The 106,706-nt window shown below is 37.2% G+C and overlaps 1 non-coding gene and 3 pseudogenes across 1 annotated transcript; 1 reads left to right on the top strand and 3 right to left on the bottom strand.

Moving 5' to 3' along the window:
• Positions 1–22,984: 22,984 nt before the first annotated feature.
• LOC124975729 (5'-AMP-activated protein kinase subunit beta-2-like) lies at positions 22,985–39,418 on the bottom strand (annotated as a pseudogene).
• Positions 36,726–38,139, top strand: LOC124975727 (adenylyl cyclase-associated protein 1-like; annotated as a pseudogene).
• A 6,966-nt stretch (positions 39,419–46,384) lies between the features above and the next one.
• Positions 46,385–79,657, bottom strand: LOC124975728 (flavin-containing monooxygenase 5-like; annotated as a pseudogene).
• Trnav-cac (transfer RNA valine (anticodon CAC)) lies at positions 65,265–65,337 on the bottom strand. Its single transcript has one exon. It is a non-coding gene; the product is annotated as a tRNA-Val (tRNA).
• Positions 79,658–106,706: the final 27,049 nt, after the last annotated feature.

Genomic DNA, 106,706 nt, shown 5'->3' with positions numbered 1-106,706 from the left:
GGAGTTGCTCAGGCTCCTTTCACCTCTGCCTGAGATAAAATCCCTGGGACTCAACCCTGGGACATACAAATCCAGGCCCCAGGTCTCTACTTGGTGGAGTTCTAGGTTTCAGTGGATTTCTACATTGGGGTGCAAAATTCTGTGCAACTGCAGCCCCTACTGGCCTCAATAGAGACTAGAAAGCTCAGGATGTCAGACAAAACAGTGAGAGTAAGAATCCAATGAAACCAACTGAAATGCACCCAACTTTCTCAAAGCCAGGACAGGAAATGGAGTTTCATCACCCGCCACTAAGCTAAGGAAGGAGTGGTATTTATTATTTCAAGTAATTTCTACTTGTACAGAAACAGGAAAATAAGTCCAAATATGAGGAGGAGTTGGGGAAGGAGCAAACCTGGGGCTAGTATTTGGTGGTCAGAGCTGAAGGTCATTGAGGACCAGGATGGGGGTGGGGTGTTACCAGGTTGCTCACCCCTTGGCCGAGGTTTCAGGACCTCCAAAGTTAGTGAGCATGGAGCCAGGAGAATTGCTAAAAATCGGACATCCCAAGCTTGGACACACAGAATTGATGTGTCCTAATTTCACAGGTGCTGCCTAAGGATGGTCCTCAGGTATCCTAATTAATTAGCTAAGGAACAGGGGGGGGACAAAGGCTGTGTGGTGCAAGGACACTGGAAACTGGAATATCTGTTACCTCAGTTACTTCCTTCCCTAGAAAGAAACCCTCCTGTACAGTAAGCAGGATGTGAAAGTAGAAGAAACTGTGTCTCCTTGCAGAATAAAAGAAAATGACTTTTATTCCAACTAACTGGGAAGGTCCCACAGAGACATGAACTCAGATTACTGGATTCAGAGCCAGAGTGCTCACCATTCACCATAGGACCACAACAACCTCATCTGCTCACCTCACTATAGGTTTGCAAATCCTTTCTCAGCTTCCACTGTACTCTAGAATTCCTTCCACTTGTGCTTTCCTTGTCAGACAGGATCAGGTACCTTCACTTACAACTGGAGGAGGAGTCACACCCCCACTTCTCCACTTCTCTGTGCTCATTCCTTTAGGATGTACTTCAGAGAATAAAATTAAATCCACTTTGAGATGAGGACTTGCAAGGTGTTTTAGGCCAACGCCATACCACCTGTTCCTCCTAGGTTGGTAGAATTTCCATCCATGATATAAAATTCTGCCCAACCCCTGAAAAGTTTTCTTTACTTTTTCTTGCAATTTTCCTCTTCCCATTAAATCCAGAAAGCACTGATGACCTTCAGAAGTGGATTTAGGATTCACTGTGATATCTCCTTTATCCCGAACCCTTTTTTCACTTTTTGTCTTATTTCCCATTTTCCTCTTCCTCCACCTCCCTCACTACTCTACTCACTTTTACCTGCTCCTGATCTCTATTCAGCACAGATTATCAGAACATCAGGAAGGGTGCCACGGCAGAAAGGAAGGTGAGGAATTGCTGTTCACCAACGCAAGCGGCCCTATTGCTTCCAAGGTCAGAAACCTGTAGGGTCTTTGCCGGAAAGATAGAATGAGTCCCAGTTGAGTGACTGAGCATCCCAGGCAGTTCCCCTGGTCAACATGGGCCTTAGGCCAGCATAGAGCAAACCCGGAGTTAAGGTGATTCAAAGGTGAAGAACATTGGGTTCCACACAGTATAAGACTGACTTACCAAGTCCAGCAAAATCGATCACTTGCATAATGCTCCTTTATACCCTAATGAGAAAAAGCAATAGTTACTCTCACCGCCCCCTTGTGGCTACATTGGGCATGGAGTACAATGACCAGAGCTGCTAGAGCAGCTGCTCTAGAAAAGAAGTGGAAAGTCCAAAAAGACTGAGAAATACAGAAAGAAAAAGGTATGCTCCTCTCTCCTGGGTACAAGTAGTGTTGAGAAAGCAACAATCTGGCATTTTAGGATTCAGAATAGGAGTCTCCGTAGTCATTGGCGGCAGAAGAAATACTGACTTATGAGGATCTCTGTCCTGCTTCTAGTCCTTCTACCTTTAAACTTTCATTGTATGGCCAGTACCTGTGCACAACCCAAACATCAGAGCATTTAGACATTCCTAACTTGAGTGGAAACTGAGATCTTGGAGAGGTTCCTAGTCCATGCAGTGGTGAATTAGTGATCCAAGAGTGGCAGTTTTTATGATTAGCGTGGTTGCTCTAGGTGAAATGAGTAGGAAGGAGCAGAATTTAAGTTTTTTTTCTATGTGTTTTCTTGTATCATGTGAGTAACTTACAAAAGTACACACCCATGTGTTCCTTGTGTTTAAAAAGATAAAGGAAGAATATAAGAAAAGTAAAGATGATTCAGATGCCTATTAAATGTAACTTAATTGGGGAGGGTGAGGAATTTATTTAGAGAGACAATACTGAGAGGCAGTCAAAGTCCTGATAAGATCCTAGGGAATAAACTTGGAGCTCTACACAGACAGCAGGGGCAGAGGAAGGTGATTTGTGCCCTTGACAAAATAACCTCCTCCTGCAAGTGTCTTTTTCAGGAATCCATCCCCACCCTCTTTTCTCTAAATGGCTCTCAAAAACACCTTCCCTTCCTAAGACTGGTCTGTACTTGTGGAAATAGTATTTGATCACATGGGTTAATAATTTCATAATAACTTGACCCTATTTCCCACATTTAGAATGGCCCAGTCACATATAAACACAAGGGAGCACTTTGCAGCCTTAAATGTGAGGAGTTTCTCTTGGAACTGGCATAGATATGTTTTTTTTTTTTTAATGTGAGAAGGGGAAAAAGCAGGTACAAAGGAGTGTGTTAAGGGAAAAGGGGGTTAGATAATATTAATTAGATATATTGCTTCTTCAGGAACAATATTTTGTAGAAAATAGAGTGTTTTTTTTTTTTAATCTAAGTGTACAAGGGAATGGATCTAAGGCATAGAAGTAACAAGAACTTTCAGGACTGGAATGTGGCTCAGTGGTAGAGCACTCATCTAGTATGTGCAAGGCAGTGAGTGGATTCTGTTCTCAGCACCACATGAAAATATGTAAAAGAGATACTGTTTAACTATCACTAAGATATTTTTTTAAAATGACTTTTATAAGTATATCTTAATATAGTTATTTTAAAACCACATCAATATTTTATGTATCCGAAAAGAGTGGAAAGTCTAACCTTAAAAACAAAAGCAGAACAAATGAATGATATATCAAATAATAATATAACCACATAAAATTTGTTTGAGTAAATTTAGAAGGCAGTGGTTGTCTTCTATAGTTCAGTATACCCTGAGGACATCTTGAACTGTATTTAGTAGGTTTATTGGTGGCAGAGGAATTGGTATAATAATTCTGGATCTGTTTTGTAAGCCTTATAGGATACAGCAAATCAGTAAATGCTTTGAATTTTTTCTGGGAAAAAGGTTATCAACTTTGGCAGAGAGGATGAAACTATTAAAAGGGAAAAGTTAGAGAAGAAACCCTATGGTGTTGGGTTGGAGTTGTAGATAGCTATATCAATTCATGATACCCACTATTAGAGCCTTGAACCAATGGTATCTAAGCAGCAGTGAGCATATATAGTGTCTATGTCTTGGTTTCTGAATACCATTTTCTACTAAATGGAAAGTCAGATTCCTTGTCTAAAAAAAAAATCTGTGCTTTGGGTTTGGGGAAATAAAATTGCAAGATGAACTTGGAACACCTTCTTGTGCCCAAATATTAATAGGGACTTTTCCTAATGTCACAGATGCCAACTAGGAGAAGTCCCTCTAGGCAAATCAAAGACAACTGGAACATCAAAAATATAATAACTCTAAGGAAATGCAACATGTTGAATAAAATTATTCCATATAATATTCATGCTATATACACATAGTGGAATTCATGCAGCATCCTTACAGAAAAGAGGGTAAACTACTAAGTAGAAGAATTTCAGTTAGATTATGAAGGAAATAATAAGACTGTCTTTGTTCAAGAATCCAAACTTATAAGTAATGTTCAAGTTTTAATTTATTTAAGAAGCCCAGTGATAAACAATTGCACCTGAACTTTTTAAAATTAATTATGTTTATTTTTTTCTGTAGAGTATGGTTTACATGACCATTTATAGTAATGGTTGTCCAATAGGTTAATTTTGCTACACTAGTCCCTCTCTGTAGCCAAAATTTTACTCCTGAGGCATAGTTTCTTTTACCTAAGTTCCTTGGAATTTTCTGGTTCAACATAATTACTGTGAATTTTTATTTGAAAAATTTTATTTATATAGATTTATAGAAGTGCTAATTATGGGGCTGGGGACTGGGTTGTAGTTGAGTGGTAGAGTGCCAGCCTAGGTGTGAGTCACTGGGTTCAATCCTCAGCACCATATAAAATAAAATAAATGTATTTCACCCATCTACAATTAAAAGAAATTTTAAAACAAGTGCTAATTATGTACATAAATATCCTTGTTAATATATAAGCAATATAACTAGATACTAAAGACTTAGAATTAACTTCTTTTTGGAAACTTCATAAAGTCTATGTGTTGTAATTTACTGTTTGGGGTAAAAACAGTATTTTCTTTCAGTTTTACTAAGATTAAGGATTCAGAATCAGTATTTGCCTGGATTTATCTGTTTCATCTAAAATCATAAGGCTCCTTCCTCCCTCCCCATTCACATTCTTCAAAGCTCCAAGCCAATAGGAAAGAAACATATTTTACTACCTATACATAGCCTGGGATTCTGCAAGGAATACACCAAGTAAGAGACCATTTCTGTGACAGAACCTGGCAGGCATCATTTAAATAGATGAAGAACAGCTCTTTTTCCTTCAATTTTTAGGTAGTTTTTTTTTTTTTTTTTTTTTTTTTTTTTTGCAGTGCAGGGATTGAACACAGGGCCTTGTACTTGCAAGGCAAGTATTCTACTAACAGAGCTATCTCCCCAGCCCTATTTTTCCTTCATAGTAAGATTTTATGCCAAATGAAAGAAGATTTTTGCTTGGTCATGGATATAATATATTTAATTATGTTATTGTTTTAGTTTTCTGTTGCTGTGACTACCTGAGACAATCAATTAAAAGAGAAAAGACTTGTTTTGGCTATTTGTTTCAAAGGTTTCAATCTATGGCCTGCTGACTCCATTGTTTCTGGGCCTGAGATAAGGAAAAATATGGTGGCAGAAGTGTCTAACAAAGAAGGCAGCTAACCTCATGGTGGCTGGGAATCAGAGTAAGAGAGTGAGGAAAGGGCCTAGGACAAGATATACCCTTCCATGGCATACACCCAGTCACCTACTTATTCCTACTAGACCTCCCTCCTACAGTTTCTACCACTTCCTAATTCATCAATGGATTAATTGACTGATGAAGTTAGAGCCTCATGATCCAACCACTTCACAGAAGGTCCATCTCTGAATACTGCTATTTCAGGAACCCAACCATTAACATATGAGCCTTTGAGGGACATTCCAGGTCCAAACTGTAATAGTTATTACATAAGACTAAGAATTCTTACTGTGTATTTGTAAGTAACTATAGGATCATGAAAATTAAAAAATACTAATAAATGCACTTTGCATTATGTTTAACCATTGTTAAATTGTTCTGAACAAATTTTAGACCAGTCAGCTATTTAAGAATAATTCTTGGTGATTAATTAGTTTATAACCTGTATTAACATCTTTGTTTTTTTCACAAACTCAAAGGATCAGTTGACACAGATGCCTCTAAACAAAATTTCTTCCTAATTTGGACAAATTCTTCTAAATTGAATATTTGGAATATATTTTAATAAGGGAGTTTTTCATATACACTAAAAAGAACATTAGTCATAATTTGATTAATTATTTTGTTTCATTTAGCTTAGTAATTAATTCATATATTGTTGATCTCAGTATAAGTAGTCTACTACAAAAAAATATTCAGCTTTTGAATTTAAAAATGTTGGAGAAATTCTGATACCATCAGTTATATATAGTCTAACAAGTATCTGAAATAATGATGCTCTGTTATACAGGGAAGTTGTTTTTGTATGTGATTTACCAGGATTTTGTTAAGGAGTTTTGTGTCTATATTGATCAGAGATATCAGTCCAAATAAAATACTTGGGAATCAATTTAACCAAAGAGGTGAAAGATCTCTACAATGAGAACTACAGAACATTAAAGAAAGACATTGAGGAAGACCTTATAAGATGGAAAGACTTTCCATGTTCTTGGATAGGCAGAATTAATATTATCAAAATGGCTATACTTCTAAAGGTGCTATACAGATTTAACACAATTCCCATTAAAACCCCAATTACATTTCTCATAGAAACAGAAAAAGCAATCACAAAATTCATCTGGAAGAACAAAAGACCCAGAAGAGCCAAAGTAATCCTGGGCAGGAAGATTGATGCAGGTGGTATCACAATACCAGACCTTAAACTCTACTATAGAGCAATAGTAACAGAAACAGCATGGTATTGGGACTAAAGCAAACAGGCAAAGCAATGGTACAGAATAGAACACACAGAGACATACCCACATAAGTACAGTTATCTCATATTAGACAAAGGTGCCAAAAACAATGAGGAAAGATAGCCTTTTCAACAAATTGTGCTGGCAAAACTGGAAATCAATATGCAGTAAAATGAAATTAAATCCCCGTCTCTCACCCTGTGCAAAACTCAACTCAAAATGGATCAAGGATCTAGGAATTAGACTTAAGACCCTTCACCAAATAGAAAAGTAGGCCAGAATCTCCATCACATTGACTTAGGACCAGACATTCTTAACAAGACCATCATAGTGCAAGAAATAAATGTAAGAATAAATTAATGGAGTAGACTCAAACTAAAAAGCTTTTTCTCAGCAAAGGAAACAATCAATAATGTGATAAGAGAGCCTACAGAGTGGGAGAAAATCTTTTCCACACATACTTCAGACAGAGCACTAACCTCCAAAGTTTACAAAGAACTTAAAAAAATTTACACCCAAAATAAAAAGAACCAATCAATAAATGGGCTAAGAAACTTGGCATACATTTCACAGAAGAATATATAGAGGTGATCAACAAATACATGAAAAAGTTCACATCATCCAAAGTAATTAGGGAATGGAAATAAAAACCACCCTAGGATTTCATCTAACTCCAATTAGAATTGCTATTATCAAGAACACAACCAAGGCCCCTCCCCCCCACTGGAGCGGTAAACACAGACAACTGGGATCATCGTGGAGGAGGCTGCTCTGCACAGCGCTTGGACTTGGAGCAACCACTGGGGCTTTGGGCGGCTGCCTGAGGAGGAGCTGCGTGGTGAGCTGTTTGGACTCAAAGCAACTGCTTCTGAACACTGGGGGGTTGCCCGGAGGAAGAGGAGAAGAACAGTGGGTCACTTGGTCTAGGAGTGACTGCATCAGAGCCACAGGCCATTGCCAGAGGAGGAGGCGAGTGGTGAGTTGTTTGGACTCAAAGCCACTGCTCCTGAACAGTGATGGCCTGCCTGGAGGAGGAGCGCAGTGGGTCACTTGGTCTCTGAGTGACTGCTCCTGAACACCGGGGTGTACCCCCTGAGGAGGAGGAGGGACAGGGAGGGTCACTTGGACTCAGAGTGACTGCCTAGGGCTATGGGCGGTTGGCTGGATGAGGAGGAGATGTGAAGTGAGTTGCTTGGACTCCTAGTGACTGCATCAGAAACTGGGTGACTGTTCAGAGGAAGAGGTGTGTGGTGGGTCTCTGGGTCTCAGAGCTATTGTATGGGGCTCCAGGTGGTGGCTCAGAGGAGGGGCCACATAGCCAGGTGATTAGGTGCAGAGCCGGGTCCCAGGACTGGCTTCTTGGTGGAAGAGTTGCAAAGAGACATGCCTAGGGGCGGAGCGAAGTTTCCAGGACTGTGGGCAGATTCTCTGAGAAGAGGTAGACTAAGGATACTCATCTGCAAAGGGTGAGGCTCCCAGGCCCAGGAGGTAGGTGTGGGCCCCTGGGAAGGTTGCAGAGGAAGACAGCCCAGCCCAGGCAGTAGTTGTAGATTGAGGGGAACCTCTAGGAGGGGTACTGACCAGTGAGACCTCCCCACCGGGTGTGTCTTCCCTGCCAGTTGAGGTTTTCCCACAAGGACGGTAAAACCAGAGACACAGGCTCAAACAGGCCTTGCCTGAGCCCGTAGCCTAGTTCCCCTTTGGATGACCATTGGTCAACAAGTGGAGGCACCTCTGCCCACTAACAGGGAATATATCCCACCTGAGGGTCACCAACACTAGAGAGCCAGCTTCCTTGTGGAGCACCGCATGATCAACTTCCTCCAAGACTGCAGGCTACTGAAGGATAAGAGGGGATAAACTAGCAATCTTCAGGGACATTATAAGTAAATAGAGGAAATCTGCAATAACTTAATGACCCACTGATTCCTGAACAATATGAGAAAACAAGGGAAGAAAATGCCCCAAACAAATCTAGATGTTACATCAATAATATCCAATGACTGCATGGCAGAAGAAATGACAGAAAGGGAGTTCAGAATGTACATAATTAAAATGATCAGGGAAGCAAACAATGAGATGAAGAGCAAATGCAGGCATTGAATGATGTGATGAAAGAGCTAATGCAGGCATTGAATGATCGCACCAATCGACAGTTAAAAGAGCAAATACAGGATGAAAAAGATCATTTCAATAAAGAGTTAGAGATATTGAACAAAAACAAACAGAAATCCTTGAAATGAAGGAAACAATAAACCAAATTAAGAACTCCATAGAAAGCATAACAAATAGGACAGAACACCTGGATGACAGAGTCTCAGATATTGAAGACAAAACATTTAACCTTGAAAAAAAGGTGAACAAACAGAGAAGATGGTAAGAAATCATGAACAGAATCTCCAAGAACTGTGGGATATCTTGAAAAGGCCAAATTTGAGAATTATTGGGATTGAGGAAAGCTTAGAAAAACAAACCAAAGGATTGAACAATCTATTCAATGAAATAATGTCAGAAAACTTCCCAAATCTGAAGAATGAAATGGAAAATCAAGTTCAAGAGGTTTATAGGACTCCAAATACACAAAATTACAACAGACCTACACCAAGACATATTATAATGAAAATACCTAACAAACAAATTAAAGACAGAATTTTAAAGACTGTGAGAGAAAAGAACCAAATTACATTCAGGGGGAAACCAATATGGATATCAGCAGATTTTCAATCCACACCCTAAAAGCTAGAAGAACCTGGAGCAACATTTTTCAAGCTCTGAAAGAAAATGGATGCCAACCAAGAATCTTACACCCAGCAAAACTTACCTTCAAATCTGACGATGAAATAAAATCATTCCATGATAAACAAAAGCTAAAAGAATTTACAAAAAAAAAAGCCAGCATTACCGAACATTCTCAGAAAATATTCCACGAGGAAGAGATAAGAAATAAAGAAACAAATCAGCAAAGGGAGGAATTATACTAAAGGAACTGTCAAATAAAGGAGGAACCAAGGTGTGTCAATAAATAAATAAATAAATAAAATTTTAAAAATGAACCAAATGACCAAGAATACAAATCATATCTCAATAATACCCCTGAATGTTAATGGCCTGAATTCATCAATCAAAGACATAGACTGGCCGATTGGATTAAAATCAAAGATCCAACAATATGCTGCCTGCAAAAGACTCACTTCATAGAAAGAGATACCCATAGACTAAAGGTGAAAGGATGAGGAAAAACATACCATGCACATGGACACAGCAAAAAAGTTGGAGTATCCATTCTCATTTCAGATAATGTGGACTTCAAGCCAAAGTTAGTCAGAAGGGATAAAGAAGGACATTTCGTACTGCTTAAGGGAAGCATAAATCAGCAAGATATAACAATCATAAACATCTATGCCCCAAACAGTGGCTCATCCATGTATGTCAAACAATCCTTCTCAATTTTAGAAACCAAATGGACCATAACACAATAATACATGGTGATGTTAACACACCTCTCTCCTCACTGGACAGATCTTCCAAACAAAAATTGAGCAAAGAAAGCATAGATCTCAATAACACAATCAATAATTTAGACTTAACAGACATTTATAGAATATTCCATCCAACCAAGAGCGAATGCACTTTCTTCACAGCAGCACATAGATCCATTTCTAAAATTGACCATATATTATGCCACAAAGCTAATGTTAGCAAATACAAGAAGATAGAGACACTACCTTGTATTCTATCAGATCATAATGGATTGAAGTTAGAAATAAATGAAAGAGAAAAAAAAAAACAGAAACTACTCCTTAACTGTAGATTAAACAATATGCTATTATATGATAAATGGATAACAGAAGATATTCCAAAGGAAATTAAAAAATTCTTAGAGGTAAATGAGAACAAAGAAACATCATATAAAATCTCTGGGACAATATGAATCAGTACTTAGAGGAAAATTTATTTCATGGAGCGGATTTAATAAAAGAAGTAAAACTCAACAAATAAATGACCTAACACTACAGCTCAAAGCCCTAGAAAAAAGAAGAACAGACCAACACCAAAAGTAGTAGAAGACAGGAAATAGTTAAACTCAGAGCTGAAATCAACGAAATTGAAACAAAAAAAAACAGTTCAAAAAATTGACAAAATAAATAGTTGGTTCTTTGAAAAAATAAACAAAATTGATAAACCTTTAGCCACACTAACAAAGAAAAGACGAGAGAAAACCCAAATCACTAAAATTCAGAATGAACAAGGAAATATCACAACAGACATGACTGAAATACAAAACATAATTAGAAACTATTTTGAAAATTTATACTCCAACAAAATAGAAAATTTTGAAGACATCAACAGGTTTCTAGAAACATATGAATTGCCTAAACTGAATGAGAAGGACATACACAATTTAAATAGACCAATTTCAAGTGATGAAATAGAAGAAGTCATCAAAAGCCTACCAACAAAGAAAAGTCCAGGATCAGATGGGCTCTCAGCCGAGTTCTACAAAACCTTTAAGAAGAGCTCATTCCAATACTTCTCAAAGTATTCCATAAAATAGAAGAGGAGGGAACCCTCCCAAACTCATTCTATGAAGTCAATATTACCTTCATACCTAAACCAGACAGAACACATCGAGGAAAGAAAATTTCAGACCAATATCCCTAATGAACATCGATGCAAAAATTCTAAACAAAATTTTAGCAAATTGCATACAAAAACATATTATAAAGATAGTGCACCATGATCAAGTGGGTTTCATCCCAGGGATGCAAGGTTGGTTCAACATCAGGAAATCAATAAATGTAATTCACCATATCAATAGGCTTAAAGTCAAGAATCACATGATTATTTCAATAGATGCAGAAAAAGCATTTGATAAAATACAGCAATGCTGCATGCTCAAAACACTAGAAAAAATAGGGATAGTGGGAACATTCCTTAACATTGTAATGGCCATCTATGCTAAGCCCATGGCTAATATCATTCTAAATGGTGAAAAACTGAAAGCATTCTCCCTAAAAATTGGAAGAAGGCAGGGATGCCCTCTTTCACCACTTCTTTTCAATATCATCCTTGAAACTCTAGCCAGAGTAATTAGAGAGACCAAAGAAATTAAAGGGATACGAATAGGAAAAGAAGAACTCAAACTATACCTATTTGCTGATGATATGATGGTATACTTAGAGGAACCAGGAAATTCCACCAGAAAACTTTTAGATCTCATAAGTGAATTCAGTAAAGTAGCAAAATATAAGATCAATGCACATAAATCTAGGGCATTTTTGTACATAAGTGATGAATCTTCAGAAAGAGAAATTAGGAAAACTACCCCACTCACAATACCATCTAAAAAAATAAAATGCTTGGGAGTCAATTTCACAAAAGAGGTGAAAGACCTCTACAATGAGAACTACAGAACACTAAAGAAAGAAAGTAAAGAAAACTTTAGAAGAAGGAAAGATCTCCCATGTTCTTGGACAGGAATAATTAATATTGTCAAAATGGCCATACTACCAAAAGGCTTATGCAGATTCAATGCAATTCCAATTAAAATACCAATGATGTACCTTACAGAAATAGAACAAACAATTCTGAAATTCATCTGGAAGAATAAAAAACCCAGAATAGCTAAAGCAATCTGTGAAAGAAAGAGTGAAGTGGGGTATCACAATACCAGATCTTCAACTCTACTACAAAGCAATAGTAACAAAAACGGCATGGTATTGGTACCAAAATAGAAAGGTGGATCAATGGTACAGAATAGAGGACACGGACACAAACCCAAATAAATACAATTTTCTCATACTAGACAAAGGGTCCAAAAATATGCAATGGAGAAAAGATAGCTTCTTCAACAAATGGTGCTGGGAGAATTGGAAATCCATATGCAACAGAATGAAACTAAACCCATATCTCTCACCATGCATGAAACTAAACTCAAAATGGATTAAGGACTTTGGAATCAGACCAGAGACCCTGCATCTTATAGAAGAAAAAGCAGGTCCAGAGCTTCAACATGTCAGCGTAGGACCAGACTTCCTCAACAGGACTCCCATAGCACAAGAAATAAAAGCAAGAATCAATAACTGGAATAGATTCAAACTAAAAAGCTTTCTCCCAGCAAAGGAAACTATCAGCAATGTGAAGAAAGAGCCTACAGAGTGGGAGAAAATCTTTCCAATCATACTTCAGATAGAGCACTAATCTCCAGAACCTATAAAGAACTCAAAAAACTCTACACCAGGAATGCAAATAATCCAATAGACAAATGGGCTAAGGAAATGAATAGACACTTCACAGAAGAAGATCTACAAGCAATCAGCAAACATATGGAAAAATGTTCAACATCTCTAGTAATAAGAAAAATGCTAATCAAAACCACTCTAAGATTCCATTTCACCCCAATTAGAATGGTGATTATCAAGAATACAAGCAACAAGAGGTGTTGGCGAGGATATGGGGAGAAAGGTACACTCATACATTGCTGGTGGGGCTGGCATTCTGGAAAGCAGTGTGGAGACTCCTTAGAAAACTTGGAATGGAACCATCATTTGACCCAGCTATCCCACTCCTTGGCCTATACCCAAAGGACTTAAAATCAGCATATTATAGAGATACAGCCACATCAATGTTCATAACTGCTCAGTTCACAATAGCCAGATTGTGGAACCAACCTAGATGCCCTTCAATTGATGAATGGATAAATAAACTGTGGTGCATATATATACAATGGAATAATCCTCAGCCATAAATAATGATAAAATTATGGCATTTGAAGGCAAATGGATGAAATTGGAAAATATCATGCTACGTGAGATAAGCCAATCTCAAAAAACCAAAGGACAAATGATATTGCTAATAAGTGGATGATGACACATAATGGGGTGTGGGAGGGGTTAGTGTTAGGGTTAGATTTAGGGTTGGGAGGGGGGCAAGAATGGAGAAAGGAAGGACTGTATAGAGGGAAAAGAGGGGTGGGAGGGGTAGGAGGGAAGGGAAAAAATAACAGAATGAATCAAGCAACATTCCCCTATGTAAATTTATGATTACACAAATGGTATGCCTTTACACCATGTACAGAGAAACAACATGTATCCCATATGTTTACAGTAAAAAAAATACTTATTTATTAAAATCAAAAAAAAAGAACACAAGCAATAATAAGTGTTGGCATGGATGTGGGGGAAAAGGCACATTCAAACCTTCCTGGTGGAGTTGCCAATTGTTGCAACCACTCTGGAAAGCAGTGTGGATATTCCTCAGAAATCTTGAAATGGACTCACCATTTGACACAGCTAGCCCTGTCCTTGGTTTATACCCAAAGGACTTAAAATCAGCATACTACAGTGATGCAGCCACATTAATGTTTTAGCAGCTCAATTCACAAAAGCTAGATTGTGGATCCAACTGATATGCCCTTCAATGTTCAATGGAAAAAAAAAACTGTAATATATATACACAATGGAATATTACTCAGCCATAGAAAGTAATACAATTATGATATTTGTTGGTAAATGGATGAAGTTGGAAAAGATCATCCAAAGTGAAATAAGTCAATCCCAAAAAACCAAATGTCAAATGTTTTCTCTGATAAGTGGATGATGATTTATAACAAGGGGGCATTGGTGGGAGGAGGAGAACAATGAAGGAACTTTGAATGGTGTAGAGAAAAATGGTGTGGGAGGGGATTGGACACAGAAAGATAGTAGAATGAAACAGTATCACCCTATGTATATTTATGATTACATGAATGGTGTGAATCTACATTGTGTACAACCATAGAAATAAAAATTTGTACCCCATTTGGGTACAATGAATCAAAATTCAGTCTGTAAAAATAAAAAAACAATAATTAAAAAAAAGAACATACTTAAACATTACCTGTGGTTTATCTGAAATTCAAATTTAATGGGGTGCACTGTATTTGATTTGGCAAACCTAGTGCTCAGTCAACAGCTATTTACCAACTAGAAGAGAAGCATTTCAGTATTTTAACAACACATACAACCATCCTCTGTGTTGCCCTGTCTCCATTCTGGTCTGCTTTGCCTAGAAGGATTAGTTATTTATAAGGTGAAACCCTCTAGCAGAATGGGACCTTGTGTGTCTCTTTCATCTTAGTACATATAGTAGCAAGTATTTTAAAGCTAGAAATTCATAATTTATTATGCAAAGGAACACAGGGAAAGGCAAATGGACTGAGGTCATCAGTAAATTGATCACACAATCAGAATCAGCCCCCTGGTAATCAAGGCTGGTTGTTCCTCAACATTTGGACCTCTCTGTTAAGGCTAAAGCTTCAAGAAAATCCCATTTCTCTAGAGATGGAGGCTTCCCAAGGAGAGAACCTGGGAAAACTAGTTCCAACCCCCTGTTCTGTGAGACATTGTTTCAGGGACATGGACAGTGGTCTCTATTGTCCCTCACCACCAGAACACAGAGGCTAATTGTTCTTTCAGGGATGTTGAATGGGGCAATTGCAGAAGCAGAACACAGACATAGTACAACACCTCCATCTATTGGCCAAAAAGCTGCAGTCTCCTGGGCACCCGCCATCCATTGGCTTCCCCAGGTCCAGGAAAGGATTAGCTTGTGAGGGTGTTTGCTTTTTCACACTCACACACTCTGGCTTGCTCTACTCTCAGAAGCAGATGCTCTCTTGTTCAGTCCTTTCCTAAAGACAAACACTCAATCTTCACCCACACATTGTATCTTCCCTCAGTGGCTGCATCCCCCTTCCTTCACACACACTCTCCCCCACATGAGATGGCTGTATCTAAGCTGGGTACTGAGAGCAAAGACGTTGATCCCACCTACACCCTTCACCATCCCTCAAGGAGAAGAACTGGGAGCAAATGGCAGCCATGCAGAACCCCACCCACATGACTTCATTCAATCTAGTGAAACAATGCATGAGGATTTTTTTTTTTTTTTTTGCGTTTAGCTGGATTTGCAACTAACCGAGGATGGATGATGTACATTGATTGTGGGGGAGTTTGTAGTATGTAACAATAAAGAAATGGTATTTTTTTTCCTAAATTTTTTTTAGTTGTCAAAATACCTTTATTTGTTTACTTATATGTGGTATTGAGAATTGAACCCAGTACCCCACACATGCTAGGCATAAGCTTCACTGTGCTACAACCCCAACCCTGATCATGGTTTTTGAGACTTGCAGAAAGTGGAAAATACCTCATAACTAAGTAATCTGGTAGGATATGCATCATCCAGGCCTCCTGCTGCAGGATGATGCTCACCAGTCTGGGGAACACGCCTGTCGGGGAAGGCAAGGAGAAATGACAACACCCCCAGCTGTCAGTCTACCATCCTAGCCAGCCATTGGTCCACTTGTCAGCTTGTGTTTGCCACCCATTGGCTTAATCTGTAGGCTGCAAATTTTAACTGCTCAGCAATTGGCCCGATCATCCTTAGCCCAGGCAATTCAAGTACTTAAGTAAAGCTCCTCCACCATGCTACCTCTTGCAGGCTCTCTCTCTCTTAAGGGCAGACACCGTTAGTGTGCCTAATGAAATCTCTTCTGTGAGTCCCATGTCTGGAGTGGTTTGTCTATATGCCTTTTTATTTTTCATTCACTATGTCCAACTCTCTTTCTTTCCATTTGTTCTTGAGTAATGTACTGAGCATGAGCATAAGGGTAAAGGGTTGTTTAAACCTTCCTCTTTTTGTGTTGCTCACCAAGTTACCAGTTGGAGGTCAAAAATTCTCTGCTTCCCTTCTCAGCAGTATGAGGTATGATGGGATGGGAAGTTCTGTTAGCTCTAGTTCTGTCAGCACAAACCAGATTACTGCACTCGCAGGCATGGCTGATACAGAGTTCTAAGAGTGGAGTTTCTGCAGGTGGGGCTTAGGTCTAATCAGGTCTGAGGGGCGGTGACTGCTCTGGAGAAACTGGATCAACACATAGGGCCAGGCACTTACCCTATCTCTTCTGGGAGTCTGGATTCCAGGAGTTGCCACTCATGGGACAGGGAAACCAATCCTTCATCCCTCTGCTGCCCATGGACACAGCCTTTCCAGTCTTCTTGGGTTTGGCCCTTGAGCTTATACACCTACCTGTTCAAATTCCTGACCTGTTCTGCAAGCCAACAAACTCAAAGGGGAAAGTGAGTCACACTCTCCTTCACCTTTCTGGTTTGAATTCCCCTGGGTAAAATATGCTCTGGGCCCCAAAGCAAAGGGCGGGGGCAGTTGTCTAATAGAAAAACTAAAACAGACACATAGACAGAGAGGTAACCAAATGATAACAGTGAGGAGTGTGTAGACAGAGGAAGAGATAAGGAAAGGAGAAAATTCCAGAGACCATAAAAAGAACAGGCCAAAACCCACCCAATTGATTCCCAGTTTTGGGGCCCTTCTTTTCAGAAAAGTCTATATCTGTTACCTTTGCTTCTTGTTTGCTATCTCTGTGTCCTGTTCTTGAATTTTGTGTTGAACATAGACAACAAATCCAGCACCCCGAATAGTAACATAGCTGTGTTTTCTCAGATCTCCAGCTCCTGCAGCAGGTGCTGCAGCATAGCCACCTCAAGATGACTCCTGCCTCAGCTCTTTGGCACCAGCTGGTAAATATCATGTACAGAGCAGTCTCTGGATCAGCTGAGGTTAGGCTCCTTTTCTGATCTCAGAATTTTTCTTACAAATCTATTATGTTTCTCTGCATTCTCCCTGCCTCTGTTGAACCAGCACTGCAAAGTGCTTGGCTCTAATGTAGTCTTTTTTTTTTAAACTACTTATTTAATTTTAGAAACTGCATTTTGATTCATTGTACACAAATGGGGTACATCATTTTGTTTCTGTGGTTGTGCACAATGTAGATTCATACCATTCATGCAATCAATCATACATGTACAGGGTAATGATGTCTGTCTCATTCCACCATTTTTCATACCCCTCTTCCCTCTCATTTCCCTCTACACAATCTTGTATCCAAATTTCTGAATCTCTAAGATACTTTGATGGCCCAATTCTGTTTTAGTGAAATCGTCTTTCACCAACCTCTCAAACCAATATCCCTGCTGCTCGAATTCCAGTTCATGGAACAACAAGGAATACAGCATTCCCCTAACCTGCCATCTTGAATTCCCCTGAATTTTTTATTTTTAAAAGCCATTTTTATTTGTTTCCTTTTGAGTGATTTGTATTGTTTTGCAATTGTTAGCACAAAAGGACTGGTGTGGACCAGACTTCACAGATCAGCTCTTTATTCAGGAATGAAGTCTCATGCAGGACTGGATGAGGGGTGGGAATGGGGTGACACCACTGGACTCACACTCCTGGTGGAAAATGGGCCACTGAATAAAGGAGAAGGCTGGGTTTATAAAGATTATACTGAGAGGTGACTTAATAAGCATGTATGCTTGGGCACTCAGAAATTTGGGGTCTGTCTTACCGGGTGAAATGGGAGGTCTGGAGTCAGCAGTTTGAGCACTCAGAAAACAGTTTTGTGAGAATTTGAAAATTAATTTTACTGGGCAGTATTTTTACTTGAAGAAGAATAGAGGGTCTGGAGTTAGTGTTCAGTAATTTTCTCTTTCCCTTCAGGGTCTCATTGTACTGCCACTAGGAAAAGATTTATCTGGGGAAGGATCAATGCTTTGGATTCCTTTCTATGGGGTTGTTCTGTCATTGGGCAGGAATGCACTGGGAAAGGATCAGTGATATTAATATATGGATTTCTTTTTCACTCCCTTTTTTCAGGCCTTACTATTTTGGGATTTTTCATTTTCCATATCCAACAGCAATGTCTAACATTTATCTGAGTATTTTTCCTCTCATGATTTACAGTTCTAATCTCTTGAAGTTCAAGTGATATAAATATGTACATGTATGGTCATATAGTTAATCTTTCCAAATATGTAGAAAAAATTATATCTTTCAATATCCATTGTCTGCTGTGTCTATTCTCTGTAAGTTTTGAGTCAATTTCAATTATTTTTTCTCATTAGGTTTAATTTTCCTATTTTTTGAATGCTTCATTTTTTATTAGATATCAGATATGGTAAATTTTATCTTTTTCAGTGCTAGGTATTTTTGTTTTCTGTACATATGTTTGAGCTTTGTTCTGGGATGCAGACATGTTGAAGTAACTTGATCCCCATGACTTGGCATTTAAGATTTAGATTTTTCAGTAGTTTTTCTATGACCACTGTGACAAATTACAGCAAATTCAGTGGCTTAAAACAATACAAATTAGCTTACATTTCTTTGGCTCCTAAATCCAAAATGGGTCTCTCTGGATTAATATTAAATCTTCTCTTTCCTGGAGAAATTTCCATAATTTCTAGCTCCCAGGGGCTACCTACATGGTTTGTTCATTATCCTCTTTTTCCAAATTCAAAACCAGAAAATAGGTCAAGATCTTTTCATATCACATCACTCAGAGCTTCTTCCATTTATAGTTGGGTTCAACTGAATAATCCAATGCAAACTCCCCATTTCAAGCTAAACTTGATTCCATCTATAATCTTAGTTACACTTTGGCACGTAAGCTAACCTAATCATAGATTTTGGAAATAAACACAAAGATATCTTTGGAGGGTCATTTTTATTCCTACTATCAGCATTTCATCTTGAGAGAAACATTCCCTACTACTAATGGAAAACCCTTCTGTTCTGTACTCCATGTTCTCAACTTAGGCAATTCAGTAGGCTGGAAATTCATAACTCAGAAATTTCCAGTCATAACTCAGAAATATTCTCAGGTTAGTAAGCTAAGGCAATCAAATAAAGGGACCACCTCATTTGTTACCCATATTTCAGAGGTCATAATTCTTCACTGCTTGGTATTTAATATCTATGGCAATTTGAATGTGTCTCCCAAAAAATATGTTACAGTATTAAATTCCACTATAATAAAATTAAGAGGTGATTAGGCCATGAAGATTCTGCCTCATTAATAGATTAAAACTGTTACTGTGAGAATGGGTTTATTATCATAGGAGTGAATTCCTTATAAATGATTAAGTTCAACCCTCCACATGGAATGACACAGTACAAAGGCTCTAGTCAGACACTAGCCCCCTGTTCTTGACTTCCCAGTCTCCAGAAATGTGATAAATAAATATTTTTTATGTGTATGTGTACATATACATATATGATATGCATGTGTGTATACCTGGGATTGAATCTAGAAGTACTTAAACAGAGTCATGTACCCAGTCATTTTTTAAATTTTTGAAATAGTTCTCACTAATCTTCTCAGGACCTCACTAAGTTAGAGACTGCTGGCCTTGAACTTGTGTTCTTCCTGCTTCAGCCTCCAGCATTGCTGGGATTCCAGGTATGTATCACCATGCCTGACTTCGTGGCAAATTTCTGAAACTTCAGTATTCTGTTACTGCTGCACAAATAAACTAAGAAAATGCCTGAAACTGTTGGTTTATATAATGTGTCTGGATTGCTGTTTTTGGTGGCAGAGCAAATCTAGCTCATGTTATTTCATCTTTTCTAGAACTCTTCCTAGTAATTTTTATTGGCTGTCAATCATGGTAGCTGTTTACCATGTTGAGAGGTGGATATTTTTTTATTCTGACAGGTATCCTTGAGTTTTGTTCTGGTATTCAGTTTGCTTCTTTGAAAATTTTTTGGAGGGCTCTGTAGTTAGAATACTCTACTTTATTTTAATACTTGGAAAATGTTTTGGAACCATGTGCTTCAGTTGAGTCCCCTTGCTTTAGTTAGTCTTTAAGACCTTAGCGTCATACATCTTTAAGAGATTTTACTCTGCTTCTTAAAAGATTTTGTGGCGTCTCTCTACACTTCTCATATAATAAGTGTCCTTTGGGGGAAAACCAGCTGCAGATCTAAAGACCTTTAAGTTTCCAACTCACCCTCTATTAGCTCATACTGCTAGGAGCTTTATTACCTTAACAGATATCCTCTGACTAGGCAAAGGTCATACACAATCCAGACCCATAATAGCAAATGATTCCAGAGGATAAAATGACTATTGATCTCAGTTCACCTTGGACAGTTCTACCTTTTCTCCTGAACTTTTAGTTCATCTAGTTGTAGTTGCTACCACAACTCTGCTGCATCTGAAAATAAGATGCTACCCTCAGAATCCTCTGAGCTCAGACTAGTGCTTGATCTGGTGGATCTCTGGATTGTCAATTCATTTTATTTCATCTATAGATACTCTAACTGTAAATCACTCTCCCAGATAATCTACAGAATGCAACTCTACTAATTGGGGAAGAGAAACATCACCTTCAGGTTATCACAAACATTTCCAAACATTCATGTGTTTAAAATGTCCTTAGCCTGTCCAAATTCCCTTTCTCTTATTTTATAAGACCCTGTTAAGGACAACACTCATGCCACTATTCAGTTCTAACCCCCAACTTGTAGTTGTGACCCAAAACTTCAATTTTGTAATTGATAACAAAAATCCCTGAAAATAAGAAGAGTTGTAGGGTCACAGTTATGACTTATCAATGGGAATAGAAATCAGAATTTGCCCCCTTAAGATCCACGTAAACAGACCTGAAGTAATCTTTACTCCTTCAGATACCCAATATCTTTACTTGATCTTCTCAAAAACTGTCAGTATTAAGGACTTTGGAATCAGTAGTGAAGGGAAATTACATCCCAAGTAGTAGAGAAGTATGTGAAAAATTACTGGGAGTCTTAAAATACATAGCATATTACCTTAGGCTTTCTGATTTCTGACAAAAGAAAAACTCAAGACAGGACCTTCTTTCAGAATATGAATGAGTGCATGAAAAGTGCTAACTGGACAGAAAACATGAAGCAGTTCATCTTCAGTCAATTTAAGTGCCCTGGATTCAGGGGATTTTAGGCAAAGGCAGGTGGCACTCCAGAACTGCATATGTGCTGCTGAATGGTTATCACAGAGGAGAGAGGAAATATGGAAGAGAGATCCAGAATGTCCCTGAACCACCTCTGTCATTGGTCCTTGACCCTGCAGGAGAGGTGGGGTGGGTTTAGAAGGGATAAAGCAAAAGGCCACAAGTCAAGTAGACCAGAAAAAGGTGCTTTTGAAAGCACAAGCCAATTCAAGTTTGGCCTTGATGGAATCATGGTGTCATTTTTTTTTCAGTAGCCAAAGAACCCAAGTCAATGTAATTTAGAAACCAATATATTTTCCTACCTTACCCCCCATACTGTATTATCCATAATAAATGCATCTGTGGTTAACACTTTGACCAGAGTATGCTGAAACATAGCCAAAATATGACAGAAAGTGGGTAAAAATACAACTGCAGTTGGGCATGCTGGTGTATGCCTGTAATACTAGTTACTCAGGAGGCTAAGGCAAGTTCGAGGTCAGCCTGGGCAACTTAGTGAGATCCTATCTCAAAATTAAATAAAAATGCTGAGGTGGAGCTCAGCATATTCCTAGCATGCACATTCCCTGGATTTGAACCTTAGTAAAACACACCAGCACACACAATTCCAGCAAAAATTTTGTAGAAATGAGAAGCTGGTCAAAGAAAGACCTATTTGGTGAACCTGGCATTATGATGCAGAGGATATAACGTGGAATTAGGATAAGGAGACTGAACCTCAGTCCTTTCTGTTAATTACTAGCAATTTGACCTTCTCTGAGTCTTAGTTTATCTATAAAACTGGATTTAAAAATAATTGCTCAACAAGGTCATTATAAAAGTGAAATTCAAAAATCTATTTTTAAGTTTTCTCTATTACCATGTAATCTATTACAGTCATTCTACCAATGATTTCCCTAATCTAGCTAAACACATTTAAAAAATAAAAGCAGTGTGCCATGCATGGTGGTGTATGGCTCTAATCTCAGTGACATGGGAGACTGAGGTAGAAGGATCATAAGTTCAAAGACAACCTCAGAAAATTAGTGAGACCCTGGTTCAAAGTAAAAATAACACAAAAATGGTTGGGGATTTGATTGGATCTTGATGCTCTTATCTGAAATCTTTGGAGATGGAGTCACTGAATCTGTATGCTCACAAAATTTCCCAGGTTATTCTGATCCTGATCAGCTTAGTTTAACAGTCACAGAGCTTTATAAATTTATTCTAACAGCCTGAACAGACATGACAAGATAGAACAGAACAGAAATTTTCATCCCAGAATCCAAAATAGCGGAGAAAGCAAGGAGGACTCTAGAGCTAGAGGGGACAGGGCAAATCTGGTCACATTTCTCCTTTACCTACTGTACAGGACAGAAGCAAGCATTTGGGTATATATGATAGTGGCACCTAAAAGTAGCTCGATTCCACATTTAAGATGGGAGAAAGAAGTCTTACTATCACAGTGAAGTATTCTTTGAACTAGAAGCTAAACCTGACTTTCTGCAAATGATGTCTTACTGCTATGAACTCAAAAAGTAGATGGTATAAAGCTTCTAGCCACCCAAAAAGAAACTGGGAAATAAAATAGACTGTTCAATCACTGGACAAGTCAGTTTGCCAGAAAACAGAAACAGAATAAAATTAAAAACAAATGACCCACTGGCTAAAAAGTAAGTTCTTCTTAACCACTACTGTCACCTTCAGGTTAAAATGAAGTAGCTGAGCAAGTAACCACTGCATAACATGTTACCCCTAACCTTTCAAATATCTTAGATGTGAAGAACCAAGGACACCACTTGCCTTAATAGATAATGCATAGAGATGGTTCAGCATAACATGGGTGGGCTCAGGAAGTAAGGCTGGATCACACTAAGAGACAAAAAATTAAAAAGAATAACATTAGTTATATGGACAAACCATCAGCTTACTCTTTCTCAGAGCTTTCTGGGACTGTTAAGAACACCTTATCTTTATCTCCTTTCAATAGTGTATCCACTCCAGTATGAATCAATAATACATTCTTATTACAGAAAATTTGGAAAATTCTCAGTTCATGGCAGAAACTCTAAGCATCAAGATCTGCTAATCTTAATAGAGCTAAAACAAAAATCTTACCTACAACAATTATGGAAGATTTGCATTAAATGGCAAAAGTAATCTTAGTGAGAATCAATGAGAATAAATACAGAAGAAAATTATATGCAAACAAAAATCATAACTCTTTTGTATATCCCAAAATGATAAGTATTCCTTTTCTTATGTTGGAATAGAAATCTCAGAAATTTGTTCTATAATACACTGTGGTCCTGATTTTTTTCAGCAACAGAGACAACTATAAGCTTTGATTTTAGTTCCTGAGTAAGCTAACAAACCAGATGTGATAAAAGGAGTCTATAGTGTTATTCCTATGTATATGATTTAAAATCTCAATATACATTTATAATAATCCCAACTTCTAGGATTACTGAATTTTGGCCAAATTAATCCTACAGTTCCCCAGATCTTCCAGCAATATTCTCAGAATACTTACAGAAATATTAGTGTCCTTGTTAAGGATAACTTAGAGTAGGTGAGGAAGAAGGATGGGTGGGGATTTGAATCTCTCTTCAGATCAAAATACATACATTTCTTGATCATAAGGCCCAGGGGTTGAGCTGGAAAGTTCTAAAAGATATTTCCACAAATATGAGGAAAAGTACAAAAATTTGGGCAATGTATAAAAAATACATGGCCACTAATATTAAATATAGAAGTCATGGATCATAACTTTTAACCCATTGGGTCTACAAGTGTCAAGTACTGCAGGGGAAAATTTGCCTAACATGGCAACAAGATTCCATGAAGAGGAGAGGGGTCACAGACTTGAGCTAAGAAAAGAGCTACCCTATTTATCAATTTTAGAACCTCAGAAAATGCCTTTGCCATAGTCAGTTTCCTTATCCATAAAAATAAAAAGAATCCTTGCCCTATTTCCAATGTTATTGAGGAAACTAAAGAGATAATGGATGTGAAGAGGCCTTGCAAACTTTCATACAATGTGAACAAATTAGATTTTATTTTCCCCCCACCCAAGCAACACATAACAAGGTTACAAATTATAAGATTTTTGATACTACAATGACTGCAGCAATAAGAATAATGTAATACTCATTAAGGAAATGCAAATCAATATCATAATAAGATGCCATTTCATACTCACTAGGATGGCTATAATTTAAATGACAAACTAATGAATACTGGCAAAGATGGAGATGTTGGAACTTTCAAACTACAGTATTCCCATTGCCAGTGGGAATCTACAATAGCATAGCCACATGGGAAAACAGTTGATAGTTCTTCAAACAGTTAAACAGAAAGTTAACATGTGACCCAACAATTACATTCCCAGGTATATATCCAAGATATATGTGCCCACATGAAAACTTGTATGTTAAAGTTTATAGTACCAAAATAAAAAAACAGTACAAATGTCCATAAATAACAAACAAAATGCTATGTCCATACCATGAAATGATATTTTGTCATAAATAGATACATGTTTCAATATGGATGAACCCTGAAAACATTAAGCTAAGTGAAAGAGCCTAACCAAAAAAAAAAAAAAAAAAAAAACATGAATAGACAAATCCATAAAGACAGAAAGTAGACTTGTGCTTGATAGGAGTATGAGAGAGGAAGGAATGGAAATGACTACATGGGTACAGGGTTTCTTCTGGGGATGATAAAAATTCTCTGGAACTCGTGGTAATGTAACACAACTCTGAATATAGTCAAACTTATGAAACCATACATTTTAAAGGAAGAATTTTATGGTATGTAAATTACACTTCAAAAATGGAAAAAATAATGCATCCTAGAAGGAAAAATTTAAGAATAAAGAAAACCAAATTTGTTTAAATATTTAAAAAAATGTCTTATAGTCTCCAGTAGAAGATTATAACAGTTCATTTAAAGAGCTGATTTCAGTTAAACATATATGAAGCAAAAGCACAAGTAATAATTACTTGATATTATACAATATCTTAAAAACTTTCCAAAGCACATCCACTTATTATGTCATGTAATCCACAAAACACTGCTGGGAAGTGCACAGAATAGTTGTTTTTTAATTTCCTTATCATCATCATCATCATCCAAAAAATAAAAATTGATTAAGTAACTGGCTACACTAAACTTAGTGCAAATTAAAACATAAAAATATATTCCTGAATGGATTGGGAAATTAGGTGAAAGAGGGAAGTGAGAAATATCAAAAGTATGCTGGTCTTCTCTCTGTATAGTTATGATTGACTATTATTCATTGGTTGCTTTGCCAGAATCATATAATGCAAAAATGTAGTTACCAGTAGCCTCATAATTTAATTTGGTATCTTTAAACCCTTTTAAATCTCTGCCCACCAGTCAAAAAGAATGTCTAGCTTAACTTTGAGAGCTTATATAATGAAAACATTATTATCCAAAATTTTCTAAATAATTATTATACTATGCAGTTTTAGGAAACAATGTGTCACCCTTATGCTCTGTGATTATTAATATGTTCCACTTCAGGACTTGTGATTGCTGAGAAACACTGAGTACAACCCCTGATTTTACTGTTATTGAATACAGAACCAAAAGAGTTGAGGGCCTTGTCCACAAGGATAAAACTACTTAGTAGCAGAGGTGGGTTTTGAACTCAAAGTGAGAAGAATACTCAGCATAGATACAGTACACAGTTCCTTAGACAGGCATAGCTCTTACTGTAAAGTACCAAAACAGTAATTATGAATGTGGTTTGGAGAATATTTGCATTACTGACATAGTAAATTAAGTGGAGATGAAGGTCTTGGAAAAAATAATATTATAGGTAACAAAAGGGGTTGGGGATATAGCTTAGCTGGTAGAGTGACCTTGCAAGCACAAGGTCCTGCATTCAATCCTCAGAACTGCAAGAAACAAAAATGAAAAAGAAACAAAAGTACATAGAGATCTTCTCACATACCAGGGAATTTTTTAAATAAAAAATATACAAAATTTTGATTGTATGCAAAAGAATTGCCTGATACTGAGAGTGTGGTTGTTTTTTAAGCTACTTTTCCCCAATGACTACTGTACTTGTAGGGTCTCATAAAATTGCAGAACTGCCAACCGATTTATCAAACTGGCAGATTAAGTTGAGGCAGCTTAGTAAGACAAACAGGGCACATCTAGTCTCTGTTGGGTGATACCACCAGTATCTCCTTCCTTCCCCCTCAGAATTTTCTTCCCACTTTTGGCTATTCCAGCTAACCTCCTATTTATTTTCTTCTAGCAAATGGAAAACTTGAAATATTACTAGAAAGAGTTTTCAAACAATAGGCTATAGCCCACTAATGGACTGTAAAAAATACAATAGCAGCCATGTGCTGTGGCACAGGCCTTTAATCCCAGGGACCCAAAAGGCTGAGGCAGAAGAATCTCAAGTTCAAGGCCAGTCACAGCAATTTAGTGAGACTGTTTCAAAATAAAAAGGGTTGTGGTTATGGCTTAATTAGTTGGGGGTCTCTGAGTTCAATTTCAGTACCAAAATAAATAAATAAGTAAATAAATAATTTAAAAACACAGAAAAGAATACATCACAGGGAAAAAAGGCAAACATTATACCACATATTACACTTCTGTATATCTGTGCATGTGAATATTGGACTGCAATGCAAAATAAATGTCTTACTGTAGATACGTGATTAAAAATTTGAAGTACACTAGACTGATATTTTTTGGTATAAAGAATAGGATCTAAATGTTTACATAAGAAATATGTGAACATACATAAAGGATTCAGAAGATTCCTGAGGAGAAATGGAAATACAAACAAAATTAAAAGATTATTTTCAAGAAGGAAATTTAAAAACCACTTCTGTGTTACAAGAAAGACAAGGCAAAGGAGAGCAAATATTATAAAATTACCTTGACACGATGTCTCAGAGCCTTCCATAGAATCTAGTTTTAAAACATCAAACACCTCAAAATTGGATTTCGTGACATGGGTCAAATTGTTAATCATGCCAACCTGACTGGTAACCATAGGCTGAAACAATAAGCAGAAAAAATCTTGAATTCGCTTTTCAAATCCCTCTCTTCCACCCATCTTCTTCTCTGTGTCTACTAAAAGTTACAAATGATCACACTCAGCATCTCCATCTTTTATTGAGAGGAATCCTTTAGGGTAAGGGAACTGCTACCATCAATTCAGAGAGCAATGATAGTTAAAATGAGGCTGCTAAGTCATGGTGATTGTTAGAGATCAAAGTCTTAACTCTGATGCATCATGAACCCACTGTCCAACTACAAAAAACTTGTATTGGTTCTCTCCCCACAGGGAGATCAAAGATGGCAACGAAGTCATTATGGCTGTAGAAGAAAACAGAAGGCCAGTCAAATTCCTTTAAGAAGACAAAATATAGATAACTAAGTGCTAATTATATTATTATACCAATGACTTCCTATATCCCTAAGCCACTATGTCCCTTGTGTAAAAAATAATGTGTACATCCAACCTCTTTATCTATATCATCTTGGACATGTTTCCAACTTGTCCAACAACTTTGGTTCTTAAACCAATGTCTAGGAAAACATAGTCAATGATCTCCCAAAATGGTTCATCTTGGAATAACTATTTTGCTCTAGCAGAACAGATCCCTCACAAGTATAAGCATCTTAACAGATTTGGGATATAGGTCTATATTTTGGTGAGCCATTGTGGCCACCTGCAGCAATAATCCTGCGGATATATATTACTGCCTGCAGCAACAATCTCACAGGTATTTATCAGAGGTGGACTGGAAATAAACTAATATTCCTGAGCTGCTTCCTTGCTTGCTTGCTTATTCTCTAGCTTATAGAGGAAGAAAGGTTTGCTTAATTTTAGAGGAAGAGAGGTTTTGCTTAGTTTTAGTTTTAGAAGAAGAGAGGCTTTGAGAGTAGAAAGGCTTTGCTTAGGAGAGAGAGAGACTTTGCTTCACAGAGAGAGAGGCTATGCTTATCAGAGATCTATATCTTCTTAGAGTTCTGCTGTTTCTTCTTAGAGGTGCATCCTGCATCCTGCAAACTAAAGATGCATGCTAGGGGTATGTACTAAAGGTGCTGTCTATCAGAGGTGCTTATAAGTGGTGCGTCCTGCGTACTGCAATCTGTGTTCTGCGTTCTGCTTTCTGCTATTGTTCTCTCCTAATGCTCCTTGCCTTCTACCTACTGCCTGCTTATATTCCCTCCAGGAGACAGAGGGTAGGGCTGACACCAATTATGCAAAGATTAGACAAGGAGCTAGCTGTCCAATCACAGTAAAGGTCAAAATGAACAGGCCTGGTCAGGAGCACTCAGGAACACTTGTGCATGCGTTGTGTGCATGGACCTAATTGAATACTGCCAATGATAAATCACCTGAGTGTGTTTATGTTAACCGACTTCCTCACCACCTATGTGATCAAAACAACCTCTGCCTGCCTGCCAGGTGCCATCTTGGTGTAGTCCGCATGGCATAGCCCCCAACAACTCCCCATTTCTTATATGAAATGAAAATGAAGCTGGCAGGGATCATGTCTGTCTTAGGTCCCATGAATCAACATCCTGTCCTTACCTGTCATTGAAGGATACCAAAGCAGGGTTGGCCCTCTTGTCTTACGTTGGTACAGTGTTTTCCCATGGTTACCCATCTTTGAATACCAATCCAACATACTAAGCCATATGTTGGAAGATTGTCCTGCTTCAAGAGCAGCCATGGCCTGTTTTATGATCACATTATGAATCAGCTGACTGGCCTTGAGGTGTTTGTAAATGTAGAATAGAATTAATACAAGCACACCCAAGCTTATTAATGTGAGACCTAAGAATCCTCCAAATTTGGTGCCACATTGTGCTAGCCCATCTAATGCTCCTATGATAAGTCCTCCTGGTTTGACTTCCACCTTAGTGGTGTTTATGGTAAGGATTTGTTGTCGAAGACTTGTTACTAGCTCATTGAATCTATCCATCCATTGTTGTGCGATCTGTGAAGATAACTGTCTAGAGAGGTTCTCATTAGAAGCCACAAAAAGGAAAGGGAGAACTAGACACACAGGAGTATATGAAAAAATAATTTTTTCACTCTCTACATATTTCAGTATTAACTCCATTAACCTTTTGATCAGTGCACTTGCCTTTACTTATAGACCCTCCTTAAAGGTGAGGCACCAATATGAGGGACTAGAAAGTGAGTTACACAGGATGAAAACAAGCAGCTTACTTTACTGAGAAAAATATGAAAACAATCTGAGTGGCTAAATCAGGTTATGAGGAGCTATGGGTCCAATCAATTCTAATTTGGGAATCGCCTGAGTGATGCAATCACTATCAGCAAAAAGATCTGTTATTCCTTAAACTCTACAAGGGCTATCACAGTTGCTTCCATTTCCACCAATTGAGCCCATTTGAGATGTAATCTGAATAATAGTATCTTGGTGAGTAACTACTGCAGCAGTATCATTAGAAGAAACATTCAGGGCCTTAGGAAAGGATTGTGTTGAGGAACCATCTGAATTCGTGATCTGATATTGTTCCCCTCTAAAGCTCTGTATATTTGTGAGCCTTGAGTCAAAGAGCTCTGTGCCCCATTTCTTAAATAATTTGGTTACATCTTGCCCTCAACATCAGTAACTAATTTGCACTTATTAGCCCAATGTTTTCCTTTTCTGCACTTTGGGCAAAGACCTGGGGCATGAGGTGTAACAGATTTTACTGTAGTTATCTCTTGTCTTTTGTTAGGGCATTGTTTCTTTGCTGCTGTATATATCTGTGCATACACTCCAGGATCATATCGATTTTGAGTATTTATTGAAGTGTATTGGCCTTCTCCTATTAGCATATCAACATTTCTACCAAGAAACCCTGCTACTGCATTTCTGCAAGCAGTTTCAACAGTTATTTTCTGCCACTGAGCTCTCCAATTCAGATATTGTCCTCCAGATAACACTGCTATGCATAGCTGTTTCCAGTCAGTCATAACTACCTCTTTAAAGTTTTTCTAATGGTTGATGGTATCCCTATTTTGGTCCTCAAATATGGGCAGGTTCCATGAATTTTGAAGCTCTTTGTATTAGGTTTAACTTTCTCCTACATTTTTCCCTCATCCTTAAATTTTCTGAGTAATTGTTTTCTAGGTTACTACCACTCAATTCTTCCTCACTTTGTTCTTTTTCCCATTGTGAAACCTTGAGCAGCCTTTCCTCTATAAAGCCTGGGCTTATTATTGCTAGAGTTTGAATATATGATTGTGCAGTGGTTTCCTCAGCAACTTTTCAATTTTGACTCCCTTATTTTCTAGTTCCTTTCCAGTATCTCCTTCCTCCTCAGAATTTTCTTCCCATTTTGGGCTATTCCAGCTAACCTTCTATTTAATTTCTTCTAGCACTTCTTCTCCCTTCTGTAACATATTTTTATGCCTCCTTTATGAATTATCCTTTCAGACTGATTCCATGATACTTTTGAACCCATCTTTTGCTGTTAAATAAATTTGATACAGGATGAACAAAGACCACACTAACAGTAGTACAAACACACTAGTAATACAAAATACATGTACTCCAGAGCTCCTTTGTCATCCTTTTGTATTTAATCACCTGGCGAGCTATCCTGAGTGCCTAACTGCCTTAGAAAGACAGGGCCTCAGCTTACCTGAGTACCTAACTGCCCTAGAGACAGGGTCTCAGCTTACCTGAGCACCTAACTGCCCTAGAGACAGGGTCTCAGCTTACCTGAGCACCTAACTGCCCTGGAGACAGGGGCTCAGCTTACCCTGGCCACCTATAATGAGCACCTAACTGCCTCAGAGAGACAGGGCCTCAGCTTACCTGAGCAGCTAACTGCCTCAGAGAGAGACAGGGCCTCAACTTACATCACTACTTACTGTTTGGGTAGACAAACAGGTAGCAAGACTCTTGAATTTAACAAACACACAAACAACACAAAATACACACATTTGTGCACTTCACTACCATTTGGGTTCTTGGAAGGGGAGACGAATGCAGGTGTTCCCTTGTCCTTAAATTTAAGTAATTGTCTGCTAAGTCACTATCACTCAATTATTCCTTACTTTGTTTTCTTTCCCATTGTGGCATCTTGAGTAGCCTTTCCTCTATAAACCTTGGGCTTATTTCTGCTAGAGTTTGAATATATAATTGTGTAGCGATTTCCTTCACTGTCGTGTCTTTACCTTTTATTACTATTCAGCACCTTTAAACCATTCTTACCAGAGACTTACATGAGACTCCTACTTTCCCTCGCCCTCCTGCGAGGCTCCTCAATTTCCCCATCATTCCAATTTCCCTTTTCCCCATATGCAGAGGTCCCCGTATGGGCCACAATTTGTCACTGTCCGCAGCAACAATCCTGTGGATATTTGTTACCGCCTGCAGCAACAATCTCACGGATATTTATCGGAGGTGGACTGGAAATAAACTACTAATATTCCTGAGTTGCTTCCTTGCTTGCTTGCTTATTCTCTAGCTTATAGAGTAAGAAAGGCTTGATTGATTTTAGAGGAAGAGAGGTTTTGCTTAGTTTTAGTTTTAGAGAAAGAGAGGCTTTGAGAGAAGAAAGGCTTTGCTTAGGAGAGAGAGAGGCTTTGCTTAACAGAGAGAGAGGTTATGCTTATCAGCGATCTATATCTTCTTAGATTTCTGCTGTTTCTTCTTAGAGGTGTGTCCTGCATCCTGCAAACTAAAGGTGCATGCTAGGGGTGCGTGCTAAATGCGCTGTCTATCAGAGGTGCTTCTTAGTGGTGCATCCTGCATACGGCAATCTGTGATCTGCGTTCTGCCTTCTGCTATTGCTTTCTCCTATTGCTCCTTGCCTTCTGCCTACTGCCTGCTTATATTCCCTCCAGGAGGCAAAGGGTAGGGCTGATGCCAATTATGTGAAGATTAGGTGGGGAGCTAGCCGTCCAATCATGGTAAAGATCAAAATGAGCAGGCCTGATCAGGAACACTCAGGAACACTTGTGCATGTGTTGTGTGCTTGGACTTAATTGAATATAACCAATGATAAATCACCTGAGTGTGTTTATGTTAACCGACTTCCTCACCACCTTTGTGATCAAAAGATCCTTTGGGTGGCTGCCAGGTGCCATCTTGGTGTAGTCCGCATGGCATAGCCCCCAACAAGCCATTACTGGAAAATGACCTATGTGGTTATCTGGGACATTATAATAGTCAGTTAATTCATCATTGTTCTGCAAGTACCACATAACACCACCACCTCAAATTTTACGGTGCATTTTGCTTTAGTGCAGAAGTCACAGCAACAAATTCTGTCAGTTACAGGCTTTCTCCAAGCAGAGAAAAGACCTTGTAGCACCATCCTAATAAAAACACCCACAATACTATTATTATAAATTCCCTTGAGGTAATGATATTCTAAGTGGTAAAGCATCTGACTCATAATGAGCTTAAAAACCAATGTCATAGATACTAAGAGGTCACAGAATACGATATTATTCCAAAGGAATATTATTCCAAATAGGAATAATATTCCAAAGAAAGCATCTAGTGGGTGGAGATGGGAAGTCCAGCCTGTTCACTCTTATTAGAAAGAATAACAGGTCAGGGTCTATTCCTGAACCCCTCAATCTCAACCAAAACACTTATCTTCACCTCTTAATCAGTAGAATCTTCGTGTTCCAATTGTTGAAAGACCCAGAAATGAAGACCTCCTTTCCTCCTTCAGACCAGTGGATAACAATAGGCTGGACCTGCTGAGTGGGCTTTATGGAGTCTTTCAAATCCCACTGCTATAATACAAACTGTTTGTCCCCATAGAGCTGTAAGAAGAAGTAGGTTGTCCATAGAATAAATTGTGACCCAAGAATTCTTAACAAGATTATTCTCCTTCTTAGAGTAGAAAGGGGTGCTAGGTTTCAGCTAAGAAAATAAGCCTTAAAATTAGAATAAATCAGATTCTTATAAACCATAGAAAAAGAACTCATCTTGAACCAAAAGAGACCAAATTTCTTATGCTCAAGTGCTGCATAAATCATAGTCTAACTTTTGAGTTTGCATATATTACTTACCCTTTCAGAGCCTCAAGATTTCCCTTAAAAAAAAGGAAAGAAAAAGAAAACCCTACTTCCTACTGCCAGTTTAATTCACAGACAGGCAAGTATAACACACTTCGAGTACCTCTTCAGAGAGAGAATAAAATGAAAATGAAAGATGGCTATATTTTTTAAAATTTAAGCCAGGTAAGTATTTTTCACAAGCAACTATAAACAGCTCTCAATTATCAACTATAAAGAAAGGCACAGATACCAAACTTCATAAAAAATAAACTTTATTTTAGCTAATAAGTTACACAAAGAAGGGACATTAAAAACTTAATATTAAAGGTCTGGGGAAGTAACTCAGTGTGAGAGCACTTGCCTAGCCTATGCAAGGCCCTGGGTTAAAGCCCCAGAACCACAGATTAATCACTTAACTAATTAAAATAAAAAAACAGATCATTTATTTTAATAAAATGGAGAAATAGTGGGTGGGAATGTAGCTTAGTGGTAGAGGACTTGGCCTAGCTAGTGAGAGGCAGTACTAGAACAAAAAAGTGTTTATGAAATCATACTTGGTCACCTATGACAGGTTTATTCTATTTGAGGTATAGGAATGAAAATTTTTGCATCTCAAACAATGAAAGACAATAAAAACATTTTCCTTTAACAAAAATAATTATATAATCAAATAAAGTTTGCAGGATTCTGAAAAATATTAACTCTTTAGTTTTTTTTAATTTTTTATTATCATCCCTTTAGACCAGTAGTTGGCAAACTGCAGCTAGTAATCCAGGTGATTCTGTAAAGTGTTTACTGAAAAATAGCTACACTCATTTGTATATCTATTATCTACAGTTGTTTCATGCCACCGTGGAAACAGTTGTGAAAGACTGTATTATCTCTATAGTCTAAAATATTTACCATGTGATCCCTTAGAGAAAATATTTGCTAAGCCCTGCCTTAAACTGGTAACAGGTAAAAAGGAATTTACACTGTTAAGTAAAGATATTACCAAACAAAATAATGTGCATTAAAAAAAAAAAAACTAGCTTATTTTCTTAGAATTTTTTTGAGTGTGGTGGTGATGGGGAATGGAAAAGTCTACTTTCCATACTGTCTCTCACTATTCCTCAAAACTACAGTCTGAGAAACCAGGCACATGATCTAAAATAAAATTCAAGGTCTGGGGATGTAGATCGGTGATAAAGCACATGACTAGAATGCATGAGGCCTTGGGTTCTGACCCCAGAAGCACAGATTAATTACTTAATTAACTAAAAACAAATCTGATAAAAGAAAACTGAAAAGGCTTTTACAATATTGCAAGGAATTAGTACTAGAGAAAACCTAGTATCCATATTCTAAAAGCAATGCATTCTGTCTGGCTGCATTAGACAGAAATTTTTGCATATGCCTAAAAAAAACCCAAGATTCTGATTCAGACATAGGATCTGGGAATCTATTTTTAAAATCATCCCAGATAAGACTGTGATTATGTTAAAATAGAGAAAAAAACCTCTACTTCTGAGGTACATCATAATTTGTTATAACATCTGGAATTTACTTCAAAAAATTGGTGGAGGAATAGTAGATTAGGGTATGGATGATATACATTCATTCATGCTTTGTTCAATCTCTAAACTTGGTGAGAGGTACAAGAGTTCATTATACTGTTCTCCCTACATTGTAAATGATTCAAATTTTCCATAAAGTGTTTAAACAAATCTCAGGTGATTCCAATACATAAATAAGATTGAGAACCATTGAATTAGTCTGCTGAAAAAGGCTGGCATCCAACGGAGGCCCCACTGTCACTGTTTCTCTCAATTATTTTACAACTTAGGAGTTTTTATTGAGAATCTGAAAGCCACAAACTACTAATGCTCCAACATTTGGAGCAAAGCCGTTCCATTTATGACATGACATTTCTGTGGTAGAAATGAATGCAGCTGGCTAGAAAAAAGATTGCTTACTTTAAGTAAAACAGCAGAACCACTGATAAAAGAGGCAAAACAACAAATAAAATTATAGTTTGAAGAGGCTTTAGTAAAATACAGAGGGAAGAAAAGGGTAGGTCAAATACCCTTAGATTTGGGTGGGACCATAGGAATTATATGAACAATTTTCTTGTTTTCCAAATGGGAAGATTTGAGTGAGGGAAAGAATGATACAGAATAGGCCCCAATGCACACAGAACAATTTGGCTTTAATTCAGGACTCCAATGACTTCAGTCATGGTTTGACAAATACAATGTATTTAAATCCTGAGTCACTGATGTAGGAAAAGGGGTAAAAATACAATGAGGCTAAAAAAAAATACAATGAGGTTGATCACCTTGGGAAAGATTTAAAGAAGTAAATACAGATGGCTGGGTAGAAAGACCACATGATGAGAAAGAAGTTCTGAAGTTGGAGAGGAAAGAAAAGAATGAAGAAAAAGTCCCATGAAATGCCCCTTTCAACCACTCTTATTTCTCCCTCTATGATGATGTTCTCAATTGGGATCCAAAAATATAAACCATAGCATCCAAGTTCCATGTACTACTACTGTGGCAAATAAAACTAATTTCTCTCTAAAACCTCAAACATATCCCCCAATTGCCTCAATCCCTCCATTTTTCTATTTCACCACTGAACAGACTACCAGAAAGAATTAAATGTATTTATGCTGACCCTTCTAAGTTATTGGAAACATTAGGGTGGTAATCACATTATTGTCAGCTCCATCTATCTTTTCTGTTAGGGGGGAACACAATTGACCTTTTCCTGTAACTCCTTCAATTGAAAGCAAGGTTTTCAGGTAAGCAGTGAATTGTTGCTTTTAGGCTAAAGAAAAATTTTGATGGACTACTCTGGAGTGGAACTACCTGTTAATCAATGGCTCTCCCACTTGAGAAACTGGCCTGAAGGCACATTCACCACAACTACAAAATATAGGATAAAAACTGAACAGTCAACTAAATGTTATCCTTTATTGATCTCCAAGTCTAGGCACAAGTATTCTAGTTAACAAGTGGTAGGTGTTCACAGTCATGCCAAAGGGGAAAAGGACCCAAAGTGCAGAGTTTCTAAAAGAGCAAAAAGGATTCAAAGAGAAAATTCCAGGGAAAAAAAAATCACTTATCCATTTCAAGGAAAATGTAAGCAACTGTGCTGGGGTCAGTGGCTCAAACAATCTACCCCCTCAAGTTTTTCACCAGAGTTTACAACCTATAAATTGTTAGAAGAACCAAGGATGGTGAGGGTGGGGGAGATGTCTATGGTTCCTATCCTAAATATGTGGTTCAAGGCTTGGTTAAACTACCAAGAAAACAAGAATTCCACATCTGCCTTATATTGAGGTGGCACCACAAGAATTTAAGATCCAACGCCTCCCACCCCAGGATATCCCTTTAATAAAAAAAAAAAAATTCTCGGAGAGTGACTGAGTGCAGTCCTGAAGTGAGGCAGAACTCTTAAGGTGATACATTATGGTTGACATGCAAAATTTGGTAGAAAGATTGGAGAGGGCAGTGGGCCACCTGTAGACAGTATCCCATATCACTGACATGCACCTAGGGCATGGAGACAGCCCTTCAAAAGGAGCAGCTCCATATGTGCAAGCATTTGACTCACTGTCAGTCCTGTTGCAGAGTACTTGAAGATCAGTAAAGAGATAGGAGGAGATGTGCAGAAACATGCAGAGATGGTCCACACTGGTCTGAAGTTGGAGCAAGCTCTCTTGGTTACAGCTTCTCAGTGCCCGCAGCCAGTTGATAATAAGCTTTCTGATCTTGTTGGCACCCATGTCAGAGTAGATCCAAGAAGTGATAACTTTTCTAGAGAAGATTAGAGGCAGCAAGTTGTTCAAGCTCCTGTCTGCTGTCAGTTAAAACACCCAAGCCCTGGGATGGGTGGCTATGGCTCCCAAACCTTGTCCCTATGTAAAAAAAAAAAAGAATGATGCTGCCATGTTTTACACAAACTGAGTCCTCAAGGAGTATAAAGATGTGGATAAGAAACATGTGAACTGAGTCAAAGCATAGTTGAGTATATGGGCACAGCTACAGGCTTATATCAAAGAGTTCCATACCACTGGACTGGCCTAGAGCAAAATGGGTCCTGTGGCAAAAGAACTGAGTTGATTGTCATCTGGACCCTCTGCTGAATCTGGTCCTCCTCCTCCCCTACCAGGCCCACCTCCACCCCCAAGTCCCATCAATTCAGACTCCAATGACTCTGCTTTATGCTCAGCACTGTTTGCACACATTAATCAGGGGTAGAGCATCACACAAGCTCTGAAACATGTATCTGATGATAGGAAGACTCACAAGAACCCTTCCCTGAAGGCTCAGAGTGGTCTAGTATGAAGTGGTCTCAAATCATTTTCTTGTCACAAACCAATCCATCCCCCAAACCAGGCACAAAGGAGCCACCTCTCCTTGAACTGGAGGGCAAGAAGTAGAGAGTGGAAAGTCAGGAGAATGTTTTCAACCTGGTGATTGATGACAGAACTGAAACAGGTGGGCTTACATATACAAGTGTGTCAACACAACATTGAAAATTAAGAGCAAAATTAACTCTATTATAGTAGATAACTGTAAGACACTTGGTCAGGTATTTGATGATGTGGTGGGCATTGTGGAGATAAGCAGTAGGAGTGATGTCAAAGTTCAGGTAATGGGTAAAATGCCAACCATTTCCATTAACAAAACAGATGGCTGCCATGCTTACCTGAGCAAGAATTCCTTGGATTGTGAGATAGTCAGTGCCAAATCTTCTGAAATGAATGTTCTCATTCCTACAGAAGGCAGTTACTTTAATGAGTTCCCACTCCCTGAGCAATTCAAGACCCTACGGAATGGGTAGAAGTTGATCACCACAGTGACAGAAATTGATGGATAAGCAAAGTGTCACTGGGTTCTTTGCCCTTTCCCTTCACACCATGGGATAAATCTGTTATCAAGATGGTTCTTTTCTAGATTTTCTGTACCTTTCTGCTCTTAAACTGCTTCTCTGCTATGAGAAACCCAGCTACCTGCCTTCACTGAAACATACCACAGGCTGAGATTTTGGGTGGGATAGCAGGTCAGTTGATCTTCTGCAGGAAGGTGCAGTTTTTCCATATTGGCACAGCCACACTGCCAATCCATTCTTAAGGAACTGCAGACCTGGACTGGTACAATTTAGCATTCAACTTTTGGAGGTTTTTCTTCCAACTCACAGACCTTTAGGAAGAATAAAACAGTCCCAGGAATGAACAGTGCACACTAATTTTTTTTTTTTCTAACAAGGAGCATGGAGGTAGCAGAAGCTGGTGTGATTCCTGATACTACTTCTAACCAAACTAATTTTTCACTGTTAACAAGTGAGGCAAGGGTTGTGTTAGACCAACAACTGAGGCCTGGCCATCTAGCAATCCAAGCAAACTTGTTCTGCATTCCATCCTGTGTCTGTCTCAATCATGAGACAGTAGTTTCTATGGTCCCAGTTGCAGTAGCAGTGATATGGGTCTTGTACCCTTTCTTTCTCTGGGATTCCTGCTCAGCACCTTCCTACAAAGATAACTTTAAAAGAAAAACACCAAGCCATTCCCAGGAATGGGGCACTCCTCCCCTGCTAGGTGCCTGTCATCTGCCTTTGCCACCTCCTTTTGCCTGCCATGTTCAAAAATGTAGGGCTTCTGTCCAGACCCCTGAGCAGAGGACTGAAATCTCCACTGCAGGCTGGTTTGGGGTCTTTATTTATATAAGAATCTTGCACAGCATTGCTAATGTTTTCAGTTTTCCCCTTTGGTGCACACTTATCAGAATATGCATTTTTTTTTTTTTTTTTTTTTTTGGTGGGAGGAGAGATTGTCCTTTGACTTCTACCCATTTCCTAATGCCTGTGGAAATAAGCATTTATGTACTTAAAAAAATTTCCATAGCCCAGTTTAGTGTGATAAAAAGAAGCCAAGGAAAGGAGGAGGAGTCTGGATGTCAAGAAGCAGCTGTATCACCACGGTAGGGGGTGCGGAGATGAGTATCTTGGAGTACAGCAGGCTAAAGACGCCTGGGTTGGTGATGCTCCCCACCATGGTCTTGTGCTCCTTGCGCGGGGCATGGCCGCTGTCACCCTCTGCGTGTGCAACCTTGCTGCCATGATGCTTCCCAGACACATGGTCACTGGTGGTGTTTCCCATGGCTGCAGCTCGATTTGGGGGCCACTTGGTGCAGTGAGCTATACCTGGAGGGGAACAAACATCCCAGTAGCCACCTCAGGGTCACCCCAGCTCCGCCTCTGAGCCTGGGGACTGGGGAAGGGAAACTCCGCCACAGGAAACCGTGCCCCATGACCTCCAACCTCCCGTCCTACAGGGGACCCTGCAAGTCCTCCGGGTCTCCCACCGCCCCACTCTGGAAACCCGCCCTTGGGACTCCCCCACAGTACCGCACCCACTCCCGCACCCTATCACCTCCAGCATGCGCTCCCTCTTCCAGGGAGCATGGACACATTGGCCATGGGGCAGAAAAGGCCACCAATAAAGTTATTGAAATTGAAACCACACACCTGGCCAGGGATCTGGGTTTCCTCCTAAAATGACTACAAGGCCCATAACTGAGGCCACTCCTGCATGTTCCTGCTGCTCGCTACCATGGCTCCCAGCACACCCACCTCTCTAGCTGCTGCAGCATGGGTGGTGGGTGCGCCCAGACTCCAGCACCCCTTGGGGGCACTGGACAGGGACTGCCCCGTGGGGAGGCCATGTCCAAAGCACCAAAGCTGTCGTCCCCTAGCTGCCTGGCGAGTGGACAGCTCAGAGGACCTGTGCAGCTTTTTCTATGACTGCCTCACGTGGCCTCAGGTGTGCCAAAACATTTTATGAGCCACTTCTCTCTGAGCGGTGACCTGGAGAGTAATAATACCATGGACTTCACCTCTAGGCAGAGGGAAGTAGAGGTCAAGGTTAGAGGCTGATACTGTGCAGAACCACAGAAAGAACTAGTCAGCCCAATTTGGGGTCCTGGGGAATAATTTGAGATGGAGTGTCTAGTAGTAGATAGACCCTGACAAATTAGTGAATTCTTAGAAGAAGGAGAATACTCTTAAAAGCTAAGAAATAGCATTTTTGCAATGATTAACTCCAGGAGAAATAAAATCCAAGAGAAAGAGCAATAAAAAAAAAATTAGAAGGCACACAAAATGTATAAAAATGTCACAGACAATTCTAGGGTTGGGAGGAGTCCAATATTTTATGATAATGGGACTTATCATTTCCTACAAGAAACATTTATTTTTTAAAATGTATTATATATACAGACGAGCAGCATTCATGTATCACCTGGGAGATTGTTACAATCTAAGCAGGATCCAAGGTCCCATCCTCATGTACAAAACCAGAATCTGCACTTTAACAAGTGTATTTTACAGTGTGAGAATCACTGCTTTGACAGCTGATAACAGCATAGATTCAGATTTGATCCCTTTTCATATGTACACCATGTACAGAGTAAGTTTTCAGTAAACATTTGCTGAGTGAAGAGGACAGGAATACTGCTCACTGCATTTCTAACAAGATAGGCCACTTAGGCATAGTGATGGAGAAGGCAGCCAAAGCTGGGGAACTCCAAGTCACACAGGTCAATTTTTCTGAGTGAGCGGCACTGTTTGCTGTAAAGTTTGTTCTTGTATTATGAAGTTGAAAAAGTCTACTTGTCATACACTGGGCCCCCATTCTTTGCTCTGTTTCTTTATGAACTCATCTTCTTGCTATTGATCAAAAACAGTTTAAGGGAAGATGTTCAATTTTGCCACAACTGCTTGCTTACCCCTCCAAATTCTTGACTTCCTGAGTACCTCCTTTTGATTATCCTTACATTTTCCTTTTCACATCCAATTTCTTTGTCTTTTCCCTGGGACTGACCTGGGATTGAACCCAGGGTTTATGTGCATGTGAGTCAAACACTCTACCAACTGAGCTATATCCTGAGCTCTGCTTCTTTTCTCTTAGAGGAAGAAAAGCAGCAAGGTGATTAGCTGACTGAGGAGAGGAGACAAGTATTTGAAGTCTGAACAGGTAGAAGGTGTGAAGTAATCAACTAGAATTGTAGGATAGAGAATTGACTAGAAAACCTAATTGTGAATGGCAGATTTTACTGAAGGTCTAGGTATGGTTGGTGGTTATGAATTTAAGACAAGCCAATCCACCAGTGTGGTATTTTTGTCTTACCATATTTAGCTGTTTGGATGCAGGCATATACCAAAGATAAAGTTTATACAAGCAGGTATGGAGAAGGGCAACAAAGGAGTTGAGAGTGCCTAACAAGGTGGGATTATAATGCTGGGTGGTGAATTTTAAAACTGTTGGGCTGGGAAATGAAGAGAAGTTTGATGGAGGGCCCAGTGGAGTCAAAGAACAGTTGACTGATGGTATTAAGTACCAGAGAAAATGAGCTTAATAGGTAAGAGTTGTTTTGGAGAGTAGGATGTTTGACACTGAGATTTCAGTGATGTTGCAGTTATTAGCACTGTCTTAGATATGACTATATGTGTAGGTAGGTGAGATGGATCATAAAATCATTGGGATAAGGTTACAGAACTGAAAAATAAGGTGACAGAGAGTATTAAAGTTCCACTTCAACATTCATTTTCTCTTCCTTTTCAATAAACTTCATATGTTGCCTTTCTGTATAAAGACACATCCCTTAGCTTCCCTGGTAGCTAGATATGATTACATTCTTCCAGTGAGAGCTAAGTGGAAATTCTGTATGGAACTTTTTAAAAAATCCTTAAAATAAGGCATGTGCCCTTACATTTCTCTTTCCTTCTATGTAGCAGTTCAGAGAATGGCTGAAATCCAGCAGTCACTTTGGACTGTGAGGTAGATGAGAATAGTGCAGCAGAAAAAAAAAAAACCTATGAAGCTGTTATATATCAGGTCTGTCTACCTCTGGACTTTTTTATATGACAGGGAAACAAGCTTCAGTCTTGTTTACATCATTGTTTGGGACTTTTCTATTACAAATAGCCAAACCTAATACTAACTAATATGTTGGATTGATGAAAGTTTTTACCTAGATATTGAAATCAACTGCAGGAGTAGTTATATTTACAGAGAAAGGCACAAAGCTTGATACTAAAATATTTACAGAATGAAGGGGAGTAAATGGGTCTGAAAATAACTACAATAAGGAGAGGTGGTGGTCAGCACTTCAAAGGAGGAGGAGGATTTGAGAAAGTAAAGAGAAACAGCAACAGCAATGAGGAACTCTAGGCAGCATAAGGAATGAAGAAGACATATAACCCACTTTGCTTTTTATGTTGATCCTGACTTTTTAAAAGACCTATGTGATTGAGTAAATATGTTACAGACACTTGTGTTTCAAACCACAACCGAATATTAAATACTGACTCAGATCAATGATCTATTCCAGAAAATCTTCTGAAAGAACATATTTGCCCCACAGACATTTCATTGTTAAGCACCCTTGATTTCCTTAATGTTTTCTCAAAGTGTTTTTCACTACTTAAGTCTTTAAAAACTTGATCATATTTTTTATCTCCCATGTTACATGTATTCATTCAAATAATTAATCTATGGATGTTTCACTGTGTTCCAAGCAATAAGAACACATAAATTGATTGTAAAGTATCTGCCTCCCAAGAGTTTACTAATTCAAAGAGGAACCAAGTGAGAGAACTGTTTCCACATAGTTTGATAAGGATATTCAACACATGTGGTAAAAGCAAAAAGGAGCCCAGTATTTCATATTGGAGTTCAGGGAAGAGAAAACAGATGAATCTTGAAGATGATAGAAGTATTATTTAGCTGGAGAATATACTGAAAGTACAACAAAAAATATACAGAAGTATGGAAAATCATGCACTTTGTGAACTTCCAAGTAGGTAGTATAGATACTGTTTATTACTGCATTACTATTAACCACAGTAACAAGGCAGGCCAAGTATTAAGTAATATTACCTTAGTTATGTATGTCTTTGCCCTTAATAAAAATGTCATTTGTGGAGACTGCTGGCATCATGTTCTCAGATACAAGAAAACTTATCTAAGTGAATTGAAGAAATTGTCTTTTGATTTTGTATCACCATTTCTCATTCAATACAATTACAGTCAATACTTAGCAAAGGAAGCAAAATTTGTAATGGTAAGTTAGATTATATTTTATTAGATCAACTAAATTTGAGAGTAATCAGGTAAACACATAGTAATATAAATGAATGGTATAGTTAATGTTCTTACTCTAAGCAAATTCCCCTATACTGTAGCCCTGGGTCAAATCCTGAATCAAATAAATACATTTTTAAAGTAATTTTTAATTTTGAAATAGTTTTTTTTTTTTTTTTTTTTTTTTTTTTGTGGTGCTGGGGATTGAACCCAGGGCCTTGTGCTTGCAAGGAAAGCACTCTACCTACTGAACTGTATCCCTAGCCCTTTTAAATAGTTTTTTTTTATTTAAGAAATATTGCAAAAGTATTTCAGAGTTCTTGGATATATCACACCTAGTTTTTCTTATTTTTGACATATTATTATGGTACATTTGCCACAACTCATAAACAAACATTGACACATTATTATTAATCAAAATGCCTACTTCATTTATATTCACCTATTTTTTAAATCAATCCTCTTCCAGAATACCCATTACATTTAAATGACAGATCTCCTTAGGCGCCTCTATACTGTAACAGTTGCTAAAAATTTCCTTGATTTTGATGACCTTGAAAGTTTTGAGGTGATCAGGCAGTTTGTAGAATATTCCTCAATTTTAGATTGTTGATACTTTTCTCATGGTTAAACTGGGTTTTGGTTCAGGGGAGGAAAAACACAGAAATAAAGTGACCTTCTTGTCATATCATTTCAAGGGTACATACTGTCAGTATGACTTATCACTTGATGTTAATCTTGATCACCTTGCTGAAGTGGTATTTTTCAAATTTTTCCATTGCAGTCACTTTTCCCCCCATTCCATACTATAATTTTTGGAAGGAAGTTAATCTTTCAGCCCATTTAAGAAGTAGAAAATTGTGCTCCATCTCCTTGAGAAGAAAGTATCTATATAAATTCAGAATTGTTTTGTATGGGAGAGTTGTCTGTTCCACATCATTTACTAATTTATTCACTTATTTATTTAATCATTTATTTATATCACTATGGACTCAAGTATTTTTATATCTTATGTTCTAAAACTAGGTTATTTATTTTATTGTTCAAATTTTCCATTATATGATGGCTCTTATGTCCCTCTGACATACATATTCAGTTTCTGCTTTGAACACTTTCTTACTCTCTAGCATTACAAGAATACATTTTTCTTTGGTAATCATATTTAATATAATTGGAAAAAATTTACATAAATATATATATATATACATGTGTATGATCTTAATATAAACAGAAAAAATGAAAGTGGAATATTAGTACATATGCATCAATAACTAAGGCTTTGCATCTTGAGTTGTTTTGAGTACAATATCCTATTCACATCTTGCATTCAGCTTGGTTGAGAAAATGAGCAATGATTTCTTTTTTGGTAGCCTTGCATAATAGAAATCAAATCAATTAAAATCAAATCAATTTAAAAATAAACACTTTAAAGAGAATACTGGGGTGTTATTAGTGATAATTAAGAATTATTAGAGGATTATTAATTCAATACATTTACATTTTAAAAGAGAGGCAAGTTTATATTATAAAAGGAGAAAATTTAAGAAGAAACCTTCAATTTACTTTTGAACAAGAGTAATCTGCAGATCAAAAGATACTTGTTCTACTTTAATAGATGACAAATTCCCTTTTTCAAAAATATTAAAGAAGGAAAAAGACCAAAGAAATAATATCAACTTTCAGTACTCTAGTTCTCAAAAGGGTGAAATGAAAGGCAGCTGTCCAAATAATTATGTGATTTAGAAGTTTTAGCTCTCACATTTCTAATTCTCTTATATGCATTTGTATTTGTTGGATGTCCTTTTAGTTGTTCAAATTTATGCTGTACTTAATAAATTGGCAGCAATCCAAACTTATAAACATATTGCACAACAGCTATTAATAAACATACACTTGACTGCTGCTTTCAGTACATTTCCCAATGGAGTTTATCATGCTTGACAGTTGACAATTTCTCATGAACAAGAACAGAGCAAAATTTCAACAGATGAGAAAAAATAATCAGCAGCAGCACTGGATGAAAACCCAAGTTCCTGCTTTCTATTTCTCTCCTTTTTTTGAGAACTACACTGTAGGACATAAGAAAAAGAGGTATTAGAAAAATACTCCTACATTTTAGATATAACCTCTTTGAATTCTTATTACTTAGATTCTACTTGAAGGAATGGGAGAAAATTAGAGTAGGAGGAGACTAAACACATTTGTAGTTCACATTACAATAGTCAGCAAGTACTTATTTCCTAAACTAAAAATCTGATTAGTCTCAATCTGGGAACTAAGAGATCAAAAAAGATAGGACAGCTACTTAAAAAAAAATCCCAATAATCTCAACCAAGTAGTACCAATGGGTTGATACTAAATTATTAAAACAACCTATGAGCCTAGAAAGTTGAAAGTAATTTCTTTATTAAGAAAATAAAGACATATTGCTTAAGGAGAGGAGCAAATTGATCAGTTATCAGGTACATTAGTAAATAGTAATAAAAACAAAATGTCTTCTCATAGACAACTATTTTAAGACCATTATTCCTCTTATCTCTCATAAAACATATATTTAGTTATAATACTAAAAATGAACAAAAATTGAGCTTTTAATAGAAAATCAAATCCTATCAGAAGAATTACATAGAGTTGGTCATTTTTTAGAGATGCTGATTTAGGGTCCCCACCATAATATTTGATAATCAACATGCCTTAAGGACATAATATAAAAATGACTAAAGGAGTCCCTGAGCTCAAAGTGTAGGAATTATTGGAAGTAAAAGGTGACAGATTAAGAGAGCAAGGAGGTATGAATCAACAGAAATGAAAACCCAGGATTTAGTTGTAGAAAAAATCAGAAAGAGGATCAATGCTTCTGAAAGAGAAATAAAAGTAATTTCTGGGAAATATGAAGCTGAGAGTTGTTCAATCTTATTAGGTTTTGAAGCCATCTCTAGATTGAGTTTCCCAATGAAATCCAGGACATTGACAATAGGACACTTAAAAATAAGCCACAATCACTGCAAAGAAAATAACAGCTAGCATAAACCTGTCCATTGTCTTTGCTGAAGCTATGGAATTACTATTTTCAATTACTCCTGTCTTCATAGGCTTCCTGATATGACCATCTGTGGTCAAGATGATTTTTCAAGGCCCATTTCTCTTTCCAGGGACCTGTAGATGAAACTGGACTGGAATAGAGGGTTCCAAAAATAACTGTAAGACCAGCTTGGGGTCAGTGAAGGCCAGAGAGAGTAGATTAGGCCTGACTCCCACCAAATCAGCAATTTCTTCCATGATATCAATATCCCTGAAAGCTATGGCATTGACTCTCCATGTACCTAAAAGTAGAGAGTAAAGAAGCCATGGTCTATCAACAAGGCAATCAATTAGATAATCAATCAATCTGTGATTTCTGAGTGCCAGTATTGATTTTACATTGGACTATGAGCTGTAGTAAATAGTGAAAATAAGGTGAAATTTGTCACCATCTTTAAAGATCTTATAAATCTACTAGAAAGAGATAAGATATGTATACATGCAACAGAACTCAACGGTTTTGCTAAATATTGTGGGTTTGACTGCTAAATAGAAATGTAAAAAAGGGCACTTAAAAAAGGGCTATAATAGGTCCTTGAAGGATGTGAAATATAAAGATAAGTTGAGAACAAAAAAAGTCTTATAAATCAGGGAACAGCAGCAAAGTGAAAGAATAAAGCAGGAATGGGTCAAAGAATATTTGTGATCATTGCCTAAATTACTAGAAAACAAGAATGGAGAGATTCAGAAGACTCTGATGAGAAAGAGGGAACTCACCACAAATATTCTCAAACATGGGATTCTCAATTATTTTATGAGGGCAGACATGGTGGGATAGCAGGCGTCCACAGATCAGGGCTTCCCAGGGAAAATGTTAACTTGGAATCCTGAAAGGATGAGGTGTGGTGACTTATCCTATAAAAGGAAGTTGCCCTCAAGATGGAACCAGATGGAATGACTATACCAAGTGCAGATTTGGAATGCTAAAAAACTTTTTTTATGGGAAAATGTGGTGAAGAGTAAATATGTGGAAGAAGTGTGACTAGGAGACTTTCACTTGCTACTTTCTATAATGAATGGAAAGAACAACAGAACACAAAGGAAATAAGAGGAAAGTCAAATTAAGCTGATTGAGTGATCCAAAAACAAGGACAGGAAAAATGATTAGAAAATAAATTTTAGTAGAATTCTTGAGATGAAATTCCAAAGGAACTGATAGATTGTCAAGTAGTACTTTATCAAATTGAGGCTGGAGTTTTGAAGAGATGAAATATGAAAGAATTTGAGAGCTTTCCTTTCTGGAGATGATATTAGCTCAAGTGTTTCTATGTGTACATTTATTTATCTTACAGTACTAGGTCAAGACCTGGACTTTTCATGAAGGTTTCACAAAAGGATTCACTTGTTCCAGTCTTGCAGGATTGTTATGAGGAATAAATGAGCTCCATGTACATGAAATGTTGAATGTAACTGTAAACCCTTAATAAAATTCATATTATATCCTTGGGGACTGCTTATATTTAGAAGGTGGTTGGACAAGGATCAGTCAAAGGAAAGAGAACAGAAAAGTCCAAATAAAAGAGTTTAGTGCCAGAAAATGAGGGAAAGAAAGCACTCCAAGGGAAAACATTTAAAAATGCCAAGCTCAATAGTGAGAAATTGGAACCTGGTCATGGATGACTTTCAAGGGAACAGTGTCAGGAGTAAGGAGGCAAGTTGAAAATACAGGGACTCTGGGAAGCAAAGGGAGAGGCATGAGAGCATAGGATGTAGAAACTTTAGATGTTTTGGCAATGAAAGAAGGGAAGAAAATAGGACAGCACCTGGTAAGGATAAGATTAAATAAAAAATTACTTTCTCTTCCTCCAAGATAGGGGAGTTATGTTAGTATTGTCAGTGGCAGAAAACCACCATTCTGGAGCCTTCAATAATCAATTTCCACTTTTTCCAAATAAAAACAATCCTGGGATTGAGTTTAAGTTCAGTCTTCTGAATCACTGTGTTCACAAAAGCTCTAAGCAGTCAACCGATGTTATTACCTTACCAAATCACATGGACTTTTTATGCTCTGAGTCATGGTAGCCTGCAAGATAGCCAGCAAAGCAGTCACTTTTGATTTGTAAATCTACTTAACAGATTTAAAATTATCTTTCATTCATCATAGTCTTCCTTTCTGTGGGAGCTCTATTACTACTTCAATTAATTCCTCCCAAAATAACATACCTAATTTTTTTCTCCATGAGTTCTTTTTTCTACCTAACTTTTCTTTTAAGTCCTAAACATAGTATTTATACCATTTTCTTGAGTTTTCTCTCCTTTCTCATCCACATTGAAACTGTTAGTACTATTTCCCCATTCTGTTGTCACAACTTTTGTTCACTGTTTAATCAGAATTCTCAAATTAACAAGAGGAAACTGAAATGTAGTAAAACATTGTTTGTATTAAGAAATAAGTAGAAAAAGTTACCACACATCATTCTGGGAGAATTTCTTACCTTTTTGCCATTTTCTCTTGAGTTTTAGTTCTATCTGACATCATTTCACTTTGTGAAGGCAATTTCTTTAGCCCTAAAGAAAAAATTTAAAATTCAAGTGTAAATTACCTCAGTAAAAACAACAATCCTATTAACAATTTCTGCATTATGGGGAATTCAAAGAAACACAGGATAATTTTCTGCACTCAAAGAGATTATAATTTACTTCATTACTTGATCCTGCCACCATCAAAATATAATAAGTTGAGCATGCTTATTTGGAAAAACAGAAATCTGAAATGTTCCAAACCCCAATATTCTTTGAAAACTGACAAGATGCCACCAGTAGAAAATTCAGCACATGACCTCATGTGATAGCTCACAGTCAGGAAACAGGCACACTAAAACTATTGTATAAAATCACCTTGCTGCTTTGTTGTGTAAGGTACATATGAAAAATAAGTGAATTTCATTTTTAGATTTGGTTTCCATCTCCAAGATAGGTCATTAGGTATATGCAAATATTTCAAACTCTGAAAATACATGAAGTTCAAAACACCTCTGGTCCTAAGCATTTTGGATAAAGAATATTCACCTGTATCAATATGTGTAGCTTACTCTATTTTGCCTTGTCTTAACATGTTTACTCTATTCTTCCTTCCAAAAAATGCCTGCCTCCTCCCTAACATAGTCTTTGAATTGGTAAATGAAATATGGACACAAGGAAATGACAAATGGTCTTAAAAGCACATGAAAATTGAGATACAAGGTCAAAAGGCAAGTTGGATGTGGTGACACAACCTGCAGTCCCAGCACTTAGGAAGCTGAAGTTGGAGGATAGTTTGAGTCCAGGGGTTCAATCAGCCTGAACAATGTAATAAAGCATCATCTCAAAAAAGGGAGGGGACTGGATCTCTATACAGGTATCTTAATAAAAAGGATATTTTATGCAATGGAGAGTAAAGGAAGTAAACACAAACTCTTAATCATATTTTATGTTAAAGTCCTACTGAAGATAAGCCTCACCTTCTAACCTCTTTTATTAGATAGGAGTTTCTGTGGAGTGTAAGGCCAAGGGTAACTCATAATGCCCAATCTTGACAAATAAATTGAAGCATTAATGTACAAACAATTCCTGTACTAGGATCTAACACCAAGGACATGGCTACACAAAGGCAGAATCACATTTAAGTCCACATAAACAACTCTAGCTCAAGCATTTAGTCTTTTGCCCAGATAAATAGCCTTATGACCAGATAGGTAGGCACTATTCCATGTGGAAATTTTAGCCACAATCCTAAAGTGTTACTTTATAAAATTCTGGTATGTACAATTTCAGAAAGAGATTGTGTCTTACTCATTCTGATCCTTCCTTCTACAAAGCAAATCAAGTGATCATCTCATTCTTCCTGAAAAATCTCTGGTCTTGGAGATCTCACTTCCTTCTAAGCAGATGATATGATTGACTGCTGTAGTTGCTGGAACATTATTTTTTGTACTGACCCCCAAATCTACTTCTATTCTACTTTCATCATTGGAACTAGCTCTTCCTTCTAGAGCCACAGAATTGAATTTTAACACCTGACAGTTCTTAAAATATGTGAAAAGAACATGTCATAACTACTTTTAAGTCTTCTCATTATCAGGCTAACCAGCACAGATTCCTTATATAACAGGTTTTATGTTCTCTGCCATTATAGTTGCCCTTTTCTAGGAACATTCCAGTAACTATCCTGATATGCTTCTCCTGAGAAACAGAAGTCAGAAATTCAATACTCAGAGCTTACTGTGTTTTTGATGTGTTTTCTCACTTTAGCTACAGAAATTATTACTTATAAATCAATAAGGAAGCATGGGAATGTTTCCTTTGAAATTAATCACAGGTCTTTTAGGATGCTCAAGAAATACATTTTGAGAGCTTATTTCAAATTACTTCTTATAGGGTATTCATAGAGGTGATATCAAGAGAGTTCTTGGCTGCCATGCAAGAAGTTTGTATTTAATGTAGGCTATAGAGAACCACTGAAGGATTTTAATTGGGAGAGAACTCAAATCAGATTTGCAATTTAGAATATATGTTAGAAGGAGTAAATAATTACAAGTAAATCTTGCATTTATTAGCTTGAAACTTTATGGAGGAGGATGGGGTGGGGATCTATTTCTTGGTGGTGAAATGCAGTCAGTTCATAAACAATAACAAATATCTGTTATGATTGGATGGACAAAGATATTTACAATATTCTGTAATGCAGTTCTCTTTGAATTCATTAACTTTCAGTATTATCTTCTTTAGACACATATTATATCATATATCTTATCTCCCTCCAAATCTTGCTCCCCCTTTTATATTCCTAGTTTGCATTAATGGCCACAGCACTTGGGCAGATTCTTTTCTCTCTTATCCCCAACATGTATTCTGCCACCAAATCCTTTTAAAGGTACCTATAAACTTTCATTTAAGTTTATCTCCTTCTATTCAATTAGATTGCCATTTACTTTGGTTTAAAGGCTTCATGAGGCCTTACTTGAACTGACTTTCCCATTTTACTCTCTATAACATGCATTCTAAATTGCAAATCTGATTTGAGTTCTCCTCTCCCAGTTAAAATCTTTCACTGGTTCTCTATAGCATACACTTATTAAAAAAACTTCTTGCATGGCAGCCAAGTACTTTCTTGATATCACCTCTATGAATACCCCTGGATTCATTTTCCTTAATTCCTATAACATTATTTCTCAACATTCTCAATTACTTGTAATACCCAGAACTCAGTTTACAGTCATTTTCCCCTAACTTTATATAAATATTGGTGATTTTTCCACTCATATGTCAATATTTCCTTTTTCTTTTAGTATATAGCCATGGGAGAATTGGGTACTTGTTGCCCACTGTTCCCATAGTTGCTCCTCTACATTGTTACTAGACCATCTGCTTAGGATGCAGTAAATATCTGTGGAGTGAAGGAACACATTACATGTTTGTTTCTTGTCTGTCTTCCTTCTATGACTCTGAGTTCTGTAGACATAAGGATTTTCTGTTTTTCTGATTTTTCTGCACCTAGGAGATCATATATACTAAGAGATCAGTATATGTTTGCTAAACAATATTGCTAAAGAACAGTGAGGAATTGAAGCTTAGTTTCCCAGGGCCCCAAACAGTGTGGGAATGAAGAAAGACTAAATTAAGCTCTATGGTAATGGGTCTTTCAAGATCTACTCTCAGGAGTAAGGCATGTTGCATTTGTGTAATCCTGACTTTCTGAAATCCTAACTTGCCCTGAACATTTTGGTATAATGTTACAAGAGAAAAGAAATATGGCTGCCATGCGGGCCTTCCAGAGAAATTCAACATTTTAACATGAAGAGAAATTGGCCAAGGAACTGGATAATCTGAGATCTTATGAAGTTTCTACTACAGAATTCAGAATTTCATTTGCTTGAAGGCCACACTGTATTCATGAGAAGTGACATTTATCAGATATCTCCTATGTGCTAGGCATTGGTCTAGCCTTGGAATAGAAAGGTAAATAAACATGATTATTTAAAGAATTTTCAATATGCTAATAAAGGAGAAAGGAAATATGCATAGGTTTGTCCTGTATAAACAGAAAGTAAAGGGAGGGCATACTAAGAAGAGAACATCAGAAACAAAAGCTCTGGGTCAAGGATATCTGCTATATTGTTGCTTAGTGAATAAGTCATCCAGTGCTTCTGGAAGACTTGATGTGTATTCAAGATCAGTAAAAAATGAACCTGAAAAAGCAGGTTATACCAATATGTGGTGGAAACTAAATGTCACCCCATGACATTATACCTTCTGGTAATACAAAGAATTGGTGTAACTTGAAATGGTTTTCCAGGAAAGAAAGATGCTAAATGAAAGAACCCTTGTGAGACTGGCAAAACAGTCAAAGAACATAGAAACTTGATTTCATTCATGGCAAGAATGTGGGTTCAGTGTCCTAGAAAAGGGTGTAATATTTCCCTTGAAAAGAAGACAATAATTCCAGAGAATGAAGGAAGAAGGAAAATGGGACTTAGTAGAGGGAATACAGACCAAAGAAGAGGACAAACTGAGCTGGGCAGGCTTGAAAGACTAGGAGAAACTAGGTCAAAGATGAACTAGTGAAGATAAAATTCAGGGATGAGAAAGACAAGAATTTGGTAGGTAGACTGGTAAGCCATGGTTAGTATAAAAAATGCAGGGTTTCTGTTGGAAGTTTGGTAAAGCCATAGGGATTCTTCTGAAGATTTCTTCTTTTCAAAAGCTGGAAGAATGTGCTACCATAATAATTTGAGATTTTTGTATATTTTCCTTCAAACCTCCTACTCTCATAAACCATAATGCATATTCTTCCAAATACTCATGTTTCCAATTGTTCTTAGCAAGTTACTTTAACCTGGAATAAGAGGCACATTTGCTTCAAGCCTACTAAGATGCTCTGGCCTATGTTAATAAAATTTTCTCCCCTTACTTAATTGATCTAATTAAAATATCCATTTAATATGACTAGAATTAAGCCAACCATAGGTTACTTGCATTTGGTGGTCCAGTGCTCTTAAATAGTACATGACCTACTGCATAGACTGTAAGGAATTAAGAAATGGCAGACATTTGGAAAGACATTTTTTTATCTGTTAACAATATAGCACTGTACTTTTTTCCCTCTGACATCATGAAGATCTCACTACTAAACAGTAAGCAACAATTCCAAGGAAAACACTGATAGTTTTAATTAAATACTAGTAATGATAGCAAATTTAGTATAATTATATAATAAAAGAATTTATTGCTTATAAAGAAACTCCAAAATCATCTGGATTCTCTCTATTCTGAGGCTTAACTCTCCTCCATTCACCTCTGTTCAAATGGCCAACTAGCCATGTGACATCCTTTTGCTATTATGTTTGGACTTCTCACAATTTCAGAGGCTGCACCAGAAAAGGTCTTGTTGATCTAGGCATTAGACGAAAACCCTGCTCCTCTTAGAAGAAAAAGTAGGCCCAACTCTATCATGTTGACTCAGCAATCGACATCCTCCATAAGACTCCTAGAAGAAGTAAAATCAAGAATCAATAAATGGGATGGTATTGAAGTAAAAATCTTCTTCACAGCAAAGGAAACAATCAAAATAACTTTCAGAATGGTAGAAAATCTTTACCATCTACACCTTAGAGCTTTAATCTCCAGGTTATACAAAGAACTCCCAAAATTTAATACCAAAAATCCCAAATAACTCAATCAATAAATGGGCAAAGGAATTGAACAGGCAACTCATAGAAGAAAGGCAAATGGTCAAAAATATGAAAAAATGGTCAGTATATCTAGTAATGAGAGAAATGCAAATTAAAACTATACTGAGAGTTCATCTCAGTCAGAGGTATATCAAGAATACAAGCAACAGTCAATATTGGCAAGGATATAGGGGAAAATGTATACTCATACATTGCTGGTGGACTGCAAACTGGTGCAACCACTGTGGAAAGCAGTATGGAGATTCCTCAGAAAACTTGGAATGGAATCACCATTTGACCCAGTTACTCCACTCCTTGGTTTATACCCAAAGGACTTAAAATCAGCACACTACAGTGATACAGTCACATAAATGTTTATAGCACTCAATTTATGATAGCAAAGCTATGGAACCAACCTAGGTGCCCTTCAATAGATGAATAGATAAAGGAAATGTGGTACATATACACAGTAGAATATTATTCAGTCATAAAGAAGAATGAAATTTTTGCATTTGCCAGTAAATGGATGGAACTGGAGAATATCATGCTAAATGAAATAAACCAGGACTAGGGTTGTGGCTCAGTGGTAGAGCACTTGGCTTGTATGTGTGAGGTCATGGGTTTGATTCTCAATACCACATAAAAATAAATAAATAATATAAATGTACTATGTCCATCTACACCAAAAAAAATTAAAAGAAGAAATTAACCAGCCCCAAGAAATAAAAAGGCCAAAGTACTCTCTGATATGTGTATGATAACTCATAACAGGGGAGGGAAGGGAGAAAAATTATGGATGTTCACTGGATTAGATAAAGGGGAATGAAGGGAAAGGAGGAGGGATGAGACTGGGAAAGACAGTAGAATGAATTAGACATAACATTCCTATGCTTATATATGAATACAAGACAAGTGTAATTCCACATCTTGTTCAACCACAAGAATGGGATCCAAATTGGAATGGGTTATACTCCATGTATGTATAATATGTCAAAATACACCTCACTGTCATGTATATATAAAAACAGCAAATTAAGAAAAAATCTTTATATGGACATAAAATGAAAGGGTCTTTTTTTTTTATTTTTTATTGTTAAGCTGATATTATGCAACCCTGAAGATTTCACTCCTTGGTTCTAGTTTGACTCTTTAGTCTACTAAGTATGTCAAATTCTTGTTCCATGGGTTATCCCTTCAATTATTTGAAAGAAACTCTCAGATCTCCCCAGATCTTAACTTCCTTTGCCTAAATGTCTCCAGCAAATTCATCTGTATTTCAAATGATATGTTTTCACATTCCATAAATCATTCTTATCTCTCTCCTTATTCAATGAATTCCAGTTTTAATTTTATAATGTTTTCAGGTGGTATTCTGACCAGTTTAGTGAACAATTATGTGTTCTGGGACATAATAATTTTTTGACGATACTAGATTTTATCATGCCTTTTAGAAGCCTTATCCTCTGCTGACTCATATTGAGTCTACTGTCCTAAACCTCAAAGTTTTTTTCCTAGTACTCCTAGTCAAAACTGAAAGAAGGGATGTAAGGGGGGTGTGAGGATTTGCAAGTTGAATATTCTACATTCTGGACTACTGTCCTACCAGTTGTTAACATGCTGTCTGAAATCAAGTCCCACCATTTCTATATTTGAAATTATCTATAATGAAAGATGACATTCTTTTACTTCACAAATACATGCCAGTTTTCTAAAATTTAGATGAGTGGCATCATCTGTGGAAACTTTTAAAAAAAAATCTTATGCCTGTCCCACTCAGATGTACTGAATAAGCATCACCAGGGATGAGATCAAAACATCTCTAAGTTGGGAAAATATTCCAGGTGATTCTAATATATGTTTATGGTTATGAATTACTACTTCAGAGTCACTTAAAAATAAATGTTCTAGTACTAACATTATGACAGATATTATGCAACCCTCAAAATGTCAGTCATACATAATACTATTTAAAAGCAAGTTCATAAACACAATTAAACATCAAGTAATTAATTAGTCAATTTGTATAGTCATTTACCTTTAAATACTTGAGTGGCCCAGTGTCCTTTGGGCTCTGCAATGGACATAATGGTTCCTAAGTGTTGAATCAAGCTTATGATAGCAAGAGTTGGCTTTTATAGGTTAGGGGGGCAAGACCTTTTTATATAGGAATATCTTGTTTTTGACCACTTTGACTGGATCTTCAAGGAAAGGAAAGGCAAAGCTATAGCCTGTGGCAAAGATAACAGCATCAATGTTGTCCTCTCTGGAGCCATCCTCAAATATGGGAGCTGTCTCTGTGAATTCCTTAACATTTCCTTTCACTTTCACCAAACCAGAAATTTTATTATTCGGCAGATCATTTACTGTTGGATGCTGGCTCAGAGCTCTGTGAGTGCCGATAAAGATGAAGAGGAGAAATGAGAGTGTCTGAGAGAGGAAAAGAAGGGGAAAGAGAGAAATAAATCATATAAGTAAATTTTTGCTTTGGTGGAGGTTGGTAAATAATATGTCAATTGTTTCCCCTCAGTCTACCCATGAAATTTGTAAAAGTTCTACTTTATACCAGTTCTACTTTACATCAGCTTTTCAGGGCAAAAGCTGAACCCTAGAAGTCACTGAAAGGGGAAGGTACTGGAGAAGTGAAGGAAGAAGGGTCTTGTTTGAAGAGTGCATATGTGATTTCTTAAGTAATAGTAACACTCTGTGGTATCATAAGGTCATAGGCGAATAGTTTCTGTCTGCATATCATTATGTCTGGCAGAATTTTACTGTTAATATTCTGTTCAGTTCCATTTCTAATTCCAAAGGCACATGAGGTAGACTTAGAATTTCATTTTCCAAACTGTGTAATAAATTGCAAACATACAGCAATTTAGAATTTAAATTACATTTCCATGTATTAACTTGACAGTCACACAAATTCTATGGAGGTGATAGAATAGGTGTCATTATCTAGGTTGTATAGATGTGGAAACCGAAATCAAGAGAAGTGAAGTGACTTGACCAATGTTATACAGCCTAGTATTTTAGAATTTCTATTAAAATAACTTTCTATAAACTCTGTTGGGATACTTTGGACCTGTTAAGTAGTGTTTTCTAGAGACAGAATGGAATAAGTGTATCAAAATAAATAAGTCAGGTTTTCAGTATCTTGGGTCTTAAAAAATTAATTCAGTTTTAAAACAGTCTTAATTTCTGAATTTTAAGTCAGTAGGCTCTGAGAGTCCTCATCCCATTATTTTCCTGACCTAGCCTCAGGAATATTATACATTTTACAACTATACCTGATTTGTTGAATTTAATTTGCTTTGATTCTAACCTTTAGGCACATTCTTTTCTGCATCCGAACCTCATGATTTTATCTTTCTCTCTAAACCTATTCCCTTTCACTATCAGTACCACCATTTACATAGTTGACCAAGTCATAAAACTGTCTCATATCTGCTCACCATGCCCATTCTCTTTATCCCTTAAAAAGGAAGATTGCCCAGAATAGTTTTGTTTACTCCCTATCACCTCAGAACTATTATAGTTGTCTTTAGGGCTCCCTTCCTATCTGCCTTCTGTATCATTTGCCTTAGAATAGAAAAACAAATAAACATGATTTTAGGATCCTCAGTTTAGAAAAGAAAATAAAAATCTAAAAAGAATATTATCAGGTCAGGTGCAGTGGTCATTTTAAAACACTTTTATTACACATTTATTATTATGTCACTCACTTGCTTAAATTCTAGGCAAGTGCTCTGCCACTGAGATAAATCCCCAACCCCCCAAACTTTTTATTTAGCAGATCACACAAAAAGTTTCTTACTTGATAGATCTAGAGATATATTCAACTATTCTTCTACCTTTGCCATATAGTCTAGATATATCAGACTATGTGCAGGTCCCAGGGTATAATGTGCCTTTTGCTATTCTAAGATATTATAATTAGAAAGCTACATGCTGACACTATTTGCCTACCTCTTATTATTCTATAACACCTAAATTTGTTTTGAAACTACAAAGATATTCATGCTTAATTAAGTAAAAAATTTGTTGGGAAACAGTGTCCAAGTATCTCATTAATTAATTTCAAATTGCTGATGCAATTTAGCAAGGCCTTAAGCAACTTAGTGAAACCCTATCTCAAAAAATAAAAAGGGATGTAACTCAGTGGTAAAGTGACTCTGGGTTCAATGCCCAATACCCAAAGAAAAATGAAAATAATATTTTTGGGACATCTGTGGAAATTTGAATATGCCAACATTTTAGATAATGTATTTTATCACTGCTAAATTTCCCAAATGTGATAATTATATTATAGTATATAGGGGAGTGCCCTTTTTTTAGGTATATATTAATGATTTTGAAAAAAGTACTTATGTATGTATGCTACATATTGTTTAAATATTCCTATCTACAAGGAAAAGAGAAAAAGAAACTATGGCCATATTCAATAGGTGAATCTAGGTAAAAGATATATGGATGTTCAATGTATTTATTATTGAACTGCTTTTCTGTAGATCTGAACATTTTCAAAAATGAGAAGTTGGACAAAAAAAATCATTTAAAGTCAGTATATAGAAATGCTTCCAAACATTCCTCCTGGCTGTATGGGAACCTCAGTCTTTATACTCTGCATCCTATGCATTTATTTGTCATATCCTTGTGTCTGTCTTCTCATTTATATTTTTAAGGTAAGATTCATTCTGAAGTCTTCCATTTGTTACTCATGTTATCCTTGGGCAAATTACTTAGTTTCTCTAGATTTCAATTTTTTTTAATCTGTAGAATGAACATAAGAAAGGTATGGACTCTCAGGGCCATTTGTGAGGGTTAAGTGAATAATATATATAACTCATCATTGTGCTTCTCTTTAAAAAATCTTCAAAAAACATAAGGTATTATTTGTATTATCATGTCTTTTCTCTCTGTATTTAATGCCCAATATAATGCTTTGCTAACAACAGGTGACCCATATTTGTTGACTGACTGAATGATTCACTGCCCTGTGCTACCTTTTTGTTGTTGTTGGGCATAATTTAAAAAGAACTGATACCTGACAGAATAAGAAAATGATTAATGCCAATGAGAATGAGTGACAGAAATCCTTTAGACCAGCAGATCTTGGTTTTCTGTGGTTGATAAGGTAAAAATTGAATTTCAGATTCTCTGGGTTTTCTTTTCTTTCTTTTTTTTTTTTTTTTTGGTACTGGGGATTGAACCCCAGGCCTTGTGCTTGTGAGGCAAGCACTCTACAACTGAGGTATATCCCCAGACCTGGGTTTTCTTAATGTATGTGTAGAGATAGCTGTTTTAGCCTGTGTGAAAAATCCTTGTTCTTGTATCTTAGCCATTATTAACTCCATTCTCATCCTGAGAACATACCTCTGTTTAGGCATCAGGCCAAACACTTCATGATCAAATCTTTAATTCATACATTTTTCCAAAAATGTATTTGCTAATGCTTGGCCACATATCTTTGATGTAAGATGTTTAAGTTCAGAAAAGTGTACCACATCTAAAGGATATCCATGGTTCCCTACATGATTCAGAATTCAAGTCCCTCTCCTGGTGTTGAGGAATACCTAAGGCATGGGAAATATTGTTTACTTTTATCATTCTGGCCCACAATCTGAAAGCATTCCCACTTTATTCAAGATTAAGTTCAAACTCACTATTGTGTCATTTTAGTTTTGTACTATCTTTTAAAAAAAGTTCCTGCCATTTTCCTTCCAAAACACTGTTTAAGAATATGTCTCACTATGATCCACCACTATGTTTCTGTTTAAAGCTAATGTGCTTGAAAAGTTCTCCTCTTTTAAATTCTCCTCAGCCCATACATTTTTAAGATCCAGATAAAGTTGGCATCCTCTATGAGAACACCACTGACCTTTCAGGCTGAGGATTCTCTCTCCATCCTCTGAACTTCACCAGCACTTACCACCTATAGGACTCATTAAAAATCATGGAATAGGCTGGGCTCAGTGGCACATGCCTATATCCCAGTGGTTCCAGAATCTGAGGCAGGAGGATCACGAGTTCAAAGCCAGCCTCAGCAATTTAGTAAGACCCTAATCATCTCAGTAAGACCCTGTCTGTAAATAAAATATAAGAAGGGCTGGGGAAGTAGCTCAGTGGATAAGTGCTGATATCCATATGTTTTAGGAAAGATTAGATTGCTTCTCTTTTTTTCCATTTGAGTGGCAAAAAGAAAACTCACCCACCATCCTGTTAAGTAAAAGTTTTAATTACCAAAATGTGCCTTCCTTTATATGAGCACAAAGCATTTCTTCTGGACAATGGACAATGCACACTCCTAATATTGCATTTACACAACCTCTCCCAGCAAATACCTAGTCTTCCACAAAGCCAGCGAGAAGCTAACTAGGATTCTTTAAAAAAATTTTTTTTGTAGTTGTAGATGGACAGTATGCCTTTGTTTTATTTGTTTATTTTCCTGCAGTGCTAAGGATGGACCCCAGTGCCTCACACATGCCAGGCCAGCACTTTGCCACTGAGCTAAAACCCCAGCCGTAACTGGAATTCTGAGTGCAGCCTGAAGCAGTGAACATATTCCTTAGTATAAAACCAACTGAATACTGGAAATCTAACCAGTAATCATGACCCTCCATTAGCATCAATCATGATGCCAACTGAGGCAATGAAACCAAGTCCCATATTTGCCACTGGTGTGATGGGCAATGTGCTGACATCCATACTCTGATAGGTAGACCTTCTTTTTTTTTTTCAATTTATTTTTATTGTAAACAAATGGGATACATGTTGTTTCTGTTTGTACATGAAGTAAAGGCATACCACTTGTGTAATCATATATTTACATAGGATAATAGTGTTTGATTCATTCTGTTATTTTTCCTTTCCCCCACCCCTCCCACCATTCTTTTTACTCTATACAGTCCCTCCTTCTGCCATTCTTGCCCCACCCTCCCATCCCCCAATATGTATCATCATCCACTTATCATCAAGATCATTCATCCTTTGGTTTTTAGAGATTGGTTTATCTCACTAAGTGTAATATTCTCCAATTTCATCCACTTGCCTGTAAATGCTATAATTTTATTATTCTTTATGGCTGAGTAATATTCCATTGTATATATATATATATATATATATATATATATATATATATATATATACCACAGTTTCTTTTTCCATTCATCAATTGAAGGACATCTAGGTTGGTTCCAAAATCTGGCTGTAGTATGCTGGTTTTAAGTCCTCTGGGTATAGGCCAAGGAGTGGGATAGTTGGGAAAAATGGTGGTTTCATTCCAAGTTTTCTGAGGAATCTCCACACTGCTTTCCAGAGTGACTGCATTAATTTGCAACTCCACCAGCAATGTATGAGTGTACCTTTTTCCCCACATCCTAACGAACAACTGTTGTTGCTTGTATTCTTGATAATTGCCATTCTAATTGGGATGAGATGGAATGTTATGGTAGTTTTGATTTGCAATTCTTTTATTACTAAGGATGTTGAACTCTTTTTATATATCGATTGATTGCTTGCAGATCTGCTTCTGTGAAATGTCTGTTCATTTCCATAGCCCATTTGTTGATTGGATTATTTGTATTCTTGGTGTAGAGTATTTTGAGTTCTTTATATATTCTGAAAATTAGTGCTCTATCTGAAGTATGAGTGGCAAAGGTTTTCTCCAACTCTGTAACCTCTCTCTTCACATTGCTGATAGTTTATTTTGCTGAGAGGAAGCTTTTTAGTTTGCATCTATCACAGTTATTGATTCTTGCTTTTATTTCTTGTGCAATGGGAGTCCTGTTAAGGAAGTCTGATCCTAAGCCGACATGTTGAAGATTTGGACCTACTTTTTCTTCTTTAAAATGAAGGGTTTCTGGTCCAATTCTGAGGTCCTTGATCCATTTTGAATTGAGTTTTGTGAAGGGTGAGAGATAGGCATTTAATTTCATTATGCTGCATATGAATTTCCAGTTTTCCCAGCATCATTTGTTGAAGAGGCTATCTTTTCTCCATTGCATATTTTTGGCACCTTTATCTAGTATGAGAAAATTGTATTTATTTGGAATTGTGTCCATATCCTCTATTCTGTACCATTGATCTACCTGTCTATTTTGTAATCAACACCATGCCATTTTTGTTACTATTGCTTTGTAGTACAGTTGAAGTTCTGGTATTGCAATACCCCCTGCTTTGCTCTTCCTACTAAGGGTTGATTTAGCTATTCTAGGTTTCTTATTCTTCCAGATTATTTTCATGATTGTTTGCTCTCTTACTGTAAGGTACATCATTGGGATTTTAATTGGAATTGCACTGAATCTGTATAGCACTTTGGGTAGTATGGCCATTTTGACAATATTAATTCTGCCTATTCAAGAGCATGGGTGATCTTTCCATCTTCTAAGGTTTCCCTCAATTTCTTTCTTCAATGTATTGTAGTTCTAATTGTAGAAGTGTTTCACCTCTTTTGTTAGATTGATTCCCAAGTATTTTATTTTTTTGTGGCTATTGCCAATGGAATTGTTTTCCTCATTTCTTTTTCAGATGTTTCACCACTTATGTATAAAAATGCTTTAGATTTATGCATATGGATTTTATAGTCTGCTATTTTGTTGAATTCATTGATGAGATCTACAAGTTTTCTGGAGGAGTTTTTTGAATCCTCTAAATGTAGAATCATGTCATCAGCAAATAGTGACATCTTAAGTTCCTCTTTTCCTATCTTTAAATTCTTTAGTCTGTCTAATTGCTCTGGCTAGTATTTCATGAATGATATAAATAGAAGCAGTGAAAAAGGACATCCCTGACTTGTTCCCATTTTTAAAAGAAATGCTTTCTGTTTTTCTTTATTAAGAATGATGTTGGCCATGGTCTTAACATAAATAGCCTTTACAATGTTCAGGTATGTTTCTACTATCCCTAGTTTTTATAGTGTTTTGAGCATGAAGTGGTGTTGTATTTTGTCAAATGCTTTTACTGCATCAATGGAAATAACCATATGATTCTTATCCTTAAGTCTATTGACATGATGGATAGCGTTTATTGATTTACAGATGTTAAACCATTCTTGCATTATCCAGGGATGAACCCCACTTGATCATGTGCATGAGTTTCTTAATATGTTTTTGGTATGGTTTGCCAGCATTTTGTTAAGGATTTTTGCGTCTGTATTCATCAAGGATATTGGTCTAAAATTTTCTTTCCTTGATGTATCTTTGCCTGGTTTGGGTATGAGGGTAATATTAGCTTCATAGAATGAGTTTGGTAGGTTACCCTTCTTTTCTATTTCCTGGAATACTTTGAGAACTATTGGAATGAGCTCTTCTTTGAAGGTCTTGAAGAACTTGACTGAGTGTCCATCTGGACTTGGGCTTTTCTTGGATGGTAGGTTTATAATGGCTTCTCCTATTTCATTGCTTGATATTGATCTGTTTAAATTGTGTATGTCCTCCTGGTTTAGTTTGGTAGGAGCATATGTTTCTAGAAATTTGTCAATGTCTCTGGTAGTTTCTATTTACAATACAGATTTTCAAAGTAGCTTCTCATTATTTTATGTATCTCAGTGGTGTCTGTCATGATATTTCCTTTTACATCACAAATTTAGTAATTTGAGCTTTCTCTCTTCCTTTCTTTGTTAGTGTGGGTAAGGGATTTTCTATTTTGTTTGCTTTTTCAAAGAACAAACTTTTTGTTTTGGCAATTTTTTGAATGTTTCTTTTGTTTCAATTTCATTGATTTCAGTTCTGATTTTAATTATTTCTTGTCCTCTTCTAATTTTCTGTTATTTTTTTTATTTTTCTAGGGCTTTGAATTGTAATATTAGATCATTTAGTTGTTGACTTTTCATTCTTTTCTTGAATGCATTCCATGCAATGAATTTCCCTTAGTACCACTTTCATAGTGTTCCAGAGATTTTGATATGTTGTATCATCCTTCTCATTGACCTCAGAACTTTTTTATCTCCTCCCTGATGTTTTCTGTTATCCATGGCAGTAACTCCATTTTTTTGCATTTACTAAGGGCTGCTTTGTGGCATAATATATGGTCTATTTTAGAGATTTCATGTGCTGTTCTGAAGAAAGTGAATTTGCTCTTTGATGGATGGAATATTCTATATACACTTATTAAATCTAGGTTATTTATTATTTTATTGAGTTCTATGGTTTCTTTCTTTGGTTTTTGTTTGGAAGATCTATCCAGTGGTGACAGGGGTGTGTTAAAGTCACTCAGAATTACTGTGTTTTGGTCTGATTCCTGAAATTGAGAAGGATTTGTTTGATGTACAGGGATACACCCTTGTTTGGGGCATAAATATTTACCATTGTTATGTCTTCCTGATTTATGGTTCCCTTAAGCAGTATGAAATGTCCTTCTTTATCCCTTCTGACTAACTTTGGCTTCTAGTCCACTTTATCTGATATAAGGATGGAAACCCCCACTTTTTTACTGAGTCCATCTGTGTGGTAGTTTTTTTTCCTACCCTTTCACCTTTAGTCTGTGGATGTATTTTTCTATGAGATAAGTCTCTGGTAGGCAGCATATTGTTGGGTGTTTCTTTTAAATCCAGTCTGCCAGTCTAGTCTTTTGATTGATGAGTTTAGGCCATTAATGTTCAGGGTTATTATTGACATAAGATTTGTATTCCCAGTCATTTGGCCTTATTTTTGGTTTTTAACTTGGCTTAGTTTCTCCTTTGAGTGGATTTGTCTCTAAGGTAGTTCCTCCCTTTGCTGACCTACATTGTTGTTTTTCATTTCCTCATCATGGAAAATTTTGTTGAGAACATTTTGTAACGCAGGCTTTCTTTGTGTAAATTCTTCTAACTTTTGTTTATCATGGAAGGATTTTATTTTGTCTTCAAATCTGAAGGTTAGTTTTGCTGAGTATAGAATTCTTGGTTTGTGACCATGTTCTTTCAGAGCTTGAAATATGGTGTTCCAGGCCCTTCTTGCTTTTAGAGTCTCAGTTGTGAAGTCTGCTGCTCTCCATATTGGTTTTCCCCTATATGTAATCTGTTTCTTTTCTCTCATGGCCTGCAAAATACTATATTTATTTTGAATGTTTAGCATTTTTTATTATAATGTGCCTTGGTGTGGATCTGTTGTGATTTTGTGCATTTGGTGTTCTGTAAGCTTCTTCTTTTTTTTTTTTGGGGGGGGTACTGGGGATTGAACCCAGGGCCTTGTGCTTGTGAGGCAGACACTCTACCAACTGAGCCACATCCCCAACCCTGTAAGCCTCTTTTATTTGATTTTCCATTTCATTCTTCAGGTTTGAAAAATTTTCTGCTATTATTTTATTGAATAGTTTGTACATTCCTTTGGTTTGTATCTCTGTGCCTTCCTCAATCCCAATAATTCTTAAATTTGGTCTTTTCATGATGTCCCATAGTTCTTGGAAATTCTGTTCATGATTTCTTACCAACTTCTCTGTTTGTGAAACTTTATTTTCAAGATTAAATATTTGGTCTTCATTGTCTGAGGTTCAGTCTTCCAAGTTGTCTAGTCTTTTGGTGATGCTTTCCATTGAGTTTTTTATTTGGTTTATTGTTTCCTTCATTTCAAGGATTTCTGTTTGTTTTGTTTTTTTTTTTTTTGAGAATCCCTATCTCTTTGTTGAAATCATTTTTTGCTTTTTGCCTTTGCTCTTTCAACTGCTTATTGGTATTTTCTGCCTGCATTTGCTCTCTTATCTCATCCTTTGTTTCACAAATAATCTTAATCATGTATATCTGAAGTCCTTTTCTGACATTTCTTCTACCATACTGTCATTGTATTCTATTAATATAGAATCTAGATTTGTTTGGATTATTTTCATCCCTTGTTTTCTCATGCTGTCCATGTATCTTCCCCTCTAGCAGTGCAGATCTTTGGTGTTGCAATTTCCCCCCTATAGGCTTATAGTGGCCCTATAGGTTTCCAAAACCTTTTCTTTAAGGGGAGATCAATATTAGCAGTGCCCAATTCAGACACTATGCAATCCTAGACCAGATAGCCCCTATGAGGACACTAACAATATTGTCATAATAAACAGAATGAGTTCAATTATTATCTTCATTATAACAAACAGATTTGTAATAAGGTTTGCACTTTCCAATGGAGGACAAAGAGGATGCAGAATTATATAGGATGTAGCTGCTAATGGAATAAGAAAAGAATATACAGAAGCTCTAGATAATAGAGAGGGTGAATGTGAATGTATACTCAAAAGAAATTGGTTGTTAGCATGTAAAATGGTAGAAAAAGACTCTGAGGGAACAGGTAAACAAAAGGAAAAGAGAACAAGAAAAGCAAAGAAATAAAAACAAAATTGTTCAATTAGGAGAAAAAAGAAAATCTACACTATAACAGTCATATTGTATTCAAACCTCCCAGTCTTCAGTAGCCTGATGCATGAGAGGTTCCTGATGATGAGCTTCAAGTCTCCAGCAGGCATCTCAGGATGGGATTTGCCCCCACCTAAAGATCAGAGCTATGGCTTCCAGGATTATCCAAGATGGCCACTCTGCCTTCCAAATGTGTTGGCAATGGGGGAGCGGCATCTTGGGATGTGAATGTGGTCTGCTGAAGGTCCTGGAGGTAGGGTGTGGTTGGTCAGGCAGGGGTTCTGGAGGTTAGGTGTGTTTGGTGTGGTTGCAAGATCCTGGAGGTATGGTGCAATCAGTTGATATGGGGTCCCAATGATAGGGGGCAGTCAGTTGGTCTTGGGTTCTGTTGGTAGCGAGAAGTCAGTTGATATGAGAGCCATGGAGGCAGGGAGTGATCGGTTGGACTGATGGATCCTGGTGATGGGGCTCAGTCAGACCGGCCTGGGGTCCTACAGGGCCTGGCTGTTTTCTCAAAATGGCAGCAGCCCAGGTCTACCTTCTTGATAAGACTGAAGATAGAATGAAGCAAAATAAATCACTGACTCAAACCTGCTTGACTGTGTAGCTAATCTCTACAGCTAGATCTCCTTTAGAATTCCCAACAATTATAAAGACACTTTTTCCAGCCAATGCCTCTGGGTTTTATAGTCTTGACCATGGAAGTACTGTCCTTTGAACTTCTCAATTCCTGCAAGACAACAGAAAATAATTTTTGGACGATAGTTTATATGATGTATATCATTTGTAAAATCATTCTTTTGTAGAATTTAAAGTTGAAGCACATATTCTCCATATGATCTCCCTTTATTCAGCTATTCTTGTCATTCTGAATACTTTTGCTTATTTTTTTCTTCCTTAGCACCAGTATAGTAGCTTGTGATTCTTTTATCATAAGTAGTTTGAATTTTGTATTTGCAGACTCACAAATCCAAACTGCCTCAGAAAACTGCCATTCTCTTTTGTCTCTTCATTCCCTTAGATACATACTCCCATTTCAATTAGAGTATATATGTTTTTGTATAGTCTAGGATATACATAAAGTGAATTTAAAAAAAAAAAAGAAAGTTCAGGCCCCAAACTGGAACTAAATTATTTAAGCTTTCATTTAACCCTTAGAAATTCAATATTTATTTGTTTCCTCAATCACTGAAAATTTCCACATCTGAACCAATGCTGTGTAAGAGTTCCACAGCCGTCCTTTTTGATTCTTAAGAAGACCAAAATCTTTAATTTCTTTCTTTAGTGTTCTGTAGTTCTCATTGTAGAGGTCTTTCACCTCTTTTGTGAGATTGATTCCCAAGTATTTTATTTTTTTTTATGCTATTGTGAATGGGGTAGTTTTCCTAATTTCTCCTTCTGAAGATTCATCACTTATGTATAAAAATGCATTAGATTTATGAGCATTGATCTTGTAACCTGCTACTTTACTGAATTCACTTATGAGTTCTGAAAGTTTTCTGGTGGAATTTCCAGGTTCCTCTAAATATATAATCATGTCATCAGCGAACAGGGAGCAAGAGCGAAGCAGGGGGTATTGCAATACCAGATCTTCAACTCTACTACAAAGCAATAGTAACAAAAACGGCACGGTATTGGTACCAAAATAGACAGGTAGATCAATGGTACAGAATAGAGGACATGGACACAAACCCAAATAAATACAATTTTCTCATACTAGACAAATGTTCCAAAAATATGCAATGGAGGAAAGATAGCCTCTTCAACAAATGGTGCTGGGAAAACTGGAAAACCATATGCAATAGAATGAAATTAAACCCCTATCTCTCACCCTACACAAAACTCAACTCAAAATGGATCAAGGACCTCGGAATCAGACCAGAGACCCTGCATCTTATAGAAGAAAAAGTAGGTCCAAATCTTCAACTTGTTGGCTTAGGATCAGACTTCCTTAACAGAACTCCCATAGCACAAGAAATAAAAGCAAGAATCAACAACTGGGATAGATTCAAACTTAAAAGCTTTCTCTCAGCAAAGGAAACTATCAGAAATGTGAAGAGAGAGCCTACAGAGTGGGAGAATATCTTTGCCAACCATACCTCAGATAGAGCGCTAATTTCCAGAATCTTTAAAGAACTCAAAAAACTCTACACGAAGAATACAAATAATCCAATCAACAAATGGGCTAAGGAAATGAACAAACACTTCACAGAAGATGTACAAGTAATCAACAGATATATGAAAAAATGTTCAACATCCCTAGTAATAAGGGAAATGCAAATCAAAACTACCCTAAGATTTCATCTCACCCCAATTAGAATGGCGATTGTCAAGAATACAAGCAACAATAGGTGTTGGTGAGGATGTGGTGAAAAAGGAACACTCATACATTGCTGGTGGGGTTGCAAATTAGTGCAGCCACTCTGCAAAGCAGTGTGGAGATTCCTCAGAAAGCTTGGAATGGAAACACCATTTGACCCAGCTATCCCACTCCTTGGCCTATACCCAAAGGACTTAAAGTCAGCATACTACAGAGATACAGCCACATCAATGTTCATTGCTGCTCAATTCACCATAGCCAGATTGTGGAACCAACCTAGATGCCCTTCAGTTGATGAATGGATAAAGAAACTGTGGCATATTTATACAATGAAATATTACTCCGCACTGAAGAATGATAAAATTATGGCATTTGTAGGCAAAAGGTCGAAATTGGAGAATATCATGCTAAGTGAGATAAGCCAATCTCAAGAAACTAAAGGACAAATGATCTCACTGATAAGCAGATGAGGACATATAATGGGGGGTGGGAGGGGCTAGCATTAGGTTTAGGGTTAGGTTTAGAGTTAGGCTAAGGAGAGCGGTAAGAATGAAGGAACGAAGTATTGTGTAGAGGGAAAAGAGGGGTGGGAGGGGTGGGGGCAAGGGGAAAAATAAAATAAACATCATTACCCTATAAAAAAAAAAGAAGACCAAAATCATTGTGAAACTAAATACAATCATGTTCTACTTGTCATAAATACATACATTCTCAAAAATTTGATGTAAGTTGGTTTCATTATTGTGAAAACATCACAGAAGTACTTACATAAGTTTAGATTGTTTAGGTCAGTCACTCGATGTGGCCTCCTGATGCAATCAAGTCCCACAGTAAACATGAGACATGTGAGGCTTGTAAGGTGTAACATGGCAGTCTGCTTTACAGTAAATGTTTCTATAAGTAGAAGCAGTATAGTCTACACTAAATGTAGTACAGTAAATACATAAACAAGTAACATGGTTGTTTATTATTATTATGTACCACATACATAACTGTGTGAGCTATAATTTTATAGAACTGATGGTGCAGATGGGTTTGTACATCAACATCATGATGATATTATAAGGTTATGATATTACTCAGCCAATAGAAAATTTTCAGTCTGCATTATAATTTTATGGTATCACCATTCTATAGCCTTGACTGAAATGGCATTATGTGGTGGCATGATTGTTCACAGACCTCTAAACTCTAAGATTACCATTGCCCAAATGGCAATAATACAAATTATCCCATTTTCAAGGGAACATGCACAATTAGGGTAAGCCTTATTTCACCCCAAAGTAAAAATCACTCAGACCACATCCTTTTATTTCTCAGTGTCAAAGGCATGGCTTAAGGGTCAACCTACTTCCTGGTAGGTCACTCACCTGGAAATCTTTCCAGGGGTAAGTGAGTATTAGTGTGATGGCCAGTGCAAACCATGACTCCATCAAAGATATTAACCTCCTTTTTCCCTTCACACTCAGTGACCACCTCCCATTGGTCTGAAGTACAGAAATCAGTCCTCTTCTTCACACTGTACACAGTGGTCTGAAAGAAAAGTAACATACACAGGGGATTGTAACCATAGCCAGTACAGTGTATATCTTCCCAGACATGACTTACCCTGCAAAATGTTACACAAAAGGTTGATACTGCAGGTACCATCACATCATTAGGGTCCTTGCAAGATTATTTGATTTTCATACTCCATAAAGAACAGTTTTATTTGAGGTTGTGGTCCAAATGAGAAGACTTCCATAAGGCACATAAAGTAAAATGAAGTTGACAGACTAATGTACTTTCCTATGCCTCTAGAAAAATAGGATTTGTGAGGATTTTTAGTCTCTGTCTTAAGGCATTGTAGCACCTGGATAACTCCTGAATTTATCATGTACTTCTTTGACACTCTGTGCACTAAACACCTATTCCTCCACTAATACCAGACATCCTCAAACTCTCTGATGTCTTGTGACACTCAAATCCTGTTCTATTTGACTAACCTCAAACATGTAACTATGAGGCTCCCTTTCATGTTAGAGCAGGAAAATATTTCAGTTGCTTTTATTTTTTTTAAAGGAAACTCTCTTTACTTTTTACATATGCCCACTTTACAAGTAATTATAGAGAAAGAGTCTGTGAGTGGTATAATTTTTAGTGTTTCAAAAGAAAGCAATAAATATGGGTTACTTTGCCAGGAAACATCAAGAATATATTCCAATGAGCTTCTAGGGTCTTGGCTATAATGTCTTGGTTGAATAATAGAGACACTAAGCCTTGACAATATGTACTATGTATAGTTCCTGTTATGTGTTTTAACACAAGCTGGTGATTCTACTTGGAACATCCTTTTATTCTGTCTTCATTTGGTAGATTCCTTTCTACTCAAGACTCAGCTTGGACACTAAATTCTCTAAAAATATTCCCTGCAACTTGATTCCTCTTCCCTGATGGGTTAAATATCCCTCTTCTGAGCTGAAATGTATAGATCTCTATAGCACTTATCATTTGTTTTATTACTTATATATATAATAATACTTTATTTTTCTGTGTCTTTAAACACAGTTACTTAGTTAAATTACTTATGTTTTTTTGTGTGTTTGCATCATCACTGCTTAGTACAGTAACAAACTTGTTCAAGAATTGTCAATTAAACAGGTCAGAGATGTATCACTGGGCTGTAAATGACTGGCTATGGAAATTGTCACCAGATATTACCATTTTATTATTGTTGCTAAACAGAAAAAGGTGGAAAATTTGGATTTAAGCCAGGTGATATATCTGTTTATGGTCATGATTGTAAATTATGGGAAAATCGCAGAGAAGGAAAAAACCAAAGTCATAGAGTACAATCATCTTCTATTACATAAAAAGTAAATTAAGATAAATTAAAGTTGAGAAACTAACTCATCTCAGGTCACAAGTTAATTAGTGGTAAGAAAAAAGGACATATGACCACCCACCACCCACAGGCGGTGGGCAATCACAACGCGTACACTTTTCTTGATCACAGGAACCAAAAAAAGGGCTTTATTCCACAAGTCTCTGACTTATATTGAGAACATCAGCCTATCAGAGAGTAGACTACCAGGAAAGTCAGCCTATCAAGGAACAGTCTCCAGGCAGATACCAGGATCACCTCATGTACAACAGCCAACCAGAGTTACTTCCTAAAACTTGTTTATGAGTGCAGCTATGTCTGGCAAGCTGCCAGGCGCCATCTTAGAGATCAGGTCGCAGTGCGGCTCTGGGGCCCTCAGAGCCCGCCCCTGACATCTCCCCCTTATTCTTTAAATAAAGAAAAGATGACTTGGGACCATGCCTGTCTTAGGTTGTCCATGGCAAATTACATCCTTACCCGTCATTGGAATTCTGACCTCCAGGTGTCAGAACCCTGTCTTAGGTTGGTATGCATTTCCATGGATCTTACCCGTCTTTGACTACTGGTCCAGCATGCTTAGCCATACTTGGGGGGATGTGCCTGTCTCAATGGCTGTCAAAGCCTGTACTATATCCCATCAATGATGTCGGGCATCTTGGCGAGCTCTGATTTGGCTGCGTATAACATAGGTTATCCCCAAGCAGATAATAATCAGAACAGCTACTGTTCTAGCCCACTGTTTTGTCAATCCCAGGGCTTTAGATACTGATGCAACTTGAACCCTGGTGGCACTGACTCTGAGTATCAAAAGTAGATGACCAATTACCAGTAAGGTAGACAGAGATTCTTAGATAACATAACCACAGAGCTAAGGTTATTATAAGCAATAGGGGTGACACACACTGCTCTTAAAGGATAAACACATCCCAGTCCCAAAAGTTCTTGCAAGATATCCACTTGTTCTTGTAGTAAGTCCACTCTTTGATTTACAAGGAGTATGCCTGCTGTTAGATGTTGGTTTAGGGTCTCTTTAGTCTGTAAGGCTGCAGCTGTATTTTCGGCCAAGCGATTGACTGCTGTTGCTGTAGGTATGGCAGTTGCTAGTGCTGCTGTTGCAGAAACCACTATTGCAGTGACCATAGCCGCTGTGATGCCAAATTCTCTCCTGTTTCTTGATAGTAACACTGGCAATTCCGCATCTGTAACAGAGACTGGGACTGGTAGGAAGGTAGGAACACACATTAAGACTGCCAGTGGGAACCTAGAAGCATTCCAACATTGAGAGAGATAGCATAAATCTGAAGTACAATTGAGAGAAGTGGTTGTTTCATTAGTTCAGAAACATAAAAGGGGGAAACACACAAAATGGGGTAGGTGGAAAGGTACATAATTGAACTGTTCCTCCTAAGAGACTAAAAAGAAGTTGTAAGTTAGTTCAAGGGGGGCTACGAGCATCATGGTCATCAGAAGTATGTTGGTCTGAGTTACTTGTTGGTAGCGTTGGCACTGGTTGAGTTAGTTGCTCAGGAACCCAGATAGGCGATGTTTTATCCTGTGGAAACACTCAAACTGAGCTGCGGCTCCAGTAAAGCACTGTGTCCGGGCCGTTCCACTGTCCTGTAAGAACATCCTTCCATTTTACCGTCACTCTATCATGTTGTTTATGATTGCCATGTCTCTCAGAGGCAGAGAGACCCTCATTATCCAGAGTTAAAAAATTTAAAATAAAGAGGCAAAGAGAAAGTTTATCTTTAGGGGACCTGAAGGTCTCCCCTATTCCCCCTCTTTGTTTATAAAGAGTATTTTTGAGGGTGAGATGTGCACGTTCAACAATACCTTGTCCTTGTGGGTTATAAGGTATACCTGTGGTTAGAGTTATTTCAAATTTAGTGAGAAATTGGTTAAAAGAGGTTGAAGTATAAGCAGGGCCATTGTCTGTTTTAAGTTGTTTAGGAAGTCCCCAGGCTGTGAAAGCCTGGAGACAGTGGGGAATGACATCTTTGACTTTTTATCCGCTGTGTAGCGACGCAAAGATGATACCTGAACATGTGTCTACAGATACATGTACATATTTAAGGTTACCAAATTCAGGAATGTGAGTAACATCCATTTGCCATAGATGATTAGGTAACAGTCCTTTAGGATTTACTCCTATAGAAGGTGGATGATGGAGGACTGTACACTGGCCACAAGATTTAACAATAGCACGTGCAGTTTCTTTAGTATTGGGAAACTTCACTTTCAATGTTGTAGAATTAACATGGAATTGTTGATGATAATTTTTTGCTGCCTCAAACACAGAAAAAATGTGGGAATCCTTAGTTGCTATGTCTGCTACATTATTCCCTAGGGCTAAAGGTCCAGGTAAATTGGTATGAGCTCTGATATGTCCAATAAAGAAAGGATTATAATGATCCCAAATCATTTGTTGTAAAGTCCGTAAAGGATGAAAAATAGTAGAGTTTGAGGCAATGAGCCCTGCACATTCTAAGTTACTGAGAGCTTGAACTACATATAAACTATCTGAGTAAACATTGAATGGAATATTAGGGAACATTTTAAAAACTTCAAGAACTGTTAAGAGTTCTGTTTGTTGAGCAGAAGAGTTAGGGAAAAGGAATGTTTGGACTTTATCTTGATAACAAATAGCTCCAGTCCCTGTTTAGGATCCATCAGTGAAAATCACAGGAGCCTTAGGAATAGGTTGTTGTCTGGTAACTCTTGGGAATATTACAGAATTATTACTACAAAATTGTATATAAGGATGTTTAGGATAGTGAATATCAAAGTTAGCTTGATTGGAGCATCTAACAACAGTCCAAGAATCCATGAAATTACATAACCAAGAAAGTTGATGCTTATCATAGGGAATAATGATAGTAGCTGGATGAATTCCAAACACTGTGATAGATGATTTAAGTGCCTTTAGGATTACTTGAGCTACTGCTTCAGGGTAGGGTAAGAGAGTTTTATTGGGTGAACAGGCTAGATGGACCCAAAACAAGGGACCCTCTTGCCAAAAGACTCCAGTGGGTAGTTTCTTGTTAGGAATAACAATGAATTGTAATGGCTGAGAGAGATCAATATGATCTACTTGAGCCTCATCTAATCTTTTTTGTATAATATTCAAAACCAGACGTGCTTCAGGAGTGAGCTCTCTGGGAGATGTGGGATGGGGATCCCCTTGTAAGATATTAAAAAGACGAAGTAGTTCTCCTGTGGAAAGCCTCAAATATGGACGAATCCAATTTATATTCCCTAGTAGCTTTTGAAAATCATTTAATGTTTTTAGATGATCTACCCTGATGACAGTTTTTAGTGGCTTTACTACAGCCCCGTTTAATTGGGCTCCTAAAAATTCTTGTGTAGTACCAACTTGAACCATTTCAGGGGCTATAATGAGTCCCCATAATTTGAGTTGTTCTATTAATTCAGAATAAATATCCTTTAAAATATCTTCCTCAGAGTGGCATAATAATATATCATCCATATAATGATAGATAATAAGTTTGGAGTATTTTTGTCGAATGGGCTTTAACGCCTGATCAACATAAATTTGACACATAGTGGGGCTATTGGTCATAACTTGTGGCAAAACAACCCATTCATATCATTGATTAGGTTGTTGATGATTTAGAGATGGGAGAGTGAAAGCAAATCTCTCACAATCATGAGGATGTAATGGAGTTCCTCTGCCCCCTCATGGACAGACAAAACAGTCTTTTATGTCTATAATTATTGTAGGCCAATCTTTTGGTAAAGCAGTAAGGACTGGAAGCCCTAACTGAGTTGGCCCCATAGACTGCATAGTAGCATTAATAGCTCTTAAGTCATGAAGGAGCCTCCATTTTCCTGATTTCTTTTTTATGACAAAAATAGGGGTATTCCAAGGAGAAGTTGAAGGTCTAATATGATTTGCTTCTAATTGTTGTCGTACCAGTTCTTGGGCCGCTTTAAGTTTTTCTAATGTCAGGGGCCACTAAGAGACCCACACTGGTGCATTGGATTTCCAAGTTATTTTTACATACTTTTGTTCAGTGGCCCCAAGGAAAAACCCAAGCCTTGGCGACATTGATTGCCCTTAACACTAATTGTCTGGGTATTTCCCTGGCCATAGCGGCCAAGCCCCTTGTCCCATTTATGACCTTGTTTTACCATTAGATTCTGAGTCTCTTGGCTATAATGGCCTTCTGTAGTGAGTACTAAATCCATTTGCATGAGAATATCTCTGCCCCATAAATTAACAGGTAAATGGTCTAAGACATAAGGTTGAAATGTTCCCTGTTGGCCCTCATCGTTTTTCCATGTCAATACAGAACTACTCCTTTGTGGGCTAGTAGCTACACCCAATCCCCTCAGGGTTTGTTCAGTTACTTGTAGAGGCCATTCTTTTGGCCAATCTTTTAGGGTAATAATGCTAGTATCAGCTCCTGTATCTAGGAGTCCCAAAAATTCTCTATTTTTAATCTTTATTTTAAGCATTGGCCTATTTTTTAAGTCCATGGTAAGACAGGCAAAATCAACTCCAGAAGATCCCAAACCTGCAGTTCCCCTGGTTGCTGTGGTTGATGGAAAATTATTATGAAGGCTGGGAATAATCAAAAGCTGAGCTATGTGCTCCCCAGGTGATATGGAGATAATTCCTTGAGGAGAATGTGCAAGAACATTAATTTCTCCTGTAAAATCAGAGTCAATAACTCCAGGGATAACTATAAGTCCCCTGAGTGCACTAGAGCTCTTACCTAATAAAATTCTAACAGTATCAGGAGGTAAGGGACATTTTAGGTCTGTAGGGATAGTTTGGACTCCCATTTCTGGGGTTAGTATTGCTCTGGCGGTGGCACAGAGGTCCAATCCTGCGCTCCCTGTGGTGGCTCTCCTTGGCTTGTCAACGGTTGGTGAGTCCTGTGTACCTGTTGAATCACCCCATATACTTTTGAGGGGCCCTAGGAAGCTGGGCCTCAACTCCCATTTTTTGTCTGTCCATGAGGGGGCAGAGGAACTCCATCTATATCTATCATAGATCTACATTCAGATGCCCAATGATTACCTTTTCTACATCTAGGACAACGTTGAGGCTTAGGTCTTCTAGGGGGTCGATTAGGGTCCCTTAATTGTGGACAGTCTTTTTTGAAATGTCCAGGTTGTCCTGGAGGCCCTCCTGTAGGACCTTGTAATCCTTGTGCAATGGCTGCTGCCATAACTTCTCCTTGAATCACAGTCTCATTGATATCTCTACACACTTTGATATATGTACTTAAATCCTTATTTTTCCAGGGACGAATGGCGTTCATACACCATTTATTAGCCTGTTCATAAGCTAACTGTTTTACCAAGGGCATAGCTTGATCCACATCCCCAAAGATGCGGCCTGCTGTTTGCATCAACCTCGCTACAAAATCAGCGTATGGCTCGTTTGATTCCTGAATAACTTTTGACAGTTGACCTTGCAAGTCCCCACTCCCTTGTATACTTTTCCATGCTTTTACAGCAGCTGCAGAAACCTAAATGTACACTGCAGGATTATAGCCAATTTAAGCCTGTTGTCCTGTGAATACTCCCATTCCCATAAGCATCTCTAAATTCCACTGAGGATTTCCTGTTGCAGCATTGAAGCATGCAGTATCGTTGGAATGCTCCTGCCACGCCGTTTTCCAAACCAGATATTGCCCCCCTGACAACGTGGCTCGTGCCATGTTACCCCAATCATCAGGAGTAAGATTCATTCCCCCTATGGATTCTACAAGTGATAAAGTAAAGGCTGCTTGGGGGCCATAGGTCATTACAGCCTCTTTTAATTGTTTTACTAATTTAAAATCTAAAGGTTGATGATATCTCTGATTATTTTGATCCTCAAACACTGGGAATGCTGTTGCATCTTGTTGTAGGAAGTCCCATCCTGTTGAATTGGAATTAGGATGGCTACAATAACATTTTTTCCCCCTAAATTCTCATAATTATATGGTGGGGGAGCAGATGGCATAAGTCTGTGAGTTCTCCTTTTAACTGCTACATTTGATTTAGTAGGTCCTGTAATAGCAAGATTTTTTGTTCTATTTAGTAAATCCTCCTCTTCATCTGAACTATCCTCACACCCAGTTTCATTTTTCTTGTCTGTCTCTGATCTTATTGATGCCCTTTCTGATGCTTTAGACCTTTCCTCTTTTATTTCCTCCAAAACCTCTTCCCCTTTTTTTATGGCCTCTCTGCATTTGGTATTAGGAGTATCTAAACACCCTCTAACTAACATCCATATGGCCATGGTTCCCAGGGGTAATGGTTTTACTCTCTCTGTCACTATCAAATCCTCCCCTAGAAGCTCCCATCGAGGGATATTCAGTAATTCCTCGCCCAAGGACCACGGCGCAATATCTTCCACTGTGCGTAAAAAGTTTCGGGCTGTTTTAGTTTCAAGAGGAATTCCATTGGCCCGGAGCAAATCCTTTAAGGGACCTTCCATGCGCATTCATGACATTTCAGTGCCCATATTTCTCTATTAAACTAACAATGCAAAGCACTTTAACTAGCAAAACAAAAGCAAAAGCACTTACAAACACTCAATCTCCGTCGCTTATCCTGCGAACTTTAACTCGTCGCTTCCCACGAACTTTAACTCCTCACTTTTCCTGTGAACTTTACCTGTGAACTTTAATTTGTCGCTTTTCCTGCAAACTTTAACTCATCACTTTTCCCATGAACTTTAACTCCGTTGCTTCCTGCCAACTTTAACTCCGTTACTTCCTGCGAACTTTAACTCCGTCACTCCCCGCGAACTTTAACTTGTCGCTTCCCGTGAACTTTAACTCTGTTGCTTATCCAGTGAACTTTAACTCGTCACTTATCCAGCAAACTTTAACTTGTGGCTTATCGAGCAAACTTTAACTTGTCACTTACCCTGTGAACTTTAACTCGTCGCTTACCCTGCGAACTTTAACTCATCGCTTATCCAGCGAACTTTAACCTGGCCAGACTGTACTTTACTTTCCCTGTATTTACCTGATCAGTTTCTTCTTTATAACTCGAGGGTCCCAGGTTTCGGCACCACTTATGACCGCCCACCGCCCGCAGGCGGTGGGCAATCACATCGCGTACGCTTTTCTTGATCACAGAAACCAAAAAAAGGGCTTTATTCCACAAGTCTCTGACTTATATTGAGAACATCAGCCTATCAGAGAGTAGACTACCAGGAAAGTCAGCCTATCAAGGAACAGTCTCCAGGCAGATACCAGGATCGCCTCATGTACAACAACCAACCAGAGTTACTTCCTAAAACTTGTTTATGAGTGCAGCTATGTCTGGCAAGCTGCCAGGCGCCATCTTAGAGATCAGGCCACGGTGCGGCTCTGGGGCCCTCAGAGCCCACCCTTGACAGGGACATAATTCAGGGTTTTGTTTCCTAAATCAGTGTTCTAATCTCTCCACCAGATTTAACTTCTTTTCTTCCTCAGTAAGTTCCCAGTCACTAAGTTCTTCACCATGTTGTTTTGGTAATCACATGAAAAATATATTGAAAAGTGTCTCAGAAAGTATAAAAGAATAAAGCAAAAGTGGAAAAGTTGTGGAACCAGTAAGATTTAAAGTTCCCATACCTATTCATTCCCCTCATGTCCTTTATTATAAGCAGAGTGTAAAATGAAGACAATGAAAATACTGGTGGCAGGTATCTTTCTGTATCTGTAGCCAAAATACTTGAGACTTTCCCAGGGGTGTTTTAGAGAGAGAACAAAGAGTGGAGATTTTGTACTTGAGCATATCAAGCTAATATTTACACATAGGCATTGGTAAATGAAGACACATTATGCATTTACTTCATGAAGAACTTCAAAAACAAAGACACCCACAAAACTGTCTACTTTGAACTGGATATACTTTAAAAGGTTGAAGTCTTTGGCATACATCCTGAAATCCTCAAGGACCTGGGAATTATGCATGAAGTTAAGATAATAATCTGGGATAGTGTAGTCACTGAAGCACATCATCTTCTTTAAGTATTGATGATCACCAATTTGTAAATACTGACTTTTCCATCTTCAGAATTTTCCTGCAGTAAATTAGAAGTATTCACAGCAACTTGAGAACTAATTTCATGATTTACAAATAGCCAGTGAACAGTTGAAAAATGTCTTGAAATAAATGACAATTCAAACAAATGACACACATAAACCACCTCCACACATCTCCCAGTACTTGTGCCTCTGTGTAGTCCCTTCCCCTTGAATCTCAGTATCTTTATGACTTGCTTTTGACCAACAGTATATAGTTGAAATGGCACTGAATGACTTTCAATACTAAGTAAAAAGTAGCCGTGGAGCTTCCATCTGGATGTCTTAGAAGGCTCACTTTGATGGAACCCAGCAGCCAAGTAAGAAGTTAGCTTTTGTAGCTGTGACCCAAATACCTGATAATGAGAAAAAATTCTTTTGGCTCATTGATTCAAAGGTTTCAGCTCCACTGCTTTTGACTTCAGGCAAGGCAGAGAATCATGGTGGAAGGGTTTGGCAGAGGAAAGCTTCTCAGTTCTTACTACCCAGAAAGCAGGGGTTGGGGGAAGAGGCTCAGGACAAATATAGTCCCCAAGGGTAACCCCCTGAACATTTGATCTGCTTTTCAACCATGTCCCACCTGCCTACAGTTTCTACCACTGTCTAGTAGCCCATTCAACTGTCAATGAATCAATCCACTGAGGATGTCAGAACACTAATGAATGAATCACTTTCCAAAAGACCCACCTTTGGACAATGCTGCATTGGATACCAAGACTTGAACACCTGGGCTTTTTGGGATATTCTAAATCTTTACTATAAAACTCCAATGACATTGAGACCACAGTACTGTTAGGAAGGCCAACCTAGGCACATGGAAGAAAATACCTATGATAGAGAAATATTCAAACAGCCCCCAGAAATTCTAGCTCTCCCACCTAAAGTTCTAAACATGTGAACAAAGTAGTCACATCAAATTCAGTCTTAGCACTCATTTGATGAGAACTTCTCAGCTGAATGAATAAGTCTGAAGAATTTTTATATATATTGAGACATTTCTCTCAACAAAATGTACTAAGTCTCTTTACAGTATAAGTTGTTATTTACCCCATTGTTACTATTGTTGGGTAACAGTCATTTAAATTAGTAAAAATGGGCTAGATCAAAACATACTAGGGAGAGTATAAGTTAGTATAATATTTTCTGAGTAATTTTGCAATGTATATAAAAATTCTTGAAATTTACATGGCCTTTTAAACAAATATTCAGACTTGCACAGATTATTGTTAAAGGATGTTACTGTCAGCATTATTCATAAAATAAAAAGAAAACAACTTAAATGCTTAAGAAAAAATAACTGAAATTTGAGAACCACTGTTCTAGATCCTTGCTACCCAAAGTATGGTCTGTGGACCAGCACAAGGGGGATCACTAGGGGCATTGTTAGAAATGCAGAATTTTAGACCCCTCCCTAGACTTACTGAATCAGAACTAACATAATAAAATCCTCAACTGATTCAGATGCACATGAAAACTGAGAAGCACTGGTTCAGATGGCATTAATCCCTAATTCAGTGTCTTCCTTCCTACAACAAACTTTTTGCTTCCTCAAAAATTTCCAGTTAATTACTTCAAGGGGTTAAGGTGGTAATCCAATAAAATAATGTAATATGAATCCAGCCTATTATTCTTGAACGTCACAAACCACAGGTTTTCAAATCTATTACATTTAAATTCTTTTTGATTATAGAAAATCACCTTAACCAATTTGGGCCCTCTCCTTCCTTTGTATTACAGAAATGAATAAATATTAGGAGATTGTGTATCACAAAACATTAAATATCCACAAAACAGAGTTTTGGATTTGTCCACATTCAGGTTTATTTTTCTCCCAATTCTTATTAAATAATTCTTTAGTCTAGGAATCCAAAATTGATCATACTCATTTGTCTGCCCCATAATTATTTCTTTTTGACTGGTAATAAGACTTCCAGGAGTCTTCTTTCAAGTATTTTCTTATTTACTTTACCTATTCCAACCAAAGTATTCATTTAAGGTGTGGTTGTAAATATATCTCTGCCCTAATTATCATTTTAGCTGTTTACATTTCCTATATTACCTAGCAGAGAACTTTATTGGGATTCCAGAACAACAAAACCAGAATCTCATGAATGGACTGATATCATTCTTTGTTAATGTTCTCCCAGTGATTAATTCTTAAATATGTAGCAAAAGTGGACAACTACACCCTTTTAAGTGTTTTTTAATCCATTTATTGTCTTATCCACTTTTTTGCCATTTTTTTGAGAAAGTTATGAAATTTATTTTTTTTAAAACATATTTTATTAAAGGGTGTATATTGTTTAATTTTCTGATTAAAGATTAACTGTAATATTTTATATTATGTTCTGCCCACTTGGCATCTATTTGCCTATCTGTCTATACTTTAAAACTTTACTATGTGAAATAGTTATCTGATCATCAGCATAAATATCACTTAGGGCTTGTCAGAAATGGAGAACTTTGGTATACTCCAAATTAATTCATGAGAATCTCCAGTAATTCATGTGTACATTAAAGTTTGAAAAGCACAGTTTAGCATGCTTTAATAATTTTAGATATGCAGTTTGACTAAAAAAATCAAGATTATTTTATACCATTGAGTACTTATTAAATCCTAATCATTTTGAAATTTATTAACTTTTCAAGTAATTTCATTCATAAGGTAACATCAAAGTAAAGTGATATATATATATATATATGTATATATATATATCATATCACAACCTACTTTTATCATCAAACTTACTTAATGTTAATGAAGAGATCAAGAATTGATTAAAATTAATGCCTTGAGAGCTAATATAATTATTATTAGAAAGTTTTCAGGTGTACAAGGAGGAGAAAATACCAGTTTGGTAGGTGGAACATGATCAGAAAATAGAAATGGTGGTGTCTGAGAAAACACTTGTTTGGCAGATCGAAAAATCAAAGAGGAATCACGATAGGAAAGTGCAAGTGGTACTACCTGAGAAGAAAATAAAAATATACTGAATCCCAGGAATTTGTCACAAAAAATGAGAAAATAGAAACGCTGAATTCCCGGTGTTCTTACTGGACACTTACCAGTGGAGGTGGAATTTCAAAGTACTTAGATCAATTCTACATATGAAACCTCTAACAAATTATAAAAAAAGTTTTGGGGGATGGAAGGACAACTAGACTCCAAATAATGATCATGGGACTGATAGAGAAGTACATCTCAGGAAAGAGTTCTCAAAGTAGCCATCAGCAACATGAAAAATATGTTCAGTCCATTAAAGGATGTTTATAATATCTTAGTTGCCACAGCTATGTAACTAAAAAATGTGAAAAGGAGGGTCTATAGCTCCATACACATTCTTAGCAGCCACTCAGGATAGCTTCCTTCTCAGAAATTAACTTATTAAACAAATATATTGGGTAGAAAATATATACCAGGCATCATTCTTAGTTCTAGAATATAATAGTGAACCATATAGGTATGTCTGTGTTAAGAAAAGTCAGAGAAGTCAGAGCATTATGATGAAAGTTTATTTTTTTATGGAAGCAGTTCATAAGGTGTTTAAATTTTGCCCAGAAGATAATAAAAAAGAAATCCCCATGCTGTATATTCAGCAGATTTTAACTTCAAATCCATTTAGAGATTAAAAACCAAAAAACTGATAATCAGGCAGAATAATGGCTACCCTCCCAAAATCATCCCTGTCTCAATTGATTTCACTGCTGTTCAGTAATTGCCAAACCTGGCTATGATGCTTAAGGAAACTCAAACTGTGGGGGTCTCACTCTAGGTATGAATAATAACTAACATGTTACCATATGCAGAGCTTTCACTTTTATAAGTGATTGATATAATTTTTCTTTCACTTACTCCCTATGATCACTGTACAAAAGGAGTATTACTATTACCCCTTCCTAAAGATTAAAAAACGGGCAGAGAGGTTTAATGACTTGCCCAAGGCCATACTTCTTGTAAATGATAGTCTTTGAATCTAAAACAGTGCTTTTAACCTTTATACTAGGGTATGACTGGATTTCAAGAGTAGAATTTTCTGTTATTTAAAACAAATTTACAGGGTTTTCAGCCCACATTTGATTATAGCCCACATTTGATAAAGGTATAGGGATTTGCTAAGGGGATTCATTTTAGATCTGAATAAGACTATAGTCAGAATTAGTTCCCAAAATGGAGTCAAGAAACAACACATTTGTTCAACTAAGAAATGTCATAAGGCCACTTTTAAGTAGCTGGCCCACACTGTGTTAATTTTTATGATGTGAAATATACCTGTGGCACCTCAATTCCATTCACTTGTTCAGAAAATGAGTTTAAAAGTAAACCAAGTTAGAGATCAATGAAGGTGACTGATACTTTTTGGCACTTAATAAGCATACCATTTAAATAGATGATATTGTCAATTGTTACTAACAAGTTGTAGGGTTGGATATGCATATTAAAACAATTTAACTTTAAAACTGAATTTGTGTAAGGAGAAGAAAACCCATTTGCAGGTGCCCTCTACCCTCTTCTGGAAGACAAAAGACTTTGAACTTATTAAAGCAAGAAGTTTACAGCAAACAATACTACCAAATTTTATATCTTATACAAGAATAAGAAATGTCAGAAAAATACCTGGAGTTTTAATAGAAAAACTAATGTTGAAGATTAGAGTTGGGTATTCCTGGAAGGAGTTGTTAGCAGGTAATTCTAGCTCATTTACCTTTAAGACATATCAGAAGCAACCACTCTACATTTTCTAAAAACTCTGTGGTTCTGTTTGATTTCAGAGACCACATCTATGGGTCATGAAAATGGGGAAAACACTATGCCTGTGGACTTCACAAGCTAATGAGATTACCATGGAACCTCAACCATGAAGGATAACTCCTGATCTCTTTACTGGTCTTTACTGGTGAGATGTGGACAATTGGGTGATCTCCAGATTTATTTCCAGCTAAGGTATTTTGTTCTTTTACAATACCCTGGAAAATCAAATTTGTGTTTTGTTTCTTATTTTTTTTAAAAAAGGTATGACTGGAGTTATGGCTCCCTGGTAGAGCACTTGCCTAGCATGTGTGAGGCACTGGGTTCATTTCTCAGCACAGCATATAAATAAATGAATAAAATAAAGGCCTATCAACATCTAAAAATTAATTTTTAAAAAAGTGGTCAATTTAGTTCTCAACAATGTTATAGGACTACTATTATTGTCCTCACTATGAATTACTATGCATCATGGGCCTTTTGGAAGCACTCTCAGATTATTTAAGTCCTCTGAGGTAGAAGATTATTTTACATTCCACTTTTGAGCACTATGGGGTATCAAAATGGTGAACTTTCTTTGCTAAATGTTACAAGTGTACCTCAGGAATACAGATATATGTGCAAAATATATGGTCATTTTTCAAACCTAAGACCAAGGCTTTGTGCAGTTAGGGTATAAGATGCCTTTGGGATCTTATCAACCCAGAGGAAGAGGAAGGTCACATAGTGTTCTTAGGATTTCAGCATAGGCTGAATCAGGAGGCACATTTGACTTTATGCAATTTTACTGCTGAGGTGATCTGCTCCTTACATAAAAATCTGTCAGAAAATTTAACTCCAGCAGTAGTACACTAAAAGCCTTTAGGGACTAGCTAGGTAGATCTCATAAATGTTTTCCCACTGGACCAAAAAGAGTGAAATTACTTGTAACCAATTTGAAAAAAGTATTAAATTAGAATGAAAAAAAATTGGGCAAAATGGCACAAGCTTGTCATCATAATTACTCAGGAGGCTAATGCAGGAAGATCACAGTTTGAGGCCAGCCTTGGCAACTTAGTCAGACTACCCATGCCCCAAATAAAATAAAATAAAAAGGAATGGGGATGTAGCTCAGTAGGACAGTGCTTGCCTAACACACATAAAACCTTGGGTTCAATTCCAGTACTTTCAACAAATGAAATATGAAAACAAGAACTGCTCTGTCAAACAAAAGACACACAGACAATTTTCAGTGCAAAGATATCTACAATCTCTGACCTATGTTCTCAATAAGTTTTTGACAATTTTTTAGTGTGTGCCCTTACCTTTGGAATTGAAAGGAAGTGACAATTCTCAGAGGTTTCTGAGCAAGATTTCTGTAAACACTTCCTGCTATACTTAAATGCACAGTCTCATTGGTATATCTTCTCAGGGTCTTGGGGTCTTTGGGTTTTACATTTATTAAATAAATCTGATGCCTGAGATATATAATTACATCAAAGTCAAGTGTAATTTTTCCCTGCTTGGGAGAAAGAAAACCCAAATTGCTTTCAATTCAGTGTAGAGCACTGACCTAATCCTAACCTTCGCCCAAAATTCATGAATGCAAGAAGAGGTCTGAAACATTTTTCCTTATGGTCACATCTTTTACTGAAGCTCCATATCTGACTCACTAGATGCTGCCAACTAGTATCCTATTGTACCCAAGTAGATCAAGGACATAGTGGACAGCAAATATAACTTATACACTAACCTGTGCTATAATCATGCTTGTTTTGTTTGGGGTTGATGCTGCGATCTATCAAAAGCATGATTTGGTTACTGTTAATGTTACTGGGTTGCTGCTGTCATAGGGCATTCCCTTTTGTGGAGGAATAAAACAGAATTAATAAAAGCATTATGACTATATAGCCTGAGCAATGAATGAAAAATGAATTGAGCTAGACTTCATTCTGGCAGTTAATACTGACTCACTAGAAAATATTGAACAAGTTTCCTAAACTTTCTGTGCCTTAGTTTGCCCATTTGTTAAATGTCCTCTCTTTCCCTCAGGGTTGTAACAATCACAGGTCCTATATTTTCAAACAGTTCTAAAGGCCCCTCACTCAAGTATTTAAGAATACTTTCTCAGTGCTACCTATGGGCCAGACACTCTTCTAGGTACAAATCTAATACATTCTAAAGGTGAATTTATTACCTTCCTTCCCTCAAACCAGATTTTCTCTCTTATAATCCCTCAGTGGTAGCACAAACATCCATATCCCAGGCTAAACACCTGTGGGAGTCTTCCTGGAATCTGTTTCTCTCACTTTCAATCATGTTCTTATCAATGACCAAATACCTTCAAATGCATCTCTACTATTTTTTGTTCTTTTAGCATTAGAGATTGAACCCAGGACCCCACACATGCTAGGTAATTGTTCTAACATTGGGCTACATAGCTTTTCATTTTACATACCTTTTATTTCATTTTACAGTCATTTTTACTTTGAGGCTGTCTCACTTAGTTTCCTGGGGTTACCCTGAACTTGTCATCCTCCTATCTCAGCCTCCCAAGTAGCTGAGATTATATGTGTGCTCCATTGTACCCAGCTCTGTCACCAATTTTTAAATATATTTATTATCCCTTACAAATATTGTCTCAATGGCTTTGACTTTGTGATCCCTCTGACCTAAACTTTCTTCCTCTGATATTACAAAGCTGGCTTACCATCATTCAGACCTTAATTTGAATGTCATTTTTCTTGTGACATCCTCTTTAACCCACTCTACACAGCTCCTCCCCAGTCCTACTCTCAATATCATTACCTTCTTAGCACTATTCTACCTGACAGTTTATTTATACTTTCTTTACTTTTTATATTTCTTTATCAGTAGAACCTGAGCTCCGTAATTGCAGGGACTTTATCTATCATGTTCACCTCTATTCTAGACACTGGGGATATGACCAACTTTATTATCACTCTCTATTTTATTCATCTGGCAAATATCCAACCCTGGTAAGATTCGATTCCCTAACTCTTCCACATCTGCAGCCAACACACACCATGCTGCATGGTCTCCTGACCATAAACTTCAAGTGACCCTCAGTGCTGCTTGGCAATGGTAGCATATTCCTCTCATGCTTTCACTCTCCACTTTCCTAGACAACTATTTCACATTTTTCTGTCCTCAAACCCCCAACACCCCTCCCACACAAGCTCACCAGATGCCATTTTTTCTTATTTCATTTAGACAATAGAGTCAGGAGAGATCAGGTGCTCTCACTACCAAATCTGTTTTCATACTGTGCCTTCTACTGTCTAGGCCAACCCCTCTACTTGTGCATTATTAGATCCCACCTCCTCTCACTCAAGAACATTACCCTGTATCATTAGATTTTATCTCCACTGGATTATTTTCATCAGCATTCAATATACTCTAACATCACCATCTTAAAACAAAATAAACTGCCCTTGATCTGTAGTTACTGTTGCCAATGTTTCGCTTCATTTTACATCAAAATTCTTCAAAAGGGGTGAGATAGGCTGTCTCCACCTTCTTTCCTCTCATTCTCTTTATGCAGTCACTCAAGTCAGGCACTGGACTTCTTGCCAAGACCATTGAAAACCATAATGTTGATCAACTTAGTGCTTATTTTCTATTCTATCTTTACTCCACATCTTAACAGCATTTGATGCAGACCATCACTCTTGAAACCCTATTTCATTTGGTCTTAGAAGTACTATATTCTTAGTTCTCATACTATTTCACTGACTGATCTTACTCTCTTAAGCTGCCTCCTCTTCTCAATTTCTAAATATGAGTTGACCAATGATTAGTAATTTTTTATAGTTCCAGTCATGGTCTTGGGGATATTATAACTTAGCTCCATCCTAAAATTGTGACTTCCTTATCTGTTCTTAGTTCTAACCCTTTCCCCTGAACTCTAGAAAAGTCTATGCAGTTAACTATACAAAACCTGTATTTGGATCAGTATTACTGTCTCATTATACTATGTCCAAAATTGAATTGTTTTTTCTCAACATGAATTCCTTTTGAAAAAAGCTTTCAATACATATATTTTACAAATTTTAATGGACATAATAATTGTACATATTTATGGGATACAGTGACATTTCATTATGTGTATACAATGTGAAATAATCAGACCCAGGGTTATTGATTTATCAATCACCTCAAATATTTATCATTATATCATTAGAAACATTCAATATCCTCTATACTATTTTAAAATATTCAATTAATTATCATCAACATAAGAACTCCATTGTGCTAGAGAGCATTAGAAGTTATTCATCCTATCCAACTGCACCTCTGTGCCCACTAACCATCATTTCTCCATTCCCCTCTTATTCTCACTCTTCCTAGACTCTGGCAATCAATATTCTACTCTCCACTTCTATGATATCAACTTTTTCAGTTTCCACATTTAAGTGAAAATATGCAGTGTTTTTTTGTGCATGACTTATTTCACTTAATGTCCCACAGGCTCATCCATGTTCCTCTAAATGATAGAATTTCATCCTTTTTGGCTGAAAAATATTCCATTGTATATATGTACCATATTTTCTTTATTCATTCATTCACAAAAGGGCATCTAGGTTGATGCCATATCTTGGCTATTATAAATAGTGCTGTACTAACCATGGAAGTGATATTTCTTTGACATATTGATTTTATTTCCTTTGGATATATACTCAGTAATGGAGTTTCTGGGACATATGGTAGTTCTATTTTTATTTTTGTTAGTTTTTTGTTGAGGATCCCCATAGCGTTTTTCATAATGGCTGTACTGATTTACATTCCTATCAGCAATGTATGAGAGTTCTTCTATGTCTGCATACTTATCAGCACAAAAAGGAACTCATGATGTTCCCCAAACACTTTGTTCTGTCTTCCTCCTTCCATATGGCAACTCCATTCTACCACATACTGATGTCAAATCCTTGAAATCACCTTTATTCTCTGATTTCTCCCCAATTCTCAATTTGTTAGTCTTCTAGGCATTACCTGTTCAATATATCTACTCATCACACTACTATTACCATGCTGGCCCCAAATTTTCATCTTTTCCCCAGACTATTGCAATATACTCCTAACTGAAGTCTCTGCTTCTCCCCTTTAGGCTCATTTCATACATCATTCAGAGTAAAACTTCTAAATGTTTTATGTGACTTGCATACCTGGAGTCTCTCAGCTAGCCTTTCCCAACTATATTTTAAATTTAAGACTCAATATACCAATGCTCTACTTAGCTTATAGCTAGGACCCCATCTCTGAAATGTTTAAGCTAAAAATAATCAGCATCCTCTTGTTTAAGTGGCAGGTTGTTGATATCATTGCTTTATGAGATAGATAAATATAGTGCATGAGAATCTGGATAGGAGGAAATAAGTCAAACAGAGAACAGGATGCAAAAAAACACTCAGTAGCAGTTTCATAGAAAAGAGGATCTTCCAGAGAATCCACCAAAGGATATAAATCATAAGGTTTTGAGAAAACACCCAAATAGGGGAGTAAAACAGGGACTTAGGCTGCCTTTGCTAAAAGCCCTGTCTCTTCTTTTGGACTTGCTTTTGTCCAATGGGTAACTAAAGCAGGATAAAGTTTGGCATCTCTGCCTTCATTTAGTGTTTCTCTTTTATTACCTTATTAAACTTTGGGTTGGATTCCTGTTCAACTCTGGATCATATCATAGTTCTATTTCTAGTTGTTGTTGTTTTGAGGAGCCCCATAGCATTTCATAATGGCTATACAAATTTATATAAGCATAAGCATGTTAATCATTAAAGGAGTATTCATTTAAAGTTGATAATGTGCTTCCTTCAAGGTCGAAGACATTAAGGTCAGAAAAACTAAGGTACTTTCCACAAACTGCCTGCTTTTACTGTGTCCTGTTCCATGGCCCTGGAGTAGTACCTAGAAGTCTTCAGTCATTACCCTACATTTTCCACAGTGAGTCTTGCAGGTAGATCAACCATGAAGAGATTGCCCTCCCTCAGCATGAGCAGTATAGTCCCATGGGAGCTGAATTTTCCCCCATTCCAGGGTCATAGATCTAATAGATACATAATCTATGAAGCAAGAGGAAATTGCCCCTAGAACTGCTGCAATTTCCTCAACACCAGTAAGAATTGGTGTGATTGGAACTCAAGAAAATAATAGACCACACTACAGTTTGACCAAGCCTGTTTGGTACCCATACCTCTTGTCTCCTACCCCAGTTCTTTTTCTATTTAAGCCAAAGCTCACATCAAACCTGAAAGACAGGACTGAGACACTTGACATCACTTGTCTTTCCAATACAGCTACACTGAATAAAGTTCCTTTCTTTCTTTTCTCCACTATTTTTTCCATTTGGTTTTGGGGCATTTCAGATTTGTTAGGATCCCCAGCAATAGGCCTGTGGCATAGGACTTGGGTAACAGGGAAGGTACTGCACAAAATCAATGTGGTCATATGCTGTGACACAGCTTTTCTGTCTCAGCATTGATCTTAGCATTGATTACTACTGGATTTTTATTGTTTGTCTTTTCCTTTTCAAATATAAGCTCCATAAGATTAGTAGCCTCTATCTCCAGTATCATAAGGAGTACTTGGCTCATAAAGAAGGTGGCTCAATCAGTATTTACAAAGACTCAAGACACAAAATAAGCTTCATAAAACTGTACTTTGTTGGAGTTTCTATGAAAAAGCAACCTAAATTGAACTCTTTTGTAGTTAAAAATAAATTTATTGAAGGGGGGTGCACTTCTAAAATGGAAGCACCAAGATTAACTTACATAGAAATAATATTCTGATCATGTTACTTAGAAAATAATAGTTTCTGGCAGTAGGTCCAAATCTTCATCATGTCAGCTTGGGACCAGACTTTCTTAGCAATACTCCCAAAGTACAAGAAATAAAACAAGAATTAGTAAATGGGATGAATTCAAACTAAAAAACTTTTTGTCAGCAAAGTAAACAATCAATAATGTGAAGAGAGAGTCTACAGAAAATCTTTACCATACACGCTTCAGATAGATCACTAATCTCGAGAATTTATAAAGAACTCAATAAACTTAACACCAAAAAAAAAAAAAAAACCCAATCAATAAATGGGCTAAGGTAAGGAACTGAGCAGACACTTCACAGAAGAAGATATACAATTGATCAAAAAATACATGAAAAAATGTTCAAAATCTCTAGCAATCAGAGAAATGCAAATCAAAACTACTAAAAGATTGATCTCACTCCAAATGAATGGCATTTATAAAGAACACAAGCAACAATATATGTTGTTGAGAATGTGGGGAAAAAGGTACATTCATACATCGCTGGTGGGTTTGAAAATTGGTGTGACCTCTCTGGAAAGCAGTACAGAGATTCCTTCAAAAACTTGGAATGGAACCACCATTGACCCAGCTAACTCACTCCTTGGCCTATACCAAAGGTCATAAAATCAGCATACTACTGTGACACAGCCATGACAAAGTTTATAGCAGTTCAATTCACAATAGCTAGATTGTGGAACCAACCTATATGCCCTTCAATAGATAAATGAAAAAAGAAATTATGGTATATATTCACAATGGAATATTATTCAGTCATAAAAGATGAATAAAATTATGCATTTGTAGATAAATAGATGGAGTTGGAGAATATAATGCTAACTGAGATAAGATCAAAAAACCAAAGGCCAAATGTTTTCTCTGATAAGTGGATGCTGATACATGTGTGGGGGGGTTAGGAAAAATGAGGAACTTTGGATTGTGTAGAGGGAAATGAGGGAATGGAGGGGGCAGGAGGAAGGAAAGATGATGGATTGAGAGAAATCATTACCCAATGTACAGGTATGATTACATGAATGGTGTGAATCTACATTGTATAGAAAGAGAGCAATGAAAAATTGTACTCTATTTGGTACAATGAATCAAAATGCATTCTGCTGTCATGTATAACTAAATAGCACAAACAATAAAACAAGAAAATAATAGTTTGTTTTCCCTGTTTTGCCAATTCCCATTCAAAGTCATAGTAAATAGGAACTATTTAAGGGTTTTTGTGAGTGTTAAATAAGAAAATATGTGAAAACTCCTCAGGGTAGCACTTAGAACTACATAAATAAATGCAATTATTTTGTTATTATCATAATATTTGTGTTAGTGGTATACTCCATCATAAAATCACTCAAAACCGAAGTTGAGTCACCCTTAAGTTAACACATTGGTTAATCTACTCCCAATGGTTTCCTTGAAACATCCTTTGCGGCATAACATCTTTGGTGATTTCAATTCACTACATTCAAAGGCTTTCACCTGGCCTACAGCTAACAGGGTACAGGTCAGGGGATTTCAGAGTCTAAAAAAATTTATCACTAGAGTCAACAGAATTGAGCACGGTCCTGAGAACAGAGTAGCTATTCCAGCACTCTACCCAAGAATTCTCGGGTTAACCGTGAGACTGACTGACTCACAGCTCCAGCTCGGAGACGTCCTCAGCATGCACCCCCTGAAGGTTGCGCGGTGCCCGTCAGGTCCTTTCTGGCGCAGCTGAAAGGCCAAGCGTGCAGGGCCGGTGGGCGGAGTCTCTCGCGTTCAAATGGAGGGCGACGTGCGGGGTTTCTTAGGAGCTCATCAGGCAAAGGACAGACCCGAGGAGGTGTGGACGTGGAAGAGCAGGATTTAAGCCAGTGCGGCCTGACGGGTAAGTGGGTTCCGGGGGGAAGGACTGCTCACACCCGCCAACTCGAGGCATTGGCCTTTTGATGGCCGAGTCGTGAGGGCAGCTTTGCCGCAGGCCGGGGTCTTTGGTCTGCCGGCGGTGGGTGGGTGCCCAAGGTGCCAAGGCTAAGCGGGGCGCACAGAGGGTGGAGCTGGGCCTAGGCCCCATCCGGGTGGCCAGGCCGGTGGGACGGGAAACTTGCAAAGGAACGGCGGGAAGCATAGGTCTCAGAGCAGAGACTGCATCCTGGCGCTCCAGGCTGTGTGAGTGCCCTTCAGGTTCCGGGGATTTGGAGGCCAGGCCTGTGCGGTTTCTTAGGTAAAACTCCGAAAACGTCCCACTTTTGATTTCTTCTCCGTTGACTGTGCAGGCGCAGTTGATTTTTTGCCACTGGTTTATCTCCCTCAAAGTTGTATTTTGATAAATGCAAACAAGCAAAAGTTTGTAGGCTCCTTACCACACGTGTTGTTGATTTCAGGTCCACGTGCCCTCCTTTTAGTCTTCTAACCTGGAGAGTGCGGGGAGCGACCGCAGTGCCCACCCTCCATCCAGCCTCTCCCAACCTCCTTGTCCTTATTTATCAGACCAGGAACGAGGTGGTGCCTTAGCGGAGTGACAGAATTGTGCTCAATAATAATATAACCATTTACTCATCATTTTATTGAAATGCTAGTGAGAGCATACTATTGGGTGTTGGGTGTGGGAGACAACAAAGCTGAAATGGTCCCTGTCCATCGAGTTTCTAGAGTAGTGAACAATGTTTTTCAAAGTATGAAAGAAAGCGTTCATTCAGTTCATACTTATGCACTAAATACCATGGGAGTGTGAGGTTTTGTTGTTCTCCAAAGGAAACCAAAAGTGCAGTTCTGTGTTCTGCTTAGAAGAGTGATGGATGCAGATGTATGGAGAGGGTGCATGTTTGAAGAGTAGGAGTCTGGAAAAGTGTTTATCCAAACTAAGTACGAATTTCTGGACTGACCTTTGTGTTCAGCATATCTCCACTAAAGTGTAAATAGCTAAGTGCTTGCCTATCAACAGTGTGTGCACTTTGATATCCAGCTACAGAGAAACCTACATGTGGATATGAGTTAATGAAATTGAGTAGACAAGAGGTTTGAAGATGAAGAGAATGAGATAGAATGAGTAAAAGCAGAAGTATATAGGAAAATTAGTGGGGTATTTATCAACTGGTGTTTATAAAGTGATAGTGTAGGGAAAGAAATAGAAAGTAGAAGTAGCAAGGCATTATTATTGAATATTGTAACTTATAATTCCTATTTGCCAGAATAAATTAATATTTTGGGAAATTAATCTTTGTGAGTTAATTTTTTTTTATGTTCCTAAATTCAGAAGTAGTTTGTGTTCTTTGTAAAACATTTGGGGAAATAACCTATATTTTTTTGTGCCAGTGCTTTCAGGTTGTTTCCTTGATTCCTGGTCATGGAGGTTGATGCTACCAGAATAAGTCAGTTCTATGGTAGTTATTCAGTAGTTGTACCAGGAAGCTAAACCTGGAGGCTACTCTTCTAGCCCTCCCAACAATTTTATTTTGACCTAATTTCCTATATTAAATTTTTTTCTGCCTAACTTTCTTGAATAGTTTTTTTTTTTTTTTGCAGTTGTCTCAAGTATTAAATACTGTTATCTTTATGGATATAGTTTTATATTTTAATTAAATGTCTTTTATGGTAATTACAGATTCACATTCATTTTAAAAAACATAATAGAGATCCCATGTAACCTAACTCAGTTTCTCCAATGGTAATATCTTACAAAACTATTTAGAATATTATAACCCAGACATTTACTTGATATAGTCAAGAGTCAGACCATTTCTGTTACTGGAGTCCTAGGAAAGAGGCCTAACTCTGGAGACCCAACAGATCAGGTGTGGCCACTCTTCCAAAAAACTAAACAAAAAAGGTAATTATGAAAACTATGCCAGGGCCTCTGTCCTCCTTTTTTTAGATCCTGCAACATGCATATAATGGATCCTTTTGTTAATGTGGGACAGGAGAAGCTGAACACCTGAGGAGATTTCAGGAAGCAGGTTCATTGACTGCAGGGTCCAAGGTGGCTTTTGCTTAAGAATTATTCCTCTGAACAAAGATTTTGGAAAGTTTTTGAACTTTATATCCAGTAGGAGGAGAAAGTTGGAGGTTTTACATGACTATTGCTTTCTGATCCATCCCCTAAACCAGGTTTCATAAGTTTTTATCAAGAAAACAGAGATAATATCTTTGTGTACATAAACTTGCAGACTAACTCTGTCATGCCATTTGTGTACAAACCTGGAATTTACAAGAAAGAGGAAGCTTCAAACCCTAAGACATCCTGCTGATCTGACAAGAGGAGAAGGTTAATTATGGCAAGGATCTTTTGGGTGGGGGTGTCTAGTCTACTTCACTATAGTCACCTCCTTCTAATCACAACTGGTAAAGGTTCCCCTTTACTAAAGATGTATGTGATTAGATTGGGTAATCCAGGATAATTCAGTACAATCTTCCCATCTCAAGACCCTGAACCTTAGATTTGTCTGTGGAGTCTTTTTTGCCAAATAAAGTAACATACTCACTGATTTTAGGGTATACACATGAACTCTTTGAAGGTCACTCTTTATCTCCCACTCCAACCTTTTACTTTTGCACTATTTATAGATAGATAGACAGATGCTCATATATTTTTGCGAGGGTGTCCGGAATTCCATCCAGTGCTTGACAAAGATCCTCTGGAGGATAATTGCAAAGGCTCATCCTAAAAGGAATTGCCGGATGTTTTGCTTCGAAGCATGGTGTTTTCTCTGATAATATATTACTCATTTCAGTCTGAATGGATTGCTTAAGGGGATGAAGGGAATACAACAAAAATTCCAGAAAATATTACCTACAATCTGAAAAACAGTGGGTCTTTACCACTAACAAAATTAAAAATAATTTTGCAAACATACAATGAGTCCCTGAAAGCCTCTGGAGAAAATAGTTGTAGATCTGCCTTTGTGTCCAACAGGCTGGTTAAATTTTAATGATGGTTTTGTTCATGTGTGATGGTGAGGTAAGAGAATAAGGTTTCATAACATTCCTTCCTTCCTACAAAGAATATGTCACCCCATAATAAATGTTGGTACACAATTACAATTGAGACCGCTGCCCTCCTGTACCCCTTAACTCAGCAATTCAGATATTAACCAGATGGACATAGTAGAGAGAGTCACATGAGATTACTTGTCTATTGTTTTAACCATGAGAATATTAAGAATAGTTTTAGGTCACATAGAGTTTAGATAATAATAGTTTGATATTCTTAAAACAATTGTGAATAGGTAAGGATAATCTGTAAGGTTACTGTTTTCTCATAATTTTCTGTTCCTTGTTAAAAACAATTTCTGCCCATGCTTTGAAAACTTCTTTAATATTAACCACAAGATTGTCATTATAGCCTGAAGAAAAATGTATATAAACCCAGCCTTCCCCAGAATAAAGTGGGATTGATTGCACCATAACTAGAGTCTGTGTCTTTCATTCTCCATCCATCGCTGACGCTGTCTCCCTGCACGCCGTTTACCAGTGTGGAACCCATGGACTCCTGCTAGGGCTGGACCCTGGCAAGTGGTGCCCAACGTGGGGCACTCAGGTAAACTCCCCATTTATTATTAATTTCTTTCCTTTTTGAGACAGCTAGGATCCTGCCTGGTGTGCTGCGGACCCCTTGGTAGAGAAGACCGAGAAAGGATAGGCAGGGATAGACAGAACAGCTACCAAGGGAGGTAGTGAAAGCAAAGAAAGAGCATTATTTATTGATATTGCTAAGCACTTATTAACTAAAAGAGGAACACATGTAAGAACAGCTCAATCAAAAAGATTTTTTTATTTTGTGCAAGAATGTGCCTCTTGGTTTCCTGAACAGGGAACCTTAGATGTTAAAGCCTGGAAAAAGGTAGGCAATGCTATGCATACACATCATACATTATATGGCAATGAAAGAGTCCCTGCTGATGCTTTTGCATTGTGGAATCCTTTTAGGGACTGTTTAGACCCTAGACGTGAAAGTGAGAAGCTAAGTAAAAGGGTAAGATCACCAGACAAAATGTCAGAAAAGGAGACTTTGCTGACAGCCTCCGTTAAAAAATATACAGAGGAAACTCCAAGTGAAAATGAAAGTGAATCAGACAATGATGAAGACGGTAAAAAGGAGAAAGGTCTACCTGATCAGCTCTCCCCATCTGATGAGGAGGACTTGGAAGAACCCACTTTCAGATCTCATAATGAGGATCCACCTTTGGTGGCTCCTGTTGTGCCAGCCCTTCCTAAACCCCCAGATAAAATAAAAAGAAAAGTCCAAGAGGTAGGATTTCTAGGTGCTGTTAGTGAGGCACAAAAACAGGGAGATGTTAGTATTTGTTGCCCTGTAGTATGGGCTATAGATGAGGGAGGAGAGCCTCATTGGGAGCCTCTCTCTCTTTTAAAATGTTAAAAAAACTAAAAGCAACTATAAAAGATTTAGGACCTACTTCCCCTTATACTCTGCAGCTAGTGGAGAATGTCCTTCTCCTCTGGCTGTCCCTAAAGGCTATCATATTATAGTCATTGATTTACAAGATTGCTTCTTTACTATCCCTTTAGCTAAACTAGATAGACGGCATTTTGCTTTTAGCTTACCATCACCTAACTTACAAAGGCCTTATCAAAGATTTCAATGGAAAGTATTACCTCAAGGAATGAAAAATAGTCCTACATTATGTCAAAAATTTGTAGATCAAGCTTTAATTAATTGTAGACAAAAGTATCCAGACTGCTATATGATTCACTATATGGATGATATATTGATTGCGCATTCTCAAAGCCATTTGTTATAAATAATATTACAGGATTTGATTAAAGATTTACAGAGGTGGGGTCTGATAGTGGCTCCTGAAAAAATTCAACAGGAACCTCCTTATAATTATCTAGGAAGAACTATAAAAACAGATTGTGTCAGCTCTCAAAAGTTACAAATTTGAAAAGACAAACTATTAACGTTAAATGATTTTTAAAAATTATTGGGAGATTTAAATTGGATTAGACCTTATTTAAAACTCTCAACTAATGATTTAAAACCTTTGTTTGAAATACTAAAGGGTGACTCAGATCCTAACTCAAGTAGAATATTAACTAAAGAAGGAGAACAAGCCTTACAAGTTGTTGAAACTGCAATTCAAAAACATTACTTGCAACAAGTTAATTATAACTTGCCTTGGGTTTTTATTGTGCTAAAAACAAAACATACTCCAACAGGTTGTTTATGGCAAAATGATCCACTTGAATGAATACACTTACCAGTATCAGGAAAGAAAATATTAATGTCTTATCCTACTATGGTAGCTTCTTTGGTATTAAAGGCCAGATTTAGAAATAAAGAATTGTTTGCTTGTGAAATGCATGAAATATTTATTCCTTACACAAGAGAACAATTTGACCAATTATTACAAATTGATGATCAATGGGCTATTGCATTTCTAAATTTCACAGGAAAAATTTCTTTCCACTTGCCCAATAATCCTTTACTACATTTTTTACTTCAATCAGAAATAATATTTCCTAAATGGTGCTCCTCAACTCCAATTAACAATGCTATGTTAATATTTACAGATGGGTCATCAAATGGAAAAGCAGTTACAATAATTAATTCTCAACCCACAGTTCTATGGACACAAGAAACTTCTGCACAAAGAACTGAATTAGAAGCAGTCATCTATGCTTTCAAGACTGTTGCTCAACCCTTTAACTTGTACACAGACTCACTATACATTGTTAAAATGTTTCCAACCATAGAAACAGCAACACTCTCCTTTTCATCTAAAATTATACATAGGTTACAAGAACTTCAATATTTAATTCATAACAGAACTTCACATTTCTTTATAGGTCATATTTGGGGACATTCCAGATTACCTGGTTCACTTGCTCAGGGGAATACCCATGCTGATCACTTAACTAAAAATTTTATTTTAACAGCTATAGAAGAAGCTATTATATCACACAAAAATCATCATCAAAATTCATCTGCCTTACAAAAACAATTTCATATTTCTAGAGAAGAAGCCAGAACTATTGATAAAAATTGTCATATTTGTCCTAAATTTATTCCTTCTCCACAGATGGGAGTTAATCCTCAAGGACTTTTACCTAATGTCTTATGTCAAATGGATGTAACTCATATATCAGAATTTGGAAAATTGTCTTATGTTCATGTTACAGTTGATACCTTTTCTCATGTTATTGTGGCCTCAGCCAGAACTGAGGAAGCCTACAAGGATGTGATTCAACATTTATTCCTTTGTTTTTCTGTTTTAGGAATGCCTAAAAAATTAAAAACTGATAATGCTCCTGCTTATACATCAAAACCATTTAAAGATTTCTGTTCCAGGTTTAATATTTCTCATTCTACAGGAATTCCTTATAACCCACAAGGACAAGCAATTGTAGAAAGGAGCCACCAAAGATTAAAAATACAAATAAATAAGCTAAAGGATGGAGAGCTTAAATACTCTTCCCCACTTCATATTTTACAACATGCTTTACTTGTTTTAAATCATCTAAATACTGATAAGGAGGGAAATACTGCAATGATGAGACATTGGGAAAGTAAAAGTTCAAAACAAACTTTAGTAAAATGGAAAGATTTATTATCTGGTAAATGGAGAGGACCTGATGTCTTCTGACATCCGGTTGAGGCTATGCTTGTGTATTTCCACAGGATGCTGAAACACCTTTGTGGATTCCAGACAGATTGATACATCACTACAATGAGCCCTATTCGAAGGAGAAAGAACAAAGAGTATTGGATCCCTTATCAACCCAATCAGACAGACAAAAATGGGCTAGTATTTAAGATGAGACAGTTGCGTCTTGCACAATCATCCGCAACTTGCAACTCAGACCTGCCGACTTGGGGACAAGTGAAACGCCTGATTGCCGCTGCTGAGCACATGGTGAACAGCTCCGGAAAAGCTAAAACCACAGAGGCTTTGTATTTTGCATTGATTGCTCTCATTTCGACTCAGGTACTGCCTACTCATGCTTATGATAATGAAGGGAAAGCTTTCTGGACCTATTTTCCAAATCCTCCCTTACTGCATCCAACTACTTGGAGCAGATCTAATATTAAGGTATTTACTAATGAGCCTCAACTACTTGGAGGGATTGCAGATCCTTTAATACCACATAAAATAGCATTTACAATTACTTTTCATGGAATTACTGAAGAGACACCAATGTGCTTTAGTACAGAAAATCTACATGTGCCATTGAGATGTCTCCCTTTAAGTTATAGGACTTACATTACTGATTCTCCAGGAGAAGAAGACAATGAAAGAGATATATGGTCCCTAGAGATAACCTAACTTGGATATGCTAATTATAATGATACAAATATTTCAGTGGCTTTACCGACTCCTTTTAAACCGTGTGATGATTTTAACAGTCGTAAAGACAGTTCTTGGAATCTACTCAATTTAGAAACAGATTTCCCAAAATGGTTTGAATGTGGTTTTCATCATACTGCATTACAGTTTAAGCCACAAGTCTCTGCTACTACTATTACAGATTATTCTGTGTCTTCTCCTGATTTTGATTATAAACTTTGTTTAAAGATAAGATGAAATAAAACAGTACATTTTAATTTTAACCCTTTTCATACCAATGAGCCTATTCATAGATGGTTTACTCCTGGATGGGTAACACCCATCTATCGGAGTGACCATATACATGGTAAATTCTCTTACTTTCCTGACTTGTATAAACTATTAGCAAGCTACTAATGTAGTACTACTACAAAGACCTAAGTTAAATAAACCTAATGACTTTGCAGTATGTGCTTGTATAAATGCTCCTCATGCTATTCTTATGTCTACCATAAATAATTTCAATATCACTAAAAATAAGGAAGCTTATAACATTTATTGTCATGATTGTGTTCTTACTAATTGTATTAATTCAACCATGTCTAAAGATTTAAAGGTGTTTTTAATTGTACATCAGTCTAATTATGTTATACTGTCAGTCAATCTTCCAGAATCTTGGTATGATGATCCAGGTGTTGAAATTTTAAAAACAGTTAATGAACTTTTAAGACCAAAAAGATTTGTTGCAGCTTTGATCCTAGGAATAACAGCTTCAATCAGTATAATCACTTCCTTAGCTCTTTCAACCACAGTGCTTGTACAGGAAATTCATACCGCTTCACATGTAAATGATTTATCTCATAATGTCTCTGTGGCTTTAGCGGCACAAGAACAAATTGATAAAAAATTAGAAACTAGAATTAATGCTCTTGAAGAAGCTATTCTCTTTATGGGAATTGAGATTCAAAATATTCAAACTAGAATGACCACTAGATGTCATGCTAACTATAAATGGATTTGTATTACTCCTTTAAAGGTTGATAATAATACTAATTGGGAACAAGTTAAAACTCACCTTAGAGGAGTTTGGAATAATACTAATATAGCACCAGATATCAATGCTTTACAACTACAAATAAGAATGTTGAGTCAGGCTCATCTCTCGGTTGTTCCAGCAGATAATTTGGCCTCCCAAATGTTTCATCATATAAAACAACTATATTTAATAGTACATTCCTAAATACAATATTATAATATGGCTTGATTGGAGTATGTATTTTAATTTTAATTATTTGTCTTCCAGTCGTCCTCCGAGTAATCCTCAGACTAGTCAAGAAAATAAAAATTCAAGAAGGCCTCTTCACTTTACAAAATAAGAAAGGGGGAGTTGTGGGTTCGTCTGGAATTCCATTCAGTGCTTGACAAAGATCCTCTGGAGGATGATTGCAAAGGCTCATCCTAAAAGGAATTGCTGGATGTTTTGCTCCAAAGCATGGTGTTTTCTCTGATAATATATTACTCATTTCAGTCTGAATGGATTGCTTAAGGGGATGAAGGGAATATAACAAAAATTCCAGAAAATATTACCTACAATCTGAAAAACAATGGGTCTTTACCACTAACAAAATTAAAAATAATTTTGCAACCGTACAATGAGTCCCTGAAAGCCTCTGGAGAAAATAGTTGTAGATCTGCCTTTGTCTCCAACAGGCTGTTTAAATTTTAACAATGGTTTTGTTCATGTGTGATGGTGAGGTAAGAGAATAAGGTTTCATAACATTCCTTCCTTCCTACAAAGAATATGTCACCCCATAATAAACGTTGGTACACAATTACAATTGAGACTGCTGCCCTCCTGTACCCCTTAACTCAGCAATTCAGATATTAACCAGATGGACCTCTGCTTCTCTGTTGAAGCATACAGTCCTATTTTCATTTTGTCCTTTACCATATGTCATTTCACAGCCCACTGTGCTAGGTTGTGGGAAGGCCAGAGAAGGTGCTTGAGGACAGCATGGGAGATAAGATTCATTGGGGAAAGTTTATAGCAGATTCTTAAAACAATTGTGAATAGGTAAGGATAATCTGTAAGGTTACTGTTTTCTCATAATTTTCTGTTCCTTGTTAAAAACAATTTCTGCCCATGCTTTGAAAACTTCTTTATTATTAACCACAAGATTGTCATTATAGCCTGAAGAAAAATGTATATAAACCCAGCCTTCCCCAAAATAAAGTGGGATTGATTGCACCAGAACTAGAGTCTGTGTCTTTCATTCTCCATCCATCGCCAATGCTGTCTCCCTGCACCCCGTTTACCGGTGTGAAACCCATGAATTCCTGCTAGGGCTGGACCCCGGCACATTTTCATTATTATCTCTGCTTCTCTGTTGAAGCATACAGTCCTATTTTCATTTTGTCCTTTACCATATGTCATTTCACAGCCCACTTGTTCTAGGTTGTGGGAAGGCCAGAGAAGGTGCTTGAGGACAGCATGGGAGATAAGATTCATTGGGGAAAGCTTATAGCAGATCAGTGGCAGCTCCAGGAAGAGTTCCATGGAAACAGACTGACTGAAAGCATCTGTGTCCCTTAAGGTGTTTCTTCAAGCAGTACCTTTCTTTCCTGTGGTGTTTTGCCTAGTGGCACTGGTCAAATGAATGACCTGTATCCTTTCCCCAATGTTCTCAGTTCTTTGCTCTTCCCCATTCAGGGGGGTTTAAGTGTTAGACTGAAGAAGCAGTGACATTAGCATTAGTTGCTTGTATGACCAGCATCCCAAGGAGCAGCTGACACAGTGTACATGCAAGGAACTAGCGTTTTACACATAACACTAACTTGCCCTAGTTCCCAGTGTGCGTGAGAGAAATCCAGTGTCCCTTAAGATAATATGTATCTGGACTTTCCAGATCAGGCTTGCTCTCATTGTTCCCTTAATTTTGGTAGGTTATTGGGAACAGAAAGGGAACATTCAGGGTCATGGTGTTTTACTATTCCTCTTTTCTTTAGTAACAACATGGCACAAATGGCAAATTAAAATGGGTTCCATTAAGCAATCACGTAAACAATCCATGTGTTTTTTGTTAAGTTGCATCATTACTGGGAGCACTTCATTTCCATGAAAGGACAATGGCATGAGCTGGGTATTAGAGAACAAATCCCAAGCTAAGTTTCTCATCTATCAATTAACACTGAATATATAACACTAACAGACTATTTTAGGGCTTTGATTGGTGAACCAAGTCTGCACATAAAGTAATTTGGAAATCAGCTATTTTTATACTTAGAACTTCCCAGTAAATGATATGAACAGTAAAGTTTGAGATTAAGGGAATGTAAGCCATGTCCTTCATTCAAAGTGTTAGAGCTTAGCCCACATATGTCTACTCTCTGGTTTTGCTTTTTTTTTATTTCTAGAAATTCATCTATGCCCTTATCAACAGGAGGGAGTCAACTGGCTGGCCCAACACTTCCTCTGTCAGAATGGCTGCATGCTGGGAGATGAGATGGGTCTCACTAAGAACTGCCAGGTATGTTAGTGTGGAACAAGCACTTTTCACCTCCACTGAAATACCTCCTCACATTTCATTACCATTTTAGCTGTTAGCTACAAGATCTATTTTTATACTAGGATGTGAAATGCCTCACATTTATTAAGAGATCACAAACTTGGAGTTGATTTTTCCAGTTGTGGGAGTGGTTAAGAATCATGTCATTACCCTTTTTTTATCTGAGCTTTGACATGAATCTGTGGAAAGAGTTAATTACTTGAGTTAGAAGTGCAGTTAATGGGCTCAGGCTTAGGACTTTTCTCTGTGTTAAGCATGTATACTTGCCCAAGGATCAAATTGACTCTAACCTCCTTAGTAACACTTTATGGACTTAACCCTATTGCTTCTAATTTTAATCTCCCTTCCTCAGTGGGAGTGGGTTGAGGTGGGGCTGCTTCCCATTTTTATACTGTGATAGAGAAATGAAGAGGAAGAACACTGTTTTCCAAAATACAACTTAGCCATGAAATGGCCTTAAAAGGGGGTGAGATATGGGGCTGGGGTTTTATCTCTGTTAGAGCACTTGCTTAGCATGTGTGAGGCATCTTGTTCAGTTCTTAGCATCACATATAAATAAATAAAATAAAGATGCATTGAAAACTAAAAAAAAATTTTAAGTAAAATGTGGTAGGTGAGGTACAGCCTAGAAACCTGGAGAATCAGATGTGGCCCCCTTGGGCATTGATCAGTAGGTGGTGTGTTGAAATTGATGCTCTGTCAGGATAATCAGCAATACTGCCCTGGGTTGACATATATGGGCTTGGATTAATGGAAAATCAGACATAACACCCCTTGGGTTAATCACACAATTACTTACCTGAAGGATTCCAAAGATACCCTGGAGTAATTATGATAGATGTCACAGGCATCTTGATCAGAAATTAGGAAGATGAAAACTTCCTAATCCCAATAAAGTTTCACCAGTGGTCACTGGTGAGAATGAGAAAGGGTCTCATCATCTTTTTAGAAGTTCAATGTCCCCTCCAATGCTCACCTTACATATATAAAGTTTGAGCTGGAGCAGTGCTATATGGAGGCTTCTCTGATCATGTGTTGAAGGCTACTTTACTTAGGCCAGGTGTACCTCATCAATCTTGGCATTATTCAGAACACAATATGACTTTGAGGTAAGGTCACCTGAGATTTATCAGTGATCCCTCTTAGCTTTCTTGGGTAAAGACAATATTCCTGGTTTATTCCTGCACTGAGAAATATGAAACTAGAATAAATCTCAGATTCCTGTAGGTGTCCTCCCTATAATCTTTTTTGTCTCTGTCATTGAAATTGTCCTACTGACTTCATTGAGAGCCAGAAAATTCCACTTCTCTTTTGCTTTTTCAGCTCTAGTTTAAATTCTTTAAATATATACCAACTCCCAATCTGTTTTGGTAAAAATATGTTTAGAATTTTTGCATCTACATTATGAAACATATTAGTTTGCATTTTTCCTTTCTTATATGTTTATGTCTGTTTTTAGTATTAGGGTAAATCTGGCCTCATAGAAAAAATTGAAAAGTATTCCTCCTCAATTATCAGGAAGAGTTATGTAGAATTGTTACTGTTTCTTTTTTAGATGTTTGATAGAATTCACTAATGACTCCAAATTTATTTTGTAGACACATCTGATTTTTGGTAATAAAACGTAAACTTTTTTCTAAATTGTATCCTCAGGGAATGCTAAACAGAATGATTTTAATGCAGTTAAGTCACTTAATACAGGGTTGTTCTTCTTACACTTTGGGCTGGGATAGTTACATAAGAAAATCATTTCCTTTATAAAATGATCATGTCAAAAAAAAGTGAACTGCCACTCTCTCATCACAGCACTCTAACCACTTGCAAGCAGCAAGGTATGTTTTATATTGATGAAAATATAGTGCACATATAGCTCATATGGTTTCTATTTTTTAATGTACCACTGCCACTCTAATGTTGCATTTTATTATATTCACAATCATTTTCAACTGGCTGTATAAAATGCCATCAGGAGAATTTATTATTTACTTAAATGTTCTATTGATGAGGAATCATGAGTTCCTCCTTTTTGGGTGATTACTTAAGTTAATTTTATGTGAATATCTTTGAGCATACAGTTTTCACAGGATTTTGAATATGATCCTTAAGGCATATTTTTTTCCTCAGAAATAGCACAGTATTTGGGGATGCAAGCTCTTCAAGTGCTTTTGTTTATTGATGATAATCTTTTTCCTTATATATCACAACAACTTTAGAGTAATAAGTGCCTTCAGGCATCTCCTGAAGTATGTCCATTTGACTTTACAAAGTTACATTTTATACCCTTACTTCTTATAAGAATAATAATAAATTATATTTTCCCCAGTTGAATGTGTGTTCTAGATATAGCATATACAAATATGACATAACAAATTCCACTTTTCAGTATAATCATAAGGCACCAACTAAAAAAGACTAAGAACTTTTATCTGTTTTGTTCAAATAGAACTTGAGCTAATAGAAGGTACTCTAAATTTTTACAGAAGGAAAACACAGAAGGAGGAGGCAGTTGGGAAGAAAGGAAAGCACTTTCATCAGGGCAGCTGGGCCATTGACAGAGGCCACAATGTGTGAGTCCTGTTCATATTCAGGTCTTAGCACTTCTGGCTTGATGTTATCAAGTATTCCTGCTCTTTTCCATCAGTTGGGTTGGTTCCATTGATTTCTGTTTT

This window comes from Sciurus carolinensis, unplaced genomic scaffold (genome assembly GCF_902686445.1).
Source record: "Sciurus carolinensis unplaced genomic scaffold, mSciCar1.2, whole genome shotgun sequence".
In the NCBI taxonomy this organism is placed as follows: domain Eukaryota; kingdom Metazoa; phylum Chordata; class Mammalia; order Rodentia; family Sciuridae; genus Sciurus; species Sciurus carolinensis.
Note: the sequence above shows the minus strand (reverse complement) of the source record. Positions and strands in the feature narration are given on the sequence as shown.